A 125,740-nucleotide genomic window follows, 5' to 3' on the forward strand; every position below is an offset into this window, starting at 1 on the left:
CCAAATATATGGCAGGCTATCATCAATACGTAAATTTATTGTCGAAAAATCAGCTCCAGCAAAAGGGGCAATACATTCCTGTAAACTTGGTGAGAGATTATGCCAGGGGGCTTGCTTGAAAGGAGGTTCAGTCGATTATTGTACCTTTGCTCTTGGAGGAACAACCAGCCTCCTGGTGGTAAAGCCAACTGTAGATCAGCTCTTTCCGCTCCATACTTGTATCAGTTCTAAAGCTGGGCAAGATTGATTTGCGAGGCTGTATACCTGTATTTTAGCAAATCCAGCTGCTGCCTCACAATTTTAAAATGCCTATACAACCGTGGCAAGTTTTGTGCACATGCACTACCGTTCAAAAGTTTGGGGTCTAAGCAACCCCAAACTTTTGAACCGTAGTGTACATATGCTTTAATATATTCCAAGTGAGTGTTGTGGTAATGTCTGACAGAATTTTATTCCAAAGCCACTATGCTCAAAAGTATCCTGTTTAGAAACCTCAGGTTCTTCTCTACACTTTGCAGATGGTGCAGTTTAGTTGGCCTCTAATGAGTACTAAAATGTCTTTACTTCTCTTGCTACTACAACTACATAAGAATAAAAGTTTCAGTACATAGGGGATGACACTTGGATTGGAAGAAGAAGTCATGAGTCCCCTCTTCGCTAGAACTTTCTCCCTTTGACTTCTTTTTCTGGGTTTTGTTAAAAGAGAACGTGTACTCGGTGAAAATTAGAGATTTAAAACCATAGGACAGAACGCATTACCAGTCAATTTGCTGAAATCTACAGCAATTCAAACCTCTTCCATCAAGTTCACCTGAATTTTGCAAAGCGCATAAATTATGCATTGAAACCGATGGAAATCATGTTGAAAATATTATTTATCAATATTACAATCAAATATATTTTTTTGTTTGTTTTGGAGCCCCTGAATTTGGTGAATTTTAGAAATTCTTACTCCATTGACTCCACTGTTGATTTAGGCCAGAGGTCAGCAACTCGTGGCTCGAGGGCCGCATGCGGCTCTTTAGAGCTGCCCTAGTGGCTCCCTGGAGCTTTTTCAAAAATATTTGAAAATAGATAAATATGGGGGAGGGAAATATATATTTTTGTTTAATATGGTTTCTGAAGGAGTACAAACATGACACAAACATTCTTCTCATTCATTAATTTTGTAATGAAGTTAAACTGGAGGCGGCATCATACAACGGAGTAGTCACATGGTACGTCTTTCTCAATAGGATGCAGTGCAGGGAAAATAAACATTTTCTGTATTTTCCACATTATAAGGAGCATCGACATATAGGGCTCATCTTCTATGAATGGCCCATTTAAAAACTTTAAATAGAGTATACAGTATATACAGTACGTATATAGGGTGCACCGCATTATAAGGCGCAGTAGTACTTGTAGTAGTAATAATACTAGTGATTGGGGTTGTGTTACGCATCATTTAGATGGAGCTACACTAAAGGGAATATCATGCCATGATTAACCAATATTGATCCATATATAAAGCGCATTGTATTATAAGGCGCGCATTCGGCATTTGAGAAAATAGAAAGATTTTAGGTGAGCCTTATAGTGCAGAAAATACGGTAATCAAGAAGGCTCTTTATGTATTAGTAGCCAACTTAGTCATTCTGATAGTAGGCTAAGATAGCTAATATGGATACAGTATATACAGCACAACATTTACTGCCTTCATTATAAGGCCTATATCGTCACGGACCTGCAGCAGGGCTGAAGTCACGACATATATGAGGCTTTTAATTTTTTTGCGGTTCCAAAAATATTTGATTTTTGATTTTTTTAGTCCAGTATGGCTCTTCCAACATTTTGGGTTGCCGACCCCTGATTTAAGCCGTGAATGAGAACCCAAATCAGGACCTCAGTAAAGAGCGTCTCAAGACCACCTCTAAAATCAGGGTGGCCAACCAGCAATTGTCAATTTGCTAGTCTGTAGTCCCTTTAGGATTGGACTATCCTCACGATATCAGGCTTTCCACTCATGGGGAGAAACGTCGGATTCTTGTTAACAAACCCGATGTGGCATTCTATTTCTGAGCCTACAGCCCGACCCTCCTGAACCAAGTGTTCTGGTTTCGGTCTATTTCCTTATTTACATCATGAGGCTATTATTTTTGAGTAATACACATAGGTTCTCAGTGCCAGTGAGTGGAAAACCTCGGATGAAAAACTTGAAATCTAGGATGAAATTTTCAATGAAATATTGAAGGAAAGAAACTTTTCGGATCCACAAAATCCCTCAATTTAAACCAATTCGGCATCAATAGCTAACAGTGAAGAAACGCATGCACCCAGACCAGATCCAGAACTGTAGCTGGGGGTGTGGGGGGCAAGGGGAAACATGGTGCCAGTCCAGGCTAGGATTGGACAGGTGTTTAGCAATACAGAAATAGGCCACTTTTGAAGGTTTACAGTTCAGTTTAGGCAATGTACAATGTATATGGGCTAATAGTATTTTTATTGATTGTTTTGTTTTTAAAGAAATCTCTTTTCAGAATTAGCCTTTTTCAGTCTTATCATCATTGAATGCCATCGCAATGTTTGCCATGATATACTGTCAATGCTTTGTTGTTATCCAGTGTTTTGTTAAGTGTAAATTCCCATTGGATTTATAGTTACAATTTCATAAATTCTTATTACAGTATTATTCTCATGCTGTACTGGGGGACAATAGCATATTTTAATGCGGCCATTAAACAGAATTGAAATTTATAGTCCAGTGATATATTTTTATTTTTATTTTATTTGTGGTTGGAGATTAATCAGCCCAAAAGCTTCAACGGGTCCAAAAAAAAAAAAAAAAAAGAAAAAAAAAGATGTGGTTGATGTGGTTTTGGTCCCTGTACATGACATCTTGGACAAGAGCACTCGTTTCACATATCTAATTTGGAAAGCTGTCATTTTGAATTGAGATCATCAGTATTATTTTCAAGTCTTTGTTCATGTGTTTACTGTTTTCTATTGACAAGTGTGTAAAAAAGTCTGTTTTTGAGTCATTTATCCGCCAACCATGTGTCTGGTCCTTTCCCGCTTTCTGTCATCATTTTTGTTGTCTGACACTCTTGTTGAAACGCCGCCCTCTTTCATGTTAATTCAACATTTGGCTTCGATCAACAAGCTAACTTGGACAGACTGAAATGCTTCATTGCGTGTATGTGAATGATCACATGCCCATGTGTGTGTATGTAATGTTGTAAGTATGTGTGGGGAAGGGTCTTTGAGCCACTAATGGTTTAGTCAGAAATGTAAGTACTGTGTTCGGACAAAATATGACAATAATCCTTTGGGAATTTAGATAATGGTCAACTACTGTATCTGTATATAATTTCAAGATTTGTACTGCCTGGGTCCCACAAGGGATACGGAGAAAGCATTCAAATTTATTGAATGACATGTGATGTCAATTTTCACATTTCTTCTTTATTATCCTATAAACATACACTTTTTTTTTTTTTTAATTTAAAGGTGTATAATGTCTCAAGATGCGACTCTTTCTTACATTTAATTTTCACTCACTATAATAAATAGTCACTGTTTTACTGCAAAATTGTTTTATTACTTATATAGGTAGGTCCAAGAAGAAACTGAAGACAATAAGCAGCAGTCTATTAAAAGAGGGTGGTATCAGTGTTGCTGACACGGGAATAAAAATAAAATAAAATCAGACCATTCAAGAAAGAAATGGCCAATTATTTCACATTGGCAGGCTGTTGATCCAGACCTGTTAACATGTTTCCCATGTTGGAAGAAGTATTCAGATCATTGACTTTAACAACACTTATAATAATACTGTCTTGGTCCTTTGGACTGTTAGGTCAATGTTATATGAGGTACTATAAGTCTAAAGCACCCGTGTGTTGCTCCTGGTTAAACTGCTTTCAAGTACTTTTTTTTGGCAGTTTAATAACCAGAGCCACAGTACATATCTGAGGGCTTTCAAGATGGTTGATGTGCAATGGAGAAAAAAAACCCACTTTGTTTTAATTTCTTCCCCAAACCATCCGATATTTATTAAAATGAAATGGTGCAAATCGGTTTGATGGATGGCACATTATTATCTTTACAAAGTCACTGATTGCATAAAAAATGACCCCAACTTGAAACCCGAAGTTCAAAACATGCCCTTTCAAGTTCGAGACTTTCATTATATTTGCATTGCATTATCTTTGGGGTTATAAAAAACATTGCATCTGTACGCCTTACCAACAGCAGCACAGCATAATTTTTGGCAAAATTCCATTTGCAAAAGGCCAAAAAGGAGCAAATTTACAACAGGCACATAAAGTATTATAAAACAACAGGAATTGAGACTATAGGTCCAGTGTAGAACACATATTTTATACATGGCGACCATAAATTGTGCCCAGTGCATTGAACAATTTACAGAGCATTGTGGTAAGTTATCAAGTCCCCAGGTCCAGAATTTCCTTTGACGTCATCTACACAAATTTGGATTTGATTTGGCTGGCTCTTTGGTGGATATTTCCACGGTTTCATGAATTTACAAGAGAACACAATAAAGGCACTACTTGCTCACTACACTTTCCTTCTCCACTTCTTCTTGTGAACCACTGAATGTAATTAGACATACAATATCTCTTGAGTGTGCTATATTTTATGGACATAGTTACTGGCAGGGTCCTGTTCTTCTGGGGTCCCTAAGCAAATTTACTTTGAGTGCCCTCTAACTGATCAGGAGCACCAACCAAGCACAACCATTGCTGACTCAAAAGCCCAAACTGTAAATGTGGCTGCTGCGAGCTCTCCATTTATACATGTTGTGAAAATATGTAAAAATTGGATCATTTACCGCCAAGCTGCCACTATAGAGGCCTTTGGCAGTACCCCAGTAAACCTCATGTTTTCCTACTTCCTGGTTCATTTTAATTTGGTCTGATTAGGTCAGACTAGAGGTGGGTAGAGCAGCCAAAAATTTTACTCAAGTATGAGTAACGTTACTTCAAAATAATATTACTCAAGTAAGAGTAAAAGTGGTCATCCAAAAAACTTTACTCGAGTACAAGTCAAAAAGTATCCAGTGAAAAGAATACTCAAGTAATAAATAACATTTCGAGTAACTGCCTGTTTTTGTTTGATTTTTTTTTGTTCTTAAACAATGGTATTTTTTTTCTGTCAGGACAAACGGATCTATATGAACTGCTATTATAATGATACTGTACAATAACCCATTAAATAACCACATTAAGCCAAAGGAAAAAAAAAAATCATTAAATTAAGGACGAGAAAAACAACAGTAATGAAGCATTATTCGTCCAAAGAGCATGAGTGCCCTGCCCTCTAGTGGAGAAAATAGTTCCTAGTTTAAATAGTGAATGACTGTAGTTCCTTCATAGTTGCTAGAAGCGTGCAAAATTTCCGATTCATAGATTATTCGTGATTCGGCCGTAGAAGATGCGAGAACGATTAACAAAAATCCAAATTCCGATTATTTAATTATACCAGGTAAAGTGGAACTAAAACACAGTCAGCGCGGTCTTCGGGACGCAATGAGGAACGGCTCGAGAGTAAATATCATGTTCAACTCATGCTGCTAGAGGAAAAAAACAGTAATACCTGAATGCGGCCGACAGCCGCTACAAACAACGCCCAGTTGCTAGTTGCTACAAACATACGGGCCTAAAATGCTACGGTAAATATCGCATATATATATATATATATATATATATATATATATATATATATATATATATATATATATATAAAACTAAATGCGAAATGACAGACGACGGCGTTGTTAGATCATGTATAGAGAACTAGATGTGAAATGACAGACTTGTCGGGGTTCGTAAACAACTGCCATCTTAAAGCAGTAGACTTCTCTGGAAGGCTCTGTTGTAGTGAACCTAATTAACTTTTTATCTAAAATACTCCTAAATCAGCAAAATCTTGACTTGAATCTATCTTTAAATGATGAAACAGTTTTAAAACTTTCACATGTCGAAAGTAGACAGAAGGGAAATTATGGAATAACGAGAGCAATTTTAAGAACTTCAATGGTTGAGTCACAACATTAAATTAATTGAAAGTAGTTTAAAGCTGCTGATACAGAATGGGGACTTGAGTATTTTATTTACTGCTTTGAACTGTTAACTTGACACTCAAACAGTAGTTTGGTTTAGCCTGGAAGGATTTTTGAACAATTTTGGAACTAATGTACGAAACATTAAAAGCGGAGGGTGGGGGGTAACATCAATAATCGATTCGTAGCCTCTGAATCGTAATCGAATCGTTAGGTGCCCTCTAATAGTTACCATTATGAAATAAAAAGGATCATATCTCCGGTTTTCCGTGGTCAACTGCCAAATAAAAACTGGGAGAGAGTTTTAAATGCTTGCTTTCGATTCATGTTGAGGGCAACGCTCTATGTCAAATACTTCATTTGTTACGGTGCTTTAAAGACGCGTGATTGAGCAGGCTTGCGTGATCATAGAACGGCAAGCTTGCATCTGATTGGTATAATGGAGTCATGTGATTATTGTCGCGACGTCTCATTGGTGAAATTAGTAGCGCTACTCTTTGCAATAGCATCGCTAGCAAAAAAAAAAAAATAATAAATCTAATATGTAGGGATGGGAATTGATAGGATTTTTACGATTCCGATTCCATTATCGATATTGCTTAACGATTCGATTCTTTATCGATTCTCTTATCGATTCTAATTTGGGGGAAAAGAAGAACAAACGTTTTGATTGGCATCGAGTTTGTTTAATCAGAAGTCACAACCTTACAAACTCACAACGAGATCAAAAGAGGCCCAAAGCCTCAATGTTAACTGTGGCAATAAGTAGCAAATACACAAGAATGTGTAACATTTTACTGAAATATTTATCTAATAGAAATAAAAAATATTGGTATATATTGGCAGATAGGTTGTTGTTCTGCCTTTGGCAATATGTGTTAAAGCAGGGGTCCCCAAACTTTTTCCTGTGAGGGCCACATACAGTGCTGCTCAAAAGTTTGTGAACCCCCTCAACATTTTGGAATTTTCTATTATTTCAACCGGATTTCCTAATCAATCAATTCAGTAGTTTTTTTTTGTTTTTTTAACAGTTGTGTTGTCGAGACTAAATTAAAAAGAGTTTTCATCAACTGATGTAGATGCAAAATTGAACTGTTTGGTCACAACCAAAACCGCCATGTCTGGCGAAAAGTCAACACTGCATACCACCAAAAGAACCTTCTCCCAACAGTGAAGCATGGAGGTGGGAATGTCAAGATCTGGGCTTGCTTTTCATCCTCAGGACCTGGACAACTCCACATAGTCCAGGGAATCATGAATTCTGAGGAATATTGTCAAATCCTAGAACATAACCTGACGCCATCTGTTTTGAAGTTAAAGCTTGGCAGAAGGTGGATCATGCAACATGATAATGATCCAAAGCATTCCAGCAATACAACCAAGGAATGGCTGAAAAAGAAGAAGATTCGTGTTCTGGACTGGCCCAGTCAAAGTCCTGACCTAAATCCCATTGAAATGCTGTGGCGGGACCTGAAGCGAGCAGTTCATGCCAGACGCCCATCAAACCTCTCTCAACTGACTGCGTTCTGCAAGGAAGAATGGGCAAAAATCCCCCAAAGTAGATGTGAGAGGCTGATTAGTCACTACAGAAACCGTTTGGTTGAGGTAATCTCTGCAAAAGGAGGCGCAATATCCTATTAACTGAAGGGGTTCACATACTTTTGCACACATGATATCTGAGTTTTTCTTAAATCAACCACTTTTGTTAAATAAAGAATGACAATATAACTATTTCTTTTGTTTCAGTCCATTATTTGGAATGTCAGTATTGTGGATTTGGGTATAAATTAACATTTAATAAGGTTATTTTAGTTTTTTTTACAAAAAATCTGACCATCGCTGTGGGGTTCACAAACTTTCGAGCAGCACTGTAACTTTTCCCTTCTCTGATGAGGGGCCCTGGTCAGTTTGTAACAGAAAAAGTGTGACGATTGCAGAAGTGCATAAATGTAAAAAAATTTTGTTTTTCAGAAAGCCACAATCAAATAACCCTTTCTGGATTCTTTATAATAATAATAATAATAATAATAATAATAATAATAATAATTAATAATAAAAACGCTATTAATTAAATAGATAATAACCAAATAACCCTCTCTGAATTCGTCAAGGAAAAGGCCAGGAAATAAATAACACGATTGAGAAAAAAAAAAAAAAATCAAAATGGCCGGACCAAATGTGCGGGCCGCAGTTTGGGGACTGCTGGGTTAACGTGTATTATTTACCATTACATTGAAATGCATGCCTTTTAGTTTTTGTGGCGCTTACACGCTCAAGTGGGGGCGCCCTTGCGCTTCCTCACGCGAAGAAGAACGCACTCACGTGAAGAAGAGCGCGCTTACACCCAAAGAAGAAATGCCGCATCCAAGTGAGTGAGCGAGTTAGTGAGAGAGGGAAACACTTCTACGGGCCTACGTTCTTTGTTAATGTTAATATCTACAGAGGTAACGCCTGTATGTATCATCTTTTGTGTTGTTGTTGTTGTGTTTCCACTCGCGATCGGACACTTAAATCCAGTTGTGTAGTGGTTTGAACGATGTGCTAATGCTAGCGAACGAATGCTAATCATTTGTTATTACTGTTATTAGCAGCTAATCATCGCTGATTTACGTTGATGCAAACCTGTTTGTTATTGGGGACGAAATTGATTTGTTTCATTTCTATTCTTAGTTTCACTTTTCAAGTGATGGTTGAATAAAGTCAGCAAATTATACCCACGTCTTCTGCGTCGTCATTTGGGAGTTTAGCTAGCTGTATAGCCAGGACTGAGCCTTAGCCTCTCTGTGAGGACAGCGCAGTCGTATTCCCTCCCGATGCAGTTATCTCCATCTTGCAATGACTGCAAGTCGCTTTGTTGTAATTTTTCCTCGTGAAGTGAAGACACACTTTCGAGCGTTTGAACCTACGTGCTGTCATTGTTATGTTTATGGCTGCAATGCTCGTGCTTACCCGTCTTAACCTTTCATTTTCACACTCTTTCCTGGTGAAGTGTAGTCAAACTTTGGAGCGAGTGGTTCTTGGCGCTATGCTAGTTTGATACGTCTGGACAACAACACACGTCACGACGCAATACGCGTCTTTAGGAATCGTTAAAGGGATCGTTAAGGCTTTTTCATTGTGATGTCGAGGCTTCGAAACACTCGGAACCGGTTCCGAATTGGAATCGGATTTCGATTCCCATCCCTACTAATATGTAATATGTAGGAAAAATGTAACGACTTGTGTAGCCCAAAGTAGCAGAATAAGAGTAGCGTTTTTTATTCACAAATCTACTCAATAAAAGTAAAAAGTATGGCTTAGTAACACTACTCTTGGAAGTACATTTTTCTCAAAATGTTACTCAAGTAAATGTAACGCGTTACTACCCACCTCCGAGTTAGACTGTTTCAACTCAAGACCTGAATATATTACTGAAAGAGCCAAAGGAAAGTATCTGACGCGAATTAGCATCGATCGTTTAGTTATCTAGCATGTACATGTAGATTAGGAGTGGGAACCTCTTGGTATCTCACGATACAATACGGTTTGCGATACAAAGCTCACGATAACGATGACCTGACGATATGGCGATACGATTATCGAAACAATGGTCAGGAAATCATTCTAGGATATTCTAAAAACAACAAATAAACAGAAAAACCAGCTTCTGCTGTGAATTGGAATGAGTTTATCACGAGTAGACGTTCAATCCATTTGAACTCATTCGCTGCCATCCCTCCCACTTCAAACGGATTGAACGTCTATGGCCGTCAGTAGCAGCCAATGCCAGGCAATGAGGTAATTTTGGGCCATTTAAGGTCATTTACCTGTTGATTTTCAGTTGCTTCCTGTTGATTTGGGGGTATTTTATGGGTCATTTCCTGTTCATTTTGTGTTACAGAACAGAAAGTGGCCCGGGAATCACCCAAATGAATAGGCAGTGACTTAAACTCAACAGGAAATGACCTGGAAATGCCCTAAAATGAACAGCAAGTGACCTATAAATGCCCTGAAAATCTGACAGAATGACTGTGAATGCTCTGGTTTCGAATGAACGAACGTTCCCAGTCTAAATGGATTGAGTGTCGAGCATCCTCAAGGCAGCATTAGAGTTAACTGAGACACTATTATGGTGGAAAATTCTGGTAGCAACTTGTTGGTTCCTTTTTATTTATTTATTTTTTAGACATTGACACCTTTTTAAAACGATATCTCGATTCTTGGCAGGCGTATATCGATAATCTTTTGGGATAAAAAGTATCACGATATATCGCCATTTCGATGTATTGTCACACCCCTAATGTAAATATGTTAATATTATTAATATATGTTTAAATGCAGCATTTGACATGAGGTTTACATTGCATTATTGTTGCTACTAGTTTTTACTACTAGATTATTTTACATACAGGTGCGCTTTAAAGTCTTAAACGCCTGGAGGCTGCACTTGCCTCTATGGTGGGCGTGTCCACGAGGAGCCACTTCACTCGCTCGTTGCTTGTTGGCACAGGCAGGCGCTAACGCGCACATGTCACTTCTGAGGGTCCAAAGAAATAGCGGGAGTTTAGAAGAGCTGGACACGCGGACGTCCCACTTCCAATTTAACTAGTAATCACCCGTCTGGTGTTATGTCCGTTCGTGGGGTCGTCTTGGTAGTCCTGTGCGCGGTCCTATTGGTGACGCGTGCTCGCCGGAGTTCAGTAGAGCAGGAGGATGAGGAGAAGATTAACAGCGCTAGATGCACCTCCAGGTGTCTCACTTTGCACATGACCCAGATAACTGCTGCTTTCAGACACTTCCAGGTCAGTATTTGATGAATATTTATGTTATACAACAATTTGTCTACAATATAACACCCAAGGCAAAGTCGTCTATGTGTGTTGTTTGTTCGTTTTATTTTTCAATTTGCTTTTAATTTATATTTCAAACTTTTATGTGTATAATTAATTTAATAGTATGTGCTTTATATTGTGCTGAAGAGCAGCATGACTGAAAAAAAGCAGAACCATTTAAAAAAATAATTTCTAAGATTGTGCATATATACCTGATGTATGTGCCAGTGGCGGAACAAATGTGAGCTGCGTCCGGGTGCGTTAATGGATAAACAGACCCCCCCCAAGGAAAGGGTGTATGTGTAGTGGGGGGGGGGGGGGGGTGCAAGTTGACAATTATTTGCGGACTACTCCACTCTTATGCAGGTCCCTCAACACGATCACGATGTGTGTGTGTGTCTGGGGTGCAAGTCGGAATTGTTTTGCAGGCCCCTCCAGACAACCGGCCAAGTGGCTGGCAGTTTACATGGTGATACTGCAACACCAAGACGCAACGATTCTATTGCGGAATGGCCTCGCCTTAATATGGTGACGTCGAAAATGGAAGGCGAAGACGCAAACTTTTGATTCCGGCCTCCAAAGCAGAACGATTCGATTGTGGGGCTTGCTCCGCGACCATACAAATGGAACACTCTCGCTCTGATGACGTCAGCACTCGCACACGTCACTTTGGCCATGTACAGTCGCTGCTACTAAACATTCAAAATAGCAAACATGGCGGATTGTTGGCTTTAATTTAGTTTTTATACTGTTTTTAATTTAAGTACATTTAATGTTTGCATTTTTGTGCCTATTGGAGCAAAAGAAAAAAACCCATGGAAGCCATCGCTTCGAGTGGGCGGGTATGTTGTCTTCTGGGCAGAGGCTTCGCGTCCCATTAGGGAAACCAGGCAATTGCCTAGGACCCCCAGCCAGCAGGGGCCCCCAGAGGGCCAACAGATTTAGCACTCGCAGCTTTACTGCACTGTCGCAGCGACAAGTGCGGCAGTGCCAGTGAAAGCCTTGTGTCTGAGTTAATAATAATACATTTTATTTGTAACGCACTTTACATTTGAAAAACAAATCTCAAAGTGCACATTACCATGTAATAAAATAAAAAGACTAAGAAAAAAAGAGTAAAAGCAAAAATAGACAGAACCACAGATAAAATCAAATAGAAATCAGATAAAATAAGATGAATAAAATTAGCCAGGGTAAGCTTTTTTAAAAAGGTAAGTTTTTAGTCCTTTTTTAAAGGCATCCACTGTCTGCGGGGCTCTGAGGTGGTCTAGGAGGGAGTTCCATAGACGTGGAGCAGCAGCTGCAAAGGCCCTGTCGCCCATAGGCTTGAGCCGAGTCCTGGGCGGGAGTAGACGGTGCAGTTGGCCTGACCGGGTTCTGGCTGAAGTATTTGGTGTGAGGAGTTCGGTGAGGTAGGTGGGGGCTACACCGTGTAGACAGTGATGGGTGTGAAGGGGGATTTTGAATTCAATAGAGTTCCCTGAAGGGGCCCCTTCACTCACTCTACACTCCACCCCACCAATTTTTTAATTGTCGTATATCCAAAATGAAGCAAAGTTATCCTTCTGGAAGCGACAAAAGAAGGAAAAAAAAGCAGAAGAGGAGAAAAGGAAGCCAGACAGTGGTGAGTGTACTATGTTACTGTAGTTTTATGTCCTAATGTAGTAGAAGCCGGGCACTTTGAGTGTCTTAAAAAGCGCTTTATGAGACCGGGGCGTTATTATACTTTTATTAAATACGCTATTGCTCCAAGTCCAACTGTCCTCCTTACTTGCACACGCTCGAAGGGCCCCATGTTGCTTGTTGCCTGGGGCCCCCGGGGACCCTTGCTACGCCTCTGCTTCCGGGCGGAGGAGGTTGTTGTCAAGGAAGTGCATCACCTTGTAAAACTGCACTACTACATTGTTTTCACACGGAATGGCGACATTGTTTGAATGGAGACTGAACCAAGACGTAACAAGAAATGTGTCGTATTCTAGAAGCGTGACCATGTAAACGGACCCTAAGTCACTATATTACAGCTCCGCGCATCATCTTACCTTTCTGTTTGACGCTCCACTTGCCCAACCATGCAAACTTTACACCCGCAAACCAGGCCCCTTAGGGGCCTGGGTGTGGTCGCCCCCCAGCACCCCTAATTTCAGTTCTGGGATGCGTCGATGTACCCCAATTCTGACAACTCAAATGGAGTACAACAGCACATTACATACAAACAATTAATGTGACATAAATGGAAGTCGTAGTGACAGTTCAACATTGTTGATGGTAAAATTACTAGTTGGTAGAATACTGACAGATTGATGGAATATTCATTCATTCATCTTCTGTAGCGCTTATCCTCACAAGGTTTGCAGGGGTGCTCGAGAGTATTCCAGCTAACTACGGGCAAGAGGCTTTGATGAAATATTGATTAGCAAATAATAATAATAATAATGATAACAATATAAAGGCAGTCCTTGACTTATGAATGAGCTGGCGAAGTAACCCACATTTCTGCGTAACTTGGCTATTGCTGAGGAATTGTGTGTTCCATGTTCATCAGTTTCTCTCCTTTCTCTGATCTTTTTATGATGTTAAGCTTCATTTCCATGGTAATTGCTTTTTGTTTGGCTGGACAAGCAGTGCTAGGAGACCCAGCTTTCTTCTTTGGGGCCATAATGTGATAAAAGGAGGACAAAAAGCCAAAGAGACTCCTGGCGTACAAAGACAGACAAGCACAGTCCACTAGCTGGGGTCTTTGGTACTATGATTGGCTGGCAACCACTTCAGGGTGCACCTTGCCAACTGCCCATAGTCGGCTGGGATAGGCTCCAGCACCCCGGTCTCTTTCCTGAGGATGAAGTAGTCTTTTCTTAGCTTTGCTGATGATTAATCAGATTAGATAGGGATTTAATTTGTTATTTGTTTCTAATTTGGTTTCCACTGGGTTGTTTTTATTTTCATCTCACAGAACTATTACCATTTTCTTGGAGTTGTATTAAAAAGTGTTCAATTGACAAAATGAGTCACTGCTCAATTTGCTGTTTCATGCCTTCCAAGCTTTGTTGTGTAGAAAGTAAGATTAACAGGGACATTAGGATGTTACCAAGTTTGAAAAAGCCACTTATCGTTAACAGCTTCAATATGTGGATGGTGTGTAGTGGGTGGGAAAGTCATTAACCACAAAGTTCAGCCCCTATGGCTCTAATGGTGGGGTGGGGCACATGTTGACGTATAAAACCGCAGGTTGGTCTGGTCCTCCTCCCTTTAGAATAGGCTCTTGCCACCTGTGCCTAATGAGAGTGGCCCCTCCATGACTCACCCAGATGCGAGTGCGTGCGTGCGTTTGTGTGTACCGGTATGTATGTGTGCTGGGGTCTCCGGAAGGGAGGTGTGAGAAAGGGAGGATTTTGTATTAACCTTTAAGAAGTGGATTGCAGTAGTCAGCTGTCCAACATGAAATAGCCCAGTAACCCAGCCAGAGTGTGAGATTGTTTGCTGTTTTTAGTTGATGCCCATAATGTGCTCTCACCACCAGGATTTCCTCAGTTTGTCTGCAACATTCTGCTACTAACAATATGCCAAAGCGCTTCCAGGACTTTGTTTACAGTTTGTCAACTGAACTATGTGGTTCACTGTGCAGCAAACTGTGCACTGCTGTGTGAAATCATGCCACATTTTCTATACTCTGTATTTATCCTCTGCCATTTTACTTGGGTGTCTGAGTTTTGAGTGTGTGCATCTATCCATCCCTGCCCTCAAATATTCCACCATGGAAATAACGTGAGGTTCATGTCATGCACAAAATCCCCACATGCTGAGGCGTATTTTACATGTTACCAAGGGTGATATAGTACTGCTTTATTAAATATAATTTCGAAGATATATGACTTGTGTATAACACATTAAGTATATATCCACATCTAAGGGTGATGACTAGATGATGTGTAAATTATGATCCGTCACTGTGTGCAGTCTCAATATAATCCTCACTACTTAGTAAACTACTTAGTGGGTCTTACAGAGCGAGTAGTCAGTGAGACAATTAGGGCGTCGCTTCACACGCAGCCCATTGTAAAATCTTTATTTTTGTTTCTTCCTCGGTAACGTCAGAGAATTTAGGCCCTTTGTTTGTTAGGAAGGTAAACAATAAGTCTATGCTAAAGAATCTAAAATTTTAAGGAAATGAAGACTGAATCTTTTTTGCAGCAACAACCTGGTGAACCCGAATTTTTCAATACTTTTTTTACAATAAACCTAACATTTATAACAAGAAGACTGTAGAAAACACAACAAAATACTTAACAATAGCACAAGAGAATCAAGTTTTTTTTTTTTTTTGAATCCTCTTCCGTCACCACAAAGTGACTCAAACTCACATTCTTCCCCTGGCTTCATGTCGTTGAACCCTGTGTTTGTGGCTCACTTAAGTGTGTGTGGCTAGCTCATAGCCAACAGAATGTGAATCCAGGCACCTCTCTTTCAGCTGCCTCTTTGGGTTTTCCAATACTTTTTCTAGTCTGGTTTTAAAGCTTAATCTTAGCCCTTTTGTCTGATTACGTTTACAGAGTGTTGGTATGCTGTCCTAATTCCAAACTCTGCCTTGACCTAAACTCCTTTAACTATAGGCTAACTCCTTAAAAATAATATGATGATTAATCATCATACTGTATTATGAATGAATAATCATCACCCTTCTCAGTATAGCTGAAACGTGTTGCTCATGCAGAAGATTAGACTGTGAAACACTCAAAGGTCTGTGGTTCTAATAGCTGGACGGACTTGCCAAGGTCAAGAGCCAGTTGGAGTGAATGAACTGCCTGTTTTATTGGAGAGCATTCGGGCATATCTATATATGTGTACGTGCCAGTTTGTCTGTGGTAGGTAAGCAAACCAGAGGCCATAGTACTAACCAGTTGTGCTCTGAAACAGACAAGAGACGATGGTAAGGTCAGGTTGCACAGATTCAAGCTCAGTCAGGCGAGAGGACAAGCTAGAGAAAGATTGCTGGAGCCACAGGCAGGTGGACTGTGTTATGGCAGTCTATCTATCTTGGTATCTAACTATCCATTGGAATGTCAAAAGAAATTCTATACCTGATTCAGTTAGGACGAGTACCAAAATACCTGATCCGGACAATATCACTATTTGGCATACAGTAGTACCTCGACATACGATCGCTTCGACACACGATCTTTTCGACATCCAACGTAAAATTTGACTCGCCATTTGTTTCTACTTTCGACGACATGCTCTAAATATGACGATCCATGACAGCACCCCAGTTTCTTTGTTTTCCCACAAGACGGACGCATGGCAGATGTTCTTGTGAGAGAAATCAACATGGGTTCCAACAATGCTAGTGCAGGTGGTAAAAAAAGGAAAAAGTGATGCCTACCGTTACCACTGACATGAAGATAGATATGATAGAAAAATATGAGCGTGGGGTGCGCATCTGTGATATGGCTCGGTCAGCAATACAGCCATAGACGGTATATGAGGGTCCTCCTCCGTTCGCAAGTCTTTATAAGTTAAGGTGGCAGTTATTATTGTGGTAACATCGCCAAAGAAATTGCCAGCTTCTTCAGGTTTCTAGTCATTTATTTCATCAACTTGTGCTTAGTGTCCCCCGCAGCAAGTAAACAAAGTGAAAGTGAAACTAAAAAAGCTTGTTCTAAAGTCAGCCACGCAATGTGTTCAGGTACACCACGCAAACACATTCACCACATTAGAACCCTGTTTGTTACATTATTACAGGTATTATGATTAAGATTATTGCTATTATTATGTTATTCCCATTTTTATTCATGATTGTATTTGCTTTCCTCTTTGTAATTGATATTTGGTATAGTAACATCAATATTTATTGAGAATTTAGTGTAGGTTGTCGGGCTGTGGAACGAATTAATGGAATTATAATAATAATTATTATTATTATGGGAAAATCCTGCTCAACATATGACCATTTCGACGTACAAACAAGGTCCTCGAACAAATTAACTTCGTATGTACAGTGCCTTGCAAAAGTATTCGGTCCCCTTGAACCTTGCAACCTTTCGCCACATTTCAGGCTTCAAACATAAAGATATAAAATTTTAATTTTTTGTCAAGAATCAACAACAAGTGGGACACAATCGTCAAGTGGAACAAAATTTATTGGATAATTTAAACTTTTTTAACAAATAAAAAACTGAAAAGTGGGGCGTGCAATATTATTCGGCCCCCTTGCGTTAATACTTTGTAGCGCCACCTTTTGCTCCAATTACAGCTGCAAGTCGCTTGGGGTATGTTTCTATCAGTTTTGCACATCGAGAGACTGACATTCTTGCCCATTCTTCCTTGCAAAACAGCTCGAGTTCAGTGAGGTTGGATGGAGAGTGTTTGTGAACAGCAGTCTTCAGCTCTTTCCACAGATTCTCGATTGGATTCAGGTCTGGACTTTGACTTGGCCATTCTAGCACCTGGATACGTTTATTTTTGAACCATTCCATTGTAGATTTGGCTTTATGTTTTGGATCATTGTCCTGTTGGAAGATAAATCTCCGTCCCAGTCTCAGGTCTTGTGCAGATACCAACAGGTTTTCTTCCAGAATGTTCCTGTATTTGGCTGCATCCATCTTCCCGTCAATTTTAACCATCTTCCCTGTCCCTGCTGAAGAAAAGCAGGCCCAAACCATGATGCTGCCACCACCATGTTTGACAGCGGGGATGGTGTGTTCAGGGTGATGAGCTGTGTTGCTTTTACGCCAAACATATCGTTTTGCATTGTGGCCAAAAAGTTCAATTTTGGTTTCATCTGACCAGAGCACCTTCTTCCACATGTTTGGTGTGTCTCCCAGGTGGCTTGTGGCAAACTTTAAACGAGACTTTTTATGGATATCTTTGAGAAATGGCTTTCTTCTTGCCACTCTTCCATAAAGGCCAGATTTGTGCAGTGTACGACTGATTGTTGTCCTATGGACAGACTCTCCCACCTCAGCTGTAGATCTCTGCAGTTCATCCAGAGTGATCATGGGCCTCTTAGCTGCATCTCTGATCAGTTTTCTCCTTGTTTGAGAAGAAAGTTTGGAAGGACGGCCGGGTCTTGGTAGATTTGCAGTGGTCTGATGCTCCTTCCATTTCAATATGATGGCTTGCACAGTGCTCCTTGAGATGTTTAAAGCTTGGGAAATCTTTTTGTATCCAAATCCGGCTTTAAACTTCTCCACAACAGTATCTCGGACCTGCCTGGTGTGTTCCTTGGTTTTCATAATGCTCTCTGCACTTTAAACAGAACCCTGAGACTATCACAGAGCAGGTGCATTTATACGGAGACTTGATTACACAAAGGTGGATTCTATTTACAGGCATGAAAATCTCTCACCTTTCGGCGAAATTCGCCGTTTTGAAGTCAAAAAGGGCGACCTACGTGAATTGCGTAGATCCGAGGAGAAATTCTTTTTGGGAGGGGGGGGTCGGGAGGTTTTATTGAATTATTATTATTATTATCATCATGTGATTAACTTAGTACGTAAACTGAGCACTTAAAGTGCTTGTGACACGAAAAAGCATGTTTATTTCATAATACACGCGGTATTTTATGCTCCTGAATGATATGGACCGCTTGGATGTGTGTGGAAGCGATTGCTATATTTATTTAGTTTTTTGAATCCCGCGCCAGGAAAATGAGTGACTTCCGGCTTCGGTCTCGCATTGAGGAGGAGGGCGCTGTGACGTGTACGGTAGAAGACGTCCTCTTCACGCTACAGTGTACTGTTGTGTATGAGGACGAAGGATTCAGCTGATTTTGCGGATTAATACTTTTATTTTTTGCATCACGCCAGCCAAACGGCTGCAGAAAAATCATTCTGTATGCGGGAGAGGCGTATGCGCCTTTTTGGAGTTTCAAAAGGTTCCCATTCACCGTGGATATTTACTGTGGGACCATTGGACTTACAAGGAAGTGAGTAAACATCTTGTTTGTATTATGTCAAATACGAATACAGTGATTACAAAGTAAACACTATAAAATTCCTTTAAATAAAGGACTACTTACGTTTGATCATTGATAGGCATGTAAAAAGCTATCCTCACGCTCATTAGCAGTTAGCTGTTAGCACGTTAGCTACACAACAATTCCAGCCACCCTCCTCCAGGGAACGAACTGTAAATTGCTCTCCGCCGGGCGGTTTGCCGATCCACAAAGAAACTCGACAACCGGGTCGTCATGTCAAATAATCCAGGCTAGTTATGTGTGATTTTCCACTTCGAAGACTTTGAAACATCCCTCGGTTCGGGTTAGCATGTCAGCTAGCTGTCACTCCTTCTGGTCTGTTTACATTCTCCGAAGCCGGGGAAGGGAAATGACATATGTCCGATTTAGGTGTCATAAAATATCGTTCGGCAGGTGTGACAGTAAAGGTAAAGTCGACTGTTTTGACCATTATGGAGTAATTTTGCCATGTCGTCTTGAATAAATGGATTTTTATTATTTTATATTCCATTTAGCACAAGTTATTTGTCATGACCATGCCATTTATTTAGCAATTGGGGAAAGTACTTGGGTAAAAAGAAAATCCTGTAAAAATATTGAAGTAAAGAGACAGAAACAATGACATTTTGCCGCTCTCTTCGTCGCGTTTTCCTCATTGTGAATAGTTCCCCCTCGACGGGCTGACTGGTCCTTCTCAAGCCATTTATATAGCTATTGGGGAAAATACTTGGATAAAAAGAATATCCTGTAAAAATATTGGGAGTAGAGAGACTGAAACAATGACATTTTGCAGCTCTCTTCGTCTCGTTTTCCTCGTTCTGAACAATTCCCCCTCAATGGGCTGAATAGTAAAACCGATGAGCCTAGTCTACCGCTGACGTCATCCACCTGTTGGGGACGCTAAAGCCCTATAATTGTAGGCGTGGCTAACCGGCAGATTAAAAGACTAATTTCTCGTCATCTGCGCTTTGCTAAATTGTTGTATATAGTCGAATCGTCTCAAAATATGATTCTAATTCACATAATAATGCCATTTAAGACTTTTTTTCTGGTGTCGTATGCTCTTTAAGAAATCGGTTATTTAAAAAAGAGACACTTGGACAGTCAGCAAATCCTTCTAGATGCTTCGCTGACGAGAACCAATCATCAGCCCAAGCTGCGTTCCATTATCCCAAACGCGCGCACTCCTTACGTGAACATGGAGTGCTCGGAGAGCCTTTGGTTGCATTGCAAAGCTGCGAAAACAAAAAGCAGGCCTTATCCACACCGGGGCAGACCAGAGCGCAGCATACACACTTGCCTGTATTTGCCAGCAGATTGAATTCGGTGAGTAATGGTTTCAATCGTTTTCACATTTTGCGATATAAAAAAGTTACTGCCATTCGTTGCAGCTTGCGTTGAACACTGCCAGAGCTAGCCAAATCTCCCATGAAAAAAAATAGCTCCCGTTAAATTGGCGTCAAGCTTGTGTATTTAGCGGTAATATAAACGAAGAAACACACTGTTGAGTCAAATTAAGCGGCATGCTCTCGGATGGGGGGGCTCCTCGCATCGCTCCCGTCGTCCGCCTGAGACGCGTTATTTTCGGCTGAGACTTGAGCTGACGGCCGGTGTCGGCACAACACCGGGCCGACGAGTGGTGGGAATGAGTCCTGCTTCGTAAAGCTTTTCAGAAATACAGGGATCCCTCGTTTTTCGCGGTTAATGGGGACCAGAACCCGCCGCAATAAGTGAAAACCGCGAAGTAGCGCCCCCCCCAATTTTTTTGTGTTTGTTCAATGCATTTATTCAGATTTTACATTGGAAAAAAGATACATATATATAAGACATGTTTTTTTTCACTTTTTTCGCCAAAGTATCATTTATAAATGGTTTTCACGCACTTCAAAATGTAAGAATTATGATAAGTTTTAAACATGTTACTGCCCCACAGAATTATTTTTAAACAAGAATAAATTAGTAAGAAAATGCTTGGCTTTATTAAATGCTTCATAGTGAGTCTACTCAAACCCTCTCAGGCTTTGGTAAACGGTGATTGACACATGTGCAAAGTTTTTCTTTTTATATATTTTTTTTGTTTGAAGCAACTTATTTGATTGAATAATAAAGACACAAATGTCCTAGCCAAAATGTGGCCCAAACGCAAAACATTACTTCAATGGAAAAATTTGTTTCAATCAAGAAAAATAGTTTTCAAATGCTTATTTTGTCTCAAATTTATTTTTGCAATCAAAAACAATTTTTTTTTATTGAAGTGACTTTTTGGGGATTAAAAGTATATACTGTATTTTGATTGAACCAACTTTGTTTTTGATAGAAGTAACTTTGTTTTTTGAAGTTAATTAAAGTATGTCACAGTCGCAGCGAATTATTATCTAAAGCTGGTTAAAATTGAAGTTATGTTGTTTTAAGGTGTATGAAATACTTGTTCATGTGCCCCTTTTGATCTACGAGCACACGCCCCTCCACCGGTCTCTGCACGGCACTGCTGAAACACAGTGTGGGTTGACAGAACTCAATATTTTGTTGGGGTGTACAGTGTACTGGAACATATTTCCTCCACACCCTTCTCACCTTTTTAACCCCCGACCCATTTTCATGCCTGTATTTATCATCATCGGTCATTTAGGACAACACTGGATCATTCAGAGATCCTCACTGAACTTCTGGAGTGAGTTTGCTGCACTGAAAGTAAAGGGGCCGAATAATATTGCGCGCCCCACTTTTCAGTTTTTTATTTGTTAAAAAAGTTTAAATTATCCAATAAATGTTGTTCCACTTCACGATTGTGTCCCACTTGTTGTTGATTCTTGACAAAAAAAATTAAATTTCATATCTTTATGTTTGAAGCCTGCAATGTGGCGAAAGGTTGCAAGATTCAAGGGGCCGAATACTTTTGCAAGGCACTGTAGACTAGAGGCACCACTGTATTTTCTTTGAGGTACAGTATTTGCTACAATGGTACTGTACCAAAAGGGTAGTGCAAGACACTGCTGTCCATTGATTGATCAATATACAGGCAGGAAATGGAAACTTTAGTAACGCATGGCAATTCTTACAACACTTGGCTACATTTGACTACTGTCAAGGTTTGCTTTTAGTGTGAGTGCTACATGCTTTCCCTAAGGTTAGTGTGGTTCCCTGGCCCTGTAGTGAGTGGAAGACCTGGAGACATCCTGGCACAATGTGTATTGCATAAGCACATGCATCACTGCATAAAGGGAGTTTGGAATTTGTTATAATTGTTCAAATTCTCATTTTGCAATAGTAATAATCATAACAATACCAGCAATGATCCTACTACTACTACTACTAATAACATCTAATATAATAATATTGGTAATAATATTAATATGACCCCTAAATAAATCCTTGCCATTTACTGTTTAAAAAAAAAAAAAAAAAAAAAATTACATACAATATGTTAAACTATGAGGTATGCGCTCCTGGTGGATGTAGTAATGATTGTGTTTCGAAGGCCAGCACTAAAAAAAACATTTGCGTTTGCAGCGTTAATATGACAATTAAGTATTGACGGATCGCGTGCTGAGCACTATCATCTACATAGCAATTTTTAATAGCAATATTTTCTATTTATTTTCTATTTTCAGCGATAATCCTATATTGATAAACCAGTGACTGAGCACTAGCATCTATACATCTACTGCGATTTATTGACTGCCATGAATATAAAATGCATGTTTTTTTTTTTATAACTTCAGTGTACAAATTCTAATAATATGAGATCAATAAAAAGAAAGAATTTAAAGGTCAAATTTGAAGTCAAAACAAGGGTGAATAGATTAGTTATTCGTAGTGTTATTAATCAGTGGTTTATAATAACTGCTTACTTGAAAAAAAATAACACGGACTCTCAAAACATTACACAAAGTCAAAGCTCTATGTATATTTGTTCATGCATGTACAAATGTACGAGGGGTGGAACAATTTCATCAATCTTGTCACTGTTTGGATTTGTTTAGTGTGTTTTTGTTTAGTTTCATTCTTGATATTGCCCCTGTATTGTTTCATGTTGGGTTGATTTTTGATTTTTTTCTTCACTGTGCTGTCCTTGCGATCACAAATTAATCTCATCTGTTGTTGCCTGATCCTTGTGTGTCTGGCCAGTCAGCTTCCCCTCGATCTCCCGTGCTCAACAGCTGTATCTCGTCTTGGCCTGAACGATATATCATTTGAACATCGCCAATGCGCAACCTTGTTTTTCTGCTTCATGCTAGTACCGCGCCACAGCCTCTCACACCTTCCCTCCTCACCAGTGCAGCTCCCGGTTGGTACTTGAATTTAACGATGATTGACAGGTTTGTAGCTTTGATGTGGCAGAGGAGGCTTGGTAGCTCTATGATCAAAGGCACAAATGTGTTAATCATCTTATAGCTTGTTACACACTAGCGGTAGTGTGCTGTGGCAACTCATTGTGCAAGTAAGAGGCTGGTCTCGGCAGCGTGAGTGAATTTTAGTGGACTCACTCAATGAAGCATTTAATAAAGACAAGCATTTTTCTATGTTGTTCTTGTTTAAAAATAACTCACATTATGAAGGCTGCAGAGTGGTTAGCACGTCCACCTCTGGGATTGTGGGTTAAATCCCGGGTCCAACCTTCCTGTTTGGAGAATGCATATTCTTCCGGTGCCTGCCTGGGTTTTCTCTGGGTTCCTGCCTCTCGCTCGCTCTCCCTCTGCCCTGTGATTGGCTGGCAACTAGTTCAGGGTGTACCCCGCCCTCTGCTTGGAGTTAGCTGTGATAGGCGCCAGCACCCCCGCGACCCTCTTGAGGATAAGCGGTTCAGAAGATGAATGACTGTAATTAAAAATATGGTGTTAAAGGTGATGCAATGAAAAATGTTGTGCGCCTGCATTTGTGATGGTACACTTTCAGAAAAAAGTTATGCGCACCAGTGCAGCCAATGCAAATAGTTAGTGGAGTATAGACCCTACCCACCGACGTCACAAAATCACGTGATCGCTGTATTGTCCCGCCCCCTTGTCCGTCATTTTGTGTCTGTATTATCAATGGTCTCAATTGATCGAGCAATTTATAATGCATTTCATGGAAGACCCGGTGCTTTCGGATGCTTTAAACTCACTGGATGCGTTGCATAAAAGGCGTTATGTGGAAAAGCTTCAGTTTATCCATTCGCCAGATCCATATTTGATGCCTAAATCGATGTTTTTCGACCCGCTGTCTGCGCTGTCTTTGCCTGACATCTGCTAGCTACCCTGAACTGTACAACTATCTTGTCCACACAAAATCAGCCTATTCTCACGAAAGTTTGAAAAACTTTAAGAGCTTGGAGGCTTATAAATACTTCGTTGCTGGTTGGGTGAAACAGGTCCTCGTCCACGAAAATTCGGCAGGAATCTATCTTGTGCTTGGAAAGGTGAGTTACGAAATTTTCAATTCAAAATCTTTTGTTCTTGCTAACATCCACCGTCAAGTCTAATGTATTTCATGTCATTTGTCAATAGAGCTAGGGCTGTTAATGTTTATATGGTTTAGCGATAGCACTCTCACTACATACACACGTGTATGTTGTCGGCGATTAGCCTAGCAATGATCTTAATTGTGGTTGTCAGCCCAAAACCCTCTAAATATATATTAAATGCATCTTACCAGATATATAATGACTACTACATAATCTGTGGTAATCGTTTGGAGCCCAGTTTTCTCGTCGAATTGCAGCAGCCCATCTCGCTCTCTCCTCTCCGGGTCTCTCGGAATCCGGTAGAACTTCAAGTCTCTCCGTCTATCTTCTCTGTTATTGCAAACGACCGCCACACACGCCTTCACCATTTTGATTATTAATGTTAACGAGCAGAAAAACACGCCGTAAATAGGAGGAAAGTAGGTAGCCGTAACAGGTAAACACGATGTGTTGACGGACAATTGGGCGGCACCAGTCAGGAGGGCGGAGTTGTGACGTCACGTGGGTAGGGTCTATAGGCAATATACAGTATATCGTAATGTTAATTTTTTTCTAATATCGTTTAGGCCTATCCCAAACACAGCTAAGAAAGTTATCTGGTGAAAATTATTTTAGTTTCAATATTGCAATATAATATCACAATATATCGCAACCCAATAATAGTTTTTTCCAATATTGTTCAGGCTTAATCTTGTTTTGTTACCCCATGTTTGTGTATTTATACTCCTCAGTTCTTTTCAGTCTTGTTGCATCATTGTCATGTACATGCATGTTTCCTGTGCCCTCACTCATGCTTGTTTTGTCATGGTAAATTGATTTTGTTTCCCTGCCTTTTTGTTTGGTTTTTGTATTTTTGGATCTCCTGTCTTTTGTTTGTCTCTGTATTAATTAAACAATTTGCACCAACGCCCGTCTGCCTTGCCTCGCTTCTTCACCGCACTTGGGCCCACCCATCCTTGTTCCTCGCCTGCTTGTTTTTTTATATCGATATTTTTGATTGATAAAAAAAAATAAAATAAAATAAATAAATAGTTCAGCAACCAAATTGTCAAAAATATCAAAATTGCTGTTGTATTTTTTAAAATTGTTTTAAATGAATGTAACTGATTTTGTCAAAATGTGTAAATAATATCGTAACAAATCGATCCAGGGCCCTTGAACAAAATAAAATAAAATTATGTTGGACTTTGCAAAATTGGCAAATATTGCATCATTGTCCAAGGAATGGTTATTATCGTATTGTCACGAAATTGATTGCTTGCGCCCCTAACTTGTATGTGCACTTTGGCTATTTCGGATTCAAAGCATTTCTCTATTAATAACCACCACTTTGCACAAGAGAAATGAAGAGGAAGTCAGTAGTAATTTGTTATATCCGTAAGTATTTTGTACTATTTACAAGTGCAGAAGCACTTTATTGCCATTCAGTGTGAGTACGAGCCAGCAGGGGATAGAGATAGTTGGACAGTAGCAGTCTTGCTCTAAGCTGCTCTTCTCCTAAAATACAGCCACACAAAAAAGTCACAATACTGAAAGTCCTCCAATGTGAGTCTTTCTTTTTTGTTGAAATAACTGATAGAGTATTACAGTATGTTACACTGCTAACCCAACATTCACCATTGTGTATTCATGAATGCCGTAAAAGTGGTGGGGGAAAAAACGGTCTGATTTATTGTTTCAAGACATAATAAACCAAACTGTACCACACAAAAGCAAAGAATTCTTTTTCCTCTGCAAGATAAGACTTGCTTCATTCACCTATGTGAAGGAAGAAGCGTCTGCCTTTTTCTGCATCAGAGGCCTCCCTGTTATTTGATCGGTTGAACGAGGATGAACAGAGAAATCTTTTGCTGATGTGGGGGTGACTGTCATCTGAAACCTGGTTAAGACATTCCAAGATAGTACTGGACTGTCTCAGAAAATTAGAATACACAATATTCTAATTTTCTGAGACAGTCCTGTACATTAATCCACCATTTAAAGCAGGGGTGTCCAAACTTTTTGCAAAGGGGACCAGATTTGGCGTGGTAAAAATGTGGGGGGCCGACCTTGGCTGACGTCCTTTACATAGAACAATATACAGGACTGTCTCAGAAAATTAGAATATTGTGTATTCTAATTTTCTGAGACAGTCCAGTATAGTGGAACTTCAGAAATTGCATGTTCAAGGGTTCTGCAATTTAGGAATTAATAGCTATGAAGAGGACTCTGGGATTTGTCAATTTGATAAGTAAATTGATTATTCTGGGGTCACGTAACACAAGAAATATCTAATCCTGTATTCCCATCTGCTATAGCAGTGATCCTCAACCGCCGGGCCACAGACCAGTACCGGTCTGTGGCGCATTTGCTATCGGGCCACAGAGTGATAATAAATCATTTGTTTACGACCCCAATCTGGCCTATGACTGTGGCCTTGACGCTTCAATATCCCTGTCTACTCTGTAGAGCAGACATGTCCAAAGTGCGGCCCGGGGGCCAAATGCGGCCCGTGGTCAAATTTCATCCGGCCCCCAGCCTCTGTCATAACATCAATAATGTTTGGCCCGCACACAGATTTATTAATTTGGTCAGCAGTACTGCTTACACATTAAATGGTTATCCTCATTTACCCACTAAAAGGCAGCAGCCCTCTAAGCAACATTACCCCGTGTGACCCTTAACTTCCAATTTTCTAAAATGGCAACAATCAACAACAAAAAACAAAGTTGACTGCGACGGCTGACGCTTCAAGGATAGTTGGAAATTGGACTATTTCTTCACTAAAATACGCAACAATTGTGTCTGCCTCATTTGCAAAGAGACAGTCGCTGTTTCTATAGAGTTCAATGTGAGGCGATATTACCAAACAAGACACGCTGACATGTACGACAAGATTACAGGGAAGATACGCAGTGAGAAATTAAAGCAACTTGAATCTAGTTTAATTTCACAGCAGCAGTATTTTGCAAGGTCCCGAGAGTCGAAAGAGAACGCCACAAAGGCTAGTTGCGAGATTGTTGAAATTATCAATTAAATATAAATAAATAAATAAAGCAAATGTGACACACAGATTGGCTTCCTAAAATTTGCTTAAATATATTGTTCTACGTAAAGGACGTCAGCCAAGGTCGGCCCCCCACATTTTTACCACACCAAATCTGGCCCCCTTTGCAAAAAGTTTGGACACCCCTGCTGTAGAGTAATCCGAGTAAAGCTTTGTGTAGGTTGCCATCTAGTGGTTGGCCGCAATTACTGGTGCGTTTGCACACCTATAGCAGCCCATAGCCTCTCAATGTAAACAGTAACTTTAGCTGCTGTCAGTGGTGTGCTGCGGGCAGCGAAGTCTTTGGACAGCTTTTCATGGGGAAAAGGCCAACTGCTGAGCCAGAGGAGGAGCCTACAACCAAGTCCATTTTGCATAATGCTAAAAGCTAAAAAACAAGGCAACACAAGCGAATGCACTGAAAGCATCATACCTCAAGTCAAACCGTATTGCTAAAGCCAAGAAACCTCATTATGCTTGCGACCACAGACATTTGCCGTCAAGTTTTAGGAAAGGCCACTGTTAAAAAAAAAGGTTGATTCAGCGCATGGTGAGTTCATTTTCCCTGCACTTAATTGTCACGTGCGCTCATGTGCTAACATATTGCACCAGGCTTCCGTCACAAAGTCTGTTCTGTCATGTGCCACCATATTGCATCACACTCATGCATCACAAAGGTTTCCATCATAACTCATTTGCTCACAAAAACGTATAAATACGCTCTATTTTTCATTGTTTCAGTGTCTCAAAAACGTATTTATACGTCTTTTACGTTTTTTTTTTTTGACAAGAGGCATCACTAGGTTCTGTTCCACCTAAACTGGATAAATTAAAAAAATAGCAATAAAACTGGCCACTGGAGGGCAGTAGCGCATTTTGTAAGAACTCATCTCGGGCCAAGAAAGGAAGTGAAGAAAAATAGTCAGGAACGGGAAGTTGGAGGGATCTTGTGAAGACGCGTGAGAATTTGAGAAAAATGTGGAGAACGATCGGGAAAAAAAAGGCAAACGACACTGGAGGAGTGTTTCGAAAAGAAAACAAAACCATTGTCAAAGAAGGATTCAAAAAAATATATCTTGATGAGATAGACTGTAACGGCCACAACAGCGTCAGGTTCCACACGCATTCTGCGGAGCTCACGTTGCGTTACTCCTGAACCCGAAGTTGAAACCAACGATGAAGATGATGAAAAAGTGAGACCGATGTTGAGCCGGACTCATCAGATTACTGGGAGCCACCTCATTCAACTGGGAGCAGCCGAGAGCCTTCCCCGTTGTTATGCGCACAAATAGTTCAACAGTTTAATAGTTTAGTTATGTGTAAATAAATTTTTACTTTGCGATCAAAAGCTCTATTTGTCTTGTTGTTTATGTTATTTTGTCGAATGAAAACATTATTCAGATGTTTTGGGATGACACAAAAGTGAAAAATAGCTGTGTTAAAGTCAAAGTTATGTTTGAAATGTATCAACTGTCCATTACCGCTTGACCTGATTGTTTCCTTTGCCTGTCAACATCAATCAAGTTCTGTGTCTGCGATACGCAACTGGTTCCTCCACAAAAAACCCCACATTACACCTTTCCCTGGTGCAAAAAAGGTTTGGGACCACTGTACTATAGGCTGCTTACACACAATGTTTGCACTCCCGACATGGCGGTGAACAAAACTCCCACCAAGAAACAGAAAGCACGAGATGAACTATAGTCAAACCCCATGATTTGGAATTTGTCATGCTCATAGATTATTGGGATAAATACATCACACACTAGATGATCCCGAAAAATAGTGTTCCAGATAGGCGTGTGAATCTTATCTCTATTTGTATCATCTCCATTCACAGTCTACGGTCTGATTAATAATAATAGTAGGATTAATAAAAAATAGTAAACGATTCCAACTGATTCAATCCGATTCATTTCAATACAAAGTCACCCTTTGATCCCAAATACTTGTGTTTCTGAGAAAAAAAATTAAAAACAAATAGTTTATGCAGTGTGAATGCAGTATCAGCTTAGTTGTTGGCTTCTTCTACAGACCCAGTTTTCTTTTTGCATTATTTGTTGTGGTTCCTCTGCGTTCTATGAAATCCTTGAATTAGAAGTCACAAACTTTTCATGATGTTTGTTATTGTTCAGGATTTGGCCCTGCACAAACCCAAGCACCAAAGTATACACATGGGTAGAGCAATTAAGGACCTCTGTCGGGAAAGATTAGACCTCAATATGAGCTTTTTGGGAAGAACTTGTGATTTCTGGTGAGTGGAAGTTAGTCATGATACATTTGCAACCATTCATGCACACACACTCACACATGGTGTAGTGGTGTTTGTCTCTGGTCATCTGGAACTGATTGGGTAATGCCTCATGTTCAATAGACTTTCTACTACACCTCACCACAACACCCACAAAACCACATGCACCCTACCCTTAGTTGTTTAGGGCGCGCAGACAAGCTTTATTGATCCATCAGGTCCAAGTGTGATTTCTATTTCTGTCCTCATCTGTACTGTGCATGATGAATGCACACATATTTAAGTGTGCACCATATGTGTTTTCTTGCGATTGCTATTTATTTATTATACTTGAACAACTTTAAGGACACATATTAACACCGGATAGAAGGGAGGCCTTTTAATTGAAGTCTTTTTGTTCATGAAGTCAGTTCTTGTGGTCTTTGAAGAAACATCTCGATTTGCATAAATGCAGGGGTGAAATTGGGCCAGAACGGTCAGGAACTCAGTTCCTGTATAAGATTCAGGGCAGGAACGCAGTTCCGGTATAAGATTCAGGGCCGGAATGCTGTTCCGGTACATGGTGCTTTGATTCCAAAAATATGACGGCTACTGTCAAAACGTTATGTTAAAAAAATAGAAAATTTAAATGCTAAGCTGCCACACATGCATTTCATCTCCAAGAAGAAAACAATCTACCAACAACAGATTTACATACACAAGTGTTAACAATAAGCATAATAAAGTGCTTGTGTAGCGTAATCCGTTTCCACCGATATTTATTATTTATTTTATTCCACGGACGGAATGGAGGTTTCCCTAGCTGCTGCAGTTATCCGAGTCCGACGATGATGAGTCACATCAATGCGCGAATGCACACGGCAATTGGCTGACATACTGACATGTGATCAGCAGAGATAGTTAGCTCTGTTTGGTTCAAATGTGCATGTTTTCTGGAACAGCAACAACAACAACAACAAAAAGTTTTTTGAATTGATGCGTCAAAAAAAGGGCAATGCAACAGAAAATGGATCAAATCTTTAAGAGCAAGGAAAGAGTTGAGGAGGCTGATTTATCATATTTAGTTTTATTTGCTCTAATGGTGAGGTTCAGAACATCTTACCTGTCAATGTTCACTTTGGACTTATATTTGTTCATTCATGTTAGGCTACTTATTCATTAGGATTTAAAAAAGTCAATGTTTGCACGATCTTTAAAATATATTCCATTTCACTCTGCATAATATAAGTCATTTGTATTTTTCTGAATGTATGTTACTTATATCTTTATTATTAAAAAAAAAAAAAAAGCAAAAGTAAATGTTTACATTGACTTCAATTTTAATATGCATCATATGTTCTTAAGTAGTTAAAATTGAGATTTGGCATTTAGTATGTTAGGAAATGAGGGCAAATAAAAATTAGGAGATGGAGGTTGGGGTTATTGCTGTTTTTGTTAACTTTTATTTTGAACATCATTGAAAAAATACAATTTTGAATGGAAATCAGTTTTTGTATGTCTTATAGAAATACTGTGCCAAAACAGTTTTCTTTGCATTTCAGTAGTTTTAGGAGGTTTCACCCCCCCCCCCCCACCCCCACACACACACACACTCAAAAATAAATAAATAAACAACTAAACAAAATTTCTGGCTCCGTGGGGACCTTCACTTCGGGGAGTTCCGGCAAGAAATTCAAGCCACTTTCACCCCTGCATAAACGTCAATCTAATCTATGAAAGTGAGCGCAACTTCTTAGTTACTGATTCCAGTTTAATAAACACTTCCGCAATGAAATTGTTGGGAAAAAAACCCCCCTCAAAGATGACGTTATTTAGTCATTATATAAATCAATGTAAAGCCACTTTATTTTGCATTTTTATTTTCTAATGATCACTTCTACAACATTCCCTAATCCAATTACTGTTGAAATATTTTTAGAACCGGCCCACAGAATACTTATGATCCTTGAGGCCTCCCTGGTCCCAGCGGACATTATGATGGAGGCACCAATATTTTGATGTTTTATTCACCTTCCTGTTTTTTTTTTTTTTTTTTCATTTTTAAATTTGTAAAATGATTTATAGCACATTTTATGCCGTTTTATTCTTCATCATTTGATCAGTCATTTTCTGATCATATACTCTAAATTAAAATGATTAGTACCGGAATTTTCAGACTATAAGCCGCTACTTTTTTCCCTCATTTTGAATCCTGCGGTCTATACTCCAGTGTGGCTTATTTGTTGATTTATTTGGGTTAAGACTGCCATAAGACCGTCATAATGATGACATGAAATTATCATGGGCATTAATGAATGCTTATGACAGATGTCATTAAGTGTCATCCGGAAAATTATGTCGCTTGCTCCTTTTATGTCCAGCTCGGATTTTTTACATCCCATCAAAAGTGAGATAATTTTCCGTATGACACAAAATTATGTCTTTCATAAGCATTCATTAAAGCTCATGAGAGTGTCATGTCATAATTATGATGGTCTAATGACAGTCTTATGGTACCACTGTCAAATAAAGTGTTATAAATTCCATAACTAGCAATTAATGAAACAAATAGAACAGTAACAGTAAATAATGAGCACAGAACATGAATTTATTATTTACATCTGTAGCGCTGCAACGCATGCTAGGAGGCATGATGGATGACAACAGTGTTGACAGCAGTGGCAGCAGAGGTTGACTGTCTCTCCTAAGAGAACAGTGATGGCCAAATGAAGCTTTTTGAAGCAATGAAGCTTTGCAGCCAATTGGATCAAAGCTTCATTGTGGTTCATTTGGTCTTATGACAGTCTTATGATGCGGCTGTTAAATAAAGTGTAACTGGTTAATATCTTTTGGTGTAAATGTCCCATAATACAGTGAAGACATCTGCGGCTTATAGTCTAGTGCGGCATATCTATGAACAAATGCCGTTTACATGTCAAATTTGATGGGTGGCTGCTTATAGTCAATTGCGCCTTATAGTGCGAAAATTACGGTATCTATAGTAGTAGTAATTAGTTTCTTACATAGTTGTAAAACACTGACTGTTAATTCTATGATGAATTAGGCTGATCTTCATCTGACAATGTCTCATTGTCGCAACGTCGTCTGATTGGCATACCTAACAAACGACAGTAGCATTGTGATTTTCCTCTATAAATACACTACTGTAAAGCCTGAGTTATACTCCCGCGTTGCGGTGACGGCGCAGCGACTACGGCATCATTTGATATTCGATGGCTCTCCGTCCAGGTGACGCGTTGTTCTGTAATTCACCGCCAAGCCACTAGAGGGGTGTGGCGTTATGTTTGTATGGTTTTTGTGGTATACTTGTTGACTTCCTCTTGTCTAGTTTAACGGAGAAAAAAAATAAACAATGCAAGATGGAACGCTTGAATGTGGATCTTCAGCTCATCAACATTAAATAAATGTTGATCATACAAATGTTGAGGCGTAGGCGACGCAGAAGACGGTTTTGAGGCGGTCTGTCCAACTTTTGATGCCGCATAGAGTTCTAGCCTCGGGTGGAAAACAGTTAGCTGTAGCGGCTAGCTTCAAACCGGCGTCGAGCACTGCGTCCAGTGTTTTGTCCGAGGTCTGCAAAGCCCTCCAGCCCGATTTGTTTGCCGTGTAATACAAACAGCCAGTGGGAAGCCATAGCAGATTTCTGGCGTCTATGGAATTTCCCAAACTGCGCTGGAAGCCTTGATGTTAACGTTATCATAAAAGCACCGTGGCACTCTCAATCAGTGATGATGTATCGTGTGTGACCTGTCTGTTGTTGAAAATGAAACATCAAAACAACTCTTTTGACACCACGCCTGTGCTTTATTCTTCATATACTTGAAGTGTGACACGTAAATAAGTCACAGACTCATGGCAAACATAGGTACACAATAAATGATGAAGTGCACAGACCAAAAATACGACATAAAGTGATAAAAAGCTTGCAGTTTTTGGCCGACTGGGTCGCCGCTTTGAGTGGCCATTCGATTCCGAACACACACATACTGCACTTGTCTTGGTGGTTCTTCCATTTTTTAAATTAAATCGCTAGCTGACCTCCAGCCCCGTATTTTCAGCAATCTCCTCCCACGAATTGCTAGCCATTTGGCAATCTTCATAATGTCTTGACAAGACATTGTAGAAGCTGTCGTACTTGCTCTTCGTTGATACTCTCGTCGGCTTGGTCCATTTTTGCGTGTAGAAAATTTTTTTTTTGAGAATGGCGGTGATTTCACCCTGAACCATAAACAAAACTGTGAGCGGACCAATCATAGTCCATTTCCACTACGTCACACGCGTTGACACGATGTAAAGTCAGAAAAAAAAGAAGGACCCAGGGAGGCTACGGTGCAGGGTCGTAAATCGGGTCTTCGTTGACGGCGCAGGTCTGACGCGGACACATAACTCGGCCTTAACATTTAAACTTCTAAATGTCTTGTGATTTTTCCTCCTTCTCAAATTGATACAACTCAGTCTGATAAATGGTATTTCTTCAATCATGGTGTCTTTTAGTTCAGATTTTTTTTCTCCCAATACCACCCTGTTTAACCACACGGGCAGGGCAGTTTGTAAACTCAATTCCTAACATGCAGCTACTGCAAGAGTCTTCTTGAGCACACCCCAAAAAGTGTTCTTAATTTCCTCTTTAAGCCATGGGCGATGCTACAGGGGGTGTAAAGCCCCTACTAACTTGAAAAAGTCGACACCTTGAGGAGGGAAGGCGTCATTACCATAATGTAAACAATACAAAAGAACTACACCTCATCTCCAGACAGTATGTGTGTTTGTTTGTACTTAAGTGTTGACGATGTGGTCACATGCTGGGATATCTATAAGTATGATGATATGTTGAGTTTTTCCTATTGGTTAAGAAAATGTGACTGGATGACGTGAGCAGTTCTCAGATTTTCCAGTAGTTATGGGTGGCCATGTAGTTATATTATGGCACGTCTATGATTAACTCTGCTCTAGACTACCATTCTGTGAAGTAGTAGGAGTACTGTAAATCTACTTTAAGATTTATGATTAAAATCATACATCACATATAAATTCTATACATATTTCTCTGATGTCCATACTCTGCTTTGTGCATTGGTCAGAAAATGAGTCCAATTATATGCTTTTCTAGTGGTGTACTGCGTACATTACATTCAGCCCGATACGCACTTTAGGTGGAGCGGCGCTAAAATGTGTGCATTCCCTGTCAAATGGCTCTACATGTCTGCTGTAAACAATTTGAGTAACCTTAACGCGTAACCTTAACATAGTACGTTACACGAAAATCTCGGCATTGAAAACTAATAACACGACACACTACAGCAGGGGTTTTCAACCCAGTCCTCAAGGCACACTGTGGGTCCTGGTTTTTGTTCCAGCCGATCCAGCAGAGACAGTTGAACCAATGAGGCTTCTGCTAAAACAAGCCACACCTGACTGCAATCAACTGATTGCACTTGTAAAACACCAGATTGGGGAAAAAGTGTTGTCATCTTGTTTGGTAAGAATGAAATCCTGCACCCACAGTGTGCCTTAGTGGAATAGGTTGGGAACCCCTGCACTACAGGATCATCGTTTTACTTTCTCTTGCCATACATGCACTCACTGTAGGATTTAAAAAAAAAAAAAAAACGGAGGTTATGCAGTCTAAAAGATTCTATCCAGATTGAGTTGGGGCCAAAGAGGACAAGAAGGGAGTTGGCTTTGACTTGCTTTGTTGAATGAGTCGCAATTCAATAAACACAAATATGTACAAGTTGACACACAACTAATTAGGAATACGTTCTCACCGCAGGTCAATTCCTTTGCCCCTATTTGCTGATGTATTTACCAAACATATCTGATATTTTTTTTTTTATGCAGACCACTACAATTCCGATTTTTTCGTATCCAACCTGGTTCTCTTTCATGTGTGAATATAAATCACCCTTTGCACTATGAACGCTCATCGGTACTCATCCTCTATACTTCATCAACGAGTGAAACTGTTCGACAAAACACAACAGACAAGAACGAGCAGTGACTTGACAAGGCGCCAAAATATCTTTTGCTTCTGTATGACAAATGTGAGGCTATTATGTTAAAATAATTTTTGGCTCTGACCTCTCGAAAGGACTGTATTTAATATATTTAAAGACATGTGCGCATGACGTCATGGATGCATTCCCTTTACACTGCGAGTCGTTTATGTTGTGCAATATGAACAGCTACACAAAAAATCGGAAGTTAACAAAAATCCGAATTGTGGATCACTCCATGTGGTGTGAACGTTGCCTAACACTAATCAATCGGCGACCAGACTGTCCTTTTTTTCCCGCATCTGCCCACTGTTTTAAAGACATTCACCCACACAGTATTTACAGATAATGTATTTAGAATAATATACAGTATTCATACAAAAAGGATTATATTAAAACTCATAGTAATATGAGGTTAATTCATTTTTACTCGTCAAGCTGGAGTGGCAGCTGTCGAGTACTTTACATATGAACAGTAAAGACATTCGCAAACTCTAAACCAATAAAATATACTATCAAAGCGAGTTCAATATTTAATTATTTGTTTGTATTTATCATAGTAATCGTCAAGAAGAGGATTTATTCATATAGGTATTGTTTTGTGTATCTATTATGTAAGTGTTGGTTTTGTGAAAGAAATGATGGTAAGTCCTTGGTGAGTAAGGAACAGAATTAATATTTTATATAAACTCCTTACAGATGTGGATGTGTTTAACCCTCCTCTTTATGGTCTCAGGTCTTTGATAATAATATATGAAATATTTTGTTCAGGCAGAGTTAGTGTTAAAGTGAGACTGGAAGGGCACATCACGAGTTCATACGGATTGGACATCACAGAGCATTTGACTGATAGAATTCCATCGTGAAGATCTAAGATGAGTTTAATAGTCTCTCGAATACAAGGTTGACTACATTCATCTGGCACAACTACAATGGCATTCTTGTGAAATGAAAGGAATTTGAAGCTGAAGCCAAAAGCAGTAAAAGCAGTGAGATCTTCCATCAAAAACTCAATCCTGAAGGAGTACAATAAAATGGTGACACAATAGCCTTGTTTAGACTGGCAGCCAAAATCTGATTTTTAGCCAATCCAGTTTGAAACTGGATGGCTCTTTTTTTGTCTGAACAGTCCCAAAACACAGGAATCAAATGTTTGCAAGACTGATTAAAACCACATACAGGAGGTATTTTCAAATCAGATATGTATCAGATGCTTCTCAGTCTGACCAGCCCACACGGGTTTTGACTGTCCTTGACGTCACTCTATGCTGCCCGATGCCTTTGTTGCCACAGCAACAAGTCAGGTGTGTCAATAATGTGACCCAGTCTGAACTAGCCCAAATCTGATTTGGACACTTGCTAAAAATAGTGTGAACAGTCAGCCCTGAAAATCAGATTTGAGGAGGAATCCCATTGGAATCAGATATGCCTGTAGTCTGAATGCAAAGAATGGGTGTTGTGGTCCCTTTTAATCACATATTTTACAACAAGTCTAATTTTACAGTAACATACCCACCCCATCCTATCGCTTATTCTGGTCAGTGTCGCGGAGGGCTGGATCCCATCCCAGTTGACTTTAGGCAACAGATGGACTACATTCTAAACTGTTTTCCAGTCAATCGCCAAACAACCATTCTCACTCACAATCTTCCCATTACTGAGTGGAAACTGATCACACACCGCCTGTACCAAAATCAGACAAGTAGTGGCATCTCTGTTCTGGTAGCTTCAGAAGAGTTAACACATGTATGTATTTTTGCACAAACAAGTCCACCTTTTACTCAAAAGTCATTTGAGTGTTAACGGCCTGTGTCTTTGTTAGCATTACAGCCACTAACCCTCTAAACTCAAACCTTTGTCACTCAACTTTAGCCCTTCACAACAGAGTTACAATGGTCGCTTACTGAAGTAGAACTGCAAAGGCCGAGCTATGCTCCTGCGGCAGACCTATATGCCGTCAAGGCAGACCCGATTTACGCCCCTCCGCCGTAGCCTGACGTGCAACTCCACAGATTCTTGACTAGGCGTCACGTCAATGCGTGGTGAAATGATGCAAATGGACTGTGATTGGTCCGCTCAGACTGTTGTTTCCAGTTCAGCGCGAAATCACAACCATTTTCAAACATTGTTGTGCTACACGCAAAAATGGACCAAGCCAACGAGAGTATCATCGAAGAGGTCCGCAAGTACGACAACCTCTACAATGTTTAGTCAAGACATTATAAAGATTGCCAAATGGCAAGCAATTCGTGGAAGGAGACTGCTGAAAATACGGGGCTAGAGGTCAGCGATTGCATAAAAAAAAGGGAGAACCTCCGAGACAAGTATGTGTGTATTTGGAAGCGAATGGCCACACGAAGCGGTGACACAGTCGGCCAAAAACTGCCAGCTTTTTATCACTTTATGTCGGATCTTTGGTTGGTGCTCTTTATCATTTATTGTGTATATAAGTTTTCTGTGAGTCTGTGACTTACATTTTACACTTCAAGTATATGAAGAATAAAAGTGTCTAAAGAGTTGTTTTGATGTTTAATTTTCAACAAAAGACAGTTCACACACTTGATACATCATCACTGATTGAGAGTGCCTCGGCGCTCTTATAATTACGTGTCTACCATCAAGGCTTCCAATGCAGTTTGGGAAGTTCCATAGCCGCCAGAAATCTGCTATGGCTTCCCATTGGCTGGTTGTAGGACACGGCGAAGAAACACAGCTTGCTGGCTTCCACCTGATGCTAGAATTCGTAAACTGCCAGTCTCTGTGTGGCATCAACAGCCGGACAGACCACCACTGCAACTTTTTTCTGCTTCGCCTGTGCCTCAACATTTGTATAATCAACATTTGTTGTTAAAAAAAAACAAACATTTGTGGTTCAATGTTGATGATCTGAAGATCCACATTCAAGCGTTCCATTTCTGTTGGCATTGTTGTATAATTGGAAGAAAACTAGAGGAAGTCGACAAGAGTCCTCCAAAACCGTGCAAACACAACGCCACACCCCTCCAGTGGCTTGGCGGTGAATTACAGAGTAACGTGTTCCCTTGCCGCAGAACTATCGAATGCTCATTAACGCCGTAGGTTCTACATCGTCGCTACGCCGTCACCGCGATGCGGAAGCTTAATGTGTGTGTTTGAGCATTTGTTGAAACTAAGTTTTGGAGAGAAATAAGTTCTTTAATGATGACTAAACCCTCTCATGAGTGAGCTGTTCTTAGCTTCAAACTGGCTCATCTCTTTGCACTCATCTACACACGTACACAACAGGACAACTCCGACTAAGTCACAATGTTTGACCAAATGAAGTCTCTTCAGCCATTTATTTTGAACTCAGAGCCTAACAGTTTAGTGTATCTGTCTACATGATGGTTCAAGTTATGTAATTTAATCTTTTAGTAGCAGCGTTTTGCGTTCTTTCCTGCTGTAAATTAAAGTGACATTACGTGTCACCCATAATTGTGTAAATGGTAAGAGTCAAGCATAAATCACACATTGGCCTAATTAAAGAACAAAATGTGTGACATTTTTTAGGATGGGTGTTTAGGGATTTCAACTTGGTGTTAAGTGACTTTTACCGCTGACCTTTTTGGAGCAGACAGCAGTATTTTTGGTGAATGCGTTGTTTATCCTTGTAAATGTGTCTTCTTTCCTAGAGTGACCAAGTTCTCGTTTGGTGTGAGAATCAGAGACGCTGTGCACAGGTAAGAAGCCATACATTTGTTCAGCTACAAAACGGAATTAAACTCAATAACCTCATTCTAGTCATGCAACATGTTGTTTGGGTTTATTTCCCATAAACCTCCATGGCTGCTCTGTTATTTATTGTCGCAGCAATTCTTGACTAAGATTTGTGAATATTGAATACTTTCATCATAATGTTAGAATACTTTAATCGTTGAAAGACTGCTTTTTTTGTGTGTTAACGAACTGTGTCCACTTTTATATTTGCTTAACCCATGTACAATCCTTTGAACAGTGTTCCAACTGTGGCAATGTCTTTGTTGGCTGTTTGTATTCACAAGATTTTATAACAGTTTTTCCCAGCTGGAATTCATATTTCATTTTTGTCATTTTCCATTCTGTGCTACAAATCTGCATCAACGGCCAAACTCCCAGTGCTATGTGATGTAAATCTCAGAATGGTGGTCAAGAATGTACAATGTCTTTCTGAATTTAGTATGGGCAGTGTCGCACTGTGCAAAACCTATAGAGTCAAATATTACGCACAGTGTACAGTATCAGGCAAAATGCCACCGTAAAACATTCAGGAGTTTTTTCAATCAAGACCAACTGAAACCAATTTCAGGTGTGAGCAAAATGGTACCTGCCATCAGATCTTTTAGTGTCTTAAACCTTAGTATCCAGGTTTGTACAAACTCTGCAAAAAATGTTATACCCTAGTATTGGTACCATTAAAGATGCCTACCATGGAAAAAAATATTTCATTAACGTATCAGCCAACAGATGCCATTGAATTGCAGCAGACTTTAAATTAGTATCGATAATCAGGTATGGGCCGTTTATATTTGATGAAGATATTTTGGCAGAAAAGCAGTTTCATACCTTTTCTCATGTTAGAATGTCTCATATTTGCTTAGCCAAATGTTTTTCGTATATTTAACTTGACATGTTCTTGTAGATACGTTAAAAATTTCCCCTCATTCCAAGTAGATGGGAGTCCTGTTACGTCCGCGAATACGGAAATAAGGTTGGACCAAGCAGCAGGCAACAAGCGGGGATGGCGTACAAGGGTTTATTAATCATAAACGAAAAAAACAACACGCAATTGCGGAAAGGTAGAACAAATAAAAAGGGTCCGTGACAGGAGGTCGACGGGGCTCAATAATACAAGGGTTTATTGAGCACTAACGAAAAACAACACGCGATTGCGGAAAGGCAGAAAAAACAAAAAGGGTCCGTGACAATAGGTCGACGGGGCTCAATAATACAAACTCGAGGGTAACTAAGACAATAGGCAGAGAGCCGGCAAAATACAAATACTCAAATACCTGCACAAGGTAGAGATTCAACGGAGGGCAGCACACAAAAAATCCTAGGCAGGGAATAAGCGAAAGTAGCAAGGCTATAGTGCGAGAATCTAATGGCGATCAGCAAGCAATATCTCGACAGCTTTCTTCGGGATCAGCCGTGCTTAAATGCTGTGTTGATGAGCCTGCATTGAGTGCAGGTGCGACGTCAGGAACGCCCCCCCACTAGTGTTGTATCGGTCACGAACGATTCGGTCTTTTTGAACGAATTGTTTGGGTGAACGAGACCGAACTAATCACCATCTGCACTGATTCGTTCTATGAAGTTAGGGCTTGTTCGCTGCGTGGGAGGGCGTTGAGCAAGCGGCAGCGTCTTCTGACATCACACACGACCAATCAGACGCCAGCCTCATCGCGGGCAGGGGAGGGAGCGGAAACAGAATCAGGGCGTCTGTCACTCACTTCCACGTGTAGCTAATAAGCAGCCAGCGTGCACGCAAGGGGGCAAGACTGAGTTATGTCACTTCCCGTTCAGTGACTCGGTCCTCCGGTTCCTAACCTAGCTTGCTGCCAACTTGACTTTCCAGTAAAGCGGTGAACGAGTCAAAAAATGGAAGGAAATGACTTTGTCACATATTTGTTAATGTGGAGCCTATCAAATGCTGCTCAAACAGACAAAACACCACACAAATCTAGCGAGCATGGTTTAGTGTACTACTCAGGACTACCTATGACTGACAACATACTATCAAATTTACAGTAGTTAAAACACGGTAGCTAAAAATAAATAAATAAAAAAACCACGGGTAGCTACGAGGCAAGCAAAAGTGAGCTGCGGTCGCGTGACGGCACTCACGGCAGTGAAGGGGGCAGAGAACTGTCACTATATGGAGGCTTCATGGCAGCGTTATTTACCTCATATGCGCACAGAAAAAATATTTAGTATTATCACCATAATACTGATTTGCAATGAAACTGTATATACATGTCAATTTTTTCCGACTGTTTTATTTATTTATTTTTTCGTGTCAGAGCGTGTCGGGTGTTGATTTGACAAATTACGTCCATCCGTCCATCATGTGCTACTCAAAAACAACGCACGCGGACACGGGAGATGTCGCAATATGTCTACATTTTTCTTAACAGACTAATGAGAGTAGAAAGGCAACATCGTAAAGAGCAAACAATTATTTCTCGTCAGCTTTTGACAATCTGAGATGAGGGGGCGACAGGGGAGCTGACCGGATTATTTTATTTGTTAATACCAGTGCAAAAATTCAATACGATCATCTTAATACTGATTTGCAATTAAACTGTCGAATATCAAAATGTAGTATTGTTTTTATTTCAGAGCAGCACATTTGACAACTAGCTATTTACACTTCAGTTTTAACAATAGTGACCTAAAATAATAGTGATGAGCATAAAAACAAAAATACAACAGAGCGAGAGGTAAATATGATGTGTTGGTCGTTCCATATTTAGAAATTAAACTTTCGATTTATTTTTATTTTCGTGACAGCAAGCATGCTGCGTTGGCTGGTAGCATATGTGATCAAGATCATGCTAAAGAAAGTCTGTGCGCCCCCGACCCCAAACCCCCACTCCCCCCACAAAAGGAAAATGTTTAACCGTGTCCTAAATCGAAATGCAAGCACGAGCCGTGACTTTGAGCCCATAGAACTAGGACAGACGACGCGGAAGTTCTCCCTCGCTTTTGCAGCAGCAGGAGGGAGACGAGGCCGTCTGTGAAAGCAGAATGATACCGCCTGTCACTCATTTCTGAAACTACGACGAGTGGTGCCTGTGTGCAAGAGAGGGAGGGACCAAGCAATGTCACTTCCCGTTCAGTTATACTGCGAAGCAGTCTTTGGTGATTCGTTCGGCAACGTCACTTCCCGTTCAGTAACCGAACGATTCGTTTGGGCGGGGAGGGAGATGAGGGGGGCGAACGATTCGTTGAACGATTTGTTTGAACGAATCTTTTTACTGAACGAACCGGAATGGATTCGTTTACTCAAGTGAACGACAGATCCCGTCACTACCCCCCACAGTGAGCTCTGTAACGAAACATAATCTAACCAGCAGCAGAACGTGACAAGTCCCAGATGACCATATATTTTTACCGAATTATGAATTTTTTGTATCAGAGCTTAGTTTCAATATGACATACCAGGTCATTAGTTTGGACTCAGGAAAATAAATAATTCATATTTCAAAGGTTGTAGTAAATTTTACAGACTAAAGGATCAAGGGGAGCAATAATGACAAAGCTAATATTGGTAATCTGGGCTTCATGAAGTGTCGTGTTTTATCTATTCTTTAGTTACATCATTCACAGACTTTCTATATCAAAGACACACACACCAGGCAGATGTTGTACCAACACATATGGTTTTTGTAATATCACCTGCCAATCGATGAAAACCTCACTTGGCAGTTCACATTGCCTCAACTCCAACCCACCCCTCACTTGCCCATCTTTTCTATTTTGCCCCTCTTTTATCTCTGTACTTCTCTCGCAGTCAGGTCTTCACTTACATACAATAGAAAAAAATAATTTGTACCAGGTGTGAGACAGTAGGATGCCCCCCCTCCCCAACAAATAGTTCGAATCAGCTCATTCCCTAACCCTTGTGACCGATCTTATGTGGCACCATCTTCCATCGGCAATTTACATACAAGTACAAAATCATTTGGCTTTGGATTTTACCATTGTCATTGATCAATAAGGTCACCCAAAAATATAATAGAGCAACATTATTATTATTATTATTATTTTTTAAATTATAACTAAAATGTAAAGATTACAAGTCTAATCGCTATTGAGTTGTACTTCTACTTACGAAATTAACTGGTTCTGGAAGTAGTTTCATAGCCTGAAAATTCCATGTGTAGAAACCCGTTTTCCATGTAAATGCCCTCATCCGTTCCAAGCCCCCCAATATTTAGACATAAATATTTGATCAAGCACAAAAATGCATCAAAACATGTAACAAATACATGTTACAATGCGATTATATTGCACAATAAACAAAATGAGAGTTGTGCATAATGAAAAAACAAAGAATAAAAGACAATACACTCACATAAAGCTGTCAGAACACCTCATGGCCCGAGGGGCAAATGAAAAGGACGCTGGGATACACACATACACATACAGTAGAGGTCCCTCTTACCCAAATGGAGGCCAGAAAGATGCTCGACAATAGCCAAAGGCATAACAGCTATAAGTATGTTCAGTTTATTAAACTCTGGGAGCTGCGAGTAGCAACCCATGCTGTATTTTTGCCTTTCGTATCCTGAAATTTCTTCCTAACAAGAGGCAATATTTTCCTGTTGAAGCGTGTCGTAACTTGAAAATTCCGTATGTAGACACATTCATAACTGATTGATGAGACCTCCCGAAAGGACCATATTTACTTCTGTAAACACTACTGTACGTCATGTGACGATGTATCATGTGTAGCAGTGCGCATGTGTGTGATGTCACGGACGCATTCTTTTCACATTGCGTGTCGCATATGTTTTTTTTTTTTTTTTTTAATGAACAAAAAATTGGAATTTACATGAACTCAGAACTGGGCATTACGCCTGCAGTGCTAACGTAGCCTTAGTTCCCCTGCTTTCTTGTTCTTCCTTTGTTGAGTTATTGTAGATATCATGCCTGTGTTCCAGTCTTTTCCTGCTCTTTCATTCTCCCCTTTCTTATTAGGTTTATGCCGTATGCCACTGGTTTGCAGTAATACTAGTTTGCAACGGCCCCCAGCCTTGCCTCCTTGCAGCCACAAAGTGACATTTACTGTAGTAAAAGTTCTACTTTTTGCAAAATACCATGCTACGTGTAGACAAGGCTCTTACAGTGGGACCTCGACATACGAATTGACTTCATTCATGGACCTTGTTTGTAAGTTGAAATGGTCGGGATTTTCCCATAAGAATACATTATAATTCGATTATTTGTTCCACAGCCCAAAAACCTACGCTAAATACTTAATGACTTCTGCAAATAGCAATTACACATAGCAAAACAAATACATTATGAATACAAATCGGAATAATAATAATAATGTAACGAATCATGTTCTAATGTGGCTGTTGTGTTTTGCATACTGTTTGTGAACAGCCTGTGTTGACGTAAGGTGTAGATTGATGCGTATTACTAACGACAGAGTGAGAGACGTGCGGAAGAGTTTCTCTTTTCATGTTGTTGGTGTCGGCTACGGCGGACAGTAGCCGTGTTGCACAAGTTCTAAGACAAATGATTAAAAACCTGACGATAATTGTGACTTCCTTACCGACGCTACAATAATAATAATTGCCACCCAAACTTTTAAAGACTGGCGGAGGTCGGAGAGGACTGTCAAGATCATAGATATATTTTGGCAGTGTTGTCGAGCCAGTTCACTAACGTGCACAACGCGGTCATATTTTTCTATCATTTCCATCTGAATTTCAATGGTAAGCGTCACATTTTTTCACCACCGGCACTAACCTTCTTGGGACCGATGTTGATTTTTCTTACAAGAAAATCCGCTGCGCTGCAAAACAATGAAATTGCGACGCCATAAATCATTGTATTTTGAGCATGTCGTCATATGTTGGAACAAATGACGAGTTAAATTTTACATTGGATGTCGAAAGGATTGTATGTCGATGCGATTGTATGTCGAGGTATCACTGTATTTACATTCCGGAATAACATTGCCACATGGGCTCAGGGACACTTCAAAAAGCCAGTATCTGTTAAATCAGTTCATTGCTATGCACACATATGCAAATATAAACTCTCGCATACAAAGCTAAAGCCATAACTACATTTAAAAAATCGTCACCCTCTTCTCTTAGTCTGAGCTCATCTGAGATGGAATGATGCAAGTGTAAAAGTGCCATTGTCTGTGGATTCCAAATTTCAAATTGGTTTTGGAAATCACAGGCACCGTATCCTCTGGGCTCGCAAAGTTCAAAACCCAGCATCTATGATGATGATGGGTGTACCCATGTCACGGATAACTTGCATAATGTACATAAAGGTTTTTGAAAAAAATATGCTGTTATTCAAGTAATATCTTTTTAAGGGATGTCCCTGTTTGTTTCAGCAAGACAATGCCAAGCCACATTCTGCACATTTTATGACAGCAAGGCTTGGTAGTAAATGAACCTTCTTTGATGCTTGAGTCACAATTTCCAGGTCGCAGTTGAAGCATTGAAAAGAACGGCGCAGGGCCCATTGCAATTAAGAGAAATGATATCCACCCTTAGCTTTCAAAGTGAATTGTTTACTTGAAGCATAACAGAAACAATATTGGAAAGACTAAAAGAGGCTAAACTCTGCCGGCTACACTTTTAAACTACGATATGTTTACTTTATAGACAGGGGTGCACATATTTTTTTTGCCCAGGTTCTCAGAGGAGGACCTGGAGATGTGACTTGGTCCTCATTGAGCTTGAGAGCCGACCCGCCTGATGCGATAAAATTATGACAAGCTTTAGTTAGAGCCAAATACCTTTTATTAATTATATTAACAATTAATGCCTGATTAACATCAACTGGCACAACAAATTTGCCATTACTTTGAAGTGAAATGTAAAGAAATAAACATAAAAGCAGTACTAATTCAAAATAAAGGGCATTATGCGGCTCCCACATTAACTCCAAGCCTTTGTAAAAGTGGGATGCCCTCCTCCTCATAAGAGCTCATTGAACGTGCATGTTTAGCTTTGTGAAATAAGAGCAAAAACACGTTTGTCAGTGCATGGCGCTGCTATTCATTAACTTTATTCCGCCACTTGTCCATTGGGCGAGTGGGGTGCTGCCTGACATCGATAGTTTGCTTAATTGTCACATGCTGTTTTTTTCGTGCATTTCAAAGTTTGGATAGCTGAAATTCTTGGACCCAACATAAAATGCGCTGCCGTTATCAGCGATTCTCACGGCAAATTTTGTACCACATATCCGTGCGAGCATCATTTGCTTCTAGCTATGGTACCTCCTGCAGCCACTTTTCAGCAAAAGTCCTTTTTTCGGTAGCTCCGGCGACGTCTCTGTCGTCTGTCTGTCCTTTGACGGAGGTGGGGGAACACGGAAATAATTACTCAGTGGGGCCTGCCTCCGACATTTTGAGAAGTGATTATCTCGTGTCCGCCGCAAATACAGTGGTCAGCCATCGGTACGCAAAAGCGTATGGAAGCCGTTGAGGGCCAGCGCGTTTGTATACGTCCAGTACGCATGCGCGCATGCGGACCACTTATGTGCACCCCTGTTTATAGACAAGTTTCTGAGGTACTTCTACATGTCTGCTCGCAACTTCCGTTTTAGAATTTCTTCATCCAAAACAGCAGTGGAGCTGGAGTAACATTATTCATCAAAAAAAGACAATTTGGAAATACCGCATCCAATTGCCATCATCACGACAGGGGAGGACAACATGTTCACGAAGGCAGATGTGGAACCAAGCTCGTGCCACCACAAAGACCGGGTGTTTTTGTAGCTATGTTGCCGCTGTGTTATAGAAGGTATGTTCTTCCTATCCCTGCATTTTCATGTGCCCGGTGCTCAAAAAATACGAAAGCTAAAATCTTGCGCATGAAACGACTTGTTGCGTTTGATATGATTTTACTATGATGATTATAATTCTGATCTTTAATATTATTTACTACAACTACTGTATTTGCTGCTAGCCTGTTGCTAATGAGTACGTGTTGGATGGCACAATTATGTCAACGCATAAATGCAAGTGTTACAAGTTTTTTGTTGATTTGTTTACAGGTGGAAAACGCTGTTAGGCAAGGAAAGACAAGTTGATGTGCCTCACAACAACACTTACTGTATGTTGATGGACATATATCGAGACTACGTGCGTTCTACCCGGGGGTGGCTGGGAGACTGTGGCTCGCCTCGCTGTGGACCGTCAGCTCGATCCCGCGATCCAACTATGAGGTTTTTAACTACAACAACTTTAAGATAGGCTATTGGAGCTGGAATTATCAAGGACAGCGGGAGAAAGCCCCTCTGGAGGCCATAATGTCAGGTGAAAGTCTGGCGAGGCTCCGGAGCTCTGCAGTCTGATATCACATCCTCGTATGCTATTTTTTAAATTATTTTATAAATTGTGATTTATTGACCTGTTATGCACATGCACCATTCGTTTGAAAAAAACAAGAAATGGTATCATGTTGTCCAAATGTTTTATTGCGGTCAATATCTGCAATAAAAATAATTACATACTATTTTTGTTTATATGTACTTACCTTGTAGTATTTCCTTGTGACAACAAAATCCGTGTCAGCCCTTCTGCATTCGGCAAATGTAATATATGTAATATCACCTCTTTTTGGTCACTCAAGTAGCCGGCGTATCAATCTACACCTCACGTCAACACAGGCTGACAGGTTGTTTAAATTTTGTCCACGAATGATCCACGGAGTGATAAGAGTTCACATGCAGCACAGAACATCTTGGAGTCTCATCTATACGTCATGCTAAATCCATTTTTGGAGATTCCGTTGGTTCCTCTGGTTTGATTTTGCAGTTTTAACTTTGTCAACACACTGCTTACCTTAAAGACCAAATGTGAAGTAATTTCATAAAATTCCAAATAGGGTCACAATGAAAGTAATTAAGCATTGTCCAACAAATAAAGCATGAAAAAATAATTTATATGTTGTACATTTGACAAAATAATCGCCTTTCCGAAGTTCGAGCCTGAAAGGGGACGAACCCGGAAGTGATACGTCACACCGAGAACAGCGATGGCAGCGCTCCATACGGCCGCCCTACAAAGCCCTTCAAACAATGATTCAAACAGCGATTTAAGCGATAGATCGAGCGCAAGTGAGGAGATCCAAGTTTTTGAAAAGTTGGATGAAGAGGAGGAGGTTGGAATTTTATGTTGGACCATACATGTATTAGCCAGACGCTAATCAGGTTGCAAACAATGTGCCCAGACTACCTGATATGGAATGGAGACAAGACCCATCGAGATTACAATATTGGTAAGATATAGACTGTTATTATTTTTATGATTTGAAGCATGTCAGGTAAATAAACCACCTACTATTGCCTGGGATAAAAGAAAAGTTTTGACCAATCCCCGATAATGTTGTGGAATGAACAGTAGAAGCTAGCGACGTTAGCTTTTATTTACCTGACATGTTTCGGCGAACACCTCCGCCTTCGGACCATCTGACAAAGGCGGAAGTGTTCGCCGAAACATGTCAGGTAAATAAACCACCTACTATTGCCTGGGATAAAAGAAAAGTTTTTGACGAATTTATAAGTGTAGGCAAAATGAACTCAATACAACTATGATCGGAGATTGCCACGAATTAGCTTTTGGCTAAAGTCGCTAGCTTCTACTGTTCATTCCACAACACGATCGGGGTTTTGCCTCGAGTTACCTTTTGGCTAACGTCGCTACCTTCTACTGTTCATTCCACAACAGTTGGCAGGTCTGCTTTGACAAAGTCATCAGTCATCTTTCCAAAAATCACACTTACTTTTTTGCAAATCCTTGATCATAAGCAGACCGGTTGAGGAAGCAGGCATCTTCGAAGTGTTTGTAGCAGAGAACACTACTCGATGATGGCGTGAAATTCATTCGCTTCGTGCGAACAAAAGATGTCCATTTAGGTGCCCTTCTATCCTTTGGCCACTCATACAACTTTTCTTTCGATTGAGAACAATACATCGTCACACACCGCCGTGGCATCTTACCGAGAAGCAATGCAACAATACTGTTCTATAGCGGACTTCCCTCGCAGTTCTCTGTGTGACGTAATTTCCAAAGATTTCCCAAGATTGTCGAAGAAAAGCATTTTCGTTGTCAAGGGCGTTGCTATGGGTTAATCAAAGAATCTGGAAGGGTTGCTTTAAAAAAAAAAAAACGAAAATATACTTATGATTGTTTAGCCATTGATACAGTATTATTCAAAAACATGGTTGGCCAACCTTACTTCACATTTGGTCTTTAACCGCAATTCATGGTGTCCTTTCTAAACCGGTTGTTCGGAGCAGACATTTTCCAAGATGGCGCCGCCCATATTGCGCTCAGGAAACTTGTCTATACAATAAAAGATACCGTATATATTTACATGTCATGTCTGCTCTACCTTGTAAGCCCTTGGTGTAGTTTTATAAATGCAAACAAAGAAATCAAAATTTGAGACAATTTTTGGGGGATATGTTTTCCTCAATTTGTGTGTGTGTATGTTTTTTGAACGAAAGAATACGTGAATGCCTTTAAATTAATGAATGAATGCCTTTACTGTCATTGCACAATTGAATGAAATTGATGTTCTTTTCACAGTGCAAACAGTAAAAGTGCAAAGTAGTAAAATATAGAAATCTTCCCCCAATTGATGTTCATTCTCTGATTTAATACTCACCAGTTACTCACGACTTGAGTATTTATTTTCCACTGAATAGTTACTTACACATGTAATATTTGATAGACAATTTATTTTTCACAGTACTCTTATCTGGCTACTCCACCTACCTCTGAAGTGGACCAAATCAGCCTCTCCTGTGAGAGGGGTCTCAGTATGGTTTCAAAAGCACTGAGCCATTTTCTTACATGGCTCCCACATTGCTGATGACCATATGGAAAGGTAGCACATGTGGTCAGTAGCCATCTATTTCTCATTGTATCTCTGCCAGCTTTCCTCTGGACCTGTTGCACAGTTAACCTTTCATCTCCTCTCCCCTTTTCAACGGACACTCACCCCTTTCTGCTTTCTTCCATGTCAAAACCACATCACCCTCCACCCTCTCCCATTTCCTCCTCTTCCTTTAGCTGAGTGTGGCTGTCACCCCTATATTGTGGCAGGTGAGGCTATAAAACAGCAGTAGTCAGTGGAGGGCAACGAAACAAGGTGTTTTGTGTGTGTCTGTATCAGCTTCTGTGATTAATTATTTCACTGATAACCAGGGGTATCATATGCAAACTGTGCCTGCTTTCACAAGCACTGTATACACAGTCATTAATCTCAGCTGCTACAGTGTGGTGATGTGTTAAACAGCAACATTTCTAACCTCTGACCTAGAGCACGCAATATCTACAATTTATCCTTACCCATGAGTCTTCAAGTTTTTTTGATGCCTTCAAGGCTAAAGAGTCTCTCACTCCCTTAAATAAATACTTGTCTATGTAATAGTGATTCAAAGCTTGCCTGGGATATTTGAGAGTCTGGGTTCCACACTATGCATTAGCCTTAGGTTTCTCAGTTTTCCATTATACTATTGACTAAACAGCAGAACACGACTTGATATTATGTACAGTACTTTGAAAGTGATACTGCATATACCGCATATAAATAAATGTATTGCGTTTGCGTTAAAGTTTTTTTTTTTCTTTTTTACACGACTGTATGTTCACATTTTTAAAGTGCTACTGAGTTGGATCCTTTTTTTTTGCACAGAAATTTAGGTTTTAAGTACAAATTGATGTTGTCACCTCTTAAAATACTTAAGAGATCTGCCATCATTTCCAACGTGGTATTTTGATGTAAATTAATGTTTTAGGCATTTTATTTTTGGGAAATTTTGCAGACGTGCATAAGTCACTGCATTTACCAAGGAGGCAGTTTGTGCAATTGTTGGCGTGAACATAGGGGTAGTCATTCGCTACCAATGAAAATGAATACGAGATCCTAGTTTCCATTCAGAAAAGAAATGGCCCTGGTGTATAGTGAAAATTGTATTACCTACATATACACTCTAAAAACTTTGCAGTTTTTGATAGTTGAAGCGTAACATAGAATTGCCTCACTCAAGAATCTAGATTTGGAAATTGTAGAGTATTTTATGGACCAAACAGGAGACTAATCAGGTCATGAACCTAAGCTGCTGAAAAAAAGGGCACACTATTGGTATCAGAAAGACTAAAGGTGCACAAAAAAATTCAGCAATAATATTAATAATTAATAAATAATAATTAAAAGTATAAGATTGGTGTCATTGGGGCTTGGGGTTGATCCGTAGGGGGCCTATTTTCAAAAACTTGAAATTCAAATATTTTCAAAACCAAAGCCGCTAGCGATCTAAAACCAAAACAGGCACCTCACTTAGGCATATATGAGTCTCCATGAGCAGCGACATAAAAAAAAATTCAAGTTGTTCTCTTATAAAATCCTGATTAATTATTTTTATATACAAATATAACAAAACTTAAAATGGCTATAAAATTCTCAAATTTTACGCTAGATGCACAAAAATCACCAAATGACCTATATTTTATATATATAATGACCTATATTTTCAGGATCAATAGCAATGTAACATATATAGGTTTCTGTCAGAAATAGTGACTTAATTTTTTTTTTTTTAATTTCGTGCAAGTTTTCAACAGCTAACAAATCACTCAATTTTCACATCAGAAACTTAATACTTGAGGAAAGCATTTAGAATCATCTTAATTTTACTCAACAAAAGCAAAATTTGCATTTTTTAAATATACAATCACTACTTATGTATGTGTAATTCCGATGTTACTATTACCTCATCACATCTTGTTGGCTATCTGGTCCTCGTCGGTTTTAGATTGAAACGTTAAATCAAATAAAACACGTAAAAGGCTTTTTTTGTTTTGTTTTTGTATGTACTCAGAAATGTCTAAATTACTAATTTTTTGGCTAAAAACGGGCAGTTGGCCAAAAATTACCTGATCATTTGAATGTAAAGTTACGCTAATGTGTATGGATAGAAAATACAGCATAGCCGCCATCACAAAGAGCTTTTTAAGTTGAAATTCTTGTAAATAAATGCGTACATCCCTGAATTTCCATAGATATGAACATAAAACAGTCTAGATTATTGGTTAAAAGCAAAAAAAAAAAAAGGACAGTAATCATTCATTTTACGTAAGTATTTCAAGCTAAAGTTACGCAATTGTGTTTGGATACAAAATCCAACTTGGTGGCTGTCACAAAACAAAGAGCTTTTTAAGTCTAAAGTTATTTTAAATAAATACGTACATCCCAGAAATCATCATTCATTTTACGTAATAATGTTACATGATGCATTAACAACGAAATGTGAATGTACTGTCCTCACCAGGACGCTACGGCTCGGTCCTGGCTATACAGCTAGCTGAACTCCCAAATGACGATGCTGGACATCCGTATAATTTGCTGACTTTATTTTGGCCGTCGTTATGACACCATCATATGAAGAGTGAAACTAAAAATAGAAATAATACAAATCCATATCATCCTCGATACCAAACAGGTTCGAATCAACGTAAATAAATGATAATTAGCTGCTATTACAGCAATGACACAAACAGTTAGCATGCGTTCGCTAGCATTAGCACATCGTTCAAACAACCACACAACTGGCTGCAAGTGTCCGATCGCGGGTGGAAAACACACAATAAGAACAGCAAATATGATACATACAGGCGCTGCCTCTCTAGAGATATTTTACAAGCATTAAGAGTTATTCAGAGAACTATAGCATAAAGAACATGCTAACAAGTTTACCAAACACCATCAGTCTTACTCCAAACACCAAAATAACATGTGAAATGATATAATAATGTGTTAATAATTTCACACATAAGTCGCTCCTGAGTATAAGTCGCACCCCCAGCCAAACTATGAAAAAAACTGACTTTTATTCCAAAAAATATGGTAAATCACTCTTAAGACACTCCTGTCTGCCTGTATGTAGTAAAACCTTAGTCGTTTTTCCACCTAAAGGTGTTTGAGCATAGCGTGAGTTTATCACAATGAAAGCCACCTCAACACTCTACCTGGGTCGGCCCCCTCCGGAAAGGCGTGGCGCAATGTCTGTAGGAGCTGTCTAGTCAACAGATGGTGAAGTCTATGGTCCATGTTTGAGCCTCACGGCTGGATTAGAGCTTCTGCTACTAATGTATCTTTGTTATATGACTTCTATAGACCCTACCCACGTGACGTCACAACTCCGCTCTCCTGAATGGTACCGCCCACTTGTCCGTCAAAACATAGTGTTAACCTGTTACGGCTACGTACATTTCTCCTATTTACGGCGTGTTTTTCTGCTCCTTAACATTAATAATCAAAATGGTGAAGGCGTGTGTGGCTGTTGGTTGCACTAACAGAGAAGATGGAAGGAGAGACTTGAAGTTTTACCGTATTCCGAGGGATCCAAAGAGAGCGAAATGGACGGCTGCAATTCGACGTGAAAACTGGGCACCAAAAAATCACCACAGACTATGTAGTAGTCATTTTATATCCGGTAAGATGCATTTAAGATATACTTAGAGGGTTTTGGGCTGACAAATAACCACAATTAAGATCATTGCGAGGCTAATCGCCGACAACATACGACGTAGTACGACATAGTTTCAAATTCAAGATGTTTGTGACTTCCCTTTCTTCCACCATCGTTATTTTTTGAATAATATTTAGCTGGTACCAAGTGAAAGAAACTGGCCTCGTCTACGGGGCTGACAAATAACCACAATTAACATCATTGCGAGGCTAATCGCCGACAACATACGACGTAGTACGACATAGTTTCAAATTCAAGATGTTTGTGACTTCCCTTTCTTCCACCATCGTTATTTTTTGAATAATATTTAGCTGGTACCAAGTGAAAGAAACTGGCCTCGTCTAGGGGGCTGACAAATAACCACAATTAAGATCATTGCTAGGCTAATCGCCGACAACATACACGTATGTATGTAGTGAGAGTGCTATCGCTAAACCATATAAACATTAAAAGCCTTAACTCCATTGACAAACGACATGAAATACATTAGACTTGACAGTGGATGTTAGCAATAACAAAAGATTTTGAATTGAAAATTTCGTAACTCACCTTTCAAAGCACAAGATAGATTCCTGCCGAATTTTCGTGGACGAGGACCTGTTTCACCCAACCAGCAACGAAGTATTTATAAGCCTCCAAGCTCTTGAAGTTTTTCATATTTTCGTGAGAATAGGCTGATTTAGTGTGGACAAGATAATTGACAGGCAGGGCGAAGACAGTGGGTCGAAAAACATCGATTTGGGCATCAAATATGGATCTGGCGACTGTATAGAACGAAGCTTTTCCTCATAACGCCTTTTATGCAACAGATCCAGTGAGTTTGCGGCATCAGAAAGCACCGGGTCTTCCATGAAATGCATTTTAAATTCCGCCATCAATTGAAAACAATGCTAATACAGAGTCAAAATGATGGACAAGTGGGCGGAACCATACAGCGAGCACGTGGTTTTGTGACGTAGGTGGGTAGGGTCTATACATCACTGAATGTTCAAATCAAACAAATGTGTATTTATTCTGTTGAGTTACTGTTTTACACCACCTAGATTGGTAGAAGTTATCTGCCTCATAAAGTGGGCACAAGGCATGAAATTGACACCCAGTGAATGTTTCGATTATCTCTGATGTATCGGCTACTGAAACATTAAGTGAAACCAAACATTTTCTCCCGAGTTATATCAAATGAAGCAAATGTCAGAGCTTTCAGACTTCATTCTGAGACCCGGGCTTATAGTACTAATTAAGAACTCAAACACATGTGGTTTCAACTGGCTTTGTTGAAGCTTCTTGAAGCCCAATTTCGGCTTTTTACCCATGTCTCTTATCCACTGCTTAACTGGAATAATGATGAAGTCTAATGGCATGCAGTTGTCGTTCAAAAAAATGACCATCTTATTTAAAACAGCTGAAGTTGTTGGAAAATCAATTTACATCAAGAACTGACCATTTTTTTGGTTTAAATTATGGCTTTTTAGGGATATTTGCTGTGTTGATTCTCCTGAAATAGTGAAATGTAGCCACAAACCCTTTTTAGTTGAGAGAAACAAACGGACAGACAGGGAAACAGAAGGAGGCAGAGGAGGTTGGGGCTTAAACCTCAGTTTTTATATGGTTTCTGGTTTTAATTTGCAAAGAGCCATCATTCACCGTTCTGTCAAGCTCTTCTGTGTTGTTTGAGCCCTAAAATAATACTACCATCTTTATCTCCTCCATTTTCTTGTTCACAGAGGAACTATGGCCAACATTTTTATTTTTAAAATCATCCACTTCTTTTAAAAGATACACAATTGCAGTTTGTAATTCCTAGCTCACGTGATACTGTAGCTTCTTTCATGGTTCCTGGAATTTCGATGCATTTGATGAATTGTAAAGCAAAAATAAAAAGCTTGACTTTTGTTTTGTTTTGCTTTGTTTTTCCAATTCAAGTGCCTTAAACCATGCAAAGAGCTTTGGGAAACCAAGAAGAAGCATTCTCTGAAGTCCTGTGAGGTAAAAAGAGTGTATGGTGTGTCTACTTGTTTGCATGTGTGATTGTGTTCGTCGCAAAAAATCTACACAGGGAACTTGTTTTTGTTAGCACAACCCTTTCAAGTTTTATTTTTGGGTGGAATGGTTATACATGTAAGTTCTGTAGGTATTTCTGTTTAGATATACAGTCTGAGATTCTTGTCACACATATTCTTGCACTCACAAATACACTTTTCATACTGTGCATGTGCACACCTACACTGTACTCAGTTGACGTGAACTCTTAGTACTTTTTCCATTGCTGCATGTTCCTGTTTTAGAGTCAGTGTTTTTATTTATTTATTTTTTGTAAAAGAAAAACAAAAACCGCTGTCTCTTTTGGCCTCAACAGAAGCAGACAGAATGTGTGACCAGCAGCGAGTTTCTGACATCTCTGAGGTCATCCAGACAGGGTGACTGCCCTCAACCTCAACGCGCGACTGGATTTGCGGCCGCCTGTGTGGAAAGCTGCTCACTAGACCGACATTGCCCTTTCCCCAGGAAGTGTTGCTTCAATGGATGTGGACACACATGTCAAACACCAGCCAATCTTTACAAAGGTGAACCGAATAGATGACCTAGCTCCAGCCCCTTTTGATTTACTCATTGGCTGCCATTGATGGTAGACCTCTAATCCATTTTGACTGGAGGCTCAAAATGGATTGGATGTCTAGCGCAGTCAGTGGCATTGAAAAATGAGCATTCACAGACTGTCCACCCAGTTTAATTGGATGTCTATCATTGTCGATGACAGGCAATGAGTTAAATACTATGAAAAAAACAAACAAAAAAAACTTCACTGTTATTTGTGTCAGGGACGCGGGCAGGCAGGCAGGTTGTGTGGACCCAATTGCAGGGAAACAAAAGCCGCAAGGCAGGTGAACTCAAAAAACGTTTAATGATATCTAACAAAAACACAAAGTACAACTGAAAGCACTGAGGATCAAAAGGGCAAGATTCAAACAAAACTTACTTAAATCGGAGGGACTGGTACACGAGGGCTTGGACCGGACTTGAAATTGACGTAGACATAGACATAGACAATGACGCAACAAGGAGTGACAAGAAACTGGGTCATTATATACGCAGACAAGGGGTAACGAGACGAGGAACAGCTGGGTAACACAGGTGGATGCAGATTGCAGGATACACTGGGAAAACACACACAGGTGAGAGCAATGGGTACTCACAGGGACAAGTCACACTAGGAGAAACCAAACACAAAACCTAACAATTTGGAGGCATAACAAAAGGGTATTTCGGCATTTATTCATTTTAATTCTGCTATTTTGTTTATATTGACACTTTATTAATTTATTAGTTCATAAAAAAATATGAATAATGATTAATAACTGCAAACAGTTTGCTGAAGACATGTCAACAAAGCACATGGATTTTTGGAACCATGTCCTATGGTCTGATGAGACGGGCGGGCTTTCTTGTGTACCGTCTTCGGAAGAGGCTTCCTCCTGGAGTGACAGCCATGCACACCAATTTGATGGAGAGTGCGGCGTATGGTCTGTGCACTAACAGGCTGACCTCCCACACCTCTTCAATCTCTGCAGCAATGCTGACAGCACTCCTGTAACGAGTCACATTACATTTTGGAGGGAAAATGACAAGCAGTACTCAATTTGGACATTTAGGGATGTACGTAGTTTCTATGGGGTGTACTCACTTTTGTTGCCAGGGGTTTAGATATTAATGGCTATATTTTGAGTTATTTTGAGGGGAAAAAATAAATTAACTCTATTATATAAGCTGCACAGAGACTACTTTTCATTGTGTCAAAGTGTCATTTTGTCAGTGTTGTCCCATGAAAAGATATACTTAAATATCTGCAGAAATATGAGGGGTGTACTCACGTTTTGTGATACACTGTAGGCCTGTGTTTGCCCAGAGCATTCAACCCGAACGCTCTCTTTTCAAGAGAAGAAAAAGGGCTTTTTTCTGTGTATTATTCTTCTCTTTTAAAATTCGGTATAGTACATTTAGTGATCAAAATTTAGTATGAGTACCAAGGGTCAGAAGCTTTATTAGTAATTGGAGTTTTTATTTCAGATTTTATCCAATTTAGGTTTGTTTTTTTTAACTGTTGGTCATATTGTTTTTATATCAAAATTACTTATGAATCTAATATGTCATGTAAATATGTACTGTCACATTCACAATTCAAACAAATTTAGGCCGCTTGAGCCATTGCACGCAGAGGAGATGACTATTGTAGTAAATACAGCACACCTATTATTAGCACTACCAGATTAAATGGTCAATTCATATGTTATTATGCAATGCAGTTATTACAAGTATGATTGGAGTTGGGGGATGATTACTAAGCATAAATATTTTTTCCCACTATAGGTGTTCCTCTAAAACCCCGCAGGGATATGAGCTTCATGGAGGATCCAGTGGGACGGGTGAAAGTGATGTGGGTGTCCAAGTTTAATGTCAGCATAGAGCCGGTCGTTTATGTGCTCCAGTCACGCTGGAACACGGGCATTCACCCCAGTGAAGATAATGCATCCCCATGGATCACTGTTGCCATGGTATATAACCACCAGACTCTCTTTTCTCAGCCCAGGCTTCCCTTTGATGATTTGATGTTTGCAAAGGTTTTGGCTTTAACAGTTTATCAACCTCAAAAGCTTGTGTAACATATCTTTACCTCATAATTCACTCTGGATATGATAGACAGTTTCCACCTCATCTGTCTACTGCCTGAGTGTTTAAACCTTTCCTCTGCATGTCTGACACTTTGCCAGGGTAAACTATCCGTGTGAGTGTATGTGTGAGTGTGCCCGTGTGAGGTTAGATAAATAAGCGGAGCTTAAAAAGGAACCACTGGTAGCCACAGTCACTCCACGGCTGCATCTGAATGACTGAACATTCATTATGGACCTAAATAGATGACAGCTCATGTCTGTGTGCTGCCTTTGTGTCACAAAACCAGTGATTGCACACAACATGCGCATCTATAATAATTTGAACCACAAATTGGAGGAATCTGTGTTTTTAAAATTTCTATTAGCTGTCCTCTAAACTCACATAAAGGCCGTTTCACTCTAGCGAATGCCTGATGTGCAACCAATTCATTGTGTATGTAGGAGGGGACTTTTCGCCGAGGGGCGTGGCCCTAAATAGAAACTTGTTCTATTTTCAGAGAGCGCTGTCGAACTGATGTCAGCAAAGCATCCTATAGCAGAGAGGCAGGCGTACTTATATCTGTGCTATCAGGCTGTTTCGGTTGACAGATATAAGCAAAGTTTGATTCAGTAAATGCACTTTTTTAAAGTTTCGCGAGCTCTGGGACACTCGAAAAATGACTCTGATAACTTTCCTTGCGAAACTAAATAGTACCTCAATGTGCGTTTGTATGGAAATGTTCACGAACAACAACAACAAAAAAACTATTCACCTTCTCACCGAAACTAGTAAAACACGACTATAAATGCATTGATGCTTGGAACTATAGTAAAAATGCTTGCCGCGTTTTACTTCCTGACAAAGTCTACATCAACCTAAGTGGCTCCTCCATTTTTGCGCTTGCCATGGGTCGCTCTTCACACTGGGCTGCCACTAGTGTGACCCGGCCTTAACGTTCATACTGTGTGTCGCCGTATCATACCAACAGCAACATGGTAATGGAGGGCTTAGCATGTGTGCCTCACAGTGGAGACATTGTGGGTTTAAAGAGCCCCTTCAGATCGCCATAGCCAACTTTACATCATCTGCCCATTGTACTCATCAGCTTGCAGTTCCTCATACTGTGTGCCCTTTGACCTCGTGGACTCAAGCACATAAATATTTTTTTGTCTTGTCAAGGGCTAGCATTAAACCATTTAAAGCAGAAATGTGCAAAGTCCGGCCCGGGGGCCAAATGCGGCCCGTGGACAAATTTCATCCGGCCCCCAGCCTCTGTCATAAAATCAATAACGTCTGGCCCGCACACAGACTTATTAAATTGGTCAGCAGTACTGCTACCAGCATATTAAGTAACCTACACACTAAATGCTGCTCCTCATTTACCCAGTAAAAGGCAGCAGCACTCTTAACATTACCCCGTGTGACCCTTTCCTCCCAATTTACTAAAATGGCGACAATCAACAAAAAAAAGAAAGTTGACTGCAACTGCTGACGCTTCAAGGATAGGTGGAAGTTGGGCTATTTCTTCACCAAAATACGCAACAACTGTGTCTGCCTCATTTGCAAAGAGACAGTCGCTGTTTTTAAAGAGTTCAATGTGAGGCAATATTACCAAACAAGACACGTTGACATGTACGACAAGATTACAGGGAAGATACGTAGCGAGAAATTGAAGCAACTTGAAACTAGTTTAATTTTACAGCAGCAGCATTTCGCAAGCGCCCGAGAGTCGAAAGAGAATGCCACAAAGGCTAGTTGCAAGATTGTTGAAATTTTTAATAAAAAAAAATAATAAAGCAAATGTGACACACAGAATCGCTTGCTAAAATTTGCTTAAATATATTGATCTACGTAAAGGACGTCAGCCAAGGTCGGCCCCCCACATTTTTACCACACCAAATCTGGCCCCCTTGCAAAAAGTTTGGACACCCCTGATTTAAAGGGAATGTGAAGAGGACTGCTTATTGGCTGCAAAATGATTAGCAAATGACCCTCAGCTGTGTGGTGGATGATTTAAAAAAACGTATTTTAGCATGAAAAGGTTTGAACATACAGTAAACAGGGTGTCGAAACCTTTGCATGTCACTATAATAAAGATGATGGTAAGTAGTGAATGAATGGGTTTGACTAATTTGTGGGAATCAAAATAAGGCACCCATAGCCCTTTAACCTTTGAATTACAGTGATTATAATGAAATATTTTGTTGAAACCTACACATTTTTACAAAATCGTTATTACACACACTAGGAACCTTGCATATCTTTTCATGTATTTGATGTGTTTGTATTTTTAGACCCTTTCTGAGGATGCTCTACTGTCAGATCTAAGACCTCAGCGGTGGTATCAGTTCAGAGTGGCGGCAGTAAACAGCCAAGGCAGCAGGGGCTTCACAACACCAAGCAAGCATCACATCTCCAATAAAGGTCAGAATAGCACACTTCGAGACACCGTGGAATATAACACAGATTACACTGACCTGGCAGGGAATTCTAATTTGTCTTAAAAGCCTGAGTAACACATCTAGTCTACCGTTGTGCCAATGTATGATAGATATTATGCAGTACCTCTCTGAAGTTAACCAAGGAATGTTTTTGTTTCCTCTCTTTATTCATCAAACTCTTGTTTTTATGTGGTCATATTTGTGTGAAATAGCTCAAGTGTTTCTGACTTTGGGATAACTGGACCTCCTAAAGTGTTCCTTATTTGTTGACACTTTACCTGAAGTATAATTTTTAACCACAGCATAAACATAAACTTTGGCCCTATCACTGACTTGGAGGAATAGTCAACATATTTATTTGATTTTTAGTGGAAATTCAGATGACAATAGTAATAACACACTCACATCTGTCCTTAATACATGAAAAGTTTTTTAACAAAATGACTGGAGACAGTGGTAAGACTGCCTTTTTTAAAAAACTAGGTAACAGAACGAAACTGACCCTAAAATATTTCCTTATCATTTCTCATCATATTCGTTTCATTCTTGAAAAACTGAAATGAGAAATCTTTGCTTATTTGCACATGACAAATATACAGAGTGACCCCAAAAAAAGTTTACACTCAGTTGACTGCTTGTTTAAAAGCCATTGAAACATATTTAAATAGGTTGTCATGGTTAAGTGATACATTAAGGTCACTCAATGCAGCTGGTAATCTCTCGTCTCTACAATTCCTGTGCTTCTGCTGAAAATGAAGAAAACTTTAGCTGTACCTGAATTGCTGCGTGCCGGTCTGACACCTACTGAGATTGCAGCAAATCTGAGAATATCCAGATGTGCAGTCTACAAAGTTAAAAAGAAGCTGAAAGATACTGGAACAGCCTCACGAAAACCTGGGTCTGGAAGTGACGATCTGTGCGGACCAAAAAGTTGATTGACAAGGTGATATTTGGCCACCCCAGAGTCCAGATCTCAATTCCCTGGATTATAGCATATGGGCAACTGTGGAGGACAGTGCCTGTAAGAAGCCACAAACTTCTGTGGCAGCCTTGGAGAGGTCCATTGTTAGATCTTGGGAAAAGATGACAGCATCCTACATAAAGAAGACCTGTCAAGCGTTCCGCAGGCGCCTGGAGGCTGTTGTGACACTTAAGGGAGGACACATTGAAAAATAGAGTGTACTGTACATGTTCTTTACAATAATGTATAATTTGTGATTCAATTCTAATTCTAAGATGAATAAACATGGCATTTAAGTTGTATTATGGCAGTGTAAACTTTTTTTGGGGTCACCCTGTATATTTCACAGCCTTTTATATATTTTTTTACATTGACTCAGAGCAGGGATCATGCTTCAGCTGTTTCCTCTGTTTTAAGTTGACTGTTGCTCTGGCAGCTTTATACTTTTGTGAGCGCATCTGTGTGTGTTAAATCTGGGTTCTGGGTTAAAGGTTAAAGACACACATACAGACATTCCAAATACCATCTGATAGTAGTCAGAGTCGTGTGTTTCTAGTTCATTGGACTGATTAGTCAGGGGCTAGAGGTCAGGGGTTGCAAATCAGGAAACAAGCAGATGTCGAACAGGTTCCTCCTCTGTTTCGAGTCTTTTAATGTGACCTCACCAGTTGACAGTATCGCTTCCCTTTGGTAATCACAAGATAATATCGATTACAGAACTAACCCTGATGTCTGTTTCATCAAATACAACACTGAAATCCATCTTGCTGAGGGAGAACAAATTAACAAAGGCTTTTTAATAAACAGCTTAATGTGTTGCATGCATGCAACAGAAAATTAAACAAGTCCATCGAATCTAATATCAAACTTTGGTTTGTGCATAAAGACGAACCAGACAAAGTCTCTGACCAGTGGGAGGCCTGCCTGAACGGATGTTGTTCTAATCAGGTACTTTTTGTAGTTGTAATTAAATACAGCACAAGCTATGAGGTACTAACAAGACACAGACTCTGTGTTGAAAGAGCGGGCGACCTCTGGATTTCTCCTCAGAGGCAAACATAGACTTGGAGCAGACGTCTTTGGTCTAGATTGTTGTAGCTACTGAAAAAGCTATTGTCATGCTTCTCCATTATCGCTCACCTTTGATACTATTAATCTAATTGACTGAGTGGACTCCAATGAAACCAAGAGGAAATGAGCTTTTTCCTCTCCGTTTATCATGTTCAGGGTCATGAGAGGGGCTGGAGATGATTGATCTTGAGGTTTTTCTTTTATTGTAGTAGCACGGATTGTTGGATATTGTTGATTCATAGTTATCATTTATGACTTATGACGTATGGCCAAAGTGACATCTTGAGTTTTGTTATCATTATTAATTTCATTACTATTAATGACAGTTCCTGTCTATCTCACTGCAGACCCGTCCATTCCGGGGCCTCCGATAAATATTCGAGTGAGCAACCAGACTCTGGTTCAAATTACTTCACAAGCAGGTTCTCACTTCACAGGAAGGTATTGAGAAAACATAATTACTTATATTCTTTTCCTTTTTGTACCTTCTCTATAAACTGTACTTATATTCCCATGCACCGGTAATCCCAGTAATTGTTGATAAACAGACCCACTGCATGAAGTAACCCCCCCCCCCCCCCCCCCCCCCAAAAAAAAAGGGAAATATTTTGAACTGCCATTGTACAGCAGTGATCAGGGGTCAAAGGAAGGTTACAAAGCCACAATAAAATCAGTTGACAAACCAAGATTTTACTGCAGCTCCAATTACGTTAGATTTTTTCCAACTTTATTTTTGATCAACAAATACAGGCCAAAACCACAGAGCCACTGTATTCCAAACCGCCAACATACCATAAAACAAACACCATAGAATGAAAATGCAGAAACACTGTTCAGAACCTCAACAGGAAAAAAACAACAGACACACAAAGCACAACCCTCGAATGTAAAGGGAAAAGTTCTAAATTATTGTAATCATTCACACACTTTAAATCAGGGCATCAAATTAATTTCCCTTTATGAGTTATTCATTGAAATGCTGTAAATGAAATGTTTCTTTTTCCAAACCATACATTGAGGTTAAGGGTAGCCTATTCCTTAAGGACTTTGCTTCGGAAGGGTGCGGGATTCAAGATCAATATGAAAACTTGTTGGAGGGGTGTTAGTTTTCTTCCCAAAAATAATTTCCCATCTCCAGTACTAAGATTATTTCTTCTTGCAATTGTCTACTGCACTATCTTGTTGAGTACTTGAAGTTGGTTGTTCTGTTTTGACATCTTGAACTGTTTCAGTAGGGCGAGGGGAATTGGCATCACTGTGGCGGTCTATATACACTGGGACCCCCCTCAGGAAGGAGACCTGCCAGTCCAAAACTACAGAGTCACCTGGATGTCACGACATAGGACACAAAACATCACACATCCAACACAAGAAAACAAGCATGAATTACATAAAAACTTGCATACCCGGTTTATACAGCCACAAGTACACCAGCAGAGTAAAAAAGGAAGCAACAGCCGAGTGACTCAGGGGGTAAGGAAATATTTCACAATAATTAAACAATGCAGTCATAATAGTTATAATCTGATTCCATTACATATGGGTTTATTGTCATTTTTTTAAATCTTGAAAAGTACTAAACTGGGGCTTTAGGACAGTATATGGCATTAAAAAAAAAGGGGGGGGGGGGAACTAGAGACATACAGATTCTTCTTGTAAAATGTCTTGATAATATTTATTTGGGTATAACTCACTATTTTTATGTGCAGTTATAAGTATGGTACTGCACCCACATAAACAATTTAAGGCTTGCACCAACATTAAAGGTCCTGTGTTCTAAAAATCGAATTTTTCCACAGTTGGATGCATTATATCTCATCAATAGATGGTTTTAAGCGAGCAAGACTCAACCTGTCAATCCAGTATTAGTTTTACAAAAATACGTGATTTCGACTTTACGTCCGCCATTTTGTCTCCAGTTGTTTTTTGTTTTTGTTTTTTGTTTTTAAGTCACACAAACAGTACCTTATTGTACCTCACAGTATCTTAATTTTTTACTGTTTGTTTTTTTTAAGCCGCATAAACAGTACCTTATTGTACATCACAGTATCGTGTTTTTTTTACTTTACGTTATTAATTATGACGTGTTCTGTCCTCACGAAATGTGAAGTTGTTAAGCTTGACAGACAGCAAACAAAGCAGTTGTGGTTTATGAAACTTTTTACTTCCTTCACTTTTGACAATTTGTAAAGCTGTAACACACATATGTACACTTATGTTAGAAATGACACACATTTTAACAATAAAACACTTGACCCAAAACGATTGGTGTGCAAACGTCCATCTAGCTTAATTTGCCTAACAAAAGTCTGCTATCTTAAATGCTACGAATGCTAAAATATTTACAATTCTCATACCAAATCAATCACACATAACTCCACAAACTGTAGCTCTAAACTTAATGAGAAATTCACAAACATATATTAGCTGAAACAACTTACAGCCTTATGTGGGCCAAACCAGAGCCCAGCTGTCCTTTATCCATGTTAGACGACTGTGCTCCAACGCTGCCACCAAATTCATGGGGAATTGAGGCAAGCTGACAAGCGTCAACAAGTGATATTGCTATGAACACTTTGGCACCACAGGTCAGTGTTCCCCTGTGCTAACTCTTCCAATATTACATCCACGTCTGTTATGCTAATTACTGTATGTAAGCAGTGCATACTGTCTATTCAGTGCAATCTGTTGACAATATACAGTATACTGTATATTGAATTCAATACTTGGTAGAGATAGGGCACACAACTATTCTAAGACAAGTGAAAGCCAAACAACACTGATGTCCATCTTCAAATTAAGGAATACTGTCATCTAATCAGGGCAAAGCGTTTTTATATATCAAATGTAAATGAAAAATCTAGTGGTCTCATCTGCCCAATACTTTGGATGTACTGGAGTAACATGACAAATATAATTCTGGGCATTTCCAACCCGAACGATCTTGGAAAATTGTAAAAGGAAATGCAATTACTTATCCATACTGAACTGCATGAATGTTATTTATATTATTTCATCTACCGTATTTTCCGCACTATGAGGCACACCTTCAATGAATGGCCTATTTTAAAACTGTTTTCATATATAGGGCGTATTATAAGGAGCAGTAGTATTAGTTGTTGGGGTTGCGTATGCATCCACTAGATGAAGCTGCATGAAAGGGAATGTCATGCCATAATTAAGTAATATTGATCCATATAAAGGTGCATTTGATAATAAGACGCACTTTCGGCTTTTGAGAAAATTGAAGGTTTTTAGATGCTCCCTATAGTGTGGAAAATACGTTACATGTACTGGATGTTCACGAATAAAAGAAACTACGTGTATTGTTTTTGCACTAAACACAATAAATGTTTTACTCTAAAAATCTGACGAGTAAAACAATTACAATAGAATAGAGATGCCTGTAGACTTCTGATTTGTCTGACTTAAAAATATTAGTTAACCGATCAAACTGTTGGTATCCTAATTATTATCGCCAAATTTGTTAATAAGTAGTTGAGCACTTCTAAGTCTACAAATGATTTGTTTACTCACCCTTTATTTAATGACAGGTAGTAGGACGCAGTAGTGAATGTGCAGAGGGAGTGTATTGTACTTGTGGACATTAGAAAACAAATACAAAGACAAATGTGTTTAGGTTATCTTTTAGATATTTACAGTGCTTTGGCTATTAGTTGAGGTCTTGTGAAATATTCAGAGGTCTCATGTGACATCGCGTGCAATAGCTGTTCAAACTTGAGGTTTTTCTGTAATTTCCGAGGCATTTTTCCCCCCAGAAAAATGTGAAAACATTTCAAACTTTTTGGTCTGTGAAGAGTGTCTGTTGTATGTATTTTAGTGATTGGTGCACCATGTGAGCATTCACTTTAAGAAGAAAAGAAACATCAAGAATATAAACATCAGAGTTTCAAGCTCCAAATGAAAGTTGTTCATATGGAGTTAGCGATCCTAAGTAGTGATGGTAATCCCAGACCGAGCCCATTGGAGCCATTTATCTTTAGTCAGGTCGTCTGTTCTGCTTGGCTGGTAGGCCTGGAACTTAAATGAGACCTCTTAACAAGTGTTTTTTTACCAGCAGCTGCATCTACTTACCAGGCACAAAAGGACACGGGACCATCACAACAGGTAGTTGCAGGAAAAGCAGAGAAAAACAATGTGTAATTTACTGTTTAGGACAAAGCTAGTTTTCATCTCAACTAGGCTTCTATGCAAGATGTGGGATATGCAGCATTAAAACTGCCATAAAAAAGGAATATGAAGGAAGCTTAATCAAACGTGAAATCCTCTGTGGAATTAGTGGTTATGAAATGTACATTGGTTTCTTTCATATAATGTCCTCTGACATTAAGTACTAAAATAGAAATGAAAGTTTTTTTTTTCTTTCTGAGTTGCATTAATGCAACACAAACTTTCTCTCCCGTCCTCACTCTCTCTCTCCTACACAGACACACACACAGCTGTACGGCTCATATGTTTTGACTATCTTGGTTGCACTAGAAATATCTTGTTTTTTAATGTTTTTGTTTTAGTCACTAAGGAACTGCTTAAAACTCAGGTCTGTAACATTTTGTCTTACATGCACCCACGTACGCACACAACGAACCCGCACACACACAGAAACGTGTTATCGTCTAAGCATCTCTTTGTTGTGGCGGTTCAGGTTGACACAGGCAGACAGATTTGATTGACTGTAATGAGCTGTCAATCATACAGCAGGCTAATTCAGAACAGGCCCTGCCTGTCAGTCAATTAGAAGGGCACACACATCTTTCGCTGTGTGAGGAGGAGAAGGAGGAGGAGATTAATATTGGAAAATATAAAGGAAGTCAAGATGAATATAACATTGACTGTGGTGGTTTATGAAGCCACAGATTTTTGGCGTCATTTCCATAGGATATGAGTTGGAACCCTGAAAAAATTGAATCAGATTTATAGTAGAAATTCCAATTTAAAAGAAAAATCTCTTCATTTTTGTGTTATGTTACAGGTGCAGTGCGAGCTGTGGCTACATGGTCTTCTTCCTGATACTTTCTACGTCCTGTCTGTACAGTCAGTAGCCTACTGGGGTCAGAAAAGACTGAAGAGCCCAAGAGCTCACACTGTTTTTACTACAATGTCTTATAAAGGTAAATAATACGAGGCATCCTTTTTTCTGTGATATCTAACCTTACAGCATTGTGCAATAACATCCCAAGAACTGTGTCAAAAATACTGCCTTTTCAAACTTGAATGATACTCTCTAAGGGTCCTGATTCATAAAGGATGTATAGATATGAATGGTGCCTTGAACTAGGCCTGGAGAAAAAAATCATATTCCAATATATCTGGCTGAATATCGATACAAGACATACAGTGTATTTTCCTAGCAATGTGAGAGCAAAATTTTCAGTCCGAGTCAAAGCCAAATATGAAATGTCACAAGTGATTTTATCGAACCTGGCTAAATAAATACATGAAACAGATAATAAATAAATGATAAACAGTTTTCTTCACTTGGTTCATGAAAAAAGGGTCAGTTGTTCAAATAATAAGATGCAAACATGAATACTGCATAACAACAGGAGTACTTAATTTGGAAATCAAGCCTTTGTAAGGTGCTCATTTGAACTACATCAATATAAATGATATAGTCTTTCTAGGGCTGTCATAAAAACGATTTTTCTTATTTTATATTTCTTAGATTATATTTCTTATTTTTTGCACAAAGATGATGATGAGACCTACATCTTTCAGGAGCAGCAGAGTAGATGAATAGATGCCACGTAAGCCTGTCGCAATAAGCAATAATTCAATTTATCGCACAGTAAATGAAAATGAAGGCGGTAATTTTCCCACTGCGATTTATCGCCTCACGTTCGTGCGTGCGTACGTGCGTGCGTGCGTGCAGCAGATGTGCGGCAGACGTGCTGTTAAAAGTAGTGTTGCACCGATACCATTTTTTGGCCCCGATACCAATACCTGGCTGTGCAGTATCGGCCGATACCGATACCATACCGATACCACCCCGATTATATATATATATATATGTATATTTGTTTTTGGTTTTTTTTTTTCCCAAAGAGCTACATAATTGGATGTGAAATCATTGCTATCAAGGCTTTGTCAGGCTGTTGCTTACCTTTGCAAAATAGGAAAAAGACTAGTACAAAGTATAATACTAGCCCAACAATAAGAAAGTAAAAATAAGTTCATAATAATCAACTCTGAATGAACTGAGTAAACTTTTTTTTAAACCTCTCAAAGGCCAAACAGTGCAACTTTCATGAAAATATTGTCACTTTCTGCTGCTGGTTAGATTGTGTTTTGTTGCTGGGCTGTTAGTGGGGGCGTTCCTGACGTCGCACCTGAATCCAATGCGGGCTCATCAATGCAGCATTTAAGCACGGGTGAGCTCAGAGAAGGTTGCCGAGATATTTGCTTTGCTGATCGCCATTTGACATCTCGCACTATAGTCTTGCTACATTTGCTTGTTACGCCCCTGCATTGGGTTTTTTCTGTTAGTGTGCTGCACTCGTTTGTAACCTCTACCCTGTGCAGGTATTTGAGTGTTTTTATTTTGGCTTTTTGGCTCGCTGCCTATCGTCTTAGTTAACCTTCGAGTTTGTAGTATTGAGCTCTGTCGACCTGCTGTCACGGACTCCTTTTGTTATTTCTACTATCCCGCGATCGCGTGTTGTTTTTTGTTTGCAATCATTAAACCCTTGTACTTATCCCCCGCTTGTTGTCCGCTTCGAGGTCCAACCTTGTTTCCGCATTTGCGGACGCTAACAATTATAAGTAATAATAATTGACCACAGCATCCCGTCTCTCTATTAGCCTCCTTTTTTCGGAGGGGGGGGGGGGTGCCTTATTTCTATTTCTGAAAAGTGGCAACCCTACTTTGGAAACAGTTCCCAAATTACTGCAGCATTTCTTTCAGTAAAAGACAATAAAATTAAAATAGACGTAGTGAACTGACCAGAGATTGTTGCACCTGTCCAGCGCCCTTCCTCTGGATAGCAGTCCTGCTCTTGCAGGCTCAAATTTGTTGTGTTCGTTCACGTTTCGTCTCCACATGTTTTATCAGGTTCGATGTATTGAAACTGACCGATTTAACTCCACATCTCGAAACTTTCAGGCCGCAAATCTTGCACGCAGCCATTGATTTTAATTGACGGGATTTCTATTTTGAAATATTTCCCGACCGCCGCCATGTCGGCCATGTCATTGGTCAGAAGTGGCTATTTGCCCGTTCTCATTGGTCTGGAGGAGGCCAATAGCGATAGATGTTTGGTGTTCATGTGTCATCACACAACACAGAGACAAAGTGTAGTGAGCGCCAGGAGAAAAAAAAAAGGCTGCGGTCAAATGTTATAATAATGGACCGGTAAATGGTATCGGCACCGTCTTTGTTGGTACTCGCCGATACCGATACCACCATTTTGGGCCGAATCGGCGCCCCCTGCCGATACTAGTATCGGTATCGTTGCATCTTTAGTTAAAAGTTCGGCTTCCTTGTTATTAACAGCGCAATATGCTGTGATGAGGATTCACTCTTTTTTATTGACTTCTGGGTATGTTCGTTTTACACATTTGAACCTAGTCTAAGGCTACGTTCATACTACAGGTCTTAATGCATGAATCCGCTTTTTTTTTTTGTATTTTCCCGAATCGAGTGAGGCATTAACTTGACGGTCTGAACGTGACAAGTCGCATAGAACTGGACTATTTCAAATCCGATCTGGGTCACTTTCGTATGTGGTCTAAATCCGATCTGGGCCACATTTTTCCAGAATGTGGCTGCCGGTCTGAACGTTCAAGTCTCCCGAATCGGAATTCATGCAGCAATGACATCAGCAAAGTGAAAGCGGCAGGCAGGACGGGAGCGATCTACCTGTGCATTAGCATCTAGCTTGAACTCTGCTTTTATGCACAAAGCGGGCTTGAACACGGTCATAAATAAATAAATGAAGAAAAGAATAAGCCTGCCAATTTTCGATTTTAATTCTATGCGCCGAATGAGCAATATTTCAGTATTGCTTACATGGCTGAGACGGGGCAAATTGACACACCCACGTCATGTCACGCACACAAGTCATGGTTTATGTGCGTGTGTGTATGCGTTCTATCAGTCCATATAAACTTTGAATAAAGGACTAAACGGGGATTATTAATGTCTGTTATTTCTTTTTGGAAATCAATATATGATCACCCTGGAATGACATACAGCTAGCATGTACAATTTGTTTGGATGCTTCTGCGCATGCGGTCACTTTGCTGAGCGCATCTCAGACTGCGAATTATAGCGCATGCGTGATACTTGAACGGGCTCCATGGACAAAGGCAGTCTGAACGGGCACGCCAAAAAACCAGACATGACAAAAAATCGGATTTGTGCATTAAGACCTGCAGTATGAACCTAGCCTTAGTGAAGCCAAATTTTTGTTACTGCTACTTAATTAATCTATTTTTCTCTGTTGTTGTTGAAGTGCAATTGTTTGTGTTCGTACAACTTTATACCTCTGTGCCTAAATGCTTAAGTTACTGAAGTGCAATTTTATTGTTCCTTGAAAAAGATATTTTATTTATTCTGTGTTTCTGTGCGGTATTGATATTGGTGTCTTTTACCTAAAAGAGGCATGGTCTATTGCAGACATGTCCAAAGTCAGGCCTGGGGGCCAAATGTGGCCCGTGGTCAAATTTCATCCGACCCCCAGCCTCTGTCATAAAATCAATAACGTCTGGCCCGCACACACTTAATAAATTGGTCAGCAGTACTCCTACCGGCATATGAAGTAGCTTACACACTAAATGCTGCTCCTCATTTACCCACTAAAATGCAGCAGCACTCTAAGCAACATTACCCCGTGTTACCCTTTACTTCCAATTTTCTAAAATGGCGACAATCAACAAAAAAAAAGTTGATTGCGACGGCCAACACTTCAAGGATAGGTGGAAATTGGACTATTTCATCACTAAAATACGCAACAACTGTGTCTGCCTCATTTGCAAAGAGACAGTCGCTGTTTTTAAAGAGTTCAATGTGAGTCAATATTACCAAACAAGACACGCTGACATGTACGACAACATTACAGGGAAGATACGCAGTGAGAAATTGAAGCAACTTAAAGCTAGTTTAATTTCACAGCAGCAGTATTTTACAAGAGCCCGAGAGTCAAAAGAGAGCGCCACAAAGGCTAGTTGCGAGATTGTTGAAATAATAAAGCAAATGTGACACACAGAATGGGTTGCTAAAATTTGCTTAAATATATTGTTCTACGTAAAGGACGTCAGCCATAGTCGGCCCCTCGCATTTTTACCACTCCAAATCTGGCCCCCTTTGCAAAAAGTTTGGACACCCCTGGTCTACTGTTTTTAGTTGGGATTTCTTAAAAAGTATTTTTGAATTTAAGAGTAAACGTTTATTGCGTTTAAATAGGTGTACTTAATATTACTTAGTATTATTAATATACAGTATACTGTATTCTTACTGTGTTATTGTAAATTGGTTTAAAAAAATTTGGGGGGGCGGGGCGCAATAATATCGCATATCGCAATAATTTATGAGAGAATTTATCGCCCACTAAAATTTGTTATCGTGACAGGCCTAATGCCACGTTTCCATTAATTATTCCGTAAAGCAGTGGGACTAGAAGCGTCCCTACAAGCCCTAACACAATTCTACCAGTCACTGGGGTGAAATAGCTCCATTAATGTTAGCTAGATAATGCACAAAGCTGAAACACAACAGTGTAATTTTAACTAATACCCCCTGCTTTGAAATAAAATAACTTAATGATGTACGTTAATACGACGCACATAATGGCAACATCAGTAAAACAGTGTCATTCTGTCTTCGTCTTGATACAGTATACCTGCTTGATGGCGTTTCAGGTGAACATGAGAGCATGACAGTGAACCCTCCTTTTTTTCTTGAAAATAAGACTATACTTTGGACACTCTGGTCCACTTTTTTTGGCTATATTTCCCCGTTGTCCTCTTCGCCGCTCGAAACTCTTGCCGCCCAACCCTCCGAAATGTCAACATTACACTGAGCAATTTTTGTTTTAAACTTCTCATCAACCATTGACGGTATGTTGTGGTCTTCGACGCATTCACGTCATCAATGACATTGACAATGTCGACTAGTTGGGACGGATCAAATTAAAAAATATATTGATATAATTTTCTATATCGATGTATTACCCAGCCCTACTTTCAACATAAACTCATGTACATTATCCATTATATATCACAAGGCTCACCCAAAATATATTGTTTTTTCCCTTGGATCATAGAACATTTCTCCACAAAATTTCATGAAATCACTATCACATTGTTTATTTCTAATATTCTTAGCCAAATGGGGAAAAAAAACACGTGAATAGGTACTTCTTGCCGATGCACATGTACACTTGTAAATCTGGTGTTAGCAACGTAATCAGAGATTAAAGTCTAGATGACTCCCTACTCACTGGATGATCTCTCACAGAAATTATCTGACAGATAAACGAATAATAGTAATATTTCGAATATACTGATTGAAGAATTCAGCACAGTTTCTTTTTTTTCTTACAGGATGAACGGACTGAGCTGTATTCAAAAAAAGATTTGAGTCTTAAAGAATAGAATTCATGGTCTGTCCATGTTACTAAACTCACTGGCAGATGCAGAGTATGGCAGGTTAAGTAGTCGTCCAGCCAACAAACAGGCCTGTCGATCAACCCGGCACTGTATTATCTCCCAGCTGCAGCTCAATTATTCAGACATGCAGCTACAATTTGCTATGGAACATGTCAGCTTTTCTATTTCTTGAAGTAGCCACATATGGTATTTGACGATGAGGCGGAAAGGTCGTTACTACTTTGCCACATTCTTTTCAAAGACAATATATTCATAAATTTTCTTTTTTTTTTCATTTTACATTTTAAAAACACATTTTTTTACTCCATCTGCTGTCATTCTGCCAAAGGTGAAGACCTCTCCAATGAGCTCCCATCGGCATCTTCTTCACTATCCCCATCCCAGCCCTTGTCTCCATCCCTCTCCTCCTCCTCCTTCTCTTCCTCCTCTCCTGACCTTCCCCTTTTCTCTTCTCTTCCTCACCCTGAATCCCCTCTCGATCATGCGGTACCTAGTGACCTTCGCTTGGAGGTTGCCGCCCCCCATTATCATAATGGTCAGCTACAGGTCAAGGCTTTCTGGAAAAGGTCTAACCATGGTGAGTTGATTTAGAAACAAACAAAAGACATTCTAATGGCATTTTCTTCTACTGTACCTCAAAGTACCATCATTTTCAGACGATTAGCCGCTACTTTTCCCCCTGCTTCGAACCCTGTGGTTTATAGTCCAGTGTGGCTTATTTAAGATTTTTTTACAGGCTAATGGAGTGAATGCCTTATGGTCTAAATATCCCATAACACAATGTGGACACCTGCGGTTTTCTTCAAACTTTGTTGGTTAGGCTTATAGACCCTACCCACGTGACATCACAACTCCTTCCTCCTGACTGGTGCCGCCCAATTGTCCGTCAACACATCATGTTTCCCTGTTACGGCTACGTACATTCCTCCTATTTACGACGTGTTTTTCTGCTCGTTAACATTAATAATCAAAATGGTGAAGGCGTGTGTGGCGGTCGGTTGCAATAACAGAGAAGATAGACGGAGAAGACGGAGAGACTTGAAGTTCTACCGGATTCCGAGAGACCCGGAGAGAAGAGAGCGAGATGGGCTGCTGCAATTCGACGAGAAAACTGGGCTCCAAACGATTACCACAGATTATGTAGTAGTCATTTTATATCTGGTAAGATGCATTTAATATATATTTAGAGGGTTTTGGGCTGACAACCACAATTAAGATCATTGCTAGGCTAATCGCCGACAACATACACGTATGTATGTAGTGAGAGTGCCATATAAACATTAAAAGCCCTAACTCCATTGACAAACGACATGAAATACATTAGACTTGACAGTGGATGTTAGCAATAACAAAAGATTTTGAATTGAAAATTTCGTAACTCACCTTTCCAAGCACAAGATAGATTCCTGCCGAATTTTCGTGGACGAGGACCTGTTTCACCCAACCAGCAACGAAGTATTTATAAGCCTCCAAGCTCTTAAAGTTTTTCAAACTTTCGTGAGAATAGGCTGATTTTGTGTGGACAAGATAGTTGTACAGTTCAGGGTAGCTAGCAGATGTCAGGCAAATACGGCGGAGACAGCGGGTCGATAAACATCGATTTAGGCATCAAATATGGATCTGGCGAATGGATAAACTGAAGCTTTTCCACATAACGCCTTTTATGCAACGCATCAAGTGAGTTTACGGCATCCGAAAGCACCGGGTCTTCCATGAAATGCATTATAAATTGCTCGATCAATTGAGACCATTGATAATACAGACACATAATGACGGACAAGTGGGCGGAACCATACAGCGAGCACGTGATTTTGTGACGTCGGTGGGTAGGGTCTATAGTCAAGTGTGCCTTATCATCCAAAAATGACAGAAATTGATTTAACATAGTAACACCAAACAGAAAACCCATTCCCAACAGATATTGTAGTAACTTCATTAGTCTGTAGATTTTTTTTTTTTAATTTAATAATTATATATATAATTTGATCCTGACAACTTACTTACTTCACTGTAATTTTTGGACAATAAGGCACGCCTTAATACAAGCACTGAACTATGAGCCGCATGTTTCAACGCAGGCAAAAAAGTACAGATTTATAGTCTGAAAGGTACTGTACAATCCTGGGCTGCAAAGACAATCACCATCTTAATTTAGCTATTTAATTATTTTCGGAAAAGTACTACAGGAATAGACGTACAATAAAAATATATTATTTATGTAAGTTCATAACTTTTTTCCATTGATGAACTGCAGGTTCATTCTCTTGGTATCTTTACAACTTTCTGCTGGGGCTCTAATTTTCCTTGGAAGAATCCCAAGGTTGTTTTGTAAAAGTTTTTTTAAACAAACAAAAAAAGCAACAATATGTAATCATAGACTTCATAATATATTGACTTGACACATTCCCCATACACTGCTTTATTTATTAGCAGTCGGTCACATGCAGCCGTCTAACGCCGGATTTAGGTTGAAAAAGTACGAAAGCTATACTGCATTCAAACAGAAAGGATTGGCTCAGGAGTGATTTGTTCGAGGATTCAAGGTAATTGTTATATTTTTCGCAACGTGCATGCATTTTGAAACGTTGTAAAAAAAAAAAAAAAAAAAAAAATGGGGGAAATTAGCCACTACAGCTTTGGCATTATACTTCACAACATTTACTGTACAGAAAATAACTGCTAACGTCTCGTTTTTTTTTTTTTTTTTTTTTAACCAAGAACCGAGACAGTTTTACGTCCATATCTGTAAAGAATTCAGGGATTTAAAGCATTTATTCACAAGAATTTTCAATGCAAAAATCTCTTTGTTTACATATGTCGGCCGCTAATTTGGTTACTGACTAGCATCATAGTTCGCAATATTTACGTTAAATAAATGATAACTGCAAAGTTTTTTTGCTTTTAACCAAAAATCGAGACAGTTTTACGTCCATAACTATAAAGAATTCAGGGATTTATGCATTTATTCACAAGAAATTTCAACGGAAAAAGCTTTTTCTGTGATATGGTGGCCGCTAATTTGCTTACTGAATAGCATCATAGTTCGCAATATTTCCGTAGAATAAATGCTAACTGCACGTTTTTGTTTTTTTTTGCTTTTAACCAAGAATTGAGACAGTTTTACGTCCATATCTATAAAGAATTCAGGGATTTAAGCATTTAATCACATGAATTTTCAACAGAAAAAGCTCTTTTTCTGTTTTATGGCGACTGCTAATTTGCTTACTCAATAGCATCATAGTTCACAATATTTATGTAAAATAAATGCTATCTGCACAGTTTTTTTATTTTTGCTTTTAACCAAGAATCAAGACAGTTTTTCATCCATATCACAGCTGTCAAACCGATTCCAGAATGGGCCAAGTGGGTGCAGGTTTGCTTTCCAACCAATGAAGAGGACACATTTTCACCAATTAGATCTTTTACATGTGTAATCAGTTAAACTTTGTCAGCTGCTGCTTGTTTCAGCAGGAAGTTCATTGGTTAAACTCTCTGCGCATTATCGATTGGAACAAAATCCAGCACCCACTTGGCCCTTTCTGGAATCGGTTTGACACCTTGGTCCATATCTGTAAAAATTTCAGGGATTTAAGCATTTATTCACAAAAATTTCGAACTTTAAAAGCTCTGTGTTTCCACTCGGTCAGCTTTGACGGAGATAGGCCCCCTCTTAATCGGCCCCGCGCCCCATGTCCCATCAATACATTATGAAGTCTATGATGTAATGTATGTTCACCCAAATTCAAAAACTGCAAACCTGACCATTTTATTTTATTTTCACGTGGGCAAGTTTATCTTAAAGGTTATGAGGGACACAAGATAAAAATGTTCACATCCTATTCTATGACGAAAATATTGTGCTTTACTGCTTTCTTTGAGTAACTCCTTCATGTTGCTAAATAAACACTGACTGAAAAGGTTTTTGATTGAATAGAAGGTACGGGCGTGCAGGGATTTTAGCTCTGAGTTGTTCCTGTCGGCTTCCTCTTTTGATACAATCTACAGTTATCAGTGTCGGACAAAATGTAGCTTGAGAAATCAAACCCATGGGAGTGTCGCCACTGTCCTCTCTCCTGTAGATTTTGGCAGCTGGACGGGTATAAAATGAGTAACATATCACTTTTGGCCATCATTATTAAAGGAATGTACAAAAACAGGATTTTTACATGTTGATTTTTCACCTACTCACTCAATGTTTGTTTAATATTGTTCTATTGCAGCCAGAAATCGTCACCCTGGGCCATACATTCTGCGGTGGCGCCCACATACCTGCAGCACTAATGTTACAGGCACTGAGGGCACAGCCAATGTGCAGGTACAATACTTTTGACTGATTAATGATGTGTCAGAGTGGGTGTTTTGGTGTTACATATGTGAATATGAATATGTGTCAGGTTGGGTTTCAACACCATAACTCATTTTTTCCCAATGGAATGCCCCCATCTTCTGTGTTTTTGTAACCATGTCTTTCGGCCATCGTCACTTTGTCGAGCCTCACTTTTGTCATCATCTGTGTCTCAGATTTCCTTGCTTTGAAATGTGTCATTTGCACAGATGCCAAACAACTGGAGGGGAAAAAAAGCAAATGGCACCCCTAGGAGGTGTTAATGCATTCAATAAGACGATGAAACATGTTATTCACCGCACAAACTAAAAGATATAAAGAGGGGTGATGCAGTGATGATCATATCTTGTAATGTGTGATTAAGATGGATAGTTTTTGCCCCAGCATTTCATATGAAAATACTTTTATTTTACTGATTGAAATTCATTTGTTTATGTTCGGTGAAGTATATTTTAACTGATAAGTCATCTTTCATCCATTAATCGCTACCAAGTTCAAACTGTTGAGCATGATCTTTTTCCCAATATGAAATAAATATATTTCTGAAGGGGTAAAAAAATGTCACTTAAATCATTGGTCCTCTCACAACCTGGCCATATTTTCGCCCTCCAGGGTACTCATTACACCATTACAGGCCTACTGTTTGCATGTAAGTACTGGGTAGCTGTGGCAATGACAACTGATGCTGAGTTGGAAGCTGTTGCCTGGGTCACAACCCCAACTTGCTCCTCCATCAGGGTCAAAGGAGACAAAACTTTGCCCTGCAGCACTGAAGGTACTATCATATTTAGAATGTTTTTTTGTTTTCATAATCACAATTTTGATAACTGAAATCGGATTGCAACTCGTTTTGAACGTTTTATTTCACTCATTAGATCTTGAAAACAAGTATTTTCAAATCAAATGTTTCCCATCCTTGGGTCAGAGCGCCCACTAGCAGGCAGAAAGGTGATACTGCGTCCAGAGCGCCTGACTGCAAAATTCCAGCATGTCAATGGTACACTACTAGCTTTTTTTCGCTGGAGGGTATCCCAACATGCACTGGACCTGGCAGAAGTTCAAGGGTTCCAGTTTACTTGGACGCTGCAATCAGATGTCACCTTGGTAGCAAAAGGCCAAGAGGATACTCTTATCTCTCAGACGCAGACAATTGCACCGGTGAGACAGAAATAAAATACTGTTTATACAGCCTAGTTTTGCAGCCATGTATGTGTCATCATTTCCATATGTTTCTTACCTCTCAGTCTCAGCGGGCAGTGATAATTCATGGCCTACAGAGTGACAGTGCTTACAAAGTACAACTGCAGGTTTTAACACCAGGAGGGAACAACGGCGCTGCGGTTTTCAAGACTTTTCACACTCCAGTACTGTGAGGTAACAGTTTCTTAAGAATATGTTTAATAACCCAAAACGTTTTACCCACTTCTAACCCTCCCAAATTTCTCTTTCAGGCAGAAGTACAACATGACTGCTGCACCACTCGTGTCCGTTACCAACATATACTATACTTGCAAACCTTCTTTCAAATTCCGTTTGTTTTAATTTAAGTGGTAAAATGAAGTACCATATGAATTTTTTTCCCTCCTGTTGATTGTTTAACAAAGCTTGTATGAATTTTTCCCACCAGAATCATAAATGTAGCACTTTTCATAATTAATATGAACAGTAGATACAAATCCAATTTACAGTACATGTACAGTACATGGCACATTGTTGAACTGAAAGTACAGTGGGGCAAAGAAGTATTTAGTCAACCACTAATTGTGCAAGTTCTCCCACTTGAAAATATTATAGAGGCCTGTAATTGTCAACATGGGTAAACCTCAACCATGAGAGACAGAATGTGGTGAAAAAAGAAACAAAAAATCACATTGTTTGATTTTTAAAGAATTTATTTGCAAATCATTGTGGAAAAGAAGTATTTGGTCAATACCAAAAGTTCATCTCAATACTTTGTTATGTACCCTTTCTTGGCAATAACGGAGGCCAAACGTTTTCTGTAACTCTTCACAAGCTTTTCACACACTGTTGCTGGTATTTCGACCCATTTCTCCATGCAGATCTCCTCTAGAGCAGTGATGTTTTAGGGCTGTCGTTGGGCAACACGGACTTTCAACTCCCTCCACAGATTTTCTATGGGGTTGAGATCTGGAGACTGGCTAGGCCACTCCAGGACCTTGAAATAATTCTTACGAAGCCACTCCTTTGTTGCCCTGGCTGTGTGTTCATTGTCATGCTGAAAGACCCAGCCACGTCTCATCTTCAATGCCCTTGCTGATGGAAGGAGATTTTCACTCAAAATCTCTCGATACATGGCCCCATTAATTCTTTCCTTGACACAGATCAGTCGTCCTGGTCCCTTTGCAGGAAAACAGCCCCAAAGCGTGATGTTTCCACCATGCTTCACAGTGGGTATGGTGTTCTTCGGATGCAATTCAGTATTCTTTCTTCTCCAAACACGAGAACCTGTGTTTCTGCCAAAAAGTTCTATTTTGGTTTCATCTGACCATAGCACATGCTCCCAAAAGTTCTATTTTGGTTTCATCTGACCATAGCACATGCTCCCAGTCCTCTTCTGGATCATCCAAATGCTCTCTAGCGAACCGCAGACGGGCCTGGACATGTACTGGCTTCAGCAGTGGGACACGTCTGGCAGTGCAGGATTTGAGTCCCTGGCGGCGCATTGTATTACTGATAGTAGCCTATGTTACTGTGGTCCTAGCTCTCTGTAGCTCATTCACTAGGTCCTCCAGTGTGGTTCTGGGATTTTTGCTCACCATTCTTGTTATCATTTTGTCGCCACGGGGTGAGATCTTGCATGGAGCCCCAGATCGAGGGAGATTATCAGTGGTCTTGTATGTCTTCCATTTTCTAATAATTGCTCCCACCGTTGATTTCTTTACACCAAGCGTTTTACCTATTGCAGATTCAGTCTTCCCAGCCTCGTGCAGGTCTACAATTTTGTCTCTGGTGTCCTTCGACAGCCCTTTGTTCTTAGCTATAGTGGAGTTTGGAGTGTGACTGACTGATGTTGTGGACAGGTGTCTTTTATACCGATAATGAGTTAAAACAGGTGCCAGTAATACAGGTAACGAGTGGAGCCTGGTTAGACCTCGTTAGAAGAAGTTAGACCTCTTTGACAGCCAGAAATCTTGCTTGTTTGTAGGTGACCAAATACTTATTTCCCACTCTAATTTGGAAATAAATTCTTTAAAAATGTTTAGTGTCTGTTTTTTTTTCCACATTCTGTCTGTCATGGTTGAGGTTTACCCAAGTTGACAAATACAGGCCTCTCTAATTTTTTCAAGTAGGAGAACTTGCACAATTGGTGGTTGACTAAATACTTATTTGCCCCACTGTATATGCTAAATTTTCATTTTAAAAAGGCACTCTATGGCACTAGAGCCTAATGAAATGCCCAGAGTGGTGTTGAACTCTTTGTACGTAGAAATAAAAAATCCTAATAGAAAATGTTTTAGCACTGACCTTATGTATGAATAGAAATGCATAGCTCTAGATTATGTTTATTTCAGTTGGACTGTAATGCTATCTTTAATGTGGTTCTTTTTGCTGGGTGAACACAAATATTCTGTATTTTAGATACTTTTAAATCTAAACATCTGGACTCAAATGTTTTATGAACATTTGTGTTTAATATACTATTGGTTTGTTCCAGCAATAATATGCATCATGACTTTTCCGCACTGTTTTTGCTGTACTTGTGGAAAAAATAGAATTTATGTATAAGTACCCTTTATGTTGGCCTTTTTAATGTGTTTTTTAATTTTTTTACTTTACTGATGTTACTTTTGTGTATATTTCCTTCTCCTCTTTATATGGTAAATATATTTATTGTTCTATGGCTTTGTTTTTGTAATTAAATATAATTTTACAGTGTGTTGAGGTATTGATCATTGCTTTGTTGGATTGTTAAAGGTGACTGTGTGCTTGATTCCAACTGTTTCATACATACCATATATCAAAATGAGTGTATTATCTATGAAGTTTGTGATTTAATAGCCAACCATTTTGTAAGTGTCTTTTCAAAGTGCTAAACAAATGAGAAGAACATTGAAATTGATGACAATGTGATATCACATCACGCCTTATGCAAGTTCCTGCCAACTGTAATTCCTCTTCACACACTCATCTGAGGAGCATTGAGGAGCAACCCTCACCACTGCCTTCATGTTGTGCAAAGCTCAAGTCAGACAAACTCAGATGAGTTTGTTGCTTCAGCTTGTTTTGGTAAAACTCCCTCAGCAATTTTACAGTAGTCAGGCCCATTCCGTGAATATTGACCCTAAATAATGTATTGCCTAGCTATTTGACAGAAAGTTGTTGAGCACCGCTCCATACAAATATAGTATTTGCAGTAAGTACATTCATGTGCATGCATGCATATGTTAAAGTTTGTATTTGGGTAAGACTGGAATTCAGATATTTTAATGAAAAAAAAAATAAAACAATCTCATCTTTACAGATTATATAGAGATACAATGTTAAATTGACATTTGAGTGCACTAACCAGCAACAGTACACTGATACTTCAGGAGTTTGAAGTAAGACGTGTGCTGAGGTCTGTAAACCCCAGGAAAGCGGCTGGTCTGGATGGAGTACCATGGAGGGTGCTCAGGGACTGGGCTGACCAGCTATCAGGGGTCTTCACCACGCTTTTCAACCAGTCCCTGTCACACAGAAGCGTCGCGTCCCATTAGGCAAACCAGGCAATTGCCTAGGGCCCCTGGGGGCCAACAGATTTGGCGCACGCAGTTTTACTGCACTGTCGCAGCGACAAGTGTAGGGAGTATTTCAATTCCATAGACTCATTTGGCAGATTATCTGACGAATCTGTTATCAATCCCAGTCAGCACTAACCATTTCACGTAGATTACACATGTTTAAGAAAGTCCAATCAGCTATTAATACCTCATGATTGTTTAGAGAGTGACTCCCCAAGTACTCTCTGGAAAGTCCTAGCCGAGTTGTTTGACGATGATTTTCACAGGCCACCTCATTATTCATGTGACTACTTAAAGAAATGGTGATTTTTTCCCCCAAAAAGTTTATTAAAGGGTGTATTGTATTCCTTGTCGAATACGCTATAAGAAAAATATAACATATTTGCATCTAAAGTCATCCTAAATGATTTTATTAGCAATTTTAATACTCATTTCGGTCGGTATTCCACCAATCAGTGGTTTTTACGGAATAATTTGAAATTGGTGGGTCGTAGGGCCAATCTGACTACTGATTTCACACAAAGTCTCCGCATCCGATGGTGGTATTTTTGTGTTGCTACTCTTTCTTCTCTTGCTCCAAGTCCAACTGTCCCTCTTACTTGCACACGCTCGAAGGGCCCCATGTTGTTTGTTGCCTGGAGCCCCCGGGGACCCTTGCTATGCCTCTGCTGTCACATGCCACTGCTCCATCCTGCCTCAAAATCTCCACCATCATCCCGATCCTCAAGAGGTCACCAGTAGATAGCCTCAATGACTTCAGGCCTGTTGCACTTATGCATGAGCTCATGAAGTGCTTTGAGAGGCTAGTTTCCCAGCACATCAAGGACCTTCTGTCCCCCACACTGGACCCTCATCAGTTTGCCTATAGGGCAAACCGCTCCACTGATGATGCCACAAACATTGCACTCCACAACGCGATAGGCCACCTTGAGAAACGGGGGAGCTATGTAAGGATGCTCTTTCTGGACTAGCTCAGCTTTCAATACCATTATCCCGGATATTCTATAGGAGAAACTCTCTCACCTCGGACTCTCCTCTGCCATCTGCCACTGGATTATGAACTTTCTATCTAACCGCCCACAGTCTGTGAAACTTGGACACCACGTCTCTTCCACTCTAACGCTGAGCACCGGCTCCCCTCAAGATGCTACAGGCCATTTGGGGGCCCTAAACAAAATAATGCAAAGGGGCCCATATTTTTGGCCCACCATTTCGTCACAGTGTACTGTGAAACCCATACATGCAATCCAAACCATACGTCCATATTTTTTATATTAATCAGATTTTGTTGCACTGCATACTTCAAACTTCTCACCCTAAAGGATTGTCAGTACTTACAGTAGATAGCGCCAAACCTTTTTCTAAAAGAGGAAAGAAAGAAGTTAAGGAAGAACTTTTTTTTTTTTAAAGCTTGTAATCAAGTATCAAAACTCACAAAAGTTAAATAAAGCAAACTGTAGTAAACAAAATAGAATATAAATTAAACAATTGCCAGATTGGGGCCCCCCTAGTGGTCAGGGGCCCTAAGCAGCTGCATAGTCTGTGTATAGGCTGGGCCGGCCCTGGCTACAGGTCCCATAAAACAAGGACTAACAGGCTGAGAGACAACTTCTTTCCCAGGGCCATTACTACCCTAAATATGCACAAAAACTGAACTCTCCATAAACGCTCTTCAGCTGGTGTTTGTAACCTGCACTAAACTGTGAACTTGCACATTGCTCGGTCAACTTTTCTATTCATAGAAAATCTTTATTCACATTTTGTTCTTGTTTTGCACAAATGACGCTGCTAACTTCAGGACTGTATTGCACTATTCCTGTGTTGCATACAATATTCAGTTCAAACAAGCTATAATTACTCACTTATAGCCCCAGAGTATCCGTTTTCCTATTATTTATTTTATTTTTTCATTTAAATACATATTTTTATACTGGAGTGCCACGTCAAATTTCGTTGTCGACAACGTTCTTGCTGACAAAGTTCTATTCTATTCTATTCTATTCTATTCTATTCTATTCTATTCTATTCTATTCTATTCTATTCTATTCTATTCTATTCTATTGACTTGCTGTGACAGTGCCAGTCATTTATAACCACCACTATCAAATGATAAAACAATAATACAATTTAAGAGATGGGGAGAGGTATATCACAGTTGAATATGATTATGGCAAAAGCAAGAAACCAAGTTAAGCATTTATACTTCTGCAAACTTCAGATCCCTACACTTATACACCCTACACCACATTAACCTGATTTAAATACATTAGACGACAATCACGACATGAAATGTTTGCAAATAAAATATATCCTGTTTATAGTTTTTAGTTATCAATACTATTTTTTAAAATAGGAGGATACTTTTTTTTTTTTTGTATTATTATTATTTTTAATTCAAACAGTATTTACTGATTTTGAGAACACCGGCGCTTGCTCGGTCACACGTAGCTTCATTCGTGAAAGTCTCCGGAAAGAGCCGATTAGCCGAAACCAACTCACATCGTGACGCCATCAATGAGCGCCGATAGTTTGATGCTTGTATCTTGTATGGTATCATAATATGATACGGAATTCTTATCAACTCAACGACAAGGTTACGTATACTCATGCTTATTTAATACTTCCCCCTCAACCGTTAGGCTTCTGCACAGTAAGAATTAGAACTCAAAACTTGCTCTTTGTTCTCAGATGCCTCGTTTCTGTTTTGGCTGAAGCTAGCTAACGCCGTTAGCTTCAGGATATTGACTAACTTTAAAAGTCCACAAAATAACTTACAAGCGTATGCGAACAAAGAGGTACATGCTTAAATATATCTGTGCATATATAAAGAGAATAATTACTTTTACATCCTGTTATTTTGGCTGACGTCTTCATTATTTGGCCACAGAGTAGCCTATAAACGGGCACAGGCACTTTCGGCAAATGATCTCCCTTAAAAATTGATCATGGTTTTTGAGACCTGAATAGAACTATCGTATGTTCAGGTATGTGTATTTTCGTACATTTCAGTTTAGTACCCAGCTTTTGTTCGCGCTCAACAAAATATTTATTATTATTTGTATTCTTTTTAAACACAGGCAAGTCTGATTAAATTTATTTCATTAACTGTAGTCGTTTTCCTGCATAACAATACAAGTAGCTAAATATTTGACATAATTATATTGTACTCCGAGTCAAACATTTTTGTTTTTAATTTATTATCATTATTATTATTATATATCATACCATATATCATTATATATTAATATAATTATTTATTATTATTAATTTATTATTTATTATTAAATTAATTTATTATCTGTTTTGATTCCGTATGTATTGACTTGTGAATTTTCTTTTTTTTTCTATTAGGAATCAATTTTGGAAGAACTCCACTCCTACGCACAGTAAATACCTGCAACGGTGCCTTACCCAACCCCACTGAGTTCTCTACTACCATCACCACCTGTGTCATTGGGTGGGAAAAGCCAGAGGACAACTAGTTTTATTGATTTTAAGCAAATTTAAAAGAAATTAATTAACATAACTAAAAATATTGCCTCACCACATGGATGTAAAGGGGATTTGGATTTGAAGTTGAGTCTTGGGATGGGGTTAAACTACCAAAGGAGGACGTCATGGTTCACAGCAACTCTGCTTCGCCAATGAAAACATCTCTTCCGCCTAATATTACAGAGGCAGCACCTCCTGAGCTAGCAGCACCACCTCCAGTGTTGCCTGTTACGGATACTTCTGACAAGGGCCCATCTAGTATCCCTAATAAACTCTTAACCTCGGATGTTATCTCCATTTCAGATGTCTCTCAGCCCACAGAAGCTGGGTCACCAGGTGTACATCCTAAAATAGCACCTAAAGTTGACTCAAGTCCATCGTTGTACAGGTCATCCACACAGTCAACAACCCCCACACAAGTCATAAGCAATGGCCGCACATCAGGCAGAAAGAGGACTCCCAAGACATGTGACTGTTGCTGCGCCAACAGAAAGGGCCACGATGTCAAAACCTCAGGCAGGGGGAGAGGGAGGGGAAGGGGACGAGGCAGAGGAAGGCCTGCCGAAAGGAACGTCCATGACACCCTACAAGGAAAAAGTGGGGGCAAGCTCACAAGAATTATTGACTTTGACCTGACAGAGGAGGATTCCGTGGAAGCTGGGGATGAAAATGACATGTGGGACAGTATGAACATATCTAATAAACAGTCAGGGTCAATTGCTCCTTCACGGGTCTGTGTCTCGCTACTGGATGGGGATGACATGGACAATGGCCAGATGCATTTACCAGAAATCACTGTGCCAGCAGTGCTTGCTTCAAAAGGTGAATTGTCCATTGGATTTAAGCAAGGTGTTGAAAATGACATTATAAATTCTAAAAATTCCCAAACCCAGTCAGAGTCTCTGTCTCATAAGAAGCATTTGAACTGTACATCGGAGACATCGCAGATTGGAAATGGAGAGTCAATATTTGAAGCAGAACCTGAAGAGAAGAAACCTGAAGACAAAAGTAACCTGAGTAAACCAGGAAATGTCACACTTTACTCATCAGCAGAATCAGCTTCTCCGTCAATGCCAGGGAGTCCTCAGACTCACGACTCAGAGATGCATGTAGCACTGAATGCTGACAGAATGGAGCCATTGGCTGTATGTCCGTCACCTACTTTGTCAAATGGAAATGCCCTGTCACCTGCAGAACACAGCCCCAGATCAACACCCATGGAAACAGACAGTGGAAATTCTGCTGTTGATTCTTCTTCACACCATTGTCCTATTACAGTATGCAGCATGCCACATTGCCCTGCACTAAGAGACCATAGTTTGTATTGTCACCCTGGAACTTGGGAGAAAGAGGAAAAGATGATTAATAATCCGTCTGAAGAAACATTTGTACAAAAGACTAATGGGGGTGCCCAAAGTCATGATAGCCTCGAGAGACTAATCAGTTTGGTCCATGGTAAGATGTGTTTTTATTTTTTTTTTTTAAACGTGCAGTAGTCTTCTTCACATATACTACGTTTTTTAACCATGTGTTTTTAATCATTTATGTTGACGTCCTTGAGTGTCAGAAAGGCACATTTAAATAAAATGTATTGTTCTTAATATTATTGTATTGTCATTTCATAACATGGAAGTGGCCTATTGTTTTATTTCTAAAACAATTTTCATGTTATATAGTATAGGGCTGCAGCTATTGATTATTTTAGTAGTCGATTAATCGATGAACTAGGTAGTTTGAATAATCAAGTAATTGGATAAGGAACATGAAAAATTCCTGCAATAGCAAAAGTCTGCTTGCTTAAATGCTATGAAACACTGAGTTTTTTTTTTTTTTTTTTTTTTTTTTAAACAATGCGCTTAACAAATGGTTCAGACACATATTCCCACAGAAAATGGCTAAATATTCCTATAAATTAAATTACGAAGGCATTCAAAAAAAAATTAGCTGAAACAATCGCTTATGTTTGTCTTAACATGGAGCAGCTGGATTCAGCTATGTGAAATGAGGCAGACTAGTAGGCAGTGTAGCCACCCAAATCAATAAAACTCAATGCAAACACTTTCAAAATAAACAATTACAACCCCACTTTAATTAAACGAATGCTCGAAGCAGCAAAATTTAATCAATCTTTTTTTCTAATCGAATACTCAAGTTAATCGATTAATCGTTGCAGCACTAATATAGTACATCATTATAACCACACTGATGGTCATTAAATGGTAAAAAGATCTACTGTGTCCACCAGAGATTCTAAAGTGTAATTTACATTTGAAATTTTGGGATAGTACATAAAAAAAAATAATGCTGTTATAGAAAAGAAAAAAAGGAAACATAAAAATAGGGGTATATTTCAACGTGATCTATAATTTCACTTTCAATATGGCTTTATTTTTTTTTAAGCAGGGGGCCTAAAAATGTATATATATAACGCTAACAGTAATCAGTGCAACTCGGGTGCTTTGGTTGATCAATTCTGATTGCTGCACTGTAGAAGGGCATGTTGAATTTGAATTGTAAGCACTGAGTTTTGTCAGTGTCTTATCAACTCAAATCACTTCAAGGAATGAAAACCTCATGTTGTACCAATGTTGTATTCATTTCAGAGTTTTTGGAGACCTTCTACATAAAATATGGCAGTTTCATTCCTCTCAGTGAGACCGATATCCTGGAATACCTTAAGAAGAACAGCAACCACGATGACTTCAGCAACCTGTTAGTGCATGTGCACTCAGCATATTTTAATATTTAAATATTTTATATTTAATGCAATGTGCTCTTCTCAAAAATAATATTTATTTTTAGAGGATTAAACATCCAAAAGGAGGTCGGACGGTATAAGGCAGCACTAGCCTCTGCACCTGTAGCCGGCTTCATGGTTATCCATAACAAACATACGTTGAGCCTGGAAGATCTTGGCACGCTGGAGGAGCAGAACTGGATAAATGATCAGGTACAGGAATTGGAAAGTGAAAATCTCCATTGAGATGGCTGACATTGTAAATGCAATGGGGCTGGACGTTTAGTAGCGTTTCATATTATTAGTCTCTAACATTGTGGTGACTGTAATACAACCATAAACACGATTTATGATCCCACACTTGACATCCATGGCACTGCTCAGCATCCTCAGCAACATTATCATGGTTTAATACTACAGCGTTGTGCCAGAATTCTTGCATATGAATTATTATTATTAGAGGCTAAAGGTGTGCCAAGTTGTTGCTTGTATTGTTATTGGTATGTATGTGATCATTTTCTTTTATCTATTCCTGTTTTTGATGGATCACAATGACATTTGGTAAGTATATTCTAGGCATTTATATGCATCAATCCTCAAGTCAGATTTTTTTTTCATCTCAGGACTGATTAATTACATTAATTAATACAGAATTAAAATTGCTGTCCCTGTTTTTTTGTGGATGGATCACAATAAATGTTGATAGGTATATTCTAGGTGCGTATACTCATTGATCCTCAAGCCTGATTTAAAAAAAACAAATTTCCCTTGTGTCCGCTAATTATTTAATTGCGGAAGCCTATAGAGTGCTTGCCTAACACGTGCAATAAATTGATAGTCTTTTTGTTTTTTTCCCTAATGGTATCATTCCATTAGATATAGGTTATCATTAATGCGGATAAACAAACTTGTGATAAGAATAGAATAGAATAGCCCTTTATTGTCTTTATGGAGTTGTACAATGAAATTGTGGAGCATCTCCCTTTACAGTGCAGGATGAGTTAAAATCTCAAAAGTGACTTGTATAAAGTAAAGTATAAAATCTAAATAAATATAAATATAAAATGTGTATGAGATTTTGGTGATATTTTCAGGCAGTTCAAATAATCAAGGTGAAGCAGTTTGACAGTGAAGGTGTTGAATATTGCAGTGGACAATATCTAACATTTGGGTTTTGTGTTCAGTTTGTTTTTAATTGGGCTTTGTTAAAAATGTTTTAGGCATGGAGAGTTTTCTCACTTGAAGCCATGCATTTGTATAAATTTAAGCTTAAAAATTTATGAATCATAATTAATCGCAATTAATCGCAATTCAAACCATTTTTAAAATATGCCATATTTTTCTGTAAATTATTGTTGGAATGGAAAGATGAGACACAATATGGATATATACATTCAACATAGGGTACATAAGTACTGTATTTGTTTATTATAACAATAAATCAACTAGATGGCATTAACATTATTAACATTCTGTTAAAGCGATCCATGGATAGAAAGACTTGTAGTTCTTAAAAGATAAATGTTAGTACAAGTTATAGAAATTTTATATTAAAACCCCTTTTAATGTTTTCGTTTTGATAAAATTTGTAAAATTTTCAATCAAAAAATAAACTAGTAGCCCGCCATTGTTGATGCCAATAATTACTTACACAATGTTCATGGGTGCTGAAGCCTATAAAATCAGTCGCACCCAAGCGCCAGCAGAGGGCGACAAAACTCCGAAAAACACAACAAGTACACGTTTCACTGTGCTGTCATTTTAATGTTTGAGCGGGGCATGTGCGTTCATTGCGTCAAATATTTTAACATGATTAATTTAAAAAATTAATTACCGCCCGTTAACGCGATAATTTTGACAGCCCTAATAATAAGTAATCTCAAGACTGTATGGTTATGGCCGGAGGTGGACATACTGTAAAAGCTGTGCAAGTGCTCATCTGAAAATATTAAATGTACCATTTTCAAGTGTGTTACTGTACATTTGACCGTACACTGTACGGGGATGGTGTGGCTCAGTGGTAGAGTAGTTGTCCCCCAAACCAGAGGTTAAGGGTTCGATTGTGTGCCCTGATGAACTCGCCTAAGTATGCTTGAGCAAGATACTGAACCCCACATTGCTCCTGGTGCTGCGTCACCAGTAGGTAGATGACAATGTAGTGTAAAGCGCTTTGAGTGCCTTAAGGTAGAAAAGCGCTATACAAGTATAACACCATTTACATTTCCACACTATATATTTTGAATGCATTATAATTCTTGTTTCTGAAAGGGGGAAGATTCAAACCACGCAAAGCTGCTCCTAATTATTTAGATTTACAACTCCATCATACTTTACTGCAGTGTACCTTTGTTTCAAGAAGGCTTTGCTAGCTTCACTAGGTTGCTAGTATGAGAGGCAGTAGCAACACTGAGTGTCTTCTGATTGAAAAGGGCTTAATCCAAAACCAGACAGCAAGAAACACAACATTATTATGATATGGGAGTGAAGAAAATGAGGTTTTAGAAGCAGCAAAAGAAAGTCAGGCGAGTGGACAAGTAGTCAAATGTCTGAAAATGCTCACTAAAAAAAAACAAAAAACAAAAGGTATTGTGTGAGGCGTAATGAGCACGGGAAGTGTTAAGAGAAGTGGACTGACAATTTTATCTTCATAGGACAACTCAACACACTTTCTTCACACCATGATGTCACAGGAATACTCGAGCATGGGTTAACCCCCTTTCTAAAAAAAAAAAAACATGATTCTTCAAATTTAAAAAAGCTGAACTATGACTATGTTGGTGTTCACACTTCACAGTGCCATGTAGAGACAGTTATATTATTATTTACACTACAATTTTCCCCCTATCTTGTTCAGATTATCAACACGTATGGGGACCTGATTATGGAAGCAGCCCAGCACCATGTAAGTGATGGTTGGAATAATGAATTCAGAGTTTAGAATAAAAAAATAATATGAATTGTACTATATTATAATAGTCAAATTAGAAATTAGAATGTCATTATCATTTAGGATACAGCCGGAACAATATACTCTATTCTATTACCGATACGTGTTTTTTTTCTCATTTAATGGTTTTGCGTTTGCCCTTCTAGGTTCATTTTTTTAATAGTTTCTTCCACAAGCAGTTGGATGCCAAGGGTTATGAAGGTGTAAAGAGATGGACCAAAAAAGTAAGTAGATAGCTGGATTATATCGATTTCGACATAATGCAGGTCCATTATTCTCTTACTTAGATTTCAGTTATTTTATTATGTATACATTAAATATACTTTTTATTTTGTTGAATTATTTTCAGGTGGATTTGTTTTCCAAGTGGCTACTGCTAATTCCCATCCACTTAGAAATCCATTGGTCTCTCGTCACTGTGACCATGGCAACTAAAACCATCAATTACTTTGACAGCCAAGGCATTGTCTTTCGACATACTGCAGATGTGAGTGAAGTTTTTAATTATTTTACACAAACCAACACTAACTATTAACTAAATTGTCATCTTTTATAAAATGATGTAGTTCCAGAACAGCACCAATTCGAATAAAACTCTGAAGACTGATGATGAATATTTTAGCTTGTCCTTTTGGCACTAGTCATGGCTAGCCCTATCTCCTAAACCAAGTCAACTACATTGATTAGTGGATGACGATATCAATCCATTGCAGATATTTTTACTCACAATTAGCTTGTTTTGACAGCTGTTATTGGTTTATGTTTAAGAGAAAATTGTGTGTGTTTCTCTGTTAGAACATAATGAAATACCTTCAGTCCGAAGCTCAAGAGAAGAAACAAACGGATTTCCTGAAAGGTTGGAAGATTGCAATCATCAAGGTAACCTCAAAATAAATGTTATTCTCAGCTAAGTCATACTGGTACACAACTTTGTATGTAGGTCCAATTAGTTTGATTGCATAACCATCATTTTTTATACTCTGAAAAACTCTTTATGGTCTGTTTCTTTGTCATATTTGTCAACTGATTGATGAGTCGACTTGATTATTGTGCATCAAAATTTAAATTGGTGCTAAATTTAAACAGGTTTGCAAGATTATATTAGCGAGTTCCCAGAATTTCATTATTAAAGCTATTTAGTTAGTCCTCTTGGCTTGGCTTTCTGAAAAAGTCGAATTCTCATAAATATTAGGGATGACCCCCTGATACTCGAGTCACACGACTGTCTGTCACAAATAATGCATTTTTATTCCAAGTGAGTTTAACACGAGTAGAAACGCCCACTATCCGTGCTCGTGTTGAGAATCCTGGTTACTTGGAACTGGAAAATTCGGCACTTGATTGTTGCTCTCATCTTCCTACTCGTTCCTTAGTTTTCTTCAGCTAATTTTACAGAGCTATAATAGTGTCTTTAAGTGGCCAAATATACCATACTTGCAGAGGTGGGTAGAGTAGCTAAAAATTTTACTCAAATAAGAGTAGCGTTACTTCAAAATAATATTACATAAGTAAAATTAAAAGCAGTCGTCCAAAAAATGTACTCAAGTAAAAAAGTATTTGGTGAAAAGAATACTCAACTAATGAGTAAGATTCTGAGTAACTGCTTATATTTTTGTTAGATTTTTTATTTTTATGTTTTTAAACAATGGTATTTTTTTCTGAGAACCTAGTTATCTTTATGGACTGTTGTAGTAATGATACTGTACAATAACCCATTACATAACCACATTAAGCTAAAGAAATACAAACAAACAAAAAAAATCATTGAATTCCGACGAGGGAAAAAAATACGTTAATGAAGCATTATTCGTCCAAAGAGCATAAGTGCCCTCTGGTGGAGAAAGTAGTTCCTAGTTTCAATAGTGAATAGTTCCTTTATAATTACTATTTTAAAATTAAAAGGATCATATCTCCAGTTTTCTGTGGTCAATCGGTGCCAAATAAAAAGTGGGAGAGAGGTTAAAATCCGCGCTTTCGAGTCATGTTGAGAGCAGCACTCTATATCAAATATTTCATTTTCTACGGTGCTTTAAAGACACCACATGATTAACCAGGCTGGCGTGAAGATGGAACGTCAAGCTTGCGTCTGATTGGTATAATGGAGTCATGTGATCATTGTTGCGACATCTCATTGGTGAAATCGGTAGCGCTATCCCGGTCATACACCAGGCACGTCTCTACTCTTGGCATTGCTAGCAAAAAATAAATCTAATATGTGGAATAAAGAGGAAAAATGTAACGACTCTTGTTGAGGCCAAAGTAGCGGAGTAAGTAGCGTTTTTTCTTCACAAATTTTCTCAAGTAAAAGTATAGCTTTGAAAACTACTCTTAGAAGTACAATTTTCTCAAAAAGTTACTCAAGTAAACGTAAAAGAGTACATGTAATGCGTTACTACCCACCTCTGCATACTTGACATGTAATTCTCCGCGATATTAAATTGGGCTGGATTTCTAAATCGATACTAGAGGTAATAATATTGAAATACATATAATTTTATATATGATGCAAATTAGCAACAACAGGAATCTATGGTTAAAAAAAAAAAAAAACATTGAAGATGGTTTAATCTGGAATGTCACTAATTTGTGACAATAAGCATCAAGGGGTTCTAACTCCAGCCACGGACGTCAGCATTGGAAGCAAGGAACTAGGGTGGTGTTATAATGATACCTTTAATCATAATATTACCACACATACCAACCAACATTACAACACTTGTACTGCTTCATGGCACTGGTCTTGAGACTTGTTGCAATACTGCGTGTGGTCATACTCAACTACAAGCTTTTAAATATATTTTACCTAAAATGAGAACCACAGCAGTCACATTCCAAAAGTGTAAAAGAAATACCTAAAAGCCCAAGTGAAATAAAAACAGATGCTGAAGATTTTTTGGAGCCTGCTTACAAAGTCCAGTATTGCAAAACGCTATGCTATGGAACACAAGGTGTGACTGGCCAGTTCGGTGAAAAGAAAAACATACTGAACTGTGTTTAGCTGGCGAGTAGTGTTTTCATTTATTCGTTAGCCATTTATTTATTTTTGGTCAATCAAATTATAGTATGGTATTTCCTTGCTGAGTGAACTTTGACTTGACTTTCCTCACATTCTAGTTTACTACAATAAATGTTTAATGTCTCATTCAATCAATCTTGAGATCAGGTTTTTTGTTTATGTGCAGATTTATCACGGAGCAAAATGGAGTTTCCCCAGTTCTGACTAGTTGATTCCTTCTTTTGTTGAAATGTTGACATATGTCATAATACATTAGGGATTTCTTTTTTAATTTAAACTGTTGGTTCTCAAATGTCACTTTGTGAGCCCCATTTTCCTGTTGTTGGCAAGTCATGAGCCATTTTTATACTGTAGCGATAAGAACAAATATTTATTTGTCTGAAATTTCATATACAGTATAATATACTGCATTTTAAACACAGTTTCAAATAAGTTTGACACACCACCTAAAGCAAATTGTTAGGTATGACAAATACTAGGTAGAGGCTCTGCTGCTCTGGATATCTTTATGAAATATACTCCTGAATGACCACAATTGAGTAAAATTTCTTGTCACGTATTGGATTTCCGCATAAGGCCATTAATATTTTGAATTCATCTGATTGATTCACTTCTGCGTGAATAAATACAAGAAACTTACATTTCATTTTACCACCTTCACTTATGATCCTCTAATTACTGGTTGCCCTCCACAATAATTATCTGTACAGAAAATGTGATACTATTCACATATATTGTGGATGTATGACAAAGTTAAGATTCTAGTTTCTACATGGCTCATTTTTGTACTACGTAAAATGAACAAACATGTCAGCTGCATCCATTGCCATTAAAATAAATTCATTTAATACAGCTTCGTAGTAACTATGAATCATTGACTTCTCAGGGTATTCCTCAGCAGAAAAACGACAGTGACTGTGGCGTTTTTGTCCTTGAGGTGAGAAAGGATTTTTTTTTTAAGGCCTTTTCCTTTATACCTTGTCCTATGCATGTTTCATTATCATTTCATTGCCTGACACCTTTTCCTATTCATATTGAATGGCATATGAAGTACGAATGTGTATTTAAGCTTAAATTATGGCATTCTAATTCAGATTCTCAGGTCATCTAACTGCTTTCTCGTCTTTCTGCATTTACCAGTACTGCCGATGTCTCTCTGTGAAGAAGCCTTTGCTGTTCAGTCAGGATGACATGCCTCGTATTCGCAAACGAATCTATAAGGAGCTGTGTGACCGAAGCCTCAATTCAACTTAAATGACTGAACAATGGTCGTCTCAGATCACTGACTGCTTGCCTTTTTACATGTGGGAGTTCTGCCAAGCTCGTCATGCAGATCCTAATTTACTGAGCAACTGTTACATAAGGTTAACAGACAACCTGGCTATCTGTTTTCCAATAAGTGGCAGATTTCTTCACCCAGCTTGGAAAGAACTACTGACGTGGCCTCCTACTGATGCCGTTTCACTTTGCCTTTGCTTATTGCATTTAGCATGGCCAGTTAATATAAACCGGCCAATCTTATAGACACACAGAATTCCTTGGACTCATGCAGAATTTACCTGCTGGGACCAAATGGAGTGACCATTTTAAACAATGTCTTCTTAAAGCGTGAATTTTACGCAGGACTTTTTTCAGCAACACCTCATGTATTTGTGTCCCCTAACACCGTAAATCATGAGTATCTGTGATTCAATGGACCAACTGTTCACCTAAAACTTGAAGATGGATGTTGGCTTTTTTTTTTTTTTTTTTTTAATAGACTGGTCATTAATATTTGCACGGATATTAAATAATAGTTTAGTATAACAACGAATGTACTGCCCATGTATTCCTCCCATCTGGCCTGCCGGGTAGTGACCTGGCTTTGGCGCAAACAGAGAGACAGGATTGTCTTTGCTTGGAGGACCGGATCTCTATCCAATGGCACCAAATAATTTCTTCATGAAATTCCTTTTTTCTTACTGCTAATATTTACCAGATTGTTTAGCTATACTAGCTAAATCCTGATTTGCAAAACCATTCACATGTCCAATCATTTTAAGTAAAATTTATATTTTCTCATCATTATTAGATGTGCAGATAAAGCTGCTGAAGTGAAGGCCACAAATGTAGGTGTTAGCCAAGAAAAACTTTCAAGTGTTAGTGTAGATGCGTTGATGCAGGTGAATAAAGACTTATTCACCTTTGGCTGAGAAACAAGCAGACCTCGCTTATTTTTCCCCTAAGCATTGTTTTTATCTTGCTTCTGCTGTTGTATACCGTTGTGTGGATTTACAGATTCCATCGTACTATTACTACTGTAAATGCTTACTTTGGTTCAATGCCACAGGGGAATTTAATTTTATTTTCTTCAATCCAAGACAGCTGCCAACGTAAGGCTTTTCTCTGTGTACCTGGTCTTGTATGTATTTGATAAGGTACCATTGAGGCAACAGCATGCAGTGACTGGATTGATTGTTTTATCTGTACTTGAACTCATAATCTATAGTTTTTTCCCTTTTTTTTTTCTTAGCTGAAACCCTCCCGATAAATACTCAACCATAGTTGGTGAATTGAGTTTTTTTTCTTCTTTCCTCACAAATCGATGTTCTCAATCATCTGACTCTAAAGACAAATATTGCTTAGTTTCTGCATTATGTTTGTGCTTTTATGCCGGAGCACAGATGTCAACTGGAAGGATCGGGGGCCAGATACGGCCCACCAAACCATTTTATGTGGCCCTCGAAAGCAATTCATGAGCATTGACACAATGTTTCCTGTTAAAATATAATTTAAATTGATGTTACCTTTAAAAAACTGAGGTGTTACAAGCAAATTTTGTCACCAAGGGTTTCAAAATGAATCTTAATTGCATTAAAGAAAAAAATACAAAAAAAATGGAGACCTCCAACAGAAACCATAATTAATGTAGTCTGAGGCAAAAATGAGTTCGACACCTGTAAAAATCTATATACAGTCATGCAACCATGGCGGTTTAAACGACCCCCACGTACCAAATTTTGATTTCCACCTCAGCAAGGGATTCGGTCAAGCCTAATATAGAGTAGGGGAGAGCGCAAATTCATCTCAACTGTGGACTCAATTTTTTTTTTTTTTTTTGCAGAATAGTCATTTATATATATATATCATTGAGTGAAATTAGTGAATATTAACTGGCTAGGTTTTTCTGATATTTTGGGGGGAATTATATGACATTTCTCAGCAGTGTATTTTTACACTGCTGCAATATGGACGGTGACCACGAGAGGTAGCTCTATTCCTGCATTTAATATTAGCATTTGGAGGTTTGTTGTAATCCTTGGTTTAAATCCAGATTCCAGACCTTTGGGAGTTGAACAAATGATGGTAAATTGTATGGTGTCAATTCTGCAAAGTAGGTGTGTCTATAATATGGATGGCCTGTGCAAACTGTTTTATGTCCAGGGATCATGAGTATCACATTTTTACTGTTCGGTCCATGAATATTGGGACAAGGAATTTTCTTAGTTTGGCTCTAAACACCAAATAAAACCAACAAGATTAGCTTTAACTGTAGGCTTTCAACTTTAACTAGTAGGTAATTTCATCCATCCATCCTTCCCTCTCTGTTTTATTACTCAGGGGTCACCGCAGTTGTACATCCAAATGGGTTCAATGGTTTAGGAATTAGTAGCCTGGAAAACCTGCTTGACTTGCGATATATTAAAGACCAGCGGTTTGGCCCGGATGAAAAAGTGAACTGCATTTTCTATGCAAATTTTTGAAGTTTCAAATTAATTTTCCGCACTAAATGGAGGCCTAAAGAGATCAAACCCATCTACAGTAAAGCCACTCCTGGACACACGGACCAGAGTTCTTTTTCTCAGGTAGTCCACTTCGTTTTGTAAATTTGAACGTGCATCCGAACTCTAGTCCAGACCAAACAAACAAACTCTGGTCCGCTCAAAAATCCTGGGTCTCTGTCCGCTTTAAGCGAACCCTGCTTCGCTTGTGAATGCAACCGAAGCAGGGTGCGCTTTTGCTACTTTATGTGCCGCGTCACAGCCTGGCGCTGTAATGGTCCAGGCGGTCGTTTCATGAGTCTCGTTCTCGTAAAAGTGGTGACAATTTGACAGTCCAAAAACACTGATAACTAACAAGTAGAGTTGCTTTGTATCCATGTATCATGTGTCAATATTAAGAAAATTAGCTTGCCTGTCACATGCAACACTTCTCACCGTCTATATCAGCCGACATGAATCGCAAACATGCAAAGTAAATAATAAATAAAATAGAATAAGTACAACCATTTTAGGGTGAAATCTGCCTTTTGCCACAGTAAGTTGCATTAGGCTCCAGAACCCCGTCACCCCAACAAGGATAAGCGATGTTGAAAATGGATGGATATAAGTATAGGAAGATTTGTGGAGCAAAGTACAGTAAAGTATCGGAAATGATAGTTAATTGTAAAATTTTGTTTCCTGACTTTAAAGTAAAAATTACAGTATTCTGAGAATAAAGTCAGAATTCTCACTAGAAAGTCAGAATTCACAAAAAGTGAGATTTCTGCTGAGTGCAGACCATGTTTTTCCTCCACTTGTCCTAATCCTCCTCCACAAATTTGACTCCATAGCATCTGGCTGAATTTGAGCAGATCGAATTCCTTAAATAGAAAGTACTGTATAAGCAAACATTTACTTGGCTATCACTGAGAAACCACAAGATTCTAATTTTTCAAGTATGTGATTGCATATCCTCTTTATATACTGCAGCTACTGGTATCAGAAGAACAGCAAGAGGTCTTTGTCCTTCCCATCAAATTCAGATCTGCGCAGGCAGGCTTAAGCGCTGCTAAGCTTATGCTTTATATTTTTTGAAATGTGTGTGGGTGGGACCATGAGGGTATATTAAGTTGAACAAAAGGGGGGAATGGAAAGATGGGGGGATGCTGCACTTGAAATCACTCATATCATTTCTTGCAATCCCCTTTTTCCCAACAGAGCCATTAAATCTTAAATGTCCTAAAATAACATGTTCAGAGTTTGAGTATCAAAGAGTAGGATTAGCGGTAGTTGGCAACAGAGGGTAATTTAGAGCTTTGGGTCTTTGCTCATGAGAAATCGTACTTTTGGTATCTATTTTCACACTGACAGTAGCTCACTACAAATATTTAACAATGTCTGAAAATTGGTTGCTGGTGCTCCTGCAAATGAATGGTTGCCCCTTGGATTCCGTGGAAATCATTCAAAAAGAGAATGATCACATTTTGCCACTGTTTAAATGAGACCAAGGTGGTTTACTTGCACTTCTGCTGACTGGCATGACTCTTTACATGTCATGCTTACTAGGTTCAGAAGGTAACGAGGTGTTCTTGAGTAAAACGTAAGGCAGAAAGAAATGCCTCCTGCCTTGTAGTAGAAGGCTTAAAAAGTTACGAATACCAGTCAACTTCAGAAACCGCATATACCTGTAAACTATACGAATTTTTAAAATCACACAAATAATAGTTGTAATTAGAAACAACACTGTAGTTTGACACAAAAAGTGGACGTTTTTACTTATTTGTTAAAAATATGGGCTCTCTAATGTCTAAGTAAACGTTCAAAAATGCATAATAGATAATTATCTGAAGTCCCAAGATGGGCTTCACATTGACTGCACAGAGCGTGTTGAGCGCCATGTTGTTGCATTATGTTGCTTAGTCTGTAGATAATAAACCGTTTTTGGACTCTTCTTTGAACAGGTTACAACATAGTGTAATGAGGCACATAGGGGATTGGAAACAGGAATATCCACTATCACTTAGGCAAGGCAAGGCAAATTTATTTATACAGCACAATTCAACACAAGGCAATTCAAAGTGCTTTACATCACATGAAGATCATAAAAATCACATTTAAATCAACACGTATATAACGTCAACGTAAAAACCAAGACAAAAGATCGCATTTAATCACAGAATAAAAATAAATAAAAATAAAATAAAAATAAAACAAAAACTACTACTACTGATAATAATTGAAATCAGCAATGGAGATAAGCACAAGAGGAATAGAAAGCAGGTAGATTGAAATATATAGACAGTTATGGATATGCAGTGCTAAACAAAAGCGTTTTTAGCCTTGATTTAAAAGAGCTAACAGTTTGAGCATACTTCAAACGTTCGGGTAACTTGTTCCAGAGGTGAGGAGCATAATAACTAAATGCTGCCTTACCCAGCTTGGTTCTTTTTCTTGGAACATGCAGAAGACCGGTTCCAGACGACCTTAGGGGTCTAGATGTCTCATAGGAATCTAACAAGTCAAGCATGTATTTTGTTCCAAGGCCATTAAGTGTTTTGTAGACGAGCAGTAGTATTTTATAGTCTATCCTTTGACTCACTGGAAGCCAGTGTAGCGATTTCAAAACCGGTGTAATGTGGTCCAGCTTTCTTGTATTTGTGAGGACTCTGGCTGCAGCATTCTGTACTAGCTGCAGCTTCCTGACTGATTTTTTATCAAGACCCGTAAATATACCGTTGCAATAGTCCAATCTGCTGAAAATGAATGCATGCATAAGTTTTTCCATGTCTTGTTGAGTCAGAAGCCCCTTAATTCTGGTTATATTTTTTAGGTGGTAATAAGCGGATTTAGTGACAGACTTTAGATGGCTATCAAATTTTAGGTCTGAGTCAATAATTACGCCAAGGTTTCTGACTTGATTTGTAGCTGTAAGTGACATTGTGCTAAGTTGGCTGCTTATCTTTGACCTTTCCTTTTTTGGCCCAAAAATGATCACCTCTGTCTTCTCCACATTTAACTGGAGAAAATTCTGGCACATCCATTCATTGATTTGATGAATGCATTTACTCAGGGAGACTAAGGGACTATAATCATGTGGGGACACAGAAATGTACAGTTGTGTGTCATCTGCATATGCGTGATAGGAGATGTCATACTGTTCCATTATCTGAGCTAACGGAAGCATATAGACCCTACCCATGTGACGTCACAACTCCGCTCTCCTGACTGGTGCCGCCCAATTGTCCGTCAACACATCGTGTTTACCTGTTACGGCAACGTACATTCCTCCTATTTACGGCGTGTTTTTCTGCTCGTTAACATTAATAATCAAAATGGTGAAGGCGTGTGTGGCGGTCGGTTGCAATAACAGAGAAGATAGACGGAGAGACTTGAAGTTCTACCGGATTCCGAGAGACTCGGAGAGGAGAGAGCGAGATGGGCTGCTGCAATTCGACGAGAAAACTGGGCTCCGAACGATTACCACAGATTATGTAGTAGTCATTTTATATCTGGTAAGATGCATTTAATATATATTTAGAGGGTTTTGGGCTGACAACCACAATTAAGATCATTGCTAGGCTAACCGCCGACAACATACACATATGTATGTAGTGAGAGTGCTATCGCTAAACCATATAAACATTAAAAGCCCTAGCTCCATTGACAAATGACATGAAATACATTAGACTTGACAGTGGATGTTAGCAAGAACAAAAGATTTTGAATTGAAAATTTCGTAACTCACCTTTCCAAGCACAAGATAGATTCCTGCCGAATTTTCGTGGACGAGGACCTGTTTCACCCAACCAGCAACGAAGTATTTATAAGCATCCAAGCTCTTAAAGTTTTTCAAACTTTCGTGAGAATAGGCTGATTTTGTGTGGACAAGATAGTTGTACATATCAGGGTAGCTAGCAGATGACAGGCAAATACGGCGGAGACAGCGGGTCGAAAAACATCGATTTAGGCATCAAATATGGATCTGGCGAATGGTTAAACTGAAGCTTTTCCACATAACGCCTTTTATGCAACGCATCAAGTGAGTTTACGGCATCCGAAAGCACCGGGTCTTCCATGAAATGCATTATAAATTGCTCGATCAATTGAGACCATTGATAATACAGACACAAAATGACGGACAAGGGGGCGGAACAATACAGCGAGCACGTGATTTTGTGACGTCGGTGGGTAGGGTCTATTGATGTTAAATAAGAGTGGTCCAAGAATTGACCCTTGAGGGACTCCACACGTGAATTTGGTTCGTTCTGACTGATAGTTTCCGACTGACACAAAGAAATCCCTGTCATGTAAATAGGATGTGAACCACTGAAGAATAGTGTCAGTAAGCCCTACCCACTGTTCCAATCTGCTGAGTAGTATGTTGTGATCAACCGTATCAAATGCGGTGCTGAGATCCAATAGTAGCAGAACAGATGATTTGCCTGCATCGGTATTCCGACGAATATCATTTAGGACTTTGATAAGCACGGTCTCGGTGCTGTGTTGTGGCCGAAATCCAGACTGAAATGAGTTAAAAAGATTGTTTTGCATCATAAAAGTCTGGATCTGTTCAAACACAACCCTTTCAATAATTTTCCCCAGGAATGTCAGATTTGATATTGGCCTGTAATTACTAATGGTTGAGGCATCCAGATTAGTTTTTTTTTAGGAGAGGTTTTATTACTGCAGTTTTTAAAGTCTGAGGAAACTCTCCTGTTTGGAGAGAAGTATTTATAATCTAAAGTATGTCTAGGGCTATGCAATGAAAAAGAGTTTTGAAAAAGTTTGAAGGAAGGATGTCAAGGCAGCATGTTGTGGGCTTTAATTTCGACACAATTTCTGTTAAAGTGGCATAGTCCAAGAGGCTAAACTGTCTAAGATTGACGTGGGGGACATTTTGGGAGGCATTTAGTGTAACATTTGTTAATCTGGAGTTGCACACTGTCTAATCTTTAGTACTTTGTGTGTAAAGAATGCTGCGAAGTTATTTCAGGACACCTCAGATGCCAATTCCTGAGGCATTGATGCTTGTGGGTTTGTCAGTTTGTCAACAACAGAAAATAGTGTGCGAGTATTGTTGGTGTTTCTACTAATGATCTCTGAAAAATATGACTGTCTAGCATTTTTCAGTTCCTGGTTGTATTTGCGAAGACTCTCTTTGTAGATATAATAAAAAACTAGGAGTTTGTTTTTTCGCCATCTGCGTTCTGCTCGTCTACAAACTTGCTTTTGTTTTATAGCTAGTATGGCATTTCTCCAGGGTGACCTCTTCTTTCTTGACAAAGTTTTTGTCTTAATCGGGGCAATAGTGTTCATTACAGTCATCACACTGGAACTGAAACTATTTACAAGTTCTTCCACTGGAGCTATCGTAGGGGTTAATGGTGAGGCATAGGCCTGTGTGAATAACGCACAAGTGTTATCACTTATGTAACGCTTCCTAATCACCTCTGTTTCCCTTTTCAGAGGATGGACAGGGGTGGTCATTTTAAACATAATGCAGTAGTGATCAGACAGAGCAACATCATTCACTGTGACCTCAGAGATGTTAAGACAAAGATGTAATCATAACTTTGGCGTCATGCACAGACCATGAATCCTTAATCAATAATTAAGGTAATCCATTAGATGCCGTTTCAGTGGAATGATGCAGATTTGGTATCAACAACATATATACTAGTAGTGTAAATGCAGGTGTTCCTGACAAATTTACAAACCGTTCTCCAACTGCTTGAACCTTATCAGCTGGTGGGAAGTAGAGCTGGGTTTTGACAAATGTTTTGTCCTAGGTATGTGCTATATTTTGTGTATAAAGAAATGAATGGTAGAGATATCGCTATATATACAGTGGGGCAAAAAAGTATTTAGTTAACCACTAATTGTGCAAGTTCTCCCACTTGAAAATATTAGAGAGGCCTGTAATTGTCAACATGGGTAAACCTCAACCATCAGAGACCGAATATGAACCCCCCCCCCCCCCCCAAAAAATCACGTTGTTTGATTTTTAAAGAATTTATTTGCAAATCATGGTGGAAAATAAGTAGTTGGTCAATACCAAAAGTTCATCTCAATACTTTGTTATGTACCCTTTGTTGGCAATAACGGAGGCCAAACGTTTTCTGTAACTCTTCACAAGCTTTTCACACACTGTTGCTGGTATTTCGACCCATTTCTCCATGCAGATCTCCTCTAGTGCAGTGATTTTTTGTGGCTGTCGTTGGGCAACACGGACTTTCAACTCCCTCCACAGATTTTCTATGGGGTTGAGAACTGGAGACTGGCTAGGCCACTCCAGGACCTTGAAATGCTTCTTATGAAGCCACTCCTTTGTTGCCCTGGGTGTGTGTTTGGGATCATTGTCATGCTGAAAGACCCAGCCACGTCTCATCTTCAATGCCCTTGCTGATGGAAGAAGATTTTCACTCAAAATCTCTCGATACATGGCCCCATTAATTCTTTCCTTTACACAGATCAGTCGTCCTGGTCCCTTTGCAGAAAAACAGGCCCACAGCATGATGTTTCCACCCCCATGCTTTACAGTGGGTATGGTGCAATTCAGTATTATTTTTCCTCCAAACACAAGAACCTGTGTTTCTACCAAAAAGTTCTATTTTGGTTTCATCTGACCATAACACATTCTCCCAATCCTCTTCTGGATCATCCAAATGCTCTCTAGCGAACCGCAGACGGGCCTGGACGTGTACTTTCTTCAGCAGGGGGACACGTCTGGCAGGGCAGGATTTGAGTCCCTGAAGGCGCATTGTGTTACTGATAGTAGCCTTTGTTACTGTGGTCCTAGCTCTCTGTAAATCATTCATTAGGTTCCCCCGTGTGGTTCTGGGATTTTTGCTCACCATTCTTGTTATCATTTTGACGCCACGGGGTGAGATCTTGCATGGAGCCCCAGATCGAGGGAGATTATCAGTGGTCTTGTATGTCTTCCATTTCTAATAATTGCTCCCACCGTTGATTTCTTTACACCAAGCGTTTTACCTTTCCAGCCTCGTGCAGGTCTACAATTTTGTCTCTGGTGTCCTTCGACAGCTCTTTGGTCTTGACCATAGTGGAGTTTGGAGTGTGACTGACTGAGGTTGTAGACAGGTGTCTTTTATACCGATAATGAGTTAAAACAGGTGCCATTAATACAGGTAACGAGTGGAGCCTCGTTAGACCTCGTTAGAAGTTAGACCTCTTTGACAGCCAGAAATCTTGCTTGTTTGTAGGTGAGCAAATACTTTTTTCCCACTCTTATTTGGAAATAAATTCTTTAAAAATCAAACAATGTGTTTTTTTTTTTCCACATTCTGTCTCTCATGGTTGAGGTTTACCCATGTTGAAAATTACAGGCCTCTCTAATCTTTTCAAGTAGAAGAACTTGCACAGTTAGTGGTTGACTAAATATTTATTTGCCCCACTGTATATATGTTTATATATTTGTTATTTAAACTTCTGATCAGATTTTTTAAGATATATTTTGCCGATATAATCCATTAGGGTTAGGGTTAGTAATGCAAAAAAATAATGCAACCCAGTAAATGACAAATCATATTTTTCGGATTAAAGTAGGCCCTGCTAGTACCTTCTCGAGAAGTACTCTGTTTACAAATATTCCACGATTACCCTTTTATGATCTTTAGTTTCTTGAGAGAAGTAGTCCCACACAGCACACTTGTTTACCTACTGGTTTAATAACAGCAGCCGAAAAGCGAAATGGTGCTGAAAATACATGTAAACTGGACAGGATTCTAATCTTGTGACCAAATCTGATATAGATTGGGACAAAACCGATCAACTCTTTGCTTTTGAGACACTGAACACATACTAAACCACCCTGTGTGACAGTATGTGTGCCAACCAGTAAGTGTAGATCAGCAGCTTGATTTAATAATATCTCAGCCTTATAGCCTATGCAAGTCAATCACAGCTCTCCTAGTTCAGAGAAAGTTCTGTTTGATTTTAAACTCAAGATTTCTCCATGAATGGAAGATTGGAACATTTGCATTTAAAATACTATATGGGAATTCCAAGCCTTTATTACCAAATTGATTTCATTCATAGACTTCATAATGATATAAATGGGTCCCTCCCTCAGAAACTGCGCCACGCCTTCAAGTAGGGCGCCTGCCCACACCCAGCATCAAGAGGAGTTATTCTAAAACATATGCACACGGCTATCTAACGCTGGATTTAGGTTGGAAAAGTACAAAACCTGTACCGCCTACAAACAGGAAGGATTGTCTCAGGAGTGATTTGTTCGAGGATTCAAGGTAATGTACTAGGTACAAGGTAAGGTGCTATATTTTTCATACCATGCATGCATTTTGAAACGTTGTGAAGAAATCTATGGGAGAAATAGCCGCTATGGCATTGGCGATGTAATTCGCAATATTTACGTAAAATAAATGCTAACTGCCTGTTGTTTTTTGTTTTTTTTTTGTTTTTTGCTTTTAACCAGGAATCGACTGTTTTACGTCCATATCTATAGAGAATTCAGGGATTTAAGCATTTATTCACAAGAATTTTTAACGTAAAAAGCTCTTTGTAGTGATAAGGTGGTACCACCGTGGCTTTTAGACTAGCAGTACATTCGACATATTTACATAAAAGAAATGCTAACTGCCCGTTTTGGTTTTTTTCTCTCTGCTTTTAACCAAGAATCGAGATGTTTTGCGTCCATATCTATAAAGAAATCAGGGATTTAAGCATTTATTCACAAGAATTTTCAACGTAAAAAGCTCTTTGTCTGTGTTTCCACTTGGTCAGCATTGACGGAGATAGGCCCCCGATGCATTGGCCCCGCGCCCTGTCAATATATTATTAAGTCTATGTTTCATTAAATATATAAATACATGCTCATACGCACTCATGCGTAATAAATAATAACTGATGGCTAGTTAGCTTCATCTTTGCACCGGATTGAGCGTGGAGATATGTTCCACCGCAAATTACTACACTGAAGTGCAATGTACATGCGGTAAGCTTAAGTACCAGCCGTTCGAGCAGAAAATGTCCCTGGTTTCCTTATGTTGCTTTCGCCGAGCAAGTCAAAGAGATCTTTACACCACTTAATTTTTTTCTCCTGGTGTGTTTTAAAAATGGACTTCCATCTTTCAGAAAGGATCACAGACAGTGAGTCATACAGGTTCATTACTCCTTAACAAACCCCAATTTAAACATGAAAGAGATCATCTACTAAGAAGCTCTTCGGAAATTAATACTGATTGAAATGGAAAATTCTGAAAGAGAAGGTAAAGGGTTTGAGAAGGCAGTGGTTTAGAGGATTATGACAAAAAGTAGGTAGGCAGCGTAAGCTTTTTCGGGGCATTAAAACTGCAGGGAGCATGCGTGTTCAAAGATAATAAGGCAGATCTGAACGTGCTGTTAAGAGTCTATGTTACAAGTAGTTCAGTAATGAATGCAAGTAGGTAACTATTCAAATATGATAATTTTCATAAGACTTCCCTTGTTGCCACTCCCATTTCACAGAATAAGCAAATCCATCAATCATTTTTGCACTATTGTTCCTGTCCGTGGTCATGGTTATGAGGCCTATTCCAGCTGACTTTGTTTAAGAGGCATTAGACATGCTGACTGGTCACAATTCAATTGCAAATTACACAACTTTCAATTTGTAACTTCCAACAAAGATCACCTGTACAGTAGTTATATAGACGGCGGAAAACATTCAGGTGACTTGAAGTTCCGCTTTAAGACCCCCAATTTGGCCAAATTTCAAAATTGTCCAATATGCATGTGTGATACATCATTGGAAAGCTCAAAATCTCAATTTTATGGGGGAAAAAGTTTTGAACAGGGGGGCATTTAAAAAAGAAATAAAACATTTCAACAGCAAAACGCTAACTGGAGGTGAGAGCATGAGAGAGCATAATTAAAGACGCCATAATTTTAACGAGATATTATCGCGTACTTACCTTGTTTCGATCCAAAAACTCCATGTAGCATGTATCACCGAGTGTCAAGACACAGCTGTGAATGGCCGTATTTTGGTGGGATTTTATGGGTGAATCATGGTAATATAACAAGGGTCGCGTTTCAGACATCACAGACATCAAGGAGATGTCAAGATTTTCTTTTTTATATATTGACTCTTTTAAAAACTTTTTTTTTTGTGTTCATTTTTTCTTTGTTTGGATCGATTATTTCTCATCTAAAATATTGGGGGAAATGCGACAGTAACAAAAAAAAAAAAATACATTTAAGCGATAGCTATGAGGTAAGATACCCTTGACATATTTACAGGCACAATTTTTCATTGTGACATCATTTGTTGAAAAGTTTAAAATATGTGAGTCGTCGTTTTTTATTTTTCAACTAAATATTAGACATCAATTAATTATTCTAAGCTACAAATGACAGACATTTCGAATAATAAATATAATTACTTACCTTGTTTTTATGGCTTGGTTGGAACAAAAGCGTTTGAGCGACGTCTATAAACGGGGGTCTCCAGGGTAAAACGGACAAGTTAAAAATGGTTCGGGTGCTAAATGAGACATGAATCTCCTATGGCAGCATTTATATATGTGTGTATATATATATATATATATATATATATATATATATATATATATATATATATATATATATATATATATATTAGGGCTGTCAAACGATTAAAAATTTTAATCAAGTTAATTACAGCTCAAAAATTAATTAATCGTAATTAATCGCAATTAATCGCAATTCAAACCATCTATAAAATATGCCATATTTTTCTGTGAATTATATATATATTCTGTAAAATAAATTGTTGGAATGGAAAGATAAGACACAAGATGGATATATATATATACATTCAACATACGGTACATAAGGACTGTAGTGGGCATTTCAATCTACTGTCATTCAAATCTGTCTATGCTGTCCTCACTCCGAAGTGTCTACTTTTTCCAACGCTAGACAGCTAGTGAACGACGCCTTAATAATCAGACTTCTTCCTTTTTCATCTGATTTATTAATAAATTGGTTTCAAACAATTGTCCCCTTTAAAACTACAAAAAAAAGTACACAAGCATTGCATTAGCAACAACGTTAGTTTAGCACGCTATACAGGTTAACTAAACATAAACAAAAAGCGTCTCATACAAACATATAACATTTCGCTTATTAACATAATATGTACATTCTTTACAACAACCATACTTACGGACAAATCTTGTCCAAGGATCATATAAGCACAACAGAGACGTCTTGCAGCCATATTGAACGAGAGGAGAAAACCAATAAACCATGTCGCAAAGCGACCACAAGAGTTCACTGTTAGCACAAAAAGCCTTGCTGTAAAACTTACCAAAAGGCAGAATACTGTCTGAGCGGGACATGTGCGTTAATTGCGTCAAATATTTTAACGTGATTAATTTAAAAAATTAATTACCGCGCGTTAACGCGTTAATTTTGACAGCCCTAATATATATATATCCTAGGGCTGTCAAACGATTAAAATTTTTAATCAAGTTAATTACAGCTTAAAAATTAATTAATCGTAAGTAATCGCAATTAATCGCAATTCAAACCATCTATAAAATATGCCATATTTTTCTGTAAATTATTGTTGGAATGGAAAGATAAGACACAAGATGGATATATACATTCAACATACGGTACATAAGTACTGTATTTCTTTATTATAACAATAAATCAACAAGATGGCATTACCATTATTAACATTCTGTTAAAGCGGTCCATGGATAGAAAGACTTGTAGTTCTTAAAAGACAAGCTATAGAATTTTTATATCAAAACTCCTATTCATGTTTTCGTTTTAATAAAATTTGTAAAATTTTCAATCAAAAAATAAACTAGTAGCCCGCCATTGTTGATGTCAATAATTACTTACATAATGCTCATGGGTGCTGAAGCCTATAAAATCAGTCGGACCCAAGCGCCAGCAGAGGGCGGCAAAACTCCGAAAAACACAAGTACACCTTTCACTGTGCTCTCATTTTAATCTATTTGAGCGGGGCATTTGTGCGTTAATTGCGTCACATATTTTAACGGGATTAATTACAAAAATTAATTACCGCTCGTTAACGCGATGATTTTGACAGCCCTAATATATACGTATATATATAAATATATATATATAATACACACAGTGTATAGATATTAAATTATTATATATTTGTATTATACTCAAGCCTAAAACTTTTACAGTACCTAAGGTGTTTTGCAGATATACTCTGGCTGAGATACCAACATCCTTCTCCCTCTTAAATTTTTTACACTAAATTACTATCTCACACGTATTCAGGGCCAAATAATCCCTAATGTATGCACCAAGAACCTATTATGGAATTATAGTTTGACTTTGGCTTTTATTATCAAATCCAGATTCTGCCCACTTCATAAGAATTTTATTCTCCATTTATATGCAGTTAAGACCTTGAATGGAAGATAAAATGAAGTCGTACATCTAGGTGTTAATGATGGAGAGATTTTAAGTATGCAAAAATAAAATAATACGGACTGACATTTTTTTCCTGTCTGTACAGTTTTATCAGGTTAAGTGTAGCAGGGATGGACATAATTAGTGATTAGTTTGTAATTTGTTGAGCATAATTTAGTTAAGGGCTGATTCATGCATCTTGAACTTTGAAGTTCTAAAGTTGCTGACATTTTGACAGTGGCATGTCCAGTGTAAACTGGACTTCAGTTAATTTTTTTCCCCATTAACAAGCTCCTACCTCACTTGCACATTATAATTTCCTCATTTAAATGTGATTTTTGAGGTTTGTTTTTTCCCCTTATAAAGGAACACCATATTTATATTCTGTGTTTAATACAGAAATCCTACTCAAAATATGATTTCTTAAGAGGTTTTTAAAATGAATTAAGGACATTGCTTTGGAGCTTCACATGAACTAGTCATCCAAACTAGAACTCATCATCAGTGATATATTCATTCACTCAATTTTTCTGCAGTTTGTTATGAAATCCCGACGTCTGTCTCAGAATGCTTTCTCCTGTATCCTGCTTTTCTGCTTCTACATAAATGACATAAACATACATAAATGATGTTTTGTTGTTGTTGTTTTTTTGCATAGCTCTGATGTCACAGTTTGTCTTTCCTCATTGAAACACGTGAATCCTGACTATTTTGGCATTCTCGCCAAGATGTGTCAGCTGCTGGCCGCACATCCACATCTGAGCTGACTATTTTGCAACAGATGGACATCTTAATCTTACTCATCCCCCTCACCACAGCAACACTTCTGTCCTAATAATATGTCATTTCAGCTGTCTACCAGTGGTAGGAAACCAACACAAGCATTCATTTAACGATAAAAAACATTGTAATGCAGCGGATATGCATGGAATCAAACACTGAGTGCCTGCCATCAATGCCATCTGATGTTATTGTTGATTTGACCCTACTTCCTCTTGTCCCCAAATATAGACCAATCAGGGCTTTGGCTCATCTCCCTCCTCATCACTATGACAATAGCCTTTCCCCGAATGAAAACAGAGCAAAATGTTCTTGTTACTTTAGACTTTCCTTTTTTTTTTTCTCGAGAGGGAGCCATTTGTTTCTGCAAAAACAGATATACAGTACATTACATGAGGCCTGTCATTAATACCACTTTAAAAATTAATAGAAGATTTCTGTGAGGCCACTTATTTAGAATATTAAATTTATTTTAATTGACAGACAAACAACTTTATCACGTGCATCCCAGAGGAAAGAATATTATGAAATAAACTGGGGCGATGGGGCAGTATTTCCAGGAAGTGACCAAAAGTCATGTGGGCAGACATTTCATCAATGCTGGTTGTATTTTAACCAATGAAATCCAGGTATTCCACATTGCCTACCCTTCCTCGTAACATCATTAGCTCATGCACCTGTGTTGGAGTCTAGCAGACTGTACATGTGTGGGTACAACTGAAATGACAAAACGACTGCACCTGTAAGTGCTGACATTTTTTGTCTTTAAACATTTTCAGGGGTCGAAATAAATTCGTGATTTGCATTTTTTAAATATTTTGAGCAGCTGTCTTTCACATGGTTGTTTATAATGGGTGTTGTCTGTCCCTTTAAGTCCAAACCGTCCTGTTCTTTTCAACAGCAGAGACAACCCCTTCAATTGCCACGTTTACATGGAGCCAAATATTCCAATTACAATCGGAATATTTGTTCAAACCGAATAAATGTGTTCCATATAAACACCTCATTCGGAATGAACAGGCCCAAAACGAATGGAATTTCATTCCGATTCACAGGGGTGGAATATTCCTTTTCCCAAACCGATTAGAAGTAAAATTATATCATGTAAACAGGGAAGCGGAATGGTGTCTGGTTGCGTTCTTTCTGCGCATGCTCCGTATTGACGTGGTGACGTCACTTGGTGACGTAAGTAACGTCACTTGCAACATGGCTTCCAAGCACACGCACAGCGCACCCACACAACTTTTTAAATGAACGGCGTATCATTCTGAAGTTTTGTTTCCACTCGAAAAGTTAAAACAGCAGCTGATCTGACGATCGATCTCCATGTTTTGCAACGTGACGCTTTGTTTTGATTAATCTGCGCATGTCAGATGGCAGTTGTCAAACGTCCTTTCGGAATAAAGGCAGTCACATGTAAACGCTGGATCGGAATAGATGAAGTGACATGTAGACAGCTGATGTGAAATTTCCATTCGGAATGATTTGAATCGGTATGAATAAAAGTCAGCATGTAAACGTGGCTAATGTTGTTTTGTTCCAACTAAAAATAGTATGATTGCATCCAAAGTGACACGGGCAATAGGAAGAGGGAGATTTTCCCTTTATTATTTTTTTCCTAGAAACTACACAAAATAGTATTTTGGGCAGCTAGATTCTCAGTGGTCACTTCCCTCTTAGAACATCCTGTTTGAAGAATCCCAATGGCAAGGTCTATGTCTCATCTGAACAACATAATGAAGAGGACTGTTTAAATACCAATTGCAATTGAACTAGGAAATGCATTAGAGCAATCATTGATCAAACAGCGGTGGGGAATTTTGTTTTTGGGTTCCTAGCTAGTGAAAAACAAGTTGTACAAAATGTACTGATGTACTGAACAATTGTAAATTTGCATTCAAGTATTTATTGAAGGTCAAACAGGTTAAAAGGTATTTTGCATTTAAAGATCACCGTAAAATTTCATTTGATAACCGAATGTACCTATTTTTTGTGAGTGGTAGTTGGTATGTGGAGGTATTAACCATGTTGTGTTTGACACCTCAACATTTACTTGCTCATCACAGCTGCGCATGTCTTCTATGGGCTGACTGGGAACATACAGGCAAAAATAATTCTGCAATTAATTAATCTAACTAATCATCCCTAAGACAAAGAAATCAAAATCAGGCTCAGAGGATCAATGCATACTCATCCCTAAGTGTACAGTGGGGAAAGTAAGTATTTAGTCAACCACCAATTGTGCAAGTTCTCCTACTTGAAAAGATTAGAGAGGCCTGTAATTGTCAACATGGGTACACCTCAACCATAACAGACAGAATGTGGGGGGAAAAAAACAGAAAATCACATTCTTTGATTTTTAAAGAATTTATTTCCAAATTAGAGTGGAAAATAAGTATTTGGTCACCTACAAACAAGCAAGATTTCTGGCTGTCAAAGGGGTCTAACTTCTTCTTACAAGGTCTAACGTGGTCTAACGAGGCTCCACTCGTTACCTGTATTAATGGCACCTGTTTTAACTCATTATCGGTATAAAAGACACCTGTCCACAAGCTCAGTCATTCACACTCCAAACTCCACTATGGCCAAGACCAAAGAGCTGTCGAAGGACACCAGAGACAAAATTGTAGACCTGCACCAGACTGGGAAGACTGAATCTGCAATAGGTAAAACGCTTGGTGTAAAGAAATCAACTGTGGAAGCAATTATTAGAAAATGGAAGACATACAAGACCACTGATAATCTCCCTCGATCTGGGGCTCCATGCAAGATCTCACCTCGTGGCGTCAAAATGATAACAAGAACGGTGAGCAAAAATCCCAGAACCACTCGGCGGGGCCAAGTGAATGACCTGCAGAGAGCTGGGACCACAGTAACAAAGGCTACTATCAGTAACACAATACACTGCCAGGGATTCAAATCCTGCACTGCCAGACGTGCCCCCCTGCTGAAGCCAGTACACGTCCAGGCCCGTCTGCGGTTCGCTAGAGAGCATTTGGATGATCCGGAAGAGGACTGGGAGAATGTGTAATGGTCAGATGACACAAAAATAGAACTTTTTGGTAGAAACACCGGTTCTCGTGTTTGGAGGAGAAAGAATACTGAATTGCATCTGAAGAACACCATACCCACTGTGTAGCATGAGGGTGGAAACATCATGCTTTGGGGCTGTTTTTCTGCAAAGGGACCAGGACGACTGATCTGTGTAAAGGAAAGAATGAACGGGGCCATGTATTGAGAGATTTTGAGTGAAAATGTCCTTCCATCAGCAAGGGCATTGAAGATGAGATGTCGCTGGGTCTTTCAGCATGACAATGATCGCAAACACACAGCCAGGGCAACAAAGGAGTGGCTTCGTAAGAAGTATTTCAAGGTCCTGGAGTGGCCTAGCCAGTCTCCAGATCTCAACCCCATAGAAAATCTGTGGAGGGAGTTGAAAGTCCGTGTTGCCCAACGACAGTCCCAAAACATCACTGCTCTAGAGTAGATCTGCAAGGAGGAATGGGCCAAAATACCATCAACAGTGTGTGAAAAGCTAGAGTTACAGAAAACGTTTAGCCTCCGTAATTGCCAACAAAGGGTACATAACAAAGTATTGAGATGAACTTTTGTTGTTGACCAAATACTTATTTTCCACCATGATTTGCAAATAAATTCTTTAAAAATCAAATAATGTGATTTTCTGCTTTTTTTCCCCCATGTTCTGTCTCTCATGGTTGAGGTTTACCCATGTTGAGAATTACAGGCCTCTCTTATATTTTCAAGTGGGAGAACTTGAACAATTAGTGGTTGACTAAATACTTATTTGCCCAACTGTACATACTAAATTTCTTTCTAATCTGTCCGCAATTAACGGAGGAGTAGCCATTTTAGGTAGTGTCCTGACCAAGAAGAACAACAAAGCGAATGATAATTTGAGGCCTCCGTCTGGACAGTCTGATAAAAATCAAGGGACGAATTATCTGGAGAGATTTAAAAATAAATATGATGGACTACCCTGGATGAGATTGGCCGGCATTTTGGTTTGTAAGGACTTGGTGACTTTACTACTCAAAAACAGAACTTTACATTGGTTAGCTGCTAATTGTGCATTTTTGGCTTGAAACGAAGGCTCAGTGATTTTGTTGGGCCACTGAAATGGTCAAAATTTTACTTTTATTCGTTTTCCATACCGCTTATTCTCATGAGGGTTACGAAGGTGCTGGAGCTATTCCAGCAAACCATTTGCAGGAGACTGGATACACCATTAACTGGTTGCCAACCAATCGCAGGGAACTGGTCAATATGAATGATGAATGATGCCATTACATTTATAGGAGGAGCTCAGCCATCTTTATTTTTTTCTACATTTTCTTGTTTTTGCATTGCAAGACTTGAAATACCAAGGCACAACATTGAAGCTTCCCATGATAAAATCTTTGAAAGTCATATTTTGCTCAAACAATAAATAAAGCTCCACAATTTCATAACCCGGAAAACCATGTTTATCCCTGGGGGTAATTGTATCCTGATAGTTACCTTTGCTTGATTTCCACCAATGGCGTGCTAGCCACTAATGTTTTGACCTTCACCAGATTTAAAAAATGCACACTTTGTTGGTTCACTAAGGCTAGGTTGATACTGCAGGTCTTAATGCACGAATCCGATTTTTTCCGTGTTTTTCCGACTTGAGTAAGGCATTAAGTTGACGGTCTGAACGGGGCAAGTCACATAGAAGTGGACCATTTCAAATCTGATCTGGGTCACTTTCGTATGTGGTTTGAATCCGATCTGGGCCACATTTTTCCAGAATGACGCGGCGGTCTGAACTGTCAAGTCTCCCAAATTGGAATTCATGCCGCAATTACGTCATCAAAGAGTAAGAGAGACGGCACGCTATGGTAGTGGGGCAGCTGTGCGTTCGCGCTTAGCTTGCCTTGAACACGGCTTTTGTGGAAAGTCGGCTTGACAAAAGTCATAAAAAAGTAAAACTGGGTTGAGGATAAGCCTGAGAATGATCGGTTTTCTCTCTGCTCTATATGAGCAATATTTCAAGATTGCTTACACGGCCGATAGTCGGGGCAAACTGCCCATATGTGTGTTTGACATGCATGGACAGTGCTTGCATGCTATTGATCCATATAAACTTTGAATTTAAGCATTAACAGGGATTATTTATGTCTGTTATTTGTGTCCTCTTTTTGGAAATCAAAATATGATCGCCCTGGAATGACAGATGACAGCCAGCATGTGTAGTCATTTCTTTTGATGCTTCTGCACATGCGGGTATCCTTGCTCAGCGCAAGTCGGACTGCGAATTAGTGTGCATGAGTAATATTTGAACGGTCTCAATGGACAAATGCAGTCTGAACGGGCACGCCAAAAAAACAGATATGACAAAAAAATCAGATTTGTGCATTAAGACCTGCGGTATGAACCTTGCCTAAGGGAATTGGAACCAAAACCCTGAACAATCAGCACTGACCAAGAGCAGGTGTGTGTGTTGATGCATCAGCTCTGCCCTGTGGATTTCAAGGTCAATCTAATCTTAACTGGTGTGTGCCTTAGTGTTTGTATAAATAATGTGAAGAAGTGTTTGTCAGTGTCAAATAGTGAGTTTTTCTCGAAGGTGCATCTCAGTATTGAATATAAAAGAGGGGAAAACAATTGCAACCTCCCCCCTATACAGATGAGGGTTCTATACATGGCAACAGATGGTTAATACTTTTCATGCCTTAGATCTGAAAGTACCGGTAAGTCATTGCTGTCAGTGTTATGATGGAATTAAGTACATCTTCAAACCGTTGTGAGAAAAAACATAGAATGAAGCAATGGATGATAATAGCATTAATGTGGTTTGATTGTATGTGATCATACAGGTTGGGCTGTTTCATGTGAATTGAACAAAAGCATCCACTGTCTTTTCTGGAGGACAAGCTGAATTCCATTTTGTGCTGATTTCAATGTATGCCTTGATCATTTGCTTTCACACAGAAGGCACTGAGTCACTGACACGTCAATCTCAAATGTTGACTGTCTTGCCAAATGGAACATATTTATATTCCACACAGATGCCAAAATAACATTCCCTTAAAGGCAAAGTGACAAACACACATTTGAAACTAAAAACATCATCTTGTCATGTTGCTCGTAAATTCCAATATGATGTATGGGAGCACATACAGTATGTCAACAATGTTTTCTTGATGACCTTACAGGCCTCAATTTTATTTCATTTCGCACATGCCTTTAGCCCTTCATTACCCTAAAGCATGTTTCTAACTGAGGTACAATGATATTCATAGATTGTGCCCAAGCGATAGAAAAAGTATGCAATTTTATGTGATTCAGAATAGTCAGCAATTTACACTGTAAATACTTTCATTTTGGTGTTGAAATGAAATGGACGGCCCTGAAGAGGGTGGCTCTGGCCAGTAGTGTTTTGACAGTCATGACATTCTAATATTTGCAACATTATCTGCATATTGATGCCTTCTTAAAATAATGAACTAAGTTTTCTTCATATTTTTCAGGAAACAAAAAAATGAACCATTAAGGATTTTTGTATTTCGGATCAATTTTGAAAGTATTTGTTTAAAATGACAGGCATGTGACAGGCAATTTAGGAAGGTGATAACAAGCTTTGATATCTGATATGATGAGTGCAGGGATGATTAAAATATGTTCTAGGTTAAGGTGCCTGCAGGAAATTAAAAGATTTGTAAGAAAGCATCCAGTCAGTTTTGTTCCTTTTTTATTTTTATTATTATTTTTTTTCATTGAACACAGCCTGTCTGTTTGCAAGTAGAGTGAAACTTTGGATTATTATTATTATGAGACTCAGTATTATTGTTTTTTCTTTGTCATTTTACCAGCTACATTAGATTGAACTGAAAAAAAAAAAAAAATCTCAAACCCGTTGAAAGCAACTGGCTTAAATGCCTATGACTATGCTGAGCTGCAGGCATGGAGACTGAGTGAATGTGTGTGTGAATGTTTTGTGAACTAAGAGGTGAAAAGAACATTGCAATTTCTTTGTGTTTCAACATAGTAAATTTACTAAATTTCATCTATGATGGATGAAAGATGATAGATGAAGGATAGAAATATATATTTTCTTATAATTATGGTAAGGAAAGCCAACAGACTCACTCCACTTGGTGATTTAAAGCACTTTAGCTATAATGATAAAAAATACATAGTGTAGTGACAAAAGGCAACCATTTCATCTTTTTGCAATTACAACTATATTATTAGTGAATAAAAAAGTGACTCTAAACTTTTGACTGCCCCTTTATCTAAACATGTGATAAATAAAACCAAATATTTTTTCCAAGAAAGGGCCATTTAGATTGGCCTTTCTGAGAGGAGTCGAGGAGATAATTTTGAATGGGATTGCAAATGTGCTCTCACAGAAATATCAAACTTCACTCACAAATTACAATGTGTTTTGTCCCCCCCCCCAAAAATGTCAAATGCAAATAATGGCCCATATATATTCAGCATATAAACATTTTACCAGTTATGTGGGTTCTAGTTAGGATAGATTTATTTGTGGAATCCTCCATCCATAGAAACCTGAATAAACAAGCAATCGGAGAGTTTTTTTTTTCAACAGATTGAAAACAACTATGGCTAGGTTCATACCGCAGGTCTTAATGCACAAATCCGATTTCTTGTCATCTCTGTTTCTTTGGCGTGCCCGATCAGACTGCTATTGTCCAATGAAACTGTTCAAGTATTACGCATGCGCACTAATTCGCAGTCCGACATGCGCTGAGTGTGACCTAGATCGGATTTGAAATGGTCCACTTCTATGCGACTTGTCCCGTTAAGACCTTCAAGTTAATGCCTCATTCGAGTCGGAAAAACACGAAAAAAACGGATTTGTGCATTGAGACCTGCAGTATGAACCTAGCCTATGAGTGTGCCCCAGCATGCATTGAGGCCTCTACTGGATAATGTGTAAGCTACAGGGAACACAGGCATCATAAGTTCATCTGCTTTGCGGGCATGCCCTCTACCTGCTAACTTGTAACCCACAGGCAATGCTGGCAGCAATGAGTCTGTCATTAATTAATCAAAAAATCAGGCATCGAGGCTCGATAGACACCAGCAAAGAAATGTATATACTGTATGTAATTTGGTAATGCAGTGACAGCATCCACGAAGATGATTTAATTGCTCCATCCATTTTAATTTTCATTAGTGACCAAATATCTACAAGCGTAAAGACTTAATCTTTGCCCCGGTCAATGGATCCACATGCTAAATAATGTAGCACAACCACACCAAATGAATGCATATCCTTGTTTTGCTGTCATGTCTTAAATCCTTTGAGATTCGTGATTTTTTTTTTTTTGCTTGAGTGGTAAACATTTCAGACTGTTTGTCAAAATGGCACAGCCATAGTTGACGGGGCGTAAAGAGACTAAGACTGAAAACTAGTCTCGTGATTGGCTGATGATGAACATGGTATCAAAACAGGAACAAATTTGAGACATGTTAATTGGCTGTTAAAATGGGAAAATCTCACTTCACCATGTAGATCCGTTTTAGAGGTATTTCCAAAAGGCATGTTTCTTTCATGTCTATTGAAATTTAAGGCCATTTCATGAATAATTGAAGAGCAAATCTTACATTGAGCACCTTTAACGTGCACAAGAACAACAACATGAGCTTTGACTTGACAGGCTTTCAACTTGTAAAAAATGAATGTCACACAAATTATCAGATTTATTTAAAGCTCAATGACAGAACTCCTGTTTCTGGAGCAGAGTCAAAGGGTATCCTATATTTTGTCGACGAGGAATATGAGAGGCCTAAGCTGCTTTCAGTTTATTATAGGGTCAAAAGAGTTATAACTAAAGACTGAATTTCAGTGTTCTGAGGGAAATACTTTGAAGGCTTTCTTGTTATTCCCCTAGTTAATAAAGATCAGTAAACCTGTCATGTACACTATAGCACTAATCTATTGTGGGATATGTTGTGAAGATGTTCTAGAGACATTTATAAGCAATAGATAGAGAGGGGTTTAGGCAATTTTCCACATTATTCTCTCTGTTAAAGATTTATGCAGCGCAGTAGAGTATTTTCTCAACATGGGAATTGCTACGTGTAGTTGAAGGAAACCGATTTAACTTGTAAATTATGCAAATTGTCTGAGTTATTGAGTTGATAGTTTCCTTATATACACAGCTAGTACAATTTGGTGCGTGAGAGAGGAACATGTCCCATGTGTGTAAAACCCACTGATGGAAAATTGCTGTTTGATGAGGAATTATGGCTACCAATGGCACCAGATGACCATATAATTCTTGTGTAGTGCACGAAATTGTTATTATTACGTTGCGGAAAAACATCAAGCATTTATATACAACTGTTCTGCTCTATTTTCATGTCATATTCTCCATCTTTTAACAGCTATACCAATGATTGTGGCATTTTTTGTGTTTACATAGTATGTGTATTATATGGTGGTATTTGATAAATTGTGATTCAACACTATTGCATTTTTTTAGATTAATTTATTTTGTGGGCATTTCAATAATATGGAATAAAATGTTTGTTGTAAATCCACCAGTGTTGTCATCCACTCATTGTATGACATATGATGTAATTTAACTACTTCGATTCAGTATTTGGATTCAAGACATCCTGTGCAAAAAAGCAAAGCAGACCCAGAAGATAAACAGGTTTTTGCATATTTTACAATAGGGACATTTTACATTTCTGTCACCAATGTGTGTTTAACAGAGGAGTACGAGCATTTGATAAAGCTTTTTTTTTTTATTTTTAAATTTTTTTTAATTAAATTTTTTTTTTTAAATAAAGGGGTTTAAAGAAGTTCTGTTTACATACTTTGTACCAGGTTTGGACGGAAGTTTGCGTTAAAAGTTCCCAATGTCATTTTCAAGGCATTTTTCTAGTTCTTTAGCATTGTATGCGAGGACCTAGGTTTGGTTTCAACATTGGTAGGGATGATATAACAGCATAACCTGCATGTACACTTTTTGCTGGGGATGGGACATTAAAGGCCAAATGTGAAGTAAGGTTGGCCAACCATGTTTTTGAATAATATCAATGGCTAAACAATAATAAGCATATTTTCGTTTTTTTTTTTTTTTAAACGCAACCCTTCCAGATTCTTTAACCCATAGCAACGCCCTTCACAACGAAAATGCTTTTCTTCGACAATCTTTGGATATCTTCGGAATTGACGTCACACCGAGAACTGCGAGGGAAGTCCGCTATACACACAGTATTGTTGCATTGCTTCTCGGTAAGATGCCACGCTGGTTTGTGGCGATGTATTGTTCTCAATCTAAAGAAAAGTTGTATGAGTGGCTGAAGGATAGCAGGGCACGTAAATGGACATCTTTTGTTGGCACTAGGCGAATGAATTTCACGCCATCATCGAGTCGTGTTCTCTGCTACAAGGACTTCGACGATGCCTGCTTCCTCAACCGGTCTGCTTATGATTAAGGATTTGCAAAAATGTTTGATTTTTGGATAGATGACTGATGACTTTGTCAAAGCAGAGCTGCCAACTGTTGTGGAACAGTGCTTAATTTGTAAATCATACGGTGCCGGAACGCAAAGTACATATGACAGCGCAGGGATGACGTCATGTGGACAGATCCCGGAACATATTGTAATAGCCCGAATAGGGAAATAGAAAGGAGAGGAGTGAATGATGGCTTCCTTCACTTTATTGTGGCAACAGTTAAATAACAAATAACAAAAATAAAAGTGGACTGCTGCAACATGCGACCGCCAACTTCGCTCTCAGGCCGCACTCTTCTCCTCACTTCCCACTACGTCACCACTCTGCTGTCCGATGGCCCCTTCACGGACCCGCACACAGTTACGGATATTACATTATGCAGAAAATGGTGCTGAAAACAAAACGCAAATGCCCACTTGCCATGCTGTGGGACTTTCCTTTTTTTCCTTCTTTACTATGTGCTTTTCTGACTCGTTTGAAATCATCTTCCTTCTTTTTGAAAAAGACAGTAAATGCAACAGTCTTTTTGGCATCTTGAAATACCGTTTGATCCTGGCTGCTTGCTCCCATAATGCCGCAAATTTCAAGTTTTTTTTTTTTTTTTTAATGTCAGGAGTGTGATTTGTTGGTCCAGCTTCTCAGTGCACCATTATTATTTTATTTTACACTGTAATGTCGTAACTGCGTGTGATATTCTGATATAATGTTTTTCGAGGTACCCTGAAGTGCACGCAACGTTACTCTTGTTTTGGTCATGTGACGCGGGAGTGTGATAGAGAGGCACAGGCTCTATCGCTCCGCACTGCCTGCTGAGAGCCCCAAGCTGTGTTCGTACTGTTAGCTCCGTGTGTCAGCACGTCGTGTGTTCGATACCTTTGTCAACAAAAAGCTCATAACAAGACACTATGCACGATCCGTTTAAGAGATGCTGGGACTGGAGAACTGTGAGTAGTAGGAGGCTAGGGAGAGATGACAGAGAAGCAAAACTTTGCAGTCAAATGTGGCGGCAGTCCGCTATTATTTTGTTTTCTTATTGTTGCCAAAATAAAGTGGAGAAAGCCATCAACGACTCATCTCCTTCTTTCCCCCCAACATTTTTATATTATTATTTTATATGCACGAGAGCTGCCGGATCTGCCAAAATGAACATGAAGTCTGATTATTATTTTTTTTAAACAATGTCATTAGATAGACAAAAACATAAAATTATGTGCAAATGCCTGCATCTTCAAATCATGAACATTACAACAGCCTATATCTTACCAATTTTGTAATCTCGATGGGTCTTGTCTCCATTCCATGTCAGGTAGTCCAGGCACATTGTTTGCATCCTGATTAGTGTCTGGCTAATACATGTTAGGTCCAACATAAAATTCCAACCTCCTCTTCTTCCTCCAACTCTTCAAAAACTTGGATCTCCTCCCTTGCGCTCGATCTATCGCTTATATCGCTGTTTGAATAATTGTTTGAAGGGCTTTGTATGGCGGCCGTATGGAGCGCTGCCATCGCTGTTCTCGGTGTGACGTATCACTTCCGGGTTTGTCCCCTTTCAGGCTCGAACTTCGGAAACGTGATTATTTTGTCAAATATACAACATATAAATTATTTTTTCATGCTTTATTTGTTGGACAGTGTGTAATTACTTTAATTGTGACCCTATTTGGCATGTTATGAAATTACTTCACATTTGGTCTTTAATAAGGCCAAATAGAATGGGTGAATGGGGGGTCAGGGCTACATTTCTCGCAAATATGAACCTACTTAATTGATAGGCTAGATGATCAACGCAAAATAAATCTGTATTGACTTGTGCTAACTTTCACGTTTCGGTTCAGGCGATGCACCGTTCGATTCAAACCTTTGTTTTCCACAACTACTAAGGAAACATTTTGAAAAGTTCTGAATAAATGCCTAGATTTTACTAGCAAATTTAAATTGCAATATTTGAACAATAAATTATACTAACATACACACACTTGTAAAGGATCTCTAAACTATCCAGGAATGCAAAAAATAAATATTTTTCATGAGACCACTGAACATTCTCTGTCTAAATAAATAAGGTAAATATAACTTCTTAAAAAACTTCTTAGTCAGGGTATAACAAAAATAAATAAATAAAAATGCCGACCTTATCCAGAGTTTGCTTTTTTATCGACACCTTTTTCTTGTGCACATCGCCTTACACCTCTGACAATGACATTCTCCTGGTTCAACAATCAATCCTTTATAACCATATGTCCTGTCTTTCTTACAGTATATGTTATATTCTCTGGTTGTCTTACATCTCTGACTGTTCTTGGGGGCAATTTACATTGGTATTTTTGTGTAGCGATCGCAAATGCTACTCAGTGACAGCCAACGAACTCTTAATTTTTTCATCAATAACAAATCTTAATTCTCTAATTTATTTACCCTTCTTCCTTACCAAAGTTGTTTTTTTACAACTGAAAATTTACCAGTGGCAGTCAGATACAATTTTAATTTTTTTTTTAGGACATTCATTGTGAGACATAAGCAGCACAGCAAATACGCCACGCAAAAAAATAAGTAAAAATATCAAAATGGCTTACCTCTTCGTCCTCTGCAGGACCATGGCCCTCAACAAAATGTTAACTGCATATAAAATGTGAATAGCTTCACATTGCTGGCGTTAAAATGGTCTTTTGGACGTCCGCGTAAGTTGATCCATTTGTCACATTTTTTCCTCTGAGTTTTTGGGTTCGGAAAACATCCTTCATACGTTGCAATGTCTAGAGTCGTTTCTACAGGTTCCACAGCAGCAGTGTTTGATCGGCATGTTATTTTTTGAAAGATTACTGAAGAAAACAAGCAGAAAAAACATGGATCGTATGCGAAGGCGTGTCAATAATGACCCACTTCCGCGTTATGATGGCGACGTCACGGTCTAAAAATAGCATTTGTGCGGTAGGCTAATAAGGTCTTTTACAGTCACATCCAATTATACTGTAAAGCTGGTTAAACTAAGTTATGCTGTATTAAAGTGTGTTAAATTCTTGTTCATGTGCCCCTTTTGATCCATTTAGCACCTGCCCCTCCATTGGTCTCTGCACGGCCCCGGTCCCTACTGTCCCTATGCAAACCTTGCCCTTGATTGTACGTGTTTATCATTCAACTTTCAGGGGCGTTACCAGGTAGGAGCAGGGGTGGGCAGTGCCCACCCACGGACACGCTCTGACCACCCAAAGAAAACTGGATGTAGTACTAACTGCAGTCTGGGCACCGCGTATGGTATCCCATTCATATAGTACTGATGTGTTCTAAGTTTTAACCTTTGCGTTGTTACCTCCTCTTTCACCTTAAAAAAAAAAATAAATTAAATGTTGGTTTTGTTCCTAGGGGGCGCTGCACACATCTACGCATAGTTTTTTTTTTTTTTTTTTTTTTACATTTTATCAAAGTCTTCACCAGTGTTCACCTGGCTGTTGAGTTTGGTGAGTTTTGAAGCATTATGAGAGGGTCAAAGAAGGGCTCAAAGCGTCGGCGGGACAAAGAATGACTG

At 39.0% G+C, this 125,740-nt stretch overlaps 2 protein-coding genes across 3 annotated transcripts; both read left to right on the top strand.

The window, feature by feature from the left end:
* The first annotated feature begins 10,546 nt into the window (after positions 1-10,546).
* On the top strand, positions 10,547-81,729 carry anos1b (anosmin 1b). 2 transcript variants are annotated; one of them, XM_057842173.1, is made up of 15 exons: positions 10,547-10,845; positions 39,192-39,239; positions 55,705-55,767; positions 56,138-56,345; positions 58,147-58,331; positions 60,723-60,852; positions 63,249-63,342; positions 64,134-64,374; positions 67,892-68,030; positions 73,856-74,104; positions 77,748-77,842; positions 78,485-78,647; positions 78,798-79,030; positions 79,117-79,246; positions 79,324-81,729. In XM_057842173.1, exons 1-14 carry the CDS (start codon positions 10,672-10,674, stop codon positions 79,243-79,245), a joined length of 2,151 nt encoding a protein of 716 aa, XP_057698156.1. In that variant the 5' UTR covers positions 10,547-10,671; the 3' UTR covers position 79,246; positions 79,324-81,729. The 2 variants fall into 2 exon arrangements, with proteins under 2 accessions (XP_057698156.1, XP_057698157.1); XM_057842174.1 differs by having other exon boundaries at positions 64,137-64,374.
* Positions 81,730-85,062: 3,333 nt separating this feature from the next.
* On the top strand, positions 85,063-97,509 carry senp5 (SUMO specific peptidase 5). Its single transcript, XM_057840109.1, has 10 exons — positions 85,063-85,207; positions 85,966-87,561; positions 88,710-88,818; positions 88,909-89,056; positions 91,698-91,745; positions 91,937-92,014; positions 92,140-92,277; positions 92,586-92,669; positions 95,693-95,743; positions 95,947-97,509. The coding sequence occupies exons 2-10, from the start codon at positions 86,232-86,234 to the stop codon at positions 96,058-96,060; spliced, it is 2,100 nt and encodes a 699-aa protein (XP_057696092.1). The 5' UTR covers positions 85,063-85,207; positions 85,966-86,231; the 3' UTR covers positions 96,061-97,509.
* Positions 97,510-125,740: the final 28,231 nt, after the last annotated feature.

This window comes from Corythoichthys intestinalis, chromosome 7 (genome assembly GCF_030265065.1).
Source record: "Corythoichthys intestinalis isolate RoL2023-P3 chromosome 7, ASM3026506v1, whole genome shotgun sequence".
Lineage (NCBI taxonomy): Eukaryota > Metazoa > Chordata > Actinopteri > Syngnathiformes > Syngnathidae > Corythoichthys > Corythoichthys intestinalis.

Excerpts from the sequence above, each read along its gene's own strand:
- anos1b (XM_057842173.1), top strand. The coding sequence starts at position 10,672 with ATGTCCGTTCGTGGGGTCGTCTTGGTAGTCCTGTGCGCGGTCCTATTG. Across the intron at positions 39,240-55,704 it reads ATCAGAGACGCTGTGCACAG|TGCCTTAAACCATGCAAAGA; the intron begins GTAAGAAGCCAT and ends TTCCAATTCAAG. Across the intron at positions 60,853-63,248 it reads GCATCACATCTCCAATAAAG|ACCCGTCCATTCCGGGGCCT; the intron begins GTCAGAATAGCA and ends ATCTCACTGCAG.
- senp5 (XM_057840109.1), top strand. The coding sequence starts at position 86,232 with ATGGTTCACAGCAACTCTGCTTCGCCAATGAAAACATCTCTTCCGCCT. Across the intron at positions 91,746-91,936 it reads TGGAAGCAGCCCAGCACCAT|GTTCATTTTTTTAATAGTTT; the intron begins GTAAGTGATGGT and ends TTGCCCTTCTAG. Across the intron at positions 92,670-95,692 it reads GGAAGATTGCAATCATCAAG|GGTATTCCTCAGCAGAAAAA; the intron begins GTAACCTCAAAA and ends TTGACTTCTCAG.